General features: G+C 31.6%; 8 protein-coding genes and 2 long non-coding RNA genes across 20 annotated transcripts; 3 read left to right on the top strand and 7 right to left on the bottom strand.

The window, feature by feature from the left end:
• Nucleotides 1-6,967: 6,967 nt before the first annotated feature.
• eve (homeobox protein even-skipped) lies at nucleotides 6,968-16,533 on the bottom strand. Its single transcript, XM_088199680.1, has 3 exons — nucleotides 16,323-16,533; nucleotides 14,554-14,762; nucleotides 6,968-7,970 (listed from the first exon to the last, which is right to left on the bottom strand). The coding sequence occupies exons 1-3, from the start codon at nucleotides 16,459-16,461 to the stop codon at nucleotides 7,101-7,103; spliced, it is 1,218 nt and encodes a 405-aa protein (XP_088055806.1). The 5' UTR covers nucleotides 16,462-16,533; the 3' UTR covers nucleotides 6,968-7,100.
• An 18,099-nt stretch (nucleotides 16,534-34,632) lies between these two features.
• AhcyL1 (Adenosylhomocysteinase like 1) lies at nucleotides 34,633-68,638 on the bottom strand. Of its 6 annotated transcripts, none has more exons than XM_088199294.1 (10): nucleotides 68,504-68,638; nucleotides 67,873-68,206; nucleotides 48,258-48,596; nucleotides 47,857-48,024; nucleotides 47,653-47,785; nucleotides 44,142-44,268; nucleotides 44,001-44,078; nucleotides 43,752-43,931; nucleotides 43,514-43,681; nucleotides 34,633-35,932 (listed from the first exon to the last, which is right to left on the bottom strand). In XM_088199294.1, exons 2-10 carry the CDS (start codon nucleotides 68,117-68,119, stop codon nucleotides 35,774-35,776), a joined length of 1,599 nt encoding a protein of 532 aa, XP_088055420.1. In that variant the 5' UTR covers nucleotides 68,120-68,206; nucleotides 68,504-68,638; the 3' UTR covers nucleotides 34,633-35,773. The 6 variants fall into 6 exon arrangements, with proteins under 6 accessions (XP_088055420.1, XP_088055422.1, XP_088055419.1 ...); XM_088199296.1 differs by having other exon boundaries at nucleotides 67,873-68,191; XM_088199293.1 differs by having other exon boundaries at nucleotides 67,873-68,175.
• On the bottom strand, nucleotides 36,963-38,193 carry LOC148229002 (uncharacterized). Its single transcript, XR_015811574.1, has 2 exons — nucleotides 37,739-38,193; nucleotides 36,963-37,653 (listed from the first exon to the last, which is right to left on the bottom strand). It is a non-coding gene; the product is annotated as an uncharacterized LOC148229002 (long non-coding RNA).
• On the top strand, nucleotides 58,090-59,350 carry LOC148229001 (uncharacterized). The gene is made up of 2 exons (XR_015811575.1): nucleotides 58,090-58,904; nucleotides 58,993-59,350. It is a non-coding gene; the product is annotated as an uncharacterized LOC148229001 (long non-coding RNA).
• Nucleotides 68,639-70,793: 2,155 nt separating the features above from the next.
• LOC148228999 (uncharacterized) lies at nucleotides 70,794-74,918 on the top strand. Of its 4 annotated transcripts, none has more exons than XM_088199251.1 (9): nucleotides 70,794-70,882; nucleotides 71,074-71,224; nucleotides 71,290-71,438; nucleotides 71,500-71,593; nucleotides 71,659-71,716; nucleotides 71,779-71,899; nucleotides 74,114-74,243; nucleotides 74,311-74,542; nucleotides 74,611-74,918. In XM_088199251.1, the coding sequence occupies exons 2-9, from the start codon at nucleotides 71,108-71,110 to the stop codon at nucleotides 74,784-74,786; spliced, it is 1,077 nt and encodes a 358-aa protein (XP_088055377.1). In that variant the 5' UTR covers nucleotides 70,794-70,882; nucleotides 71,074-71,107; the 3' UTR covers nucleotides 74,787-74,918. The 4 variants fall into 4 exon arrangements, with proteins under 4 accessions (XP_088055377.1, XP_088055375.1, XP_088055376.1 ...); XM_088199249.1 differs by having other exon boundaries at nucleotides 71,479-71,593; XM_088199250.1 differs by having other exon boundaries at nucleotides 70,853-70,976; nucleotides 71,479-71,593.
• A 746-nt stretch (nucleotides 74,919-75,664) lies between these two features.
• On the bottom strand, nucleotides 75,665-92,573 carry LOC148228998 (uncharacterized). Its single transcript, XM_088199253.1, has 8 exons — nucleotides 92,431-92,573; nucleotides 81,581-81,692; nucleotides 78,178-78,259; nucleotides 77,971-78,115; nucleotides 77,012-77,097; nucleotides 76,766-76,871; nucleotides 76,591-76,703; nucleotides 75,665-76,168 (listed from the first exon to the last, which is right to left on the bottom strand). Exons 1-8 carry the CDS (start codon nucleotides 92,489-92,491, stop codon nucleotides 76,037-76,039), a joined length of 837 nt encoding a protein of 278 aa, XP_088055379.1. The 5' UTR covers nucleotides 92,492-92,573; the 3' UTR covers nucleotides 75,665-76,036.
• Nucleotides 92,574-95,580: 3,007 nt separating this feature from the next.
• LOC148228997 (uncharacterized) lies at nucleotides 95,581-97,814 on the bottom strand. Its single transcript, XM_088200281.1, has 2 exons — nucleotides 97,747-97,814; nucleotides 95,581-97,639 (listed from the first exon to the last, which is right to left on the bottom strand). Exon 2 carries the CDS (start codon nucleotides 97,607-97,609, stop codon nucleotides 95,651-95,653), a length of 1,959 nt encoding a protein of 652 aa, XP_088056407.1. The 5' UTR covers nucleotides 97,610-97,639; nucleotides 97,747-97,814; the 3' UTR covers nucleotides 95,581-95,650.
• Nucleotides 97,815-100,716: 2,902 nt separating this feature from the next.
• foi (solute carrier family 39 fear-of-intimacy) lies at nucleotides 100,717-120,191 on the bottom strand. 2 transcript variants are annotated; one of them, XM_088199205.1, is made up of 8 exons: nucleotides 120,061-120,191; nucleotides 108,209-108,253; nucleotides 107,309-108,141; nucleotides 105,323-106,623; nucleotides 105,118-105,254; nucleotides 103,653-103,733; nucleotides 102,347-102,534; nucleotides 100,717-101,210 (listed from the first exon to the last, which is right to left on the bottom strand). In XM_088199205.1, the coding sequence occupies exons 3-8, from the start codon at nucleotides 107,969-107,971 to the stop codon at nucleotides 101,070-101,072; spliced, it is 2,511 nt and encodes an 836-aa protein (XP_088055331.1). In that variant the 5' UTR covers nucleotides 107,972-108,141; nucleotides 108,209-108,253; nucleotides 120,061-120,191; the 3' UTR covers nucleotides 100,717-101,069. The 2 variants fall into 2 exon arrangements, with proteins under 2 accessions (XP_088055331.1, XP_088055332.1); XM_088199206.1 differs by lacking the exon at nucleotides 120,061-120,191 and adding an exon at nucleotides 113,457-113,902.
• Nucleotides 120,192-120,818: 627 nt separating this feature from the next.
• Nucleotides 120,819-127,911, top strand: pav (kinesin family member pavarotti). Of its 2 annotated transcripts, none has more exons than XM_088199640.1 (13): nucleotides 120,819-120,964; nucleotides 121,193-121,433; nucleotides 121,502-121,610; nucleotides 121,685-121,874; nucleotides 121,958-122,113; nucleotides 122,185-122,260; nucleotides 122,326-122,563; nucleotides 122,638-123,010; nucleotides 123,078-123,253; nucleotides 126,377-126,732; nucleotides 126,898-127,065; nucleotides 127,128-127,376; nucleotides 127,436-127,911. In XM_088199640.1, exons 1-13 carry the CDS (start codon nucleotides 120,954-120,956, stop codon nucleotides 127,604-127,606), a joined length of 2,514 nt encoding a protein of 837 aa, XP_088055766.1. In that variant the 5' UTR covers nucleotides 120,819-120,953; the 3' UTR covers nucleotides 127,607-127,911. The 2 variants fall into 2 exon arrangements, with proteins under 2 accessions (XP_088055766.1, XP_088055765.1); XM_088199639.1 differs by having other exon boundaries at nucleotides 122,182-122,260.
• Nucleotides 127,912-133,162: 5,251 nt separating this feature from the next.
• On the bottom strand, nucleotides 133,163-136,249 carry AspRS (aspartyl-tRNA synthetase). The gene is made up of 12 exons (XM_088199874.1): nucleotides 136,174-136,249; nucleotides 135,640-135,760; nucleotides 135,253-135,569; nucleotides 135,007-135,184; nucleotides 134,805-134,949; nucleotides 134,592-134,743; nucleotides 134,218-134,384; nucleotides 134,041-134,156; nucleotides 133,821-133,975; nucleotides 133,649-133,760; nucleotides 133,513-133,572; nucleotides 133,163-133,440 (listed from the first exon to the last, which is right to left on the bottom strand). Exons 2-12 carry the CDS (start codon nucleotides 135,754-135,756, stop codon nucleotides 133,337-133,339), a joined length of 1,623 nt encoding a protein of 540 aa, XP_088056000.1. The 5' UTR covers nucleotides 135,757-135,760; nucleotides 136,174-136,249; the 3' UTR covers nucleotides 133,163-133,336.
• Nucleotides 136,250-144,179: the final 7,930 nt, after the last annotated feature.

Raw genomic sequence — 144,179 nt, 5'->3', positions numbered from 1 at the left:
CCTGTACATAGGGTATGTTGTCATAGTCGGACAATCAATTGTCATATCCGATCGCTTAATTCGGCATGCACCCCATCAATTCGTCGGCCATTATCCCTTCCTTTTCCTCTTTCCCCCTCGGACAAAGATACGGCGCGTGCGCTATTATTTAACGAGAATGCATGCCATCGCAATAACTTAAGCGCCCAAATCATTTCGCACATATTCCGTTGCATATTTAATGCCGGTTAATATTTCAATACGCGCCCCAGACGTCCCCGGGGGCGCAGCCGAGGGTCTCAGGTGGCGACGGTAATCCCGCGTAATCCCCCATTCGTTCCCTTTCACTAAAAAAATATTCAACTATTAAAAAACAGAGCTGAGTGTCGCGACAAATTGGATAATCGCTTTATTGAGAGTGATTTACTGGCTTCGAGGGTAAGCGAGGGCTAATCAGTCAAAAGCAATTCGTATCTGCGTTGATTTTAAAATTACATTTTCAAAAAGATACATAAAAACATTTTTTTATGTAAAGTCGAAACTAATCGTTAAGAAATCTAATCTCGAATTAGATAATAGATTTAAGTAACGCCACACTTCGGTCGTTAACTTTGGAAATTAATTTCCCGAAAATCTTGGACGTGCAAATATAAATTTTAATTAATGACACACATAATAAAATGTCTAAGGATTACATGTAGTTAAGAGAGAAAATAAGATTTTAACGGTCGTTGTTATCAGGGAAAATCTAGAAAGAGAAGAACATTCGTTACAATATCATATCATACCAAACATGTTGTTCTAAATCTGAACTCATCTATGTAAAATATGAATATCGATTACGTGTTTTAATAATCTGGATCTAACTAGTTTTTCGTGTTTTTTATATTCATATTTGCCTCTATGATCGTATGGAAAAATCCTTCGACACTCAATCAGCTAAACCTTCATGTTTTGCAATTTTACGCAAACGAGCGCTAAAAAAATTTACCGCTAAATCAAATCACGCAGCAAAATATTTTCTTTGAAAACTACCTTTTACTTATTAATATGGGGTTTTACACGGTTTCAAAATTAATTCACACTATCAAAAAATGTACGTTAATAAATATATATTTTTATAATCTATTATAGTTTAGAAAAAGGCAACGAATATCAGTACAAAATGTTGATACATACAATAAAAATCCGATCAACGTTCATCATTCTAAATAATTATTTAGATATGTTTTATTTTACTGTATAAATAGATAATCTTATGCTTTTACTACTGTTAATCTGATTTTTTTTTATTTTCCTTGTAAACCAGGAATTAGTTTAGTATGTGTTTTACACTATATCTAAATCTTGTTATAAGCATTTGCATAAAAAAATTCTACAAGTATTACGAGTCAAAGCTAAAAAGTCAATGAAGACATACTTGTAATGATATATATATATATATATTAAATTAATAAGCAATCCATATATATATATATATATATATATATATATATATATATATATATATATATATATATATATATATATATATATATATATATATATATATATATATATATATATATATATATATATATATATATTAAATTAATAGGCAATCCAATATGAATACAACATTTTTAATAGAAATGTTTGATTGAAATATTCACTTTTAAAAATTCTGATCTACACCACTTTTGAAAACATTAAAAACATAGCTTTTGCTTATAAAAATCACTGGATTCGAGTTTAATTTTCTAAAAAAAATTGTGATTTCAGTGAAAAATGGATTAAATGATTCTTATTTATTTACATCAAAATCGTAAGATTGATTTATTTATTTATTATTAATCCGGATTGAAGTGTGTTTTTTTATGTTTATCTCAGAATTGTATTTTTAAGCCACTTTATTTGGAATTTCATCAGTTTTTAATGAATCACTGTCTTCGAATGTTTGGCATCTAGAAAAAAATCATTAGTGTTAATTACTTTAAAATATCTTAATATTGTATTTTGCTCTTTTACAACATTTCTAAATTGTTTTAAAAAAACAGACATAGTCGTAGCATAAATATCTATTTATAAAAAACGTGACATCAATAGACTTTTGGCCTCCTCAGAATCAATTTAATAATATACAGAAATATGTATTTTTAGTAAAATGTTAAAGAATTAGATATGGAGTGTAAACAGATCAGCAATTAAAGACACGCGATTTAACCGAGTTAAAGGATTATTAATTTTTTATTACAGGATGCTTCCAGAACAGACTGGACAGGCGGATGTCTGAGCCACCAGACTAGAAGGGCGCTAAAAATAAAATAAAGGCGTAACATTCCCTTCAAAAATTGTCAAGTAATGTTGCTAAAAAAGTCTAAAATTGTTTGGTGAGCGTACATTAAAGTGAGTGCACACGATCAGAGACCACTAAGAACACTTCGTAGAGCTAGCGGATGATATTTGTAAGTACCCTTTATTTATTTAAGCTTATAATACATTCTATAACACACCATTTTATGTTTAACTAACTTATAGATTATTTTCGACAACATTTTAATTGCACTGGGGTTTTGTAATTAAAATGTTGACATTATTATTGATGTTTAAAACTGAAAAATATAATTTATTAGCTCCCTTTATAGTAGAGCGAATCAATGATAGTCTCATGAAAACCATATTGTCGCTCTTCTATGTGCACATTGGTTAGCTACTAATATATTCTTTGTTCTGTGGTTACCATACAGTTGTTTTCGACACTATTTTTCGGCGTTCATTTACTACTTTTAGGTATTAGCTGTGTAAATTTAATAAATAATTATAATACATTTAAAAACTATTAGATAGTTATTTTCCTTTACTGTAAATTTTATAATGCTTGTGGTAAATTAGAATTACCATAAATTTTAAAGCTATTTGCGAAAGATAATTTAGGGTAAAGTATGATAATTAAATGTATCATGTTTAAATGTGATATGTTGATAATATATGTAGGCAGGGGAGAGAAAGAAAGTTAGTTTTTGCCTGGGGCGCTAAATAAGCTAAGACCAGTCATGGATACTGCCGTATAAATGTCAACAACTAGCTATATATGAGATAAAAAATAATGAATCATTAATTTAGTGAAAGTGCTAATATCAATCTTTCTATTTATATTTTTTTCCTAATATATAGTAATTTTTTTTGTTGTTTCAGTTTTAAAAAAAATTAATAAGCCTATTTCTAGGAAAATTGTACAATTTTATCATCACCATATTATATTTTTATAAATTTTAATTTACAAAAAATATACATTGTTCGATCATTAATGGTTTATTTAAATAAAATGGCAATCAGTAAGTAATCAAAAAAATAATTTGCAGGGCCTAAATCATCTTGTGAAAATAGCTATATAACGTCTATATATTTTCGACAGTCAGTGCACTAAAACATTATTTAACGCATGATAATCAAATGCTTTCAAATTTCTGCCCTGTGATTGGTCGTTCGCCGCGAGGGGTTGTGCTTGTATATGTAAATACACAGTATTAGTTTGTTGGTATTATGGCTCCATTCAATCGTTTTATAGTTACATATATTTATTTTTAATAATCTTGGGTTTGCATTATTTGTTTTTCTAAAATTATTTTATTACATTTTCGTGATTTATTTTAATCTTAAAATACTATAATTTCAAATAGCCATACTTATGAAGTTCTGAACCGCAAAAACTAAATAAATGTCAACCTGGATTTTTTTTACATTTTGCGATGCTAAGGGAGCTAAAAAAAAGTAATTTTTGATGTTACATATTTTTTGTAACTATTTTCACAAATATGTATTTCAATGTCAAATGATAGTTTTACGAACGCAATAAATCGTTATTGTTTTAATTATATAGCGCCTATAAATCCGCTTCAGAGGGGAGAGGGAGGAGAGTATAATAAATGAGTTTTGTTTTAAAAAGTGTCAATTTGGAGCGCGATCAGGTACATGATGTTAATTTCGTGGATGGATATACCCCGCGTGACATCGCCTCCAACTAAATCTTTATTGGACGCGGTTAACTAAATTAAACGTTCGTCCGACGATCTAGCCAAAGTCACCCTTGTCGCCTGAAGCGCAGAGACCGAAATCCGGAGACGCGATTATACGGCGCACTATGGGCCTAGGAGCGAAAGAGCCCAACTGTGAGCGCCCCGGGTGTCGCTTGCGCCCTTTAGAAATGGCTCTCTGGCAAATTAGGCTTTATTCCAATAAAGCTGCGGGAGCGAACGATAAATTAGTGTGGATTTATTGCATTGTACGGCGGTGGCTTTGTGCCACAAAATGAAGTGATTGACTGCCGAACCATTTAACGCGGGTTCGAATCCCGATCGACACCTTTCCGACCCGTTTATCTTATTAATTCTCCCAACATAAACATAATAGCTCGACTGCGTGTGTGCGGACGATACACCTAGTTACAAATTAATTCATTTGTTTATTGTACACGGTGTAGCATATCAGCATGTCAGCTTGAAGTGAAATTAATGTGTGTTTCTCAATTATATTTAATCACGGGACCCTTTCATATTTTGAAAAAAATATATCTACCGAACTCTTCGTGTGTAGTTCATCGTCTATTACTACTATTTGTCGCAAGTTATTAAGAACAAGTAACATTTTAAAATTCCGTACCGTGTATTCAATAAAGCTAGAATAACTGAAGTTAAGAGTCGACAACCCATCGATTCTCAGCTGCTGGCACCCAGCTCTCGTTTAGTAGTTGCATAAGTTTGAATCCATTAGCATCTTACAGCCGCTAACGACAGACACAATCTCTAGCACTATTAGCAATATAAATAAACTAATAAGAGATATCAGAGATGCGAATAAAAAATAGTTTTTAGATGCGAGCTTTAGAGTGCCCTAAAAGTTGCGATCACGTCCCTTAGTTTAGCTGTCGCAGCTAAGACACCAGCGCTCAAGAGCCATCCAGCTTCTCAGCGCGCTTTCAGCAATAGCTTTGAGGAACTGTAAAAAGTTATATGAGAAAATTCTTGTCTATTTTATGGGTGTACCATATTTTTTCAAAATATTTAATGATTTAATTTTTGCTTGTATAATAACTATTATGACGAATTGGGGAAATCTGTCAAGTCATGATAATCAGATTTGTAATAAAAAATATAATCAATATCACAGCTTTATATGCGATACATGTCTATGCTGAAACAAAAAAGGAACGTTCTTTCATTCTCTCAATAACTCTGAAAAAAGCAAAAATAGAACAAAAACCAAATGTCATTCCGTAAAAAGGGAGAATATTGTCTTGCCATTCATAGGCAACACAATATTTCCCTAATAGCCAAAACCTTTTTAGCTGCGGGTTGTAAAGTGTCATAGAGTCGCGATTGCTTCCTACATACTTGTCTGTTGTGGCCAGTACATCAGCGCTCAAAAACGCGTAAAATAATGATAGCACAATTTTGAATTTTTATTTTAAGTACTAGTCGAAATATATCCAAACCAAACTTTTATCAAGGTTTTGGTTTAGATGTGCTTCATTTAATTTGAAATACTATTATTAAAAATCTTATTCATTATAAAAAATATTTTATTTTATTTTTGCATAAAACCGCATTTTTCCCACATTTTATCATATATTCTTGCTTTTTATATATATATATATTTTTTACATACTTCATGAGCTTAGAAAGTCATTTCATCAAAAAAAATCTTAAAATAAAAAAAACGACACTTCAACACAACGAAAAAATAAAACTTAATTTTATTGTTGTGTTGAAATGTCGTTTTTTATTTAAAAATATATTAAAAATTATTTTTTAAATAAACTCCCTAATAAGATTTTTTTCTAAAGTTTATATATATATTGCATTTAAATTTAATGGTTATCCTGACGCATTAGGAATACCTGTCAAATCACAATATTCAATTTCTAATAAAAAAATTAAAAAATACATTGATATATTTTACAATTTTAATATTCATTACAAAAAAGTCGTAGTACGAGAGCAAGGTTAGCGTTCCCACTATGACGGTGACGTCACAATTTTAGTGTTTTTCACGTGGATTTTTGACTTTTTTGCGTTCTTTTGTTAGACTTTTACGTTTATTGTATTGAAAAAATAATGCTCAACCCTTTAGTTGCAGAAATTAGATACATCCGGCTTTCGCTACTTTGCCAATAGCTGCTGGATTCAACGTCACACTTAAAGAAAGAATTGAATAAATTTATAATGAGGTTCAGAGCCAAATTAAATATATATTATAATAAGTAATTTAGATTTTTGGATTATAAATACTAAAATTTCGGCAAACAAAGTGTTAATATTCACAATGTAACTAATGATTCATAACTTACTACACTTTTAAATAATAATGACGGTCTTTATATAGTTGAACCTCGACTGTTGATTTTTTCGAGATACGAGCATTTTTTTAAGAAAAACGCAATTTATTTCAATAGGTAAAATTGATTTACCATTATTTAGTTATTTGAGTTACGAGCTCCATCACAAAACGAATTAAATTCGTATGCATGTTGTAATGATTATAGGCAATACATAATTGCTCTGATTTTTATTGTTTAAACTTAAACTTAACTTATTTAAAAAAAAATTTAATTTTATGACCTTTTCTAAAACAAAGTCACCAATAAATTTTGAATGTAAAATGTTATGTTGAAAACATATGTAATATAGTCTCTATGCTGTTATGTTTAATACACATATTAATTAGGAGCTCGAGGGCACTGAGTTCTTTGTATATTTCATGCCTTATTAATAATGCAACCGACTCACTTTCAATAGAAAAAGACAATGAAAGATTTCTCAGATGAGGAAATATAAATATTTTCTATATTTATTTCCCACAAGGTACTTAAAAATTAAAATGCACTATTCGATTTTGGTACTTCTTCTTTAATACTAGATTTAATAAAATTACATTAATATATTATTTATAATAATATTTACATTGAATTCTTAACAACATAAATAATAAACCTCTAATTTTATTTACATTATAATTAAATGCCAGATTTAAATCTCGAAATAAATTTGGTCAGGTAATCGGCGTAAAATTTTCACAATCATAACACTATAAATACGCATTTGGAATAAGACGAAATAAATTAACAATTGAAACTTCAGTCTGAATTACACTTCGCTCTTGTACGGCTTGAACAGTTTGGGTTTTTCCTGAGGGAGAGCCGTTTGCTCTAGCTTCCTCTGCTCAGCGCTGTGTTCGAATTCCATAGATGAGTTTAGAGGGAGAGACCTGTCTCCCGCCGGAGGAGCGTATCCTTCCAGTTGCGCCTGATGCTGTCGGAGCACTTCGGTGTACTGCTGGTGATAGGGGCGATTGTGGTTGAGCTGGTTCAGGATCTTGTCCATCTGAGGCTTCGCCATGGATTCGTTGTGATCCGAGTGGCTCACTGGAGATAGGCTCAGATTAGAGTTGACGCTGATGTCGGAGTTGCAAGGGCTGGCGTTGTTCTTCACCCTCGGAGACATGGATCCCCTAGGAGCTTCGATTTCTTTATGGGTCCTGGAGTTGAGCGGGTTGAGGTACGCGTTTTGTTGCGCTTGGTGCTGGAGATTGATGCTGTGCAGCAGGTTGTTGGAGTACGAAGATCTGATCGCGTTCGGAGACTGAGGACTGGACGAGGAGTGCCCCACTCCGTTCTGAGACAGGGCCGAGTTTGCCGGTATCGGGTAGGGGGCGTATCTGGCGTAGTGAGAGTAAGGGTTGAAGTGGTTGGCGGCCGGATGGCCCAGCAGATTTCCGGCTGGGTTCAGCAGCTGAGCGTTGTGAAACTGCGCCTGCGAAGGATTGTGCGCTAACAAGGCCGGATTTGGCAAGCCAGGGTGGGTCAATCCGGGATAAGCGTAGGGGAGAGCCACGGAAGTAGCAGCGGCTTGAAGGATCGAAGCGGCGAAAGCAGGATCGCTGTAAACCGCGGCGTAGGGCCATGCCACCGCTATCCTTTGCCGCTTGTCTTTCATGCGACGGTTTTGGAACCACACCTGAGAACAAAAAACAAAGAGGTTTAATAATCTGCGTTAAAATAAATAATTATGATGTAATAATCTTGCGGAATAACTTTTCGCATCATTGTGAAATTTTTATGAGCGTTTGCCGAACATTTTTAGTACAGTTACGCGAGTCGTGAGATAATTATGTAATATGAAAATATATTTTACAGTTACATGTTTGTTACTTCAACGGTTGATGACGAATGTATTGATTTTATTTACGATTTACGTGATGTTAATCATTTTTATACATTTGGCCAGGGACGTCATTTCAACTTTATCCGGGGGGGAGCAAAAGTTGCCCAGTTAGGGGTCGTTTTTTTAATATTTCGATTCATTTAATGACATACATTTTTCTGGCCTGTTTGGAATTCTAGTCAAAAGTAATAAAATCGTGCCGTCGCAATGGAAATTCTCGGTTTAGATCTAACGTTCATATTTTTTATTAAAATAACTCATCTGCGGCTAAAATTTGATACATACAAATTGTAAATTTAATACGCATACATTTTGAAAAATATAAGTATACTTAAAGTATTCATTATTAAATTTTAAAAGAACAAATAAAAAAATAAAAAGCATGATAATGTTTTCCAAGCTGTTTTCTGAATTCAAATTTAGTATTTATAATCGATTTCCTCTCTAGCATTTGCTTGGTTGTCGTTATTGGTTCATATTATGATAGAATAGTTGTCTTTCGTGTTTCGTGTATCTAAAGACAAAATAACAATTTTTTATAACACTATTTTGAATAATCTAAGATGATTTTATTTTAAATTTACTTGTAAATCCCGAAAGATAATATATTTTGAAAACTGTACAAAAATTTTAACATTGATAAAAAAATATATTTTATCAATACAGTGGTGATACCAACATTATCATTAAATATTAAGACTGTCTGTAATAATATTTCGACTTAAAATAAGTGAGTACCGAATGAAGTATATCTAAACTGAATTTTGACCTATAGTTGGGCGCAAAAAACAATTATCCCTTCTCAGAATTCAAAAATCCACGTCAAAAGCAATAAAATCGTGTCAGCGTCCGTCTTATTAAGTTTAATTGATACTCGTACATAACATTAGGATTGATAATGATATAATTAAAATATTTAATACATCGAAACAATTATTCAAAGTTATATTTTTAATATTGTGAATATAATTTTACTGATTAGACCAGTGAAAATGTATCACACAATAGATGTTAAATTCCACCAGTCCAAGTTGATGTTTCGCCCTACAACTATTTTTAAAACAAAATTCACTAGTAGCGTATATGATTTAACAAGTTGTGTTCACTACTGTACTTACTGTAGGTGTGTACCACTACTAGTACTTACTGTAGGTGCAAATAGCCAATAATTCGTACCTACAGTAAGTGTAAATATCCACATCCTTAACTCTTCGTTTCATGGTGTTGAAATTTTGCAACAAATTCCAAACTGTAATGATATTTCTATATGGCTTCATAACTTCCTTATTTTGATTATGTTGCATATTGGCAACGTGCTTATAATATTTTTGATATTATTTACACAGTAAGTATAGAATTCAGCATTTTTTAAATCTTACTTTAAAAATATTATAGATTACTTTACATATAAATCCGCTTTTTGTTGTTACACCATGACTTAAAAATATAATAGATATCCTTATCGATTATTCATGATGGCGCAATTTTATATTTTTATTTTAAGTATTAGTCGAAAAATATTCAAACCAAATTATGGTCAATAGGAGAGCGCAAAAACAATTATCACTTCTCAGAAGTTAAAAATTCACGTCAAAAGCAATAAAATCGTATCGGCGCCGTCGCAGTAGGAACGGCGACGGCACGATTTTATTGCTTTTGGCGTGGATTTCTCATTGTTTTTTGGTCAAAATTTCTAAAAATTTTCGTACTTCTCAAAAATTTCAAGATAATACCATCGCTGGTGTAGTGTGAATGATGAAGCGATTTTTGACATTACAGCGACGACGACCCAATTTTATTAGTTTTGACTTCTCTGAGAAGTGATAATTGTTTCTTGCGCTCTATTGCTCAATACTCGGTTTTAATGTACTTCGTAATATATGTACTATCGTCATAGTTGGAATGATGGAGCGTTTCCACTACCACGGCACTATTTTTGAACTTTTGACTTCTGAGAAGTAAGCGCTCTCCTATTGCGCAAACCTTTATTTAAACTAAAAATGTAGATAAATCAGTGTATAACTTTGCTTATAAATCCGATAATTTTTTTTATTCAAGTCTAGTATTTATAGATACAATTCTATCGAGTCTGCGAGTTCAGAATTAGTAATTATTTGAGACACATATTTTGAGAATCCATTTTATCTTATTTTAGCATAAATTTTTGCTTTTTATATAAAAAAATTCTTACATACTTTCTGCATGAAAAGTGAGCTAAAAATCCTAAAATGAGCTAATAAAATGTTATTTTTCATTGTGTCGAAATGTAGTTTTTTTATTTAAAAAAGTTCTATTTAAAAATATATTCCAAAAAATATTTTTTGGTGATAAACTTTTAAAAAAAATTATATTTACAATTTGCTGAAAATAAATCATAAAATTTTAGCTCCAGTAGCAATTTTTCTGGATTTTAAATAGAATTTGATGATGATTATTTAAAATCAAGAATAAAAAATATTGAAAAGAATCCTTTCTGGTTTTATGTACGAGTATATATAGAAATCTACTTAATTCTTGTGACCTTTGTCCGACAGAATCTTTTAACTTTATTTTTTCATTAATTTATTGTATCTTGTTATTACATACATTTATATTGTATATTTTTAACTTTCACACAAACTAAAGAAGCATATCGTATTTAAATTTTAAAGATTGTATTTATAAATTAAAAAAAAGCCATTTACTTTTTTGGTAAACAAAAATTTTACCTAAAATTACGATTAACAGACAATAAATGGGTGCAAAATTTATATTTCATAGTAATTTTAATTTTCACAACTTAATTTGATCAATCGTAGATGTTAAAAGAAATTGCTTCTTTTTGTTGAATATTCAAATAGGAGATGCTTAATTAATTTTTGAGAATCGCCTCAAAAATAATGCTTCAAATTAGCGTCGATTATTTAAGAACATATTTTTTTAATGAGCGAGTGTTTTCTGTGAATATTTCAGTATTTCAGAAATAGTATATTTATACATATGTTTTCCCTATTTGATATTAATTAACACAAGCACTTTGAAAATTGATGGACGTAGATAGAAAAGAATTCCAAATTTGTAACTGAAACAGAAAATATATATAAGAGGAAGTTGTTTTTTTTAAGATTTACTTTGGTTTTAATTATAAAATCTTCTTCATTTGATAAATGAATTGTACAATATCTAAATAACTGAACTACTAAAATTTGTTTATTTTGAAAGGAATTAACAACCCTTAAAATATGTTTATGAATAATAAAAATAAAACTATATTGTATTAGTAATTTGATAACAATTTTTCAGAAATATAATTAGTGATCTAAAAAATTATATAAAAAATTAGTGATTTAGAAAACTATACCAATAAAATGATGAAATCTGTGTGTATTTTTCATGTTTAAAAAATAATATTTTACATTTAAATTGTAATATTTTTAGATGTTCCTGTGTTTCTTTATACATACGATCCGAATTAGAAATATTGGATATTTTATTTTATAACATATATGCACGACATAGTCCTATTTTAATTAATCATCAAGATATTCATCCGCCAAATTAGGAAAACTTAATCCCTAATTCCGATCTCTCAGAAATGATAGAAATTGAAAAACACCAATGTTCATATGGGATTCGAACCCAAGTCTCTCAGATATTAGTCATCGACTTTATACCACTATCTGTATCTTTAAATGCGATTCAGGGATACATTGTATCGTCGTTAATAGTAGTAAATTCAACGCGGCATCGAGTGACGTAATTATCGGGACGCACAGGAGCAGGAGGGCACAATGCGAGATGGGCGTTTATAGCTTGTTTATGGCCGCTACCGGCTCTCGCGATCAAAGCGGCCGCCACTTAGCGCGCGCATGATACTTCTGACACCGACAGGGGCCGCCAACCTTTTCTTTGCCCGCGCAATTAACGCCGCAGATGATAATCGTCTGCTTTTGTCTACTCGGAGAGGCCCGCCGGTGTTTGCATACTTTCAATCGTCGAAAGCGATTATTAGCACTCAGATGGATGAGTGTCCCGAAAACTTTGCGGAACCAACGATCATAAACATTGTTGCAATTGTGAATGACTTACACTGTAACGTGTGACAAGTTAGACAAATATGATATGAAAATAATACCGACAGATACTAGTACATATATAAAAGTCACTAAACATATCGCAAAACTCAGACCCAAAGTATGTGCTTCCATTGCGATCCTAAAATCGATATTTGTACTATAGAAACAGCTAATTGTACCGGTAATTACAAACGCTTGCTCGGTGTGGAGTAACACCAGTGATTCAATTTTTTAATAGATCATACTATAAAAATATTATGCGAGACCATATTAATCCATTAATCTCTAGAATCGATGATTACGACGAGATCAAACATAAAATTTAAGTATTAACACGTCATGCATTATTTATTTAGTAGCTCTTTAATAATTTAAATAATTATTTAATTTTATTCATAATTTATATTATTTTTTATTACTATTAGTATTTTAATATTTTTAACTAGAAAATGGTTATAAACCAGTTACTTATGGCAAATTTTATATTTTTGTAATAAACTATTTAATCCCTAAAATATACAAAATGTAATAATAAATAATTTTAGAATTCGGTTTTTTGTTTATGTATGAATAATTTAATTTTAAAGCATCTAAAATATTAACTTGATATTGAATTTTCAGATTATAATCTTTCAAATCGTGTAAGCATCCACCTTGAACGAATTAAAACGTACATTTAAACCAAATTATGACAATAAAAGAGCTCAAAAAACTAAAAAATCTATGTCAAAAACAATAGCATTTTCCGTCGCAGTGAAAGGGTTCAGTTATCTAGCGTGCATTCTGTAACCTTATGAAGCCACATTTTGACTAACAAAAGTAATAAAATCGATGGCGATGGAACAATTTTTTGCACTATGTATGAAATACAAAAAAGCACATTTAAACCGAATTTTGACCAATAGGAGAGCACAAAAAACAATTATCATTTCTCAGAAGTCAAAAATTTACGTCAAAAACAGTAAAATCGTGTCGGCGCTGTCGCTAAACGCTTGAAAACGAACGTAAGAAAAAAACACCCGATAAAAAATCATTGTAAAGAAACGTCTATATTTTTGATTTAATAAATATAATAACAGGTTTTTTTGGACAAAATTTTCTACTTAAAATTTAATATTTTAAATTAAAATAACATTGATGTGACATACAAGTGTATTTATTGCACTAATACTTTCAGAATACAAGTCTCAAAGCTCTATATCCAAAATTTCGAACGTTTAATCCTTTGCTGTATTCACAAAATCAATAAAATATTTAAATACAATCAAACATTTAGATCAATTCTTGTATGGATTCCAATGATGAATATATTGGAGTAACTATTATTTAAAACATTAGGCAACCATCAATAAAAAAAATAGTAATACGATTTTTTATAATAATATTACGAATTGAAATAAATACATCTAAAGCAAATTTTGACCAATAGGAGAGCGCAAAAAACAATTTTCACTTCTCAGAAGTCAAAAATTCACGCCAATTCCAATAAAATCGTGTCGGCGTTGTCGCAGTGAGAACGCTTTGCAACGAGCGTTCCCACTGCACGATTGTCTTTTATTGGTCAAAAATCAGCTTCGTTGTACTTTTCAAAAATTGCAAGATAATGTGTGAATTTTGGAGCGATTTTTGAAATTTTATTGCTTTTGACTTGGATTTGTGATAATTATTTTTTGTAAAATTTGGTTTGAATTAACTTCGATTAAAAAATAAAAGTTAAAAAGTTCGTCCAATATAATATTTAAAAACAGGTTTTTGAATTTCATAAATATCAACTTTTTTGGTCTTCATATGTTTTTTAAATTATTTCTTAAATGTTCAATTGTTTGTATAATGGCCACCATCGCTCATTAGGTAAACCTATTTAATTAATGATTGTCAAATTTATAATATAAGAAATATACCATACAAAACAATTACATTTTTCTTAAAGAACTTGAAGAAATAATAGAAAATCTGAATTTTCAAATTCTGATGCAACTATTAAACGATAAAAATATCACTGAAAATGATAACGTAAAATTAAGATTTTTATAAAAAGAATTAAAAACTACTTTCAGCTGATTTTTTAGATATACTCTTAATTTTAAAACCTGTTTTTGTTTAAGCCTTAGTATGCATTTTGAGTTTTAAATTAATGATGATTAAGATTAGTTTTATGCATATTTTATTTAGTGATTATGCATATTTTATTTATGATATATGAAAACTAAGTTTACTTACTACTGTTATACATATGTAGGTATTATTTAATATAATACAACAAATATCCGTGAACTTTATTGTCTATAAGGCGTTGTAATATAATCAAAGCTTTCGCTCACCTTGATAGTGGACTCTGGCAGGTTTAATTGCGCGGCCAATTCGCACCTCCTCGGCCTGGAAACGTAGTTCTCCTTGAAGAACTCTTTCTCCAGCCTGGCCAGCTGCTCCCTGGTGAACGCCGTTCTGTATCTGCGGATGTTGGGGTCCGTCGAAGAGCTGGACGATCCCATGTTTCCGGAGTGCTGATCCAGACCCGGACTCGAGCAATCTAAACGATAACATCAATTAGGACGTGACGAATTGGTTCGAAAACGCAACAAAAAACCCTTCCCGGGGAGCAGACTAATTACCGTCTAGACGAGTCACAAGTGGACACGTGTTCTCTTAGATTTACGGATGCTAATGGAGGCCCCACTTGATAATGAACGTTTTCTAAAATATTCGCGGTGAATTATTTATTTATATTTATGTGTGATTTTTTTCGATATTATCGTTATTGCATCTGAAATGCTAATGGATCATTAGTGAGCTCTTGTGAAATCCATCACTTTTATATTGTGGCTTTAGCCGCGCTATAAAATAATATGTTCTCAATCTGCTTTAATATTTTATGGATATATACGAATCCCGAGGTTTTTATGGCGTTTTATGTATGTATGTTTACTTTTTTTAATATCTTTTATATTTATATAAACTAATCTGTTGTTCAGGCCGCGCATTGTGAAATGCGTTTATTACATATTTAAAATCGGTATCGATTTGAAACGAAAGTTTGAGGATCTTAACGTTCGTTTGTAACATTAAGACGCTAATGTCAGATCGCATAAGATGAGAAGCTTTTTTTTCAATTGACGGCAACTTGCGAGGCAAAGGGTTAAATGTTTGTGTGCTTTTCATTATCGGCGGAGAGTGATGTGAAAAAAAAACACTTTTAGAACCGTTCGCTTGTCGGCGATTCTTTTGACCGTTCACACGATACGGGGCAAAGTGCCACGATCGGCAAATACGTGGGTGGAAGTCGGCGGTGCGGATTAAAATTAGCGAGCCAGTTTGTCGGATTCAATCGCGCGACAAAGGGATAAACAGCGGTCAATTTGATTTTCCGCCCCTTGTTCGATCGGAACGGTCCCCCTATTGTTAACGCGAATTAATCGATCGGAATTGGCAATTAAAAGGGTGACAATCGGAGATGCGCCACGGTGCGTTGCGGCCATTAAAGCCAAATTGCGTTTTGCCAACACAATGCTACAGATTTATTACCCCTAATTGTCACCACCTGGATCTAGAGTTACTGTTGACGGTTAATGTATCTATAGACAATATAAATATAATACAAAAGCTACGCTTCTCAACTATCTTACAAAGATATTTGTAATAAAATTGCTTAATTTATTTTTTTAATTTTAGTTAGGTGGCATGATAATTATTATTTTTAAATTACTCTTGACTAATTTTATCATTTAAATATATTTTTAAAAATACAATTTTTTAAATTCGCATTATGCTTAATTTAGTTGAAAGTGTTTCAAATATAAAAATATTTTTAATAAAAAAGTCGTGATGCTCGGCTTGATTGATTATCAAATAATTCAATTTCTTAATCAATTTTTAATTTATATATAACTATGCTCTACCATAAAAAATAAGTCCCCTTTCCATTTTAAATTAAATATATCGTTTTTACTTAATGTCATTAAAATTATTTATAGATAATACACATTAATGATGATAAATCTACGTCAAAAAAAGGCACAAGGGATCACCAATCACATATGTCAACTTTAATAATAATCAAAAGTAGCTACTAATAAGTAATAAAAAAACGAACCTTTACTTTTGGGCGAGTCTGGCGGTGAATGAGCGCCCATCGAGGCGTACTGCGGAGGCAGCAGATCCACCACGATCGGTCCTTGGGAACTGGAGCCGTTCTTGTGGACGTCCACTCCGTAGTTTCTGAAGCCCTGCATGTTGGCACTTAGACTATAAACAGTTCGCGGCGAAGTAAACTTGAGCCGCGGACAGACGGGCGGACTTGTCGAGCCGAAAGCCTTTCGGAAACTGCGGTGCGTCGGCCGACGGCTCGGAAGCTCGGATGGAGGGCGGACTCGAAGAGTCGCCCCGCCTACCGCCAGTCGCGCTGACCAATCGCAGAGCAGCTGGCCGCACAAATCCATAAACGGGAATATGAGATGATGGGCTTTTACTGCGTTCGCCAGCGGTGCATTGAAGCTTTTCGGGACGCTTTTCCTCGAAGATTTTCACTATTTTCACAAAATTATTTTTATTTTGTAGAAAACTTTTCTATTGAACTCTAGTGTACGCAGATTTTGAAAAGGCGTTTGATAAAGTTAATCATGATTTACTTAATCTCTGATTTTCTGATGTTTTGATAAAAAAATAACACGAAATAAAACGTTATTGGTTTTGGTTTAAGGGAAAAAACTAAAAAGTATTATAATTCAGACGATGTATACAAACGCATTGTCTTACTACTACTTCTTTCACTTGCCCTAGATTTGGAACCTCTTTCACTGCCCATGCAGTGAATCTTGAGTTGAGCGATTGTTTTATAACCTATTTTGATTTAATGTATTTACCGTGTAAATCAAAGAATGAGCTCATATACTATTTATTTAAGGTATTTTTAAAGGGTTTGCACAAAAGCTAGATGTAATAAAAATGTAGAAAAACATATGTTTATTCTGCGCTTCTTTTACGTAACGAAAGCGATCTATTTCTTGATCGTATTGTAACGTGCGATGAAAAGTGTATCATTAACAACATCATAAAGCGATCTGCATAATAGCTGGACACTAAAATTACACCAAAACAAACAACGGTGTAATCAGTTCACATAAAGTGAAATTTCATTGATCACCCAAAAAAGTTTTACGTTCTGGTACTTATTTTTTTTAGAACTACACCACTGAAAATATACTTATAGTGCAGTGGCGTAGCTAGGACATGTGCCACCCAGGGTGATCCTTAAAATTGCCGCCTCCCTCATACATTTTTTGCAGGGTCATAAAATCTGCATTACCTAAATTAATAAATTGGTTATTATTAACCTCTTGTTGTTCGTGGATTTATACATGTTTTAGTGAATTCAGGGTTAAGAACCACACTAGACGTTCCCATTGCGAATATGCCGCCCCCAAGCAAGTGCCGCCCGGGGTGGCTCACCCCATCCGCCCCCCCATAGCTACGCCACTGTTATAGTGACTGATTGGTGATTTGCGCCTGGTACAAGCTACTACATTTTTATATTAGATTTTTTGGCAATATACTAAAAAAGCATTTAGAACGGTGACTGATGGTTTCCGAATTGAAAAGGTTTAATTTTCTTGCACGACAAAGCGCAACCACAATTGTTAACAGATTACAACAAGAGATTTTTGCCAATAAATTATAATTTGTAAACCCTAAGACAATTTCTAACAACTAGCTAGCTGCTGCTTATAATGCATTTAGAGATTCTATTATCCTTACATGCAATTGAAAAAATTGTATAAAATGTGTTTGAATTTAACTGCAATTATTTTTCTAACAAGCTAATAAATAGTATATTTAATTCAAAAATACTATCTATAGAAGAAAGTGGTCATATCAGTTAAAATTGTTCATTTTACAATTCTGTTAGAAATTAATGCAAAGAAGAATCTAGAATTCAAAAAAAATATAAAAATATTATCTAATTTTATATATTTCATAACCTTAGATATGTTAAATATAGGTCGGTGATTTTTTCGGACACGAATTTTTCGGACAATGATTATTCCGGACAAAAAATATTTTTAATATTTTAATAAAATTAAATAAGGTAAACATTTGGATTGTTGAATTTTACTACCAAATTTAATGTAGCAATCATATTGAATTAGATCCAACGAAGCAATATTTTTAATACAATATTAAATTTTTTTTTTAAATAACCAGTTTCTGCAAAAATCCTGTGTCTGAAAAGTTCCTGCCCGAAAAAATCTATCCGCAAAATTCCTATCCAAAAAAATATTAATGCATATCAAAACAAAACATCACCTGATAATGCTTAAGCACATTTTTATCGAAACGTCGTGAACATTGACATTCATACATATTAACCTTTCATTTAATGATTATTTTTTTTATATATTCAAATAATACTCTATAAGTATATTATAGGGAAAAAATAATAATACAAATATATATTGAAAATAATTTTCTAATGTTGCAAATATGCAACATTATGAAAATAAGGAATTTATGAAGTCATAGAAATATAATTTGGAGCTTGTTGCAAATTTGCAACAGTATGAGACGAGAGCTATAAAATAGTTTTAATTAATGAAACATAAATAAATCAAATGTGGAAATATGTATTGTTATTGACAAAAAAACTTTCAAAATAAGATTAAAAAGGTTGTTCTTTATACCCATAATAAATGTCTTTCAGTGTATATACTCTTTGTAGTATCAATGGAGTCAATACGCTGTATGGTTCCAAACAAACCGAACACAAACAATCAATAGTCGCTACTCTATTGATATTTTTTTCATATGACTTTGCGTGTTTCAAATATCGCTACTCTAAATAGCCATAAAGATAATATATCAATAATAACCGAGACAAACTTTGAATTTAAACGTTTATATCGATCACATGTCCGTGCTTTTTTTATCATTTGTAGACTATTTTTCAGAATTATTTACCGCCTTCAATTTGCTAAGTGAGTTACTAAATCTAGTGTGAAATAGAATGTAGGTGCGATATAAAATATTTAAATTTAAGTACCGCCACAACAATGAATGTTTTTCTGCTTTAATCTTTGATTTTTATTTTTGTATAAAAAGGCTCCATATACTGATATGTAAGAAGAGAAACATGTTATATAAAATAAACCAAACTTTTGTGTTTAATAATGCAAATGTATAATTATTAATAATTATGTTCTTGAATATTCTATTTATATTTATACATATCTTACTATCAGTTTTAAACTAATATAAAAGTCACTCATTCATCAGAGAAATTATAATTATTATTATTTTTATATACAATTAGCTTTTGCAATTAAAGAATGTTTAAGTTACATATAAACTGAATATAAAAAAGACAATTTAAAATTATTAAATCAGATTATAAGGTACTTATATATGAGCACTAGTCTATATTTTACATTATTTTTTTAAATCTGATTTTATGGAGGAAACGTTAACATAAACTTCCGTTCAAATGTTCATATATTATTGCACATTTCAATAATAAACTCTACGTCAATAGTAACCCTCATTATCAAGGTCTTTAGACAGATAAAGTAAAGTACTTAAAGGCTTATCTACTTTAAGTAATCGGATTTATAAAACTGAGATAAACAGAATGGTTTATTCAAACGACTTTGTTCAGTAAGCGTTATCTTTGTGCTTAACGTTAAATAGTTTAATTGTATATATATATATATATATATATATATATATATATATATATATATATATATATATATATATATATATATATATATATATTTTATAAAATATTTTTAAAAGGCGCATCGTCTTGAAAAGCCGTTTTCCTTCGTTCGTCCCACTCGCACATAATTTATGCTCGAAACGTTAGAGCAGAACGAGCTAACCGAAGGATTATAGGGATAATTATGCTTCTTCTCTCTTTGCGCTGTTTAAAATTTTAACATAGAAGCGAGACCCACTATATATTCGACTGAATTGCAATTATATACTCGTAAATGAGCGGCCCTGCAAAATTCAATTACGTTTTGATATATTAAACCCGAAATGGACGCTCGTACGTCTACGCGTCACTGTGATATTTGAACTATTCATCTATCGAGTTATTATCGGCAAATTTTCAACTAAAGGGTTTTAAAATCGGTAAACCTGAAAGGGTTTTTAATCCTCCATTTGGCGCCTTTGTCGCCGAGCTTTGCAAAGATAACATAATTCGGGTTTAAAAAACAAATTTATCATCTTCGCGATGAAAGGGACGCGACGGACAAAGCCCTCGTAATTATACGGACGAGAGAGAAAACCTTGTGAAATTTGGGATTCTGAATAGGAAAGATGGTGGGATCGTAAATAATTGTGTTTCCTTTGAAACGGTCACAGAATGCCATTAGACTACTGGAGCACCGTTAATGTCGTTTTTTACAAGTATTTATGTCTTTATTGCCCTGGAAACAGCATCGCTAAATGGGGGGTTATTGTTTCGTTTTCGGCAACAGGGTGCCTAGAAAGTAAGCGATCTAATTTTATTATTTAATTAAACATTCCCCATCACTAATATTTGATTTATATTAAAATTACGACCCCTGAAATATTATTAAACATACATCAGGTGTATTAAAATGATTAGTTAATATTGATATGCACTTTATAATATTTTCCTATAATTGATATTAGATAATACGTGTGTTTAAAAACTTGGTATTCAATCTGCTATGTGATATAATGTAGGTGTGATATAAAAATAAATGCAATGACAAATCTATCGAAAATAAAAATAAATTAGAATAAATAATACAACGCCAATCAATTTTTTTCGATTTGGTCTCATACACTATATAAAATTACAGTATATAAAAAATCTCTAAGTACTAAAGACAGTAAATAAAGCAGAAACACTTTTTCGTTTCAAAAATTGCACGATTTTATTTAAAAAAAACGATAAAATATTAAATAATCAGTATTAAATACCCCTTTATAATTAATTATAATAAACAAGAATACATATTTTATATTTATATAATTTAAAGTTCAATTTTATGGTCTTAAATTGTACATTATTTTTTTAATTACTGCGTAAAAAAACTCTCGTGTTTTTAAAATATATTTAAAAAAATAAAATTAACGAACTTTTTATGGTTAAATATATGATAATATAATACATAGTATATGTTTATTTCATTTTAAGGTGTAGATTACAAATTATATTTTCTTAAAGAAGAAAAAATTTTAATTATGCAATAAAATAGATACAAAAAATACTTTGCGTTTTTCGATTCTAACTGCTTAAATATATAAAAAAAGGTTGCAATCAACTTTTTGTGATAAAAAATGAAATTCCACATTAAAAAGTATATACATATTTACTATATTATAAACTAAATTTTAGGGTATATAAATAATATAATTTATAACTTTAAATTCTGCATAAATATCAATACAAAAATTGCTTTGCGTTTTTTCGATATCAACTGCTAAAATACTAAAAAATATTTTGAATTAACTTCTTATATTAAATAGTACATATTTATTATAATTCAGGATAAATTTTAGAACATAGATTATAAATTATAATTTTTTAAAGAAGAAACAGTTTTAATTCTGCATAAAAATCGATAAAAAATTGCTTTGTATTTTATAGATTCTAAATGCTAAAATACTAAAAAAACTTTATATATTTAAATATAAAGGACTATTTTAAATATCACATATTTATTATATTTTTAGCTAACTTTCAGTGTTAAAATTTCAAATTATATATTTTTAAGACGAAACAGTTTTAATTCTGCATAAAGATTAATGGAAAAAAAAGTTTTGTATTTTTTGATTTTAAATGCCAAAATATTTTGTGTCAACCTTTTATGAGAAACTATAAAACACAATATTAAATAGTGCATATGTATTACATTTTAAGCTTAGATAACAAATTATAATTTTTTAAAGTAGAAAAAGTTGCATAAAATTCACTACAAATAATGCTTCGTGTTTAATTTTATTTTATTATAAAAAAATCATTTTTATTTATCTTTTATAAACTATTATTAAATAATATAAAACATGCTATACATTAAATTAATTTAAAGCTTAGTTTATGCGATAAATTGTAAATTACTTAGTTTTAAATAATATTCTAAAAAAATGTATATTTTCGGTTATATTTGAGCGTTCCCACTACGACGACGCCAACATTATTGTATTGCTTTTGACTTGAATTTTTGACTTCTGAGAAGTGATAATTGTTTTTGCACTCTTATATTGACCAAAATTTGGCTCGATTAAACTTCAACCAATACTTTTATATATATTTATAATAGTGTAACATCGAAACGTAGACAATTTATTGAGCATTTAATATTTATCTTAATAAAAAAAATTAGAATTGCAGTTTTATCAGATAAATTTGGTTTTAATATACCTTTTAGAAGTCGAAATATAATAAACTGCCGTCGCCACTGCAGTGTGAATCATCAAGCATTCCCACTGCGACGACAACGGCACGGTTTTATTGCTTTCGACGTTAATGTTAAAAACTTCTGAGAAGTGAAATGTATGTAAAAAATATTAAAATTAAAATAAATTGCTGGCTCCTTTTTTATGATTCTACTTTGTTTTATAATTTAATTAAATACTTATATTGATGTGGAATGTAGATTATGAATTTAGAAGGTCCAAAATATAAAGCCTGGATTAAGCAAATTCAATATCTTATTTCAAATATACGAAATGGAATATTTGTCATATTATGATACATATTCGTACATACATATTTTTATGTTGACTATAAAAAGTTTAAGGACTATTTATTTTGATTTTGAAAAACTTTAAGTAAGTACAAAGTTATATTGAAATTATTTCTGTTGCTGAAAAAAAAGTGTAGAAAAAAATTTATTACTGCATAAAAATCGTGTATATTTTTATTTTACTTGAAAAAATAATTTTTAATTGGCCTTTTATATATTTTTATCAAATAATTTATTACATACTATAAATTGTAAATAGAGATTTTTTTAAAGAAGTAAAAAATGTTTCATGTTTATTTTTAAAAATATATTAAGTATTATATAATTATTTTTTCACGGATTGATGCAATGAATGTTAATATTTTTTGCAATAATACAACTGAAATCTTTATCTTTGTGGCAAAATATTGTTTTACATTGCAATTGGGAAGGACAGGCTGTTTCGAGGGATGCGGAAGATCTCCTTTTAGAGCAACTGCCTCAGTTATGAATAAACATACGCGATAAGAATTAATACAAAAATTATAATCGTCGGTTTGGGAGAGATAATGCTTAGAATAATGCTTTGAAATGTAATTTGTGTCGGGGCTGTAGTCGGCAAAGAGCAGTCGAGTCTCGGAAGACAAAAGAAATTGCTTTGCAGTCGCAAAGAGGTGTCATAACAATAGCGGCATAAATCTTCGGTGCCGGTCCTTTGAGCGGTCAGAGCCGACTCTTGTCAACCGCCAATAAACGACAAAATCACCAATAAAACCCAACGATGCCTAATTGCTTTACGGCCGACGTTCCTCCCTTCATGCTCGATTATGACTTCGACTCTTTTATGACTATCTACCTGGCTTTTCCTCTTTCCAAAATTATTCATAGCAATGATGTAAGTTTTGGCAATGTAAATAATACGGCGCCTAAAAAACCGGACTCCGAAAATAACAATTATGATGCTATTACTTTTTTCCTCGTACTGTTTTTTTGGCCTACTGGCGATTATAAATTTAATGTCATTTGAACTTCAAAGTACTATTATTATGGTTTTAAATAATACTTGTCAGAAATAACTGATGTTGATTCTTAATTACATCATAAATTTAATAAGTTTATGTATTTATAAAAATACTAATGAAAGCCTAAGCGAATATCTTGTTTATGAATTTAAGTATTTCAATATTTTTAAACTAAAATAAATGTTAAATATGTTTTAATAAAATTTACCACAAATATAACATAATTCTATTCATATTAAAAATATACTCTAATATTAGCTGTAGTGGTTTTTAGATATCTTCGACAATATTTATAAAAATATTCTCAAAATATTTTTTTATGAATGATTGTAATTTACGATTATTTGTAGCACATTTTAAAATTGCTTAAAACATTTAAAATTGTATAAAACATTTCATATAATTAATTTAATTTTACTATAAAAATATTATTGCCACAAAGATAAGATAACTCAATTCTTGTAGAAAATTTACGATAATTTCAATATTTTTTTTTCCAACAAGTAATTCATTGCTTTGACAAAGTACACAAAAATCAAATTTTATTTAAATTTTATGATTTATCATAATTAATTTATATGTTTAGTATATTTTACAATTATTATATTTTTTTTTTTTAAAAAAGTTAATATTTTTAAATTAAAAATCTGCAAAATATTTTTAAATGACAATTTTGTTATTCAGCAAATAACTTGAAATAGTAATCATTGTATGTTCTAAAATCTAAAATAAACTAAATTAAAAATAGAGAATTTTTTGAAACGAATAGGTACTAAAAATGTTTCGTAATGATTTTAATATTATATATATTTTATTTTTGGCATTTTTTAAATTTATTGCAATATGCTATTATCTGCGATACATTTAAATCTTATTTAGAGTTTAGTTTTTAGTAATTTATAAAAAAAACTTTTAAAAAAATTGCAGCATTTTTAAAAATCATAATTTTTGCTATTATTTTAGAAAAGAAATAATATATTAAAAACTATTTATAATATTAATTCATTAATGCCACAAAGATAAGATAACTCAATTCCTATAAAAAATATACACTAATTTCATTATTATTTTTTGCCAACAAGGTCTCGTTTTTAATATTTTACAATGTAAATGATTGCTCTGACAAAAAACTCAGAAACATATTTAATTGCATTTTTATGATTGATTATAAATTACTATGATATACAATATATTTTAAACTTATTAAAAGCTTAGTTTTGAAAAGCTTGGTTTTTTTCAAACTTTACCTCTTGACTAAATATAAATATCTATTTAAATCATTTTAATGATTAAAAAAACTCAGGTTATATATTTTACTACTATAAAATTACCATCCGTTCTTTATGTAAAACAAAGAGATTGTGTTTTTATATAAAAAATATGTTTAATTATTTTAGAAGAAATTAAATTAAATATCATAGTATATCACAATCAATCATAAATATGTAATTTCATTTTCTTAATATTTGATTGAAGCAAACGTGTTTTAAAACAATAAATATTATAAAAAAATATACTAGAAAAAACTCATTTACATTTACAGATAAATCTCTTAAATAAATATGTTTGTAACAAATACCTATATTGGTCAATGTTCATTTCACATAATATAGCCGATGTTTACATAAAACTATCAATAAAGCTTTGATTTAAACTTACCCTAACAATTATGTGAACCGTTTGTCCATCGACAATTTTTTTTTAAAAAACTAGAAGTTTGATTCATTTGTTTCTTAGAACTAATCTGTTTACATATTGATTTTTTTGTATATTTATATATAAAAGCAACCGTTAGATAAGGATATTCGGATGGGCGGAAGTCTCACCTGTTATTTAATCTCGAGATTAGTTAAAGAGTCCCTGTATTTGCGCGTTCTGGGAATCGATTCGAAAACGGTATCGGAGGCTGTTCGGTGTGAAGTCGGCGATAATGGAGCGGTGCGGTGTTTGTAGTAATGTAATGTTGACTTTTCCACTTATACGCTATTATTTCTGAAGCGATCACATGACTGAGACATAACCCTGACCAAACGCCGACGTAATTAGCGCCAACCACTTATCGCACTATCATCTAGTCACGAAACTACTTACTACTGCTACTTTCGATTCGACTCTCGTCGCAGGGTTTCAAAAGTACCCTAACGCAAAAAAATGCTTTTTGTATCTCATCCTATTTTTTATATTTCAATATCTTCTTGTAAACTAAAATTGGTTATAAACTTTAACTTAATTTTAAAGTATTTATATATATTATTATTATTAAATTGTTTATATTTTACGTGTTATTATATTTAAAAAAAAATTGTGTGTTTTTTCGCGTTCGTCTTGTTTTTTGTGTATAGTCCAACCAATATGTTAACGCTGTTGGAAACAAGGGTACGTGTACGCATGCATGCATACATATACAGTTTTCCGCGAATTTGTTTACACCGATAGGAGAACGTTACCAGTACTAAATCAGGGCTGTTTTAAGGGTAGGGTAACAATACGTTGGAAATTAAATTAAAAATTATAATATGTTATATTTTTATTATAAATTATTGTCATGTTGTGTTATTTTGTAATCAATAGAACAATTCCTGTAATATTCTATTGATATTTTAAAAACTATTACATTGAATAGATATTCCTGGAGAGTGATACTAAAACTGCTCTCATGTTTTTGAGTTAAATATGTATATAAATAAATAAAATAAGTAAGAAAGTGATATTTTACATTATCTTCAACAAATTAAATTAAAATAGGAAAAAATAATTGAATGTTATTATATTCTCTCACCAATACTCTAGCAATGAGCGTTCATATCTTAGACGGACTGTACTCTAAAAAATGTGAATATATATATATATGGGTAATATTTCTAGGAGTCGGATTACTCCGCGTACTTTTTTGATTCCGTGTGGAATCATGGTCACTACGTTTCGGCCAGTTGTTCAGATCTGATCTGAACAACCACATGCTGGGCTTTGCCCACACCGGATGTGTTCATATTCTCAATTTTCCTCTGAGGATGGCCGGGCGAATCTGGCCGAAACGTAGGGACCATGATTCCACACGTGGAATCAATATATATGTATATATATTATTAAATTGTTTGAATTTTTACGCGGCATAATATTTAAGAAAATTTAATTACGTGATGTTCTCGCGTTTGAATTATTTCCTCTATATTTCGCCGGCGATTTTCCCGGCATCTTCAGGAGTTTTTCACATTTTTTTATATGGTACACTTTTATTTACTTCGCGCAGAAAGGGATTTTTACACGCACTATTTTTTTGGTTTTAATTTGGCTCATTTTATTGCGTTGTTGTGGATTTTCTAGATGGCAGATATTATTTATTATGCTCTAATATTTTATAAGTATTCCAAATCGTAGTGTTTTAAATAACTTTACCCATTTTTAAATACAGAAATTAACTAAATTCTAAGGAGAAAACTAAGGGTTAGTTCGTACCTATTATTATTTTTTAGAAATTATTTTATGACGTTAAAAAATATATAAAATGCCATTTTTGTTATGAGGTCCGGAATCATATTTTTCCAAGGGCCCGGGCTCGCTCTCGGCGGCCCTGCCTAGCGCGCTAATGCTTAAGAGATATTAGCACTACTTTACATATAAATCAGATGATCTAATATATCCTTAAATTATGTGAATTTCTCATTAAAATTTTCTTATAGTCATTGTTTTATATAAATTAAATAAAAATAAACAAATAATTAACATTTACATGCTACTGAGAATTCTTTGTAAAGTTTCAATTAAACTTATGTCATGTTTAATTATCATAATAAATAATTATATTTGACTTTTCGGTAAGTGTGATACAGAATATTATATCTTTGTGGCAAATAAAGTGCAAGATGTCGTGCCGTATAATCTCACTCTCACGAATGTATTATATATAAATTTTAACGGCATAAGAAATCGGCCTATCGAAGCCAGTTATTACTTCCATAAGGTGTTAATTATCCATTCATCGTCGCGTACGTTTAATGCATGAATGATGCCGCCATAATAGACTAAGTATTCTCAAAAGCGCGTTTATTTGTTTAAATGTGAATTTCGAAAGAGGAAATCGATCGAAAGCCCTGCTGCTTGATTTTTTTTATTGCGCCACTTTAGAGACGCGTCCCTAAAAAGCCGCCGCATTTAGGAAATCGCGCTCGAGGCGCCGGCAACAACTTGACCCTAGGAAGTGACGACGTCCGGAAGTATTGCCCCCTTTTTAACTGCCGCATACCACTCGAACGATGTTGTGATACATGGAAATTAACGCAAGCCCCTTTAAAGCACTCTATAAAAAGCGAGGCGGCTTATAATAGACACAGACGCGATATAAAAATGATAATCTCGCTGCCCTCTTCTATTTTTCACCCCTTCGTAATTGATCAACTCCTAGGGGAATATCGTGAATCTTTTATACATGCTGGGATGTAATTATTTTTCAGATTGTTATTAAATTATGTACAAATATTTGGGGGTGTAACTTTAATATCATATTAAAATAATGTAGAGGAAAAGTATTGAGTATCACATGTGCCTTAAATTATATTTAGCTTCTTTACAATCAGAAAAAACACCAGTCAAATCTGTACAACTAATACATTATAAATAATATTATTATTAATATTGTATTTTATAAAAACATAATGTAAATCGATTGTGACGCATGACTAAAATATTATATAAAAAGAAGGTGTATGTTAATATATTTTTATTTATTTATTGTCTGGAATCAAAGTAAAGCGAAATTCTCCTTGTTAGAGAGAATTTAAAGAAAGTGGGAGTTTGGGCGGTGTCCTTATTTGTATCCTAGAGGCTTTTGCTGGGAACGTTGGGACACAATTTAAAGCATTATCGGCATAGCGTTTATCAATGAAGCACTAAAGAGGCGGTGTCGACACCCGTCAATGCTCGGTGACTTTCGGCTGCGAGCTTTAGTGTCCTAGAGAGTCGCGATTGCATCCCTTATTCTTGACCGACGCAATCAGAACGCCAGCACCTGATAATGCTCCTCTTGCACAAGCCATACAGCATCTCAATGAGCTATTTAACTTTTACTATAATTTATAATTTATTCAACATTATACTTCTGTCCATTGTTTCGAAATCTCTATTGAAATCCAAGAAAACTGCTCCAAGGATTTTGTTTGTATCCTTTGCCAACAACCAATTAGTTATCACTACTTTTAATGCAGTCTTGGTAGAATGTTTTTTCTGAATCCCGATTTTTGTTCTCACAAAATGTTTTATAAAATAATAAAAATTTTTAATCGTTTAATTTCTACTTCTTCCATCACTTTTTCTATTCAAGACATGTTAATTTGTCTCATTTCCTCAACCTTTTTAGTATTTTCTGTTCTAATAGGTATAGGTTTAATGTTACCATTCTTTAAATTATAAATTATATTTCCTTCGAAGATTCTGATTTAGATTCTCTAAATTTTACATTAAATGATTAATTATTATATTGTATTAATATATTAAACTTAGGTATTGAATTACCGATCTCTGATATCACATTATTAAAAAATACTAACAATTACAATAGTCACAAGATGGCACTTATATTGAAACTTTATTGGACTCATCGACCAAAGATGATTCGTTTTTGTATTTGTTGTTGTTAGCGTGCAAAAACAATTATCACTTTTCAGAAGTCAAAAATTCACGTCAAAAGCAATAAAATAGTAACGAGCGTTTCCACTGCAACGAAGATTGAATAAAACAATTTTTATACTTGAGTAACACAGATAGTCGTTTTTTCGCACAATAGGATTGTTCTTCACAACAACAAAAATAATTTAACGCCATCAAAAAACATTTGGGAATAGAATGTTTATCGGTGGTAACTACTATGACAGAAATTCACAGAATTCGTTCGTTGAAATGAACAAAATGTTGGAAAGGTCCATTATTATCGTTTAACGCTTATCTTAAAAACAGGTTTGCGATATAAATTTTGGTGAAATTTGTGTTACGTTTTTGTACTTGTTGTTTCAAGTCGCAAAGATTTTATTTCAATTTAATAATTCGATTGCGATTAATTTATTTCTAGTTATTTAATTTATATGCAAATCCGCTGATACGGGTCTGATCTTTATGTACATATATAAAATTTGTTCCATACGTTATTATCTATTATACAATAAGTTCAATAAAATTTATTACGGAACAAAAAAAACAATACATCAAGCCGAAAAGGGGTACATGTTAACCCCAATGATATATTCGTATTAACGAACATAAGTTTGTTAAGCAGTATTTTAAAATGTTATGTAAAGAACAGACATTGTATTATAGGCGAAACTTATTTTAAAATAACATATTTTGTAAAATAATTGAATAGTTTATATTATGTTAGTCAAGAGATAAGACAGTCGTTTAGTATTTAATAATATTTAATAATAGTCAAGAGTTGAAAAACAAATTGGACGTTAGGTTTCAATTCGATTAGACGGTGATTTGGGTGCGTGATGCGAACATAATGAAGTATTAGTTTCCGAAGCAGCAAATTTGACGTTCGGAATAAAACGTAGAAGCGGTGTTTGTCGGATATCCCAAGAGCACCTTAAACGCCGGATTATTGTTTAATAATTGAATATTATGTAGCGACCCGAGCGTGGGGGCTTTACACTCACGGAAACTACCCCTGCTCGAATTCAAATTATTAAATTTCACGACTTCTCTCACGAAGAGGGTTGAAAATTAAAGTGGAGCAATGCCTCCGTCGACATTTAAATAGCTATCTCTAAAATCTGTACATTAAGTAGATTTGAAAAGATTTTTTTTTATTTTTAAATCCGGACTTAATCGGCAGATGCGATAGAAAATCATCGTTTTTACTTTCAACGCAACTTTTATCTGTAAAAACAAAAAAGTCGCATAACGGTTTTTTTTTGTCATTTTTGACAAAAAAATCACGAATTTTCCCTGAAGCGTTATCGTGATGCAAAATGGCCAAGTTACAACTTCTTTAATTTTATTTTTTAAAAATCGTTCATCAGTAAAACATTACATTTTTCACGTTGAACGGTCAATTACAGGTCTTGGCCTAATAATGATAGTATTTTTTTGGTGACAATATTTAGCAAGCATTTAACTGTTTCTGTTCAGTAGACTCAAGGTAAATATAATATGTATAAACTGATACTAAATAGTTAATTTAAATAAAAACACATCCTAGATTCAGAGGGTAAAAAGCGAGGGTTTGGAATATATTTTGCACAAAAAGCGAGGGTGGTTATTCCTCCGGTGAGCTGGCGAGGTAATAATACGCTATTCCTCCGAGATTTAACACAAAATTTAATCTTCGCGCTCTCGACGAACACACCTACTGCTTATGCTCGATCACGCCTTCTCAAATAAACCTCCGCTGCCTTTTTATTTATTCCACGCTCGAATTAGCGCGTTTTTACACGATAAATTCACACGTATCATGTACGCAGGTTAAAACTGTGACTGTTTAGCATATAAACATCAAAATCATTATCACAGATCGAATCGTGCGCGACTTCAATAAGTGCCTCAACGCAAACTAAATTTAACTACCATAATTTAGACGTTCAATAGGGTTGCTATAATGTTGCATACATTTGACGCGAACAATTTATTTACGTATTATTAACATATATTCATACATGGAATGTGTTATGTATGTTCGAAAAACATAGTTAGGAATATATTGTATATAAGTTATGTTTAGATATTTTATAACAAAATATTATAATACAGTATAAAAATATTTTTCCATAGAAAAATTATTTAATATTTTATTTTTTATGAAAAAACTATAGCAATTTTAATAATTAATTATTCTACTTGTATTTATTTGCATTTTAAGTTCATTTTTATTTATTTTATAGATTAAAATAATTATTATGATCTATAAAAATATTAAAAACTATTTATTTCAAAGAATTTATAAATAATACTCAAAACTAGACTACACATTTAGATCAAGTGATTATACGGACATGTCGCATTGATTCGAAACTGGTTTAAACGATGAGAATGATTTACAACAAATTATCTTCAATATGATTTAGTATTATAATTTATTTACGATTGTGTTAATAAAATTAGATTTAAATGGATATGTGTATTTATTATTGCAAACGACTATGGACATCTATTGTCAAAATGCCAAACTAATAAGCACATGAAAATAATTATTATTACTTTGCTAACTCAAATAATGACTTAATTAAATACAAATATTGTAAATAAAAGCGTTAAACAAAAAACAAAGGAAATTTATTTATATTATTTATTCAAGCTTCTAGTTAATCGTTAATTAAATATTTAACTTTTTCTTAATTTAACCAAGTCTTAAACCAATAAAAATTTAATAACTTAATATTAAATAAATAAATATAAATAAACATTTTTTCAATTAAAAATATTTAATGTGTAACCTGTAACATTTTTTTGTGATTATTTATATAGTTTTAAAAATATTAAAAAAATATTTAATTGGCTAATATTCTTTTTGTAATATTATGGTTGTGAATAATAGCAGTAAAAATTAAATATTCAATTAAACAAAAATATTTACTATAATACTTGCTTAGTTCAAAACTTATCATTTTGTGATCCTGAAAAAATCCGACCAGCAATGGCCACATGAATAAGTTAGATTTTCATACATAAAAGTGTGAAAAGGTTTTATTTTCATTTCCGCATGTATTATAGATTATTTTTGACATTATAACATTTTTCACTAAGATTTTTGAAATAGAGCTACATATATTTGTTTTTAACGTTTTATACATATTTCCAATTTTCTCTACTTTTTAACGATCGTCATTTAACTCTCAGGGGAAGAATAAGGCCCACTGTCCACGGAGGCGTTGCTGCATAGACGCGTATTCCTCGTTGTACGCCTGCGTGCTGAGTACATGTAAACTAACGAAATAGTATTTGACTTCCCACCTCAATCCAAACTTTCTCAGTAATATCTTTTACTGCATAATCTGCAAGATTACTATTATAAAGACACTGGTACTTTTCGACGATCTGAACAAATTTAGTAGCTGAAATTGCCACTGTTTTCTACATGTTCACGCAGTTCGATGCGCTCGGGCGTCTGACATGCTTGACGACTGTCGTCATGAAGCTTGCATGCAGCGACGTGATCATGACGTTGCAGCTTCGTCGACAGTGTCTCATTTGTTTATATGTACGCAGCAAGCAGGCGTACAATAAGCGTACAATGACGAATACGCGTCTATGCAGCGAAGCTTCTGTGGACGGCTGGCCTAAGTATAGACAGACGTAACATCTCGATTGGTCCATAGTTTGTCGGCAATTGGATTTTACACTGTTTTAAAAATATGATAGCTATCCTTACCGATATTATTTTGGACTTCTGATACAAGAGTATTGGTTAAAGTGTATTCAAATCGAATTTTGGTCAATAGGAGGGCGCAAAAACAATTATCACTTCTCAGAAGGCAAAAATTCACGTCAAAAGCAATAAAATCGGGTCGGCGTTGTCGCAGTGGGAATGCTCAGTACGAACGTTTCCACTGTAACGGGGACGACACAATTTTATTGCTTTTGACGTGGATATTTGATTTCTGAGAAGGGATATTGTTTTTTGTGCTTTCTTATTGGTCAAAATTAGCAAATATACGCTGTATATAATAGTAATAGCTCGGTTATCCAGCGTATATTATATGACATAGTCATATAATATATGCTGGATAACCACTGCGACGCCACGATTTTATTGCTTTTGACGTGAATTTTTTACATCTGAGAAGGGATAATTGTGTTCGCGCTCTCTATTGGTCAAAATTCTGTTTAGATATGCTTCCTTCATTCGATTTTCACTTATTGTAAGTCATAATATTATTATAGTCTTAATATAACCGAGCGCTTCCTGTGACGGCGACGAAACAATTTTATTGCTTTTAACGCGGATTTTAAGCAGGGACATCATTTAGGGGGGGGGGGGTAAAGGATTGTTAAAAATATTAAAAAATGCATTTAATGAAATACTAACGACCACTGGCTGACAAACTCTGAAAAAGGCTGAAATGCCCCTCTGTTCTCAATTGTCAAAAATGACATTCGGCTTAGTTCCAAAAACACTACCTACCTAATTTAGGCAAATTATTGGGATTCTGAAAATAATTTGCCTAAATCACGAATAAGGCAACGGGCTTGCACTTTTCATGAATTAGGAAAATTTCGCCCATTTCGCGCAACCAATTTCATAGATTCGACGTAACAATAAATGCGTAATTTTCAGTGAAGTTATATTTTCACTAGTTACTAGGCAGTTAAAATGTATCAAAAAAATTGATTTTTAATTTCACAATCGTTTTCAAATCATCGTTGAAACTCAATTTACCAGTTGTGGAACATCTATTTGCTGTTCAAATCTAAACCTAACCTTTAATTAACGATTAACCAAACCCAACTTCACCTAATGAAAGTTTTAAAAATATAGTAGTAGAAATATATATCTAAAGCTGAAAATGTATTCAGATATGATTTCACTGAAACGCCAATGAAAATATAACTAACTGTAACATATATTGTATAAATATAGAGATAAATATTTTGAGTCAATATAGATATTTTGTGATATTCGATGATGCCGCATTAAAATATTTTTGAGTCAAGTAATTTTCTAAATAATCTAAAAGTGATAAATAAAAATAGAACATTAGTGTTGAATTTTCTTTATTTTAAAACATGGCAACAACAGTTTGTACAGTAGTACCTACACGATCCAATTTTGACCTAACAATGCCAAACCCTCAGACTCCTCGCTGGTGATCGCAAAGTGCCCGCACGTTTAAGCTATTAACGGTAAGTACGCTCCTCGACGTGGATAGCAGCAAAGATACGATTAACACTAACGCTTACTAACCGAGCCGCAGACCACTATTCACAAATCATATAACCACCGGGACGGTAAAAGTATACAATAGAAAAATAAACGTAACCGCATGGAATGAAATTTTAAAAGACAAATATAAAAAATACGTATCATATATATACATATATATAGAAAAATATTTTCGGAGATCTAGATCGGTGTCGAGAAATAAAATCAGATCTATACAATAAAAACATGTAATAAACGATTCAATAAAATAACAATATAAGATAAACTCAAATGGAATGAAAGCATATTATTGGAAATGCGTTCGTCCGGCGAGACGACAATAAAAACAAATCGAACGCCTTATAATGTCGATAAAGAGGTATCTAGTTGTATCAGTTGCAAATTCTTTTGCATCCTAAGGCGTATTTGCCGACAGACCAGTTCCTGTCGCCCAATCGTACACTCAATATGTAAATATATATATATATATATATATATAATTACTATAAACAACGGCAGAATAGTACCGCATATACTTTGAATCATTTCCACCGACGATCGGCTTCCGATCCCGGAACACCTCACTGAAAAATATACACCTGGAAGACATCGTAAGTGACCAGTCCCGTGCAAACTATCGATCGAGCGTCGAATGAGGTATTTCCGATGCGTTCGAATATATACATACATATCTAAAAGCTTTCAACCTCTAATGTAATCGATGCTTGTCGCAAGGTCAAGGAATAAATTATAGCAAATTAAAAATACTGATAGTTTAAAGCGTCTTTGATAAGAAATTCGCATGTGCAGTTATAGAATATGTGTGTGTGTGTGTATTGTTAAAATTAAAAATATAATCCAAAACGGCTCTATATGTGTGTGTGTGTTAACATAACTAAAACCGATACAACGTAAACTAGTTTGCGAAATATACAAATTTTCTTATCAGTTATATATCGTTTATACATTTTCAAGTCTAATATCGGTAGTAGTTGGGTTTGAAAGGTCCAACTTTGTTAAGGCCCAGGTATTTAGCTTGCTCATCCGTCAACTCTGTGAGATGAGCGTCGAACGTCGGCAGATGTAGACTGGCGACGTATTCGTCCATTTTCTTCGGAAGCAGATAAACGTCAGCCTGAAAGAATTAACAAAAATCAATCCCGCTGTGCTTTAAAAAGCATTTAATAAATACACTTTAAATAGAATTAACTTTAACAAATCAAAATATAATATGATTATTTTAAGTCTGATAAGATCAACATTTTTCTCACGCAAGATATTAAATTTTTGCTACTCATTCTTTATTAAAATCGATTTCTTCTAAAACCAGCTTTAACCCTTTGAGTAGTGAGTTATTTTTTCGGCATATACATCGTGGGAGTGAGTTAATTTTCAGTTTTTTTTTTTTTTTTTAAATTCGTTTTGTTTATTTTTTTCATCGATTATTATTTTTATTTATTGTATTATATTTTTTTTGTATTATATTTATTGATAAGGCAAATTCAGTGGCTCTCAACATTTTATTATAAGATTTATATTATTTATGTATCACATTTATCAACTTATGATTATTTTATTTACATTAGAGTAAATTTTAATATATTAGTGAATTTTTATTTATTGATAAAGAAAATTCAGTGGTTCTCAACATTTTATTGCTTTTTATTTACATTTTACTTTTATCAACTTATGATTATTTATTTACGTCTCCCTTTTATCAACTTATGATTATGATCATTTTATTTCCGTATATATTGAAGTAAATGTTGTTTTATTGATAATGTTAATTCAGTGGTTCTCAACATTTTAATTTTAGCATTTTTTATTTATTTCTCACTTTTATCAACTTATGATTATTTTATTTACAATAGTATTTTTTTATATAAGAGTAAATGTTGCTTTATTGGTAAAGTAATTCAGTGGCTCTCAACATTTTATTGTAAGTTTTTTATTTACATCTCACATTTATCAACTTATGTTTATTTTATTTATTTCTCATTTTTATCAAATTATGATTATTTTATATTTACAATAGTATTTTTTTTTATATAAGAGTAAATGTTGCTTTATTGGTAAAGTAATTCAGTGGTTCTCAACATTTTATTGTAAGTTTTTTATTTACATCTCACATTTATCTACTTATGATTATTTTATTTATTTCTCAATTTTATCAAATTATGATTATCATATTTACGTTTATATTAGAGTAAATGCTGCTTCATTGGTAAATTAATTTAGTGGTTCTCACCATTTTTTGTTTTTTTATTTACATATTACTTTTATCAACTTTTGATTATTTTATTTACGGTCTCATTGTTTTCAACTTATGATCATTTTATTCCCGTATGTATTGAAATAAATGTTGCTTTATTGATACAGTAAATTCAATGGTTCTCAACATTTTATTATAAGCATTTTTTATTTATGTCTCACTTTTATCAACTTATTATTATTTTATTTACAATTGTATTGGTTCTCAACATTTATTGTAAGTGTTTTACTTATGTCTCACTTTTATCAATTTATGAATTTTTTATTCACGTTATATTAGAGTAATTGTTGTTTTATTGATAACATAAATTAGTGGTTCTGAACATTTTATTGTCAGTTTTTTCATGTGAATAATGTATAAAAATATAAAAACAAGAGAGTAAAATATAAAAATCTATTATATATAATAATAAAGGTGTACATATAGGTAAAGTTTCATTATATAAACATAAAAAATAATCAGTTAGTTCTTCTTTCTTGCTCTGGGTCCACGAGTACTGTAATATTTTTTTCTTTGGTGTTTATCTTTTACAAGTCACGATATCTCATATGTGGAAAATTACATAGATAGAATAACAAGAGAAACTAAAAATGTTATACAATTGGAATAAGTTTCCAGATAACAGAAAATAAACCAAAGAAAATATCAGAGTGGAGAAACTTTACATACCCACGACTCTGCTTTCCTGTGGGAAATTTAGCATAATCTTTACGATTCGCTCTAATTGTGCCACAGGCGTGAGTTTTATTTTAGAATAAATAGTGCAATGCTGGACTCGAGTACCAGTTATCAATATATAATCGGTGCCTTTTTCCCAAATAATATGCCAGTATTGTTTTGACTACCGATCCTGAAATCCCAGTGGCTTTATCCACATCAATATCCGTCTGGCTTCCCGTGTAGACAATTATGTCAATCACAAAACCAGTCTGTGCATCGCACAAGACAAAAATGTTTATACCGAAACGGTTTCTTTTTGATGGAATATAAATTCTGAATGACAAATGCCCTTTTCATAGTAATAGACTTTCATCAATACATAAGTTTTGGAAGGGGTAAAATGCGGCTTTATACGTGGATTTTATTGGGTCTAATAGCGGACGGATTTTTTGTAAGCCATCATTGCTCCGGATTGTATTATCTGCAAAGTGTAGTGCTCGCAGAAGAAGAAAAAATCGGTCTTGGGAAAAAATACTCGAAAAAATGGAGTCGAAATAATTGGATTTGTTGACCAGTATTCCTTCATGGAACTTTTACCAACCAAACTAGTCAACATTATAGTAGCTAAAAATACATACATTTCCGAAATATTTGTATCTACCCATTTTTGCAGTTTAGAATTTGCACTCATATTTATGCTTATTTGATTAGCATATTTATTTGTCTCCGTTACAATATTATTCATAATTTCAACATTGAAAAAAAGGGTGAAATAGTAAATTTCAGTATCCCTTTGAAATGAAGACTGAATTCCAGATGATGAATTGTTGAATTCTAGTATCTGAGGGGAGAAATCACCATCTTCCCACTTTCGTTCCTCTCTTCGAGGACGTCGAGCGAGTGGCGATTCAGCCTCCTCTTCGGAGTCTCTTTCCTCATCTGAGGAATTGTTTAGATGGAGCACCAAGTCTTCTAAATCTTCCATCACATTTTCGTCTTCACTATCGATGAAAACTTTGTCTATTTCTTGATCACTCATTTTACGGGACATGCTTATAAATTTACGATTTTTACACGATACGGGAGAGAAATGAAATAATTATCGAACTAATTGTCGCGATCCGATACCAAAGCGTTCTCCGAAAAGACTAAAAAAATCTATATGCATTGTTGAGGGTTGATAAGAGTGGGATTTGACCAAAAATGCGAATCTCTTTTGTGTGCCTAAAAACAATTTGTCACGTGCAAAACCTAAATTGAAATGAGAAACACATGTTGCTTGTTCTCAAAACAAACTCATTGAAGATGTTTGATATTACTATGTAAATAAATAAATATTATTATAAAATAATAATATTTTTACATTTATTATTTTTAATTTTTTTACTTACGAACACCAGAGTTGACAAAACTGATATGATTTTTATGAAATTTATTTCCGTAATTATTTTTAAAATCTTGAATACGATATTTACTTCCATTTTAGGCCTGGAATCTTCAAAGAACATCTGTGATCCTGATGGTATCAATTCCAAGAATCACATACAATGAATTTAGATTGTGTACATCTATTATACTATTTTTTTTCACTATAAATAAATGATATCCAGATATCATTGATATCCAAATATCATTGATATGTATTACCGAGATTAATAAATAATTGATCGACATTACAAAAATCTAAAAAATATAAATAAAATAGCGCATACGTAATATTCGCAATTTTTACGATTTTTTCACATACTAAATACTAATAATTATTATAATTTTATAATTTTATTATCGAAATATTACTGATAATAAATAGTATGGTCATGATAAATAATAAATAAATCGAATTTACAAACATAAAATAAAAAAATCGAGTGAAATGGTCGTGGACGCGTATGCGCGGCGATACTCTATCTGGACCCATTGAGTGTCGCCGCATACGTGCGGCCATACTGCCCAGCGGGTTAATCAGATCAAGGCTTTCGATTTAACACTTAACCTTCACTGATGGTAATCCATAGAATAGGTATAATAAAAAAAAATTATCTCAGCGGTTTAATGACGAGTTCTGTAGTATCAACCCGTAAAAACTAAAGTTAATATTAGTGAAAAAAATGTTACTACTTTATTTTTTCTCTTTAACACTTTACCTACCGCTCACGCCAATTGGCGTCCTGTGTATGTGATCGTTTCAATATTAAATTAAAAATATATGTTTAGTGTTTTATTTGATTTTTTTTAAGTTATGACTAAATAAATGTATGAATTTTCATTTTATTTTGAAATTTTTTTTTTAAAATTATATTTAGACAAATGCGAAGGTTTTAAAAAATATATTTTGTATTTCTTTCATCCGGCAGTTTTACTACCAAACAAACTTATGTATCTTTTAATGCGGTTCGAATATTTTATTGAATTTTTCTAGACATGTTATAAATGTATCAATGTATCAATTCAAGTCATTATTAAGTAGTTCTCAACATGTGGTTCGCCAAAAATAGAAATTAATTAATACATTTCCTTATTATTACATTTTAAAATTAATTGATGATTTTAAAATTAAAAAAAAAACAAGTAATGTAGGAATTTAAATAAAAATAATTTAAATTGAGTTAACGAGCGGTTCTCAAACTTTTTCTAAAAACTTTTTTCCAGCACACTTTTTTTTTTGACAGTGTAAACAAAGAAAAAATATGATATTTTATACACAAACATATAAATATGTATATTTAAAAATAATTTACTAGGTAAATGGGTTTATTTAGAAATGAAGTCAAATTACATAAAATAAAAAATACGATGCACATATATAAAAAGTACAGGACACTAAACATTTATCATATCATTAACCATTAGATAGTATTGGATTACTGAGAATCTCAAGATTGTTAGATTAGTAAGATTCTATTGTTTTTTTTAAGTCTATCCTGTTATAAGGAAATTCCAACATGTTTTTTGTGAGTAAATATTATCTCCCGTCAGATATTACTGGCTTACTGGAAATACCGAATCTCGGTGACACATTTTTTTAGAAAGTGGGAATTTTTTCGAGTTAATTTTTTTAAATTATTAGCACGATACACATAACTTATAGATAATAATTCAGTTTTAGTTATACTATCGTGTTAAGCGCATCTGGTTTTTGTGTGCTCGAGTGAATATTCGAAAAATATTACGAACTGTTTATAAAACATAGTTATTTAGTTACATACGAGTGTAGAATCTACGTGAAAATAGTTACAGTGTATGTTATTTAATATAGTGCTAAATATATATATAGATATTCTAAGTGACAATGAAAATTATAGTGATAGTGATTCAGAGTCCTCTATTCATAAAAGAAATCGTCCACGTGCTATGATGCTCATGAGCAATGAGGAAGATGAACAAGAAAAATATTTAGAAGACACTTTACAAGATACAAAACTTTAATGGAGATGACTTGTTCCCCGTTATTGCAGAAGAAACGAATAGATACCAAAATCAACACTTTAACAGATTCAAACCGCAAATAAAATCTAAAAAATGGGTGGATGTAATGGTACCAGAATTAAAAAATTGATTTAAGTTGATATAGTTAATGGGCCTGGTAAAAGAAGGCTCATTACACCTGTATTGGTCAATAAATCCACTAATAGGAACCCCGATATTTACAAAAACCATGAGTAGATAAAGGTTTTATTAAATATTACGTTACCTGTATTTTTCCAATAATGAAAATGTTCCTGATAATGTAGGATGACTAATTAAAGTATAAAAATAATTAATTATTTGTCCGAAAGATTCCAAAATATGTACAAACCAAGCCAAAACATATCTCTGGATGAGGGTATGATCCCATGGTGTGGAAGATTACATTTTCGCGTATACAACCACAGTAAGCTCACAAAGTACAGTATAGTGATAAAAATGGTATGTGATTTAGTGTCAGGATACATATCGAAATTAAAAATATATTCAGGACCTGGAATTTCGTTACAAGATTCAATATCACATTTAACACCAGACAATGAATACAAATGGCATCATCTTTATATGGACCATTTTTACAACAGTGTTGAAATAGCAAAAAAATTATATTTGAAAAAAATAGAATCTGTGGTACCATAAAGAAGAATCGGACCTTACCGGAATATCTGAAAAATGCAAAATTACGAATATTTGAAACCAAATATAAACGATGTGGGGTAATATTGTTGCAACTATTTATATGTGCAAAGACTGTGGCTTTACATGTTGGAAAATTTTTCTCCTCGTATCGTATCTAGTTATTGTGAAAAGTAATTTACACGTTAAAGACAATGTACAATATCTGTGTATGTGCCTGGAAGAAGAAAGAACCGCGTTACGATGGAGCAAATTACAACGGTGAGTGAATATTTTATTGCAAATGAATTATATATCAGTAAACTCGTATCAGTAAAAATGTCATTTCCACTTTTGTAGATAATCATTTGCACAAAATATCACAATACGAAAAAAAAGTGTGCTTGAAAAAAGTTTCTACAAATTTAAAAAAGTTTGAGAACCGCTGGTTGACTCAATTTAAATTATTTTTATTTTAAATTCTAGGTTATTCGTTTTTAAAATTTTTAAATCAAGATAATCATTTTAAAAATATAATAATAAGGAAATGTAATAATTAATTTTTATTTTCGGCGAACCACATGTTGAGAACCACCTAATAATGACTTAAATTGATGCATTGATACATTTATAACAAGTCTAGAAAAATTCAACGAAATATTCTGACCGTATCAAAAGATGCATAAATTTAAATAAAAAAGGTAAAATTCGCGAAGATTTACGAAAATGTGCCGGTATTCAGCGTAAGTCTGGTAGTGAAACTGCCGGTCGGTAAAGTGTTAATAGAGATCAAAGTGCCTTTATGTACTTACACATGTAGATCGTAAAATGACATCGTAATTTTTTTTCGACATGACAAACTCATAAATTATAAAACAAATCTAATTTGACAGCTGTACTAATTCCACAGACATCTGAAGATTCAAGATGCTATTAAATTTTTTTGAATTTTTTTTTTAATAAAAGTAAAACATAATTTAGATGTAAATTATTTCGGTTTATATTCTGATTTTGCACTACCCATAAATTTGTTGATTGTTTTATATGCGTGCGTCAAAGATCCTTAACACTAGGTTTACGGGTATAAACCTGTCAATTTAACAGGTGTCATTAAAAATATGTATATAGTGACCAGTTTTTTAAAGATAAAAAGTTTCCGAAAATAAAAATAGTGTTAATATATTTGCATTATTCAAATACAAAAAAGGAATAAAAAAAAAACAGAAAAAATACTGTCTGATACAAATCAAATCGGAATATAAATCAGAAACCCGTCAATATGACGAGTGACGTAAACCTAGTGTTAATAAAAAAGTACTTGGTTAGGTTAGGTTAAAAAGCTAGCTTTCAAAAGTCTGGGCCAATATTTTGAGATACAAATTTTTGGGGGTTTTAAAATGCCGATTTAACTTTTATATGGTCAAGCACCTTTGCTTATTTCATAGTGGCAAAAAAAGTTCTAATCACTGGATTTCTTTATCAGTTAAAAATTAGCTTTGTTTTTCTTTTAAAATGGTCTAATATTCATCAGTATGATATACAATATAAATAAGAAACAACATAAGTCAAGACAACGTACTATAGTGATAAAATGTGTGTCGATAACTTGGGAAAAATCGAAACAAATATATACCATAATGTAAATAAATTTGTATATAAAACCCCAGTTTCATTTATCATTGTCATAATAATAAACAAAAATACCTTATATCTATTGGGCGGAGCGTTAAACAGCTCTATGAGTGCAAGCGCTTGAGTGGCAGCAGTAATGGACACCACAAAAGACGGCAACGACGAGCATGACAAGTTGGCCAGTCTGCCTTCGGCCAACAGCACGATCCTCTTTCCGTTCTCCCAAATCACATGATCCACCTAAACGCACACCCGATTTATAATAAATGAAAAGTACATTATGCGCTAAAGATATTATTTCGATGCAAACCTGAGATCTGACCCTCTCCCAAACGAGATCGGGCGTTCGGAGGCTGTGCACGTCTATCTCGGTGTTAGAATGACCCATGTTGCAAACGACGCATCCGTTTTTCATGCGCTCCATGTGTTCTCTGGTTACGACGCCTTTATTGCCGGTCGCCGTAATCACAAGATCGACGTTCCTAATAACCTTTAATAGTAATCATCGTTAATAATGCAAAGATCCAACGTGATTAAATAGATACGGATAATCTTTCACCTCGTTCAATTTTACGACTTTACATCCGTCCATAGAACCTTGAAGAGCGCAAATAGGGTCGATCTCGGTAACGTAAACCTTAAAAAAAAAACATATAATTTTAGATACTGATCAGGCAGGGTGTATTAATTTGATATTTACAACACAACCCAGCGCTTTTAAAGCTTGACAGCATCCTTTTCCGACTTCTCCATATCCGCAAACGACCGCTTGCTTTCCGCCGAACATCAAATCCGTACTCCTCTTTAGTGCGTCGATGATGCTCTCTCTGTGTTGAAAAATTTATGTGATATATTAATTAAGACATGAATCGATACCGTATGAGTCTCAGTAAAAATAAGCCGAAATTTCATTTATTTACATTATGTGCAGGGCTGTGGAGTCGGAATTGTAAAGAAAAAACGACCGACTCCCGACTACTTTTTATAATTTTCTTTAACACATTGAAGAGTGTTTATATTCTACACTTAAGATAATCAAATTTGATTTAAGAGCTGTAATAAACGCAGACTTATTAGAAGCAACTCTTTTTTTAAAATCTAATTTAGTTTAAAACACGGATGGAAAAGATTCATTTTAGATTTAATAAAAGTAAAACCAACGAAACAAGGTTTGTAACTTGCAAGTGTAATTATTAAATTTTATGTTTTTATTTATTTTATTATTTAACACATTGTTGTCGGGTGATTTCGGGCATTGTCTTAAGCCTGGCGCGGGCCATTTTTTAGCAGCCGCGGAATTAATCGGAAACGAAGAATTTCCGCGTTTTTTTTCGGAAACTCGCCATAACTTTTATACTATGCAATATAAAATTATGAAATTTTAAACCCAGACTTACCATAAACAGTACTATCAAATAAAGAAGAAACATGGAGGTTGACACTTTTATATTCACTGGAAACTTGCGTTTATTTTGCACATAAAAGTACTATAAAAATGTATGTAATAAAAAATCGAATTAAACACTAAATAAAACTAAAATATGTCACAATTTGTTTTTATGAATAGTTTTTCAAGGTATGATATCTCTAAAAACACGTACCGCTTTGTAGAGGTATGTCAAAAGGTACATAGCCACACTTTTGGTCCAATCATCAATAATCAGAAAATTCATCGTCATATTTATTTTCATCGGGGGAAAACATTTCGGGGTGTAAAACTATTTTTTAGAGACAACCGAACGACGGAACATTTACGCGTAACTGTAATGATGTATTTTTTTTTATAACAAGTCACAGATGTCGCAATGACCGTTGCTTGTTATCTACCCTAGGTCAAGTTTCATTGGAATTTGTTTTGTTTTCTCACTCCCGACCATCCCTTCTTTTACATCAGGTAGAAAGTAATTCCTCGAAGCATCTTGAATAGAATTGAACATAATGGAAGATATTTGGGATAACAGGAACTTTTTATAGTTCGTTATTTAATTTTTTGTACGGTATAAAAATTCGATATCAAAATTAGTACAATACTTGGTGGAACTGTAATAAATCCGACGACGAATAAAATAATGTCTTTATTAAATATCAAAGCAGTGACATCTAGCTGCTGACAACAAAAATAAATGCAGTTAAAATTACACGGATAAACACGTGAGCCGACTTCTAGCAACAGACTACCAAAAACGGATTTTTACGGGTCCCGCAATCCAGCAGCAGTACCGCAAAAACGGAAAAATCCGTGTCCCGACAACAATGTGTTAATATAAATATTTTATTTTGCCCCCCCTTGAATTTAGCCAGAAAAATTAATGTCATTTAATTAAATACTACGAATCTTAATGAAATAGAAATATTGAAAATTACTGATGACATTCCTGATTTACCAGAAATTCTAGGGTTATCCCTCTAAAAAAAATCTGGTATATATCCCGAAACTATTTTTTTAAATATTTCATTTTAGTGAAATCATATCGGAATACATTTTCACTGGTAGATATATATTTTTAATGATGAAAATTAAGGTGCTAGTAAAATCATATGTAGTAATATATACATTTACATACTTATTATTTATTTACATGCGATATATAAATTTTTCAGTCCAAATACATTTTCATCAGTAGATATATATTTCTACTATCGAAAATATAATTTAACTGATCAACTCTAATGAAATTATATGTTGCTTTAAAATGTCTACGAAACGCAATTTGACTGTTGCGAAACGTCCATTTCCTGTTCTAATCCAAACCTAACGAAAGTTCTAAAACAAATTATATTTTTATAACATTCATTAGGTCAAGTCTAAAGTAAAAACTGAATAAACTAAAATCTCAGGGGAAAATAAACAGAAGAAGAAGTACAGACTCATGGTTATCATGGTCAGATTGCTCTATGGTTAGTCTGCACTTGGATACTACACTATGTTTTAAAAATATGATATACAAGTGTTGGTCAAAGTATTTTTAAACTGAGCTTTGGTTAATAGGAGGGTGTAAAAAACAATTATCACTTCTCAAAAGTAAAAATTCACATCAAAAGCAATAAAATCGTGTCGTCTCCATTGTAGTGGGAACGCTCAGTAGGAGCATATTAAAATTTATACTAAAACATACTTTACTTATGTACATATATATATATATATATATATAGAGGTTTTTATACCTATTTATACAAAAAACATACTTTAGAAAAGTCTGGAATTGAATTTAAATTTGGGGTTGTGTATGACGAGGATAGTGACGCCACGATTATAAATTTTTATCTTAGTATATAAGTATATTCAAACCGAATTTTGGTCAATAGGAGGGTGCAAAAACAATTATTACTCAGAAGTCAAAAATTCACATCAAAACCAATAAAATGGGTCGGCGCCGTCGCAGTATGAACTCGGTAACGAGGGTTTCCACTGCGACAGCGAAGGCACAATTTTATTGCTTTTGACGTGAATTTTTAACTTCTGATAAGAAATTATTGTTTTTTGCGCTATTCTAATGACCAAAATTCGGTTTAGATATGCTATAAGTTGTAATATTGTTACAGTGTTAATATGAACGCTATATAACCAAGCGTTTCCACTGAGACGGCACGATTTTATTTCTTTTGATGTGGATTTTAAACAGGAACGCTCTTGAAATGGCCAGAAAAATACATTAAATACTAATGGAAATATTAAAAAACGACCACTGAATGGCCAACTTTGGACCCTCCCTCCCCCGGAAAAATCAGAAATGACATCCATGGCTAGCAAAAATATTGTTAAAATCAGAGTCGGACTATAAGATAAAGTTATTCATATAAATTTAAATGACTCCAGTTTTGAGAAGTTATAATAAAAAGTAAATAATCTATTATATAGCAATAAAGACCAGCCGAGAAATGATATAAGTGATTCAAAAAGAGATGAGAACTCTGCCTGTGAAAAATTGCAATAATTACAAAATTGAATGATAATAATATTCGCCATCGAAAGTGATGCGCGAAATTATGAGTGCAAATCGCGAGATTTTGAGTGCAAAATAGCACCAGCAGATTAACGAACACTGACATCTAGCTTACCTATTAAAAATTATTGATACAAGCTAAAAATAGGAAAGTTATGAGGAATATTCCAGAGAGGAAACATCAGATAAATTAAATCAAAGAACAAGTTGCCGTTTAAAGCTTCAGTTGGTCTCTAATTACAAAAATATCAGATTGGCTTTTACTACCTGCAAGAGTAGAGGTTGTCAAATTTGGTCTTGGTGACCGAGTCATTGACGTTCATAGCTGGAACGCACAACTTTCCGGCTTTGCTCAATTGATATAACCTATGCACTCCAGTCACGCTCTCCTCCACGATGCCTAAAATATTATTATATTCATATTTAGATACACTAATCGCGTCATTAGCGGATAACGAAACGAATAAGTACCCTTTATCGCTTTGAAAGCGGCCGGATGTTTCTTGAGCATCAAATGTGTGGCGTCTCCGCCGTCGTCCAAGATCATATTAGGCTGCCATCCTTCAGCGGCTATGCAACGATCTATGCACCACCAGAAATCTTCCTCGGTTTCTCCGCGCCATGCAAATATACTATAACCTAAAACATTTTGTTGAAATCAAAAGTGGCCATTCGCTAAATTTCTCTATGGAGTTCTAAAAAGAGTTAATTTATTTAATATATGCTGTTGGAGAAGAACACTATAACTAGAACAGCAAAAAAGGGACGATCGGTGAATCATTGATTTTCAAAAATTGGACATAAATTTGAATTCAGAAAAGTTCAGATTGGATGCATAGTAATATTCCACAGTATAGTAACGATGAACTAACCAGCTTCGGCTAAAGCGGCTGCTACTTCGTTCTGTGTCGAGTAGATATTGCAGGCGGCCCATCTGACCTGCGCTCCGAGAGCGACGAGGGTTTCGATTAGAACGGCGGTCTGTGCGTTTATGTGAGTGCACCCGACGATCTTGGCGTTCTTCAGAGGTTTGTCTTCACTGGCTCTCGTCCTGAGCGCCACGATGCCGGGCATCTCCTGTTCGGCGATCTCGATCTCGCGCCTCCCGAATGCATGCTGATTTATGTTGCGCACACAAAAGTCGGAAAACTCCTTGGAAGACTTCTGCTGCTTCTCGCGAGGAGACACCTCGTCCTCGGAGGAACTCGACCCTGTAACCGAAAAAATTCGAAATCAACTCACCGTAATTAGTGTCAACAGTGTGTTCTATCTATTGCGTAACGACGCAATGATATGCACCTACCGTGCCTATTTTATTATTATTATTATTATTATTATACATATGTATATGCGTTGACATAACATTTCAGTGACAAATTATACTGCTCACCTACATACGTGAGCATATGTATTATCTAAATTGGAGCACATTTCATATCAGTCAGAAATAATGTAAAATATTCGTTCGCAGATAATAGTATGTATAATCAAACACTTAATTAGCATAGCCTTGAAAGAGCGCTGACAAATTGCTGTTTTCGGTAGTTTGTTTGTTAAGTCTAATAATATATATTATATGTATGGCAAAAGTGGTGCTACTGTTGCAACTTTTCATAGTAAGCAAACAACGGTGATTCATTAGAGGAACTGCAGCACCCCTGGATTAAATTATTTAAATATGCTACCTTACATAATAATGGGAGAGCAGCAAGAACGCAGAGTAAAAATGGGTTCGGTATTTATTGCGCAATACATCAATCTATATAAAAAAAATAATGTCTGTTTATATCGCAAGTGTCAATATGATTTTAATTGAAAGATATCATGTTTTACAATTGTTTTATAATTATTTTACAATTATATTAGCAATTTGCATTGGAATTATACACTTGTTTCCTAATTATACACAATTTGTTAACTTAAAAATTGAGAAGAATATAAAACAGTAGGAATTAAAAGTAAAATATATTTGACAATCAAACAATCTATGTTTAGAATTTTCGTTGTGGGAAATTTTCGTTTTCGCAATAATCCGATCAATGAAAAAATAAATTGTTCAAAAATACAAAATTTTTGCACTTTTGTATAAATTCTATTCCTTCTTTAATTTAACAACGCAGTGTATATATTTATTATATAAACATTTTTTACATTTATTAAAAAAAATCAAACCGATAGTGACATTTTGAGTAATGTAATCGAAGTGAACATGCATATACCAGTATGTATGCGAGTAGCTAATTAATTTTTTTTTTTAAATAACCAGTAGTCCAAAAATCCAAGTTAACAGAACTGGAATTTTAATCGTCTGAATCCATTTTTTAATAGATATTTTTTAATCCTTTCAAAATTTTACTTTAAAACATATGTATCGGTTCATGCTACACAACAATAATATTAAATATATAAAAAATGTTTCATGACATTGACACACTTAACACAATAACAAGTTATTAAAATTCATTTACATTTTTGAGCATCATGATGTCAAAAAATGATCGTCGTTGGTATTTATTTGATCTTACCACTAACAACGATATATATATCGTTGTTTAGCAGCCAAAGAGTTCAATGTATTTACTTCCTGCCGTATAATAATTTGAAAAGTCACCACTTTAAGTGAATAAATTAAAAAAACTTGTAATATATTATGACCAGATGTATTTGACTGCTTTTGTAAAAAAAAATTGTCAACTAGGTTAAATAGATTCATGCTCTAAATAGTAAATATTTACGACAACAGATAGACACCAACATCGCAGTACACAAAAAATGTTGTCCTCGTCTCCCGTTTTTAACCATTAGACAAGTGTCACGAAACGAGGATTATCGCAACCCGCGTATAGTGTTATACCGGAAAGTTGACAAAAAAATTAGATTGCCTATTAGAGGAGTGATCTCAACTAAAATGTGAGTGTTTCTTTCAGATTATTTGCAGGTCAACTTAAGAAGATGGTTATTAGACGATACCAAAAAATGTAAGTTACTAACTTATGGACTGCAGTTCAGTTAAATTTTAATTGGGCGAAAAAAGCGAGACATATTTTTTTGCGAAGTGTATTTTTTATACTTTAAACTTTAACCCTTAGATCTTTTTGAATTACTATCTAAATATTGATGTATTACATAATAATATGAATATATGTTCAGAAAAATGTTATTTTCTTCTTAAAGCGGTTTTTATTTCAATTTTGACATCACATCCAACAATTGTCGGCAAAGTAGTCCAAGCCGATACATTGGATTTCAGCAAATAAAGGGTTCAATTGCGGTTAACTCGGTTATCGTCGAATTCAGTTTTCGTCGATTTTTTTGGCGAAAAAATTGTCTCGGTTTTCGTCGGCGTTAGCTTGCCAGTGTTAGTGTTTTTGTGCTTTTTTTATTGATTGCTTGTGTTAATACATACTACACTAATTGCCTTGGTTTTCGTTGTTGATTTCTACGATTGTTTTCGGACGGATTATCGACGGAAACCGAGGTACCACTGTATATAAAAATAAATTGCAGCACAGTATTAAATATTAACTCAAGGATGTTAAGATCGCGATAAAGCTTTTTGGAAGAAATATAAATATGAAGATTTGCTGTCACATGCTGAAATACGATGGTTAAGTCGAGACATAGTTATTATAGATTTGTAGAGTGCATTGATGACATACAAATATTTCTTTATGAAAATGATCTCAATGGTTTTTCAGATATTTATTTTCTTTCCATTGTTAAAAAGCCAACATGAGAAAGAACATATAGATCAGTGATTCCCAAAGTGGTCTATATTGACCCCCAGGGGTCTATGATAACCTGCAAGGGGTCTACGTCAGCGAAAAAAAATTTGGGGGTCCATGAAATAAAAATGGGGGTCCACTGAAGTGGATCTCAACAACCACTGATAGTACCTATCTACTTACATTATAATCTTATAAAATAAAGACATATACATTATTTATAAAAGTACCTATGAAGTAAAATATGTATTATATATGTTTATAAAATTGTGTAAGTTGTAGGATGTAGGCATTCGCTTTGTGGTCGCAATACATTTTGAATTTGTAAAAACCTGCACATAATGATATACCACCGTGATTCTCAAAGTGGTCTATATCGACCCCTAGGGGTTGACGACGACCTGCAAGGGGTCCATGTCAGTGAAAATTAAAAAGTGGGTGGGAAAATTAAAAATTTTTCCCACACCCACATTTACATCTGATGTAAATGTGGGTGACTTTATTTTTGGCTTTCAATGAATGGAATAATCCACATACACAGATAGTAGAAATCTTTCAAAGTGAGTAGCAAGATACCAGCTGTCAAAAACACATTTGAAGTTGATGAATTTGCAAAAAATCAATATCAAGCAAGCAGGGGGTCTACCAAAAACCGAAAAACATGGCAAGGGGTCTACGACACAAAAAAGCTTAGGAACCTCTGATATAGATGAAACAAAAAAATGTATAAATTAACTCACTACTTGAAGGGTTAATTAAGGTAACAAGATTTTGTAAATATCAAAGAAGAATACTACAAATAAAAACGGCATTATTGCTTAGAGCTAAAACAATGCCATTTCGGAAATTTTTGTTCAAAAGCTAGGTCGATTTTTTTTGTTTGAAGACAGAAAGAGTGCCGCAAGAACAATAAAAAATGGTTTTAAAAAATTTTGAATTTTTTTCTAAGGCCATCTTCGAATTTTTAATAAGGAAGAAAAATTGCTTTGGGAGCTCAAAAAATGTATTTTTGGAAAATTTTGTTCAATGAGGAGAAATGAAATTTTTTGCGGAAGACAAACTATTCAAAGGAGGACGTCTGGCCACCTTATTTTAATAGTCACATTTTTGATGATTTTGCAACCAAAATAGGTTTCCAGCGCCTGGTGTAAGTAATAGTTCTAATTTTAAATACATTTTTTATAAATTTATATTATATAAATCAGTACCATAGAATATAGTGGGGAGGGTAGGGAAATCGATGTAAAATCTTATTTAATGAATTTGTAACTAGTGAGGCATGACTTCTTGAGGAAAATACGAAAAACACTGGAGGCGTATAGACAATGGACGACCAAAACATGACGCACGTGCCAAAAGTAACTTTTATAAAATGGTAAAGGACTTTTTTATGGTCCCGATAAAAAAAAATCTGTGCTAGAACATGAAATGCAAAATAATGGCTTTTTATAGAATGCATAGAATTTAAAATATGAGCTGTTAAATATAGTAAAATATTAGTGGCAATTAAAAGTCATATTTGGATTATTAATTTTATGATACCTATTTTTAAATTATATTTTTAAGTGTGCAAAAATGTTGGTATTAAAATTGATTTGATGACAAAAATGATATAAATAAATATAAATAAATCTAAAATAATTACATGAACAAGCAGAAATTATTTGAATTGTTATTATTCCAGCAGAAACTGGAGAAAAACAATAGATACAAACCAAATAAAGCAAGAAATCTATGTTTTTTACTCAGCTTCTTTAAGATTTATCATACCGTGAGTCTGAAAGCTTATATTTCAAAGACGATTGCTGATTTGAAAATCATTCGTAATGATTAGAACTACCGGGCGATTAAAAACGCAATTTTATATTCAAGAAAAATTTTCATATACTATATAAGATCGGTGAAGAAAACCAGCAATGCCTTTCATTCTTTTGCAAGAGAGCGGAAAATCCTCTCGTTATTCCAGTCACGTCTAGCAGATCATATCAATCCTGCAAACTTCCATAAAACAGCCGATCGTTAACAGATGCACGTTCGCGTGATTTGTAATAAATGCCTCTCTGTGCGTATTAATTATTACTCTTATTTAGATCAAGTGTGGTGCCTGACCTTCGGTTGCTTTTCCGACGGAATTCCAAAGGGAACGAGTACTTACAGCGCGACATGGCTGCGGATGCTGGACTAGAGCAGATTCCTCAGACTCCTGCGCTTCACCACATGGTCAATGGTGGACTGCAAACAACTCTCGTTGGCTCATCTCTATGCGTCCGTCAGCTACGTATCTTGCGTGCCTTGTAATTGAACACAGTAATCCACGATCGGGGGTTTTCGTGCTCTATCGCGACAGCCGATAGCCACGGCCTACTTCATTGACCATTTTACGAACCAGACTCCGTTCGACAATCAGTGGTGCCTTTTTACTATAAAGCGATTTCAATTAGGTCATCTGTCTCGTTAGACCGGGTTTGCCGATACTTTTTCAACGGATACGATACTAGAATATCAATAGCTTACTGCTCTAAATATATTACAATTAAATATTTTTCATACATTGCATGAAGATGCAGATGTACCTTGATTTAAATATCTTTCTCGTTCATATACCAATCAAATTTGATTTCGAAAGTTGATTTTTAAAATATTATTATTAAATAAATATGTTATGGTCCCCACTCCAGTGAAAATTGATATTAAAACAATAGTATATGCTATTTTTTAAAGTTAATAAAATAACCCCTTATGGCAGTAGAAATGTTTAAAAAAAAAAATACTTTGTTTATAAGATCTGTACTTCCATGTATAAAATAATAAATTGTTTCCTAGATGTTCCAAAAGTGAATTAATTTTATTGGAACGGTGATTAAATTTATTGAGACAAAAGTGTAGCTACTGTTACCAGTACTTGGGCCCTACGAGTCCAACCCAATGGGCGGGCACCCAGCTTTTGACGGCTGGATGAACAGGATCCACCCCGAACGGTGCTATTTACAACTTTTAACTTGTATTTATTAGAGAAGATTACATTCTACTGCAACACGGTGCCAATGAAACCGCTGAAGAAACCGAACAGCGACGTGCTGACGACCGATTACGTGCTACTGCAATACGTTATTAAATATGTTTTAATAACAGAGTGAATAAAATTAATAATACTGAATAAAGAATGAGTTTGAATCCCGAACGAAGCCAGAGAATAAGCTAGTATTATTTAAAAATACATTTTAATATTATTGTTTTTATAGTTGTTATTTAAATATAATGAATTTCGGAAATCATCGCACGATGTTTTAAGAATTTTAGAAAAAAATAAAGAAGTATCACATGTTTTCTTGTTCTCTCTATGATTTGAATCTTAATATAATCTAAATTGGTTTGAACAACAAATAGAAGTTTTTTTAAATTTTAACGCGGCGCCGTGCTAACTAACAAGTAACGAATTAATTTAGTAAGATAAATGGTAAATTAGTAATATAGTTATAAAAGATAAACTGCATCATCTATAAAGCTCATGGAATTATTTTTAGAAGCAAACTCGCAATACAATATATCGATTAGTTTAGCCGGATATTTTCTTTATAGTATAGCACCCGTTGAAAAAATCAAGACAATAAACCTTGTAAATAAAATAAATAATCACTATTAATTATGTTTTTAAATGCAATGACTCAGCGTACGCGCCCGAGCGTTTATGAATAATATTAGTTCATGTTATTATTATTATAAAATCTAATATCGGTAACCAATCAAGCGAAAAGGTTGATGATGGCTATCGAGCGATTAATCAGTCGATCTTATTGCCGTGAGAAAGTCACCAAGATGGCAAAAGCGAGGCGAGAAGAGGAAGGACACAGAAGCGAACCGCGCGCAGCAGAAACTAGAGCAGACTGAAGCCGACGAATTTACAACCACAAAGATGGAGATAAGAGTTTGGCAATTAGATAATTTGGAAGACTATCGGGAGAAGACGGACGGTTTTACAATATTTGTTCGCGGATCCGGCGAAAATAATATATTGCACCCGACGACGCATTATATCCGTCCTACTCTCCATTTTTCACGCCGTATTATTCAAACAATTTTCAACGATAACAAATCACGAGCCGAAGCCGTGAAAATTGTAATTATTTTCACACTCACGAATTAGCGCTGAAAAACACTGTCAGTTTCGCTTGACAATTGTGATACGAGAAGATAAGGACACTGTTGCTATAATTAGAAATGAAACATCATTAAATCACGTCCCGTAATTTGCTTGATATCTGATATAGAGTTTGCTATAATCTAAAATCCATTTATTTCACAAGACGAGCCGTGTGATCTGGTTGTTAATCAAAAGTTTAAAATATATTTCTATGCAACTACGGTTCTTTTTGAATCAAAGTGAAAACATGAAATTGCATTCACAACTTAATTTCCAATTGGCCCATCTTTATGAAGATGATTTTTGTGTCAACAATATGAAATGAGTCCCACCACTCGTTTCGTTTGTATTGTGTTCCTGAAGAAAACCAAATTGATGACAAAGAATTAAATTTTTTCTCCGTAAACATGTGCAATTCTTCTAAGCAACAGTTTTTCGAAAACTTTTGATAATATGGGCAAGAAACTTATTGGCCAATATGATTTGAGGTCTTGTGAATCCTTTGCCGATTTTGATATCAGTATAACATTCGCAGTCTTCCATTGAGCTGGACAGTATTGAAGTCTCAAAGAGAAGTTATCTATATATTTCACTATCTGAAGTCCCTTTAATAGTTTTCAGTGGCGTAACTAGAGGGGCGGGGGACCTCCCCGGGCGGCACTTGTTTGGGGGCGACATTTTCGCGATGGAAGGACCGTTCGTTCAGTGATTTTTTAAACTGAAAGCGCTAAAAATATATATCCACGAATAGCTAAGAGCCAAGTTAAATATGTGAAAACAATAAATAACAGTTTTAAGACACAGCCGGTAATAAAATGCCGCCCCTATAGATAAATATATTGTTTCTTAGAATCGGTAAGTCAAAATTACACTAGACATTGTCCTTTGTTTGTTCGAGTCGAGCAAGTGCTAAAATAATTAATTGCTTGGTATCCATTGACATACTTCACCAAATTTGAAAACTGTTTTGCACATTTTTTAATGGCATATAATATGTGAAAGGTATGTAGCGTAGCTCGGGGGGGGGGGGGTAAAAATGGGCCGGCATAATACAAAACGCGCATTAAATTACAGACTTTGTATTAGATAGTTGTATGGGTGGAGGGCAAAATTAAGGATCGCCCTGGGCGGCACAAACCCTAGCGACGTCATTACTTTCAGGTATTAGCCATCAACTTATACAATTGAACATGCTGATATAAATGAAGCAAAAATACTAAGGAATACATATTTTATTGAGTAGTGGTTTCTATGCGAAGAGAATGAATACCATATTGTATTTTTTATTATGGTCATTCAATTTTATGTTTTATAAATAATTATTTTATTACATTGTGAGATTTTAATATGCATTTATTTTTTTCTATTGAGCGTACGATTCAGGATAGAAATTTATTAATTAAAGACGAAAGTGCGACGTTTGATGTTAAAAATACGTACATGAAAGGCGTAGTTAGACATTTTTCAGGTTTCTTTTCGAAACATGATTTTGAAAGTACAAATGCGGTTATAATTCTTCATTATTCGATAACGACCAAGTGATTTTTGTCACAAAATTAAAATAACTCGATTTATATGAAGAACTACATGTTTATTTAAAATGTGTCGTTTATTTAATCAAAAAATATTTTATTGAAGCGTACTAAAAATATTTTTTCACTACAAAAACTGTACTATGTAGCATTGCCTTTAATAATATTTTATCATATGCAATAAAAAATATTTTAAATGCATTAGTCAAAGCAACAAAATTAGAAAAAACAATATTTTTTTTAGAAAATTTTCAAAAATAAAATCGCGTATCTAAAAACATAATATCCATACATTATTAAGCTATCTTATCTGTATGGCAAAAATGAAAAAATATTTTTGAGATAACTAAAATATTGCATATTTACAATTTAAAAATGCTTTTCTGTAAAGTATCAAAAATATTTTCACTACGCAGCCGAGTTTTTTTTAATTTTATTTTTTTTAAATATGAGTTACATAAAAACATTTTCAGAAATGTCCCATTTCAAACTCTCTTGAACAGAAAAGAATAAACCTCTTGTTCAATGGTTTCTTGTATAATTTGAATGATATATGTGGTAAAATATCAGTGTTTTATGTATCAAGATATGTTAAAGTAATTTATAATCAACTATATGATAAACAAAGAATATACCTATTGAATCGCGGCGATCTTTCTCTTCGGACACTCCGACCGGCATGGTCGCACTAGTACGCAACAGGAACATTTTAATAAACGTTTGGAAACGGTTTTGAACCGTATTTATTTTAACATCGCCTATCATTGGAACCTTAAAAAACCAACGCCACGTTTATCACAAAGCTAACGAGCACGCAAACTTATTATAATTAGAACAGATTAGGTTAAATAAACAGCAATACAACTTTAGCCGTTATCGCGCTATATCCACAAAGCGAAAAGCATCACTCGTCGACGAAAATATATTTCTGAATATACATATAGACTCGATTAAATTTATTTAATTTTAAAATATCTTCTTGGTGATAATTTTCACGCTACGCGGTATGATTTTGGGCGATAATCATTACGTTTAATGCGTTATTTTTGTAGCAGTAATTGAAACATTCGAGACAAACAAGTCGTTATCTTCGAGTGATTTATGCGAACGCCTCATTTGCGGACATTTTTTACGCCACTAAACCGAATCGGCACTGAAGTCGCACTGAAACGGAAAACGCGACGCCACCTGCCAGGGGTACGAAAATGCGATTGACTACGGATGACATCGTTTCGCGTGCGAACGTAAACGGCGCCTAAACGCGGTAGATGGCGACATCTAATGATTTGTCGCCAAATTACACAGACGGTTTCGTGTCTCGGCGACTTTTTTTCCCATTGTGATCAACTCGGAAAAATATGTCTCTCGCGTGCGGCGAACATTAGAGCTATTTAAGATTCATCAGATTTCGGCGAGATACAAAATAACTTTGCATAGTATCTCATAAAAATAAAAATAATTTTACACAACCAAAATTTAATATGAAATTTTCAAATAATAATAGTAACAAATAAAAAAGACTTAACATTTAATTTAAAAGCATAGTATTTATATTGTCATTTAGCAAGAACCCAAATTTCACTCGATTAAGATTTTTTTATGGTACTATTATATCAGTTGACTTATTGGCATACAGGGAAAATCATAAAATATTCACATGATATACTGTATGTTAGATTAAACGTGTTACTAGCCAAACAAATCAAGAGAGAAAACGTTATTTTAAAACAACTAAGAATAAATTATCGTAACAGAAACTACTTAACAGCATTAGGCAAATTTATTATCTTCAAGTTACATGCTTAGAAATTAGGGGATTTTCAACAACCTGCAATTTAGATGTCACCATAACGAACACACGAACAACGAAAGAAGAGATCTCCACAGTGCATCGTTATCAACCCGTTTCGAAAGTTTAGACCACACATTACAGAACTGGAGAAAGATCTCGTTACCACAAAAGAAGAGCGTCAACAATTTTAAATATTGTACGGACCATCTAATACTACAACCTGTTTCGAGAAACCATTGTAAACCACTAAAAACATGATCATGCGTATATTACCATTGTTTATACCATTTGGAACGTGTTTTCTCTTAAGGCGTGAACACATTTTGGAGGTGCGTTCAAGAACCAATTGATTCGTAAGCATCTTTATCTGCGATTTGCTAGAGCTGTCTCCAACGATCAATATTAATCATTTGACAGGCACATACAGACTTAGCGAGACCTCCGCGTCCGGAGAGCATTACGAGAACACGACGACAATCCCAGCTACTTCACCAGCACTCAACCGATAAATACAACTCGGCACCACAGTCAAGACTCTGACTTCCAAGAGCCGAATTCGTGACACGAGACTACTTTGATACTCTGGTAAATAATACCTATTAAATCATCCTTTCAGTCTATTTTGCTGTAAAGACACACCTATTTAGCATTAAAAAACCGAAGGTGATGATCCGACGTGATAAAAACACCGAAAGAAACAATTCTCCTTTTTGTTTTACGTATTATTTTATAATCATCGGGAAGGGACGACAACGGTTTCGTTCATAAAAGACCATATCAACTCACAACTACTCAAATTACATATAATACTAATAAGCATTAAAATAGGAGAAAATCTAGCATCTAAAATAACCCATATCTCAAACCAATCGCTGTAACACTGAGTGGCTGTTTTTTTAATTAATAAAGACAAGGCGAATTAAAACGGTTTGAAGCGAAAAGGCATATCTCCAGAAAGCAATAAGATTTTGTAAATAATCGAACTAGATTTAAGTGCCTCAGTCATCGACTCAGTCGCAAGTATTCAATGTCATTCATTACAAGCAACAACAATAAAATGGTGGAATAAAATTCCTCATTAAAACAATAAAGCTACCGACCTCGATGGTGGTAATTCACTTGCATCGTCAATTATCTTCTAAATTTAATAAAATAAACGTGCTATAACTGGCATCATTTAAAATATTGATTTCATACAATGTATGTTGATTTGAATTAAACATTTTTGTAGTATTTTCGAAGTAATTCGTTGTATGTACTTGAAGAATTATTTAAATTTAAATAATTATCTAAGCATTTACCTACATAATATGTATCTAAGTATTTACCTAATAAATGCGTTGACCTAGAAATTCGTTACAGAAAAAAATATAGTGTTCCATTTTCCAAAATTTTTTTGTTGCAACAAACAGAAGGGCAAAATTAAAAAAAATGTTTTAAATAACGTAAGAAATAGCTATAAATAAAAATGTTCAGAAATTTATTTATTTTTTAATCTTCCATCGTAACCCGATAGGCGTAAGCCCAATACGTCAGACATAACGAATACAAGTAAGTATTAACCACCAGACTGAATATCTGAGAATTGATGACATCAATATTATTAATTATAAATTATTATGTGTAATATAATTTATTGAATTGATGTCATAGCAGCTGGTGCAGGTTTTTAATAATTGTGCATTTTTTATAAATACAAATTCGAGTGCGACTGCCAGGGCTCGAGCCCGCAACTTCAGAGTTATTAGTCTGGGACTGCAATATTTTGTCTATGAAATGGAGACTAAAAATAAAAAATAAATAAATAAACAGTCGCGTCTGGTAATTTCCTTATACGCGTACTTGTACGCGAGTGTTATAAAACACAAGAATACGTTTTTCGAGACACTGAAACTTTGTTGTCGAGTCATAAAAAATCCAGAAGACTAACAAATGTATTATTTTTTTCAGAGAAAATATCGGTTCGATACAAAAACTGCCACTTTTGTATAAAACTTCCACGAGCAACGAGAAAACCAAACAAAAATAGATTTATGAAGACTGAAAATAGAGGTAGGTAATCAAAAAGCAAATATATTAAGAAGCTGCTATTTATAAATACAATGTACGTTTAACACGAAATTAAAACAAAATTAAATTGAGATATGATGATTCAGAGGTACACTATCGTTAGTCACATCTTAAAAAAACACATTTGATATACGATAAAATATGTCTTATAGATACATAGCTGGGACTGTCTAACTTTTAATAATATGGACTGTAAATATAGTTAAACTTTAACTAAAGAAAAAAATTATGTATATGGTTAATTGGTTGCGAAATTGATATTTAATTAACTAAGAATGAGTAGATACATATTGGGCCGCACAGTATAACATTTATTATTATTTTACTCGTAAATTGCTATTTTATCTAGAAAATTTTGATGTTCGAGTGGTCACGTCATAAAAATATTTTTATAGTACTATTTTTTTAATGAAACAGTGTCTAATTAGTGTCTTTTTCGACATCTTGCTCATTCTTGTCCTATAGAATAATGCTAACTGGTAGATTACAAGTCGAAATACGTAGAACTTAAACTACAGATATTTTGTTAAGAGTTTAACTAAAACGGGTCTTTCGTGAAAAAATATTTCAGCATTCAATATTTTATCACCGCATCGCGACTATGTGGCTTTATGCCAACCGTCGTATTAAATCCGATACTCGTTGGCATTTGAGACCATTTTTTCTACTGCAATCGATTATACGGCCATAACACTCCATTCAGAGAAGATGCAAAACCAACACCAGACGTATGCAGCTGCGAATGTTACGATCGATTCTACCATTGTGCATTCGCGATGACCCAAATCTTCTTTCAAAAACCACCGCAAGAAACGTACTTATATCTTCTGAGAAATCCGACGACAATCATTCAGCGTTGGTAATTAAAGGGGTCATGGAACCGAACTCGGGAGATTTAACCGGACATCGCAAGGTTATTTATTTAATTTAAGAAACCGGCACATGAAAATAATTATGAAAACTTACACGAACGTTGCTATAAAGTTTTTTTCAATAATTAATGATTATATATGACTCAAATTTAAGCATTTCTAAATGTTTCAAGTCCTGATCAAAATAAGTTCAATGCCACTATGAATATCGAAGGAGCAAGTGAAGGGGAAGAAGTGCAATACAATTTGTAATTGGCGAATTGGGAAAAGAGTTATCGGTGCATTTCATTTGCATTAGGGATGTTTTTAAATTAAAGTACATCTTCTCAATAATTATTACATTGTTTTAAAATAAATTTAAGTAACTTATATGTACTTTAATCTTGTCACAACGTGTCAAACATAATTTGAAGATTCCTCAAATTAAAATGATACTAAAAATAAAAGGTAATATTGAATTTTTTGTTCGAGGAGGATAAAATGCTGCAGGAGCTAAAAAAAGTTCATCACGAAAATTTTTTCAAAGACCATTTCGGGAATTTTTCTTCGAGGTGGATAAAGAAGAACATATCCTGCAAAAGCTAAAAAAGGTCATTTCGGAAATTAAAATTTTTGTAAATTGCTGCGAGAGATAAAAAAAGTAATTTCGAATATTTTTGTTCAAATGTCATCTTCAACATTTTTATGGGAGATCATTTCGGAAATATTTGTTCAAGAAAGCAGGAAGCTGGTCACCTTAATCAATAAATCTGCTGTCAAAATTGAGCAGCGAATTAACTATAAATGATTCACTAATTATCAATATATTTCACTGATGGAATAAATGATTTTTAGATGTAATAATAAAACTGAATAATTCAAATTAAAATCATTTTAAAAAATAAAATAAAATCTCTGGAACACCGGTGATCGTTGCGACGAAATTTGTCGCAAAGACTTACTAAAAGCTCATGAAATGAATTGCTTTATATAAACTATCTGAGAACAAAGATTTTTTGGTCAGTGTTATACAAACGCGCGTGCAGAGGGCATATCGATTAAACGGTTTAAAAGCACTTGCAAACAGGCCGGTTCTAAATACAAAGTAATGCGTTGCGTATTTCCGCCAAAAGTTACCTAAATCAAAGATTAGACATTCCATAGAAATAGCATCATTGCCAATTAGGTCACATGAGAACTGTAGGAGACACTGCACTTCCTCCCAATATTAAAACTGAACTTACTTCGGCCAGGAACTTTCATCCCGAATACGCTTTAATCAGAACTAGAACTTGACTCGACTAAACGGGTTCATCCGAATACGCACCGAGCGGAACTACGTCGTGTATCGACCAAGACGACTTTAATCGCGATATCAGCCGCTTCCCACTTTTGCCGTCGACCAGATCTAGCCAAATCAGTCAACTGACTGAAGAGTTTAACCCTATCTTCGAGTACTAAAGTTCGTGAACTTTTGTAAATCGCGATAAATATAAAACGCAATTTTGATAAACAACAATCAAATTTATATTCGGAACGAGCAAAGCTTATTTCGACCTTAGCCGCGCTATGAAGCAACGAAGCGACAATTTGTCTTCCGTGTGATCCTTTATTACCGAAACCATTGTAGTACCTTACCGAATCTCGACTAACTGCGCGAGATAATGAGTATTGTTCGACGCGTTTCTTGGAGATCGTGAAAAAATAGTGTAAGTATTTAGCGTTGTTTTGGTTACGGTAAATAATGTTAATGGTTTTCGAAAGCCTTTGTGGCCATTGCGAGTTTAGTCGCTCTTCAAATTCTTCCGAAACGTTCAAAATGACGATTTCTCTCGTGTTTTGCTTGGCACAGTACCTTTGTTCAATGATTGATTTCCATTGAGCATTTATGCAGGATCAAAGCAAAAGTAATAATAAAAACGACTTCGATATTACCAAAATGTAGACCGAAAAAACATTTTAAAATGACCCGAAGTTAAAGGCAAAAGCAGAAATTATTTTCATATTAACAAATCGATATTTTAAAGTTTTAATATTTACATCCCACGAGTATAAAAAGTTGTTTTTTATGAAGTTCGATTAATGATGTATTCGGTATTTATTCAGAGGGCGTATTACATTTCGAACTCTTAAAATTATCGATAACAATCCCAACTCGTCAACAAGGCAATTTGCGTTGAGCGTAACTGTCTGTCAAAGAAATGTTATATAAAATTGAATCCAATTTGAGAGCTGCCAAAAGTTTGTTAAAAAAATCAGATTTCACTGCTTTACTATTATTTTATTTATGACTATATTGTAAAAGCCATGCGGTAATAACGAAATAAGATTAGCAATAAAGGCAGTATTTTAAACAATACTCAGAATCATGTAAACAAGGGCATTTTATTAAAATCTAAGGTCAACAATTTATTAATATACATTGTATATATTTCAATTAAAAAATAAACAACAGTGATATTCATGTTTATTTTTGTAGGGGTATTTATGTATCGCCCTTTACGTAATCTGGCTTTGAATCGAGTTCGTTACCGAATTAAAGACTGAAATCTTCAAAGGAACGAAAAATAAATAAAATGTACAGTAAATGACTTTAAATTACACAAATAAAAGCAATTTAAAAATGTTGATTCACAGAAAAAACATTGAATTAAATACGAGCTTTCGTGCGAAGCATATGAAGTAAATTGCGATCGATTACATCGATTGTTATACAAAGAACACGAAATTGAATTAATTTTTAGCATTTTTTTATATTAAATATTTAATAAAAAAGGAGCAAATCGATCAACGTAATGTTACATTCAACCTTTCGGTATACTTTTATAATTGGTAAAGTTTAATTTGATCGCCTGTTCAAAATGACAGTTACACTCTTATAAAACTATTTTTTGGAGTTTTAGAATAATATACAGTAAATTCTGAAGTTTATACCATAATATCATAAATGGAATGGAAAAGAGTAATAAAATTAGTTTGAAAATATATTTTTAAATTCAATTACAAAACAGCGTCCGAGTCACGCAAAGTTTCCCCGCGACGCGGTTTGATTTTTAATATTAATTTTGAGATAAAAGTCTAACGAGTCCGCGCCTTGTTTACTTAATTGAACGCGATATCGATAAAATCATAATCTGAATCTAGGACAAAAATCAGTAGATAAAATGTGTATTTTTTATCATTAACAACTGACGATGAGTGGCAGTTGACAGTATCTAAAACTGTTTTTAGATCGCAGACAACGGTGAATCTGTGTTATTTACGAGTGCGTCGATGACGAGTGGCACTTTGGACAGTATCTAACGAGTTACATAAGAAACCTTAGAAGAGAATCGATCGGCGACTGATATAATCCTCGTTCTGAAGAGACGAACGCAACGCGAATCGAAACCACTTGACCCCGCATCGCAAAAGGTTAACTATGCACAGAGGGGTGCGCGAGCGGGCGCAGTATATGAACCGCTGGATTTCATCCGTGCGTGGCCATGTTTTTTATTTCTAAAGATCTTCACGGAGCGGAACGAGCGTCGAGACTGCAGCAAGGACACTGCGGCGCCCGAAGGCTCCACAGGTGGATAGAACACGAAAAATCGATGAGACCACATAGGAAAGTGCCGGTGTTTCGAGTTGCACAATTCAACGAAGTCGACGCCGACCTTCGTCGTTTTTATCTGGCGTTAATTTGTCATCGGCGATGATGAGCTGATGACAAAAAATACGATTTGAGCGACCGCAATGACGCATCGACTTATATAAAGACACGATCGTCCGTGCATCGAAGAGATCAAACGAATTCATAAATACTCTTCTCATTCAGAAAGGACGCGCATTGAAAAATCTTAAATATTTCCGTTTATTACAAAGCGCGATCCGCGGTTGAACCAACAATATATTTTTATTTCTAAAACTAAGTTAATATTTCTAATACAAGTTAGAAAATCAGTTTAAAAAAACAAAGACGTTTTTGATTTACTACTTAGGAAAATGTTTCGAGCAAGACAGTACCGGTCGTAAAATATTAATTTGCGAGGGAGATAGGTTCCGCGAAATTTCGCATAAACCGAAACATAGAACACATACAAAAATGGAAGATAGGTTACAAAAAAATCGCGTAAAGCGAACACATAAAATTATTATATACGTACATACATATGTAAATTCTCGTATGTCAATATAAAAAACGGCAAATTGGTGAGAATATTATCTATTATTACTTTACAATAACAATATGTACTCGAAAATATTGCATAACAATTCTTTATAATATGTACATAACTTACAATATTATTATAAGCATTATTATCAGTCATATCTAGCAACAAAATTATTCTGGATTTACATTTATAAAGTAATCTGTTACCAATATTGAAGATAAATGTTTTAGTATTTATATATAAGTTGATAAATGAGATAAAATGATGTTACAAAAAATACAAAATAGGGCAATGAGAGTAGTTTTAAATACACATAGATTTACTAGTTGTAGACATATGATTGAAAGATTGGAACGGTTGGATATCTAAGAAATAAAGATGTACATATATTTAATACTTTAAGGATAGATGGGTATAAGGAAACGAGTACGGCCAGGAGAATATTGTATGGAGGTGTAAATTTGTATAATAATATTCCTTGGACAATCCGCAAAAATAAAAATGTAGCGGGTTTCCTCAATGGAATAAAGAAACATCTTTGTGCATTAAGAAATAAATTATATTATTTTATTTTCTACTTATGTTTAAGTTATATTTTATATGTATGTTTTGATTATACTTGTTTAGTGTATAAACAAGTATCTATATTAGCTGAATTAATTAATAGAAGGTAATAAATAAATATTTGTATTATTAACAGCCTGGTCATAATAAATAGGACATGGTTTAAAATTTAAACAGGTTAGGTACGAACGAGCGGCAACGAGTGATTGTCGGTCAGAGCAGTGAACACCCCATGAACATAACAAAACAGGACTGTAGCAAGAATTACACGGTTTCTGTTTCAGTACGAGTCAATTTGAACACGTTTATTTTAAATGAAAATATAATTATATATAAATAAATAAAATGCATGAATAAATATTTTTTTAGAATAAATTTGACCAGTTCCGAAAAATTAAATTTGTATTTAAGTTTAAACACGCTAAATTTAAATATCCATTTTTTTCTTCAGAACCCACTGCGCGACGCATCATTTTCGTGGATGCAAAATTAATGCATTTCGTCAATTAATCCTGAAAACCATCATTTTTTTATTTTATTTATATCGAGTTTCAAAATTGAGTGTGATACTGAACAAGTACCAACCAAAATCCTCAAAAACAGTATTTTTTTTATTTTATAGTGAGTTTCAAAATATTCAGTTCCTTTGTAAATATTTTTTTTAAACTAGAAATAAATCAATGTTATGATTTCACTACTGATAAGATAATTTTAACATAGTATTATTGTTTTTTTAATTTAAAAGTTATCGTATTTCACGCGGCGAAAACATACGCGTGATTATAGTGTTCACACGACTTTCGCACAGTATATGTGTGCAAGTACGGCGGTGGCCGGAATTAAATCGACCAGTAAAAAAAGCGTAAAAAAACATACGAGTTACGCTGACGTTTGACAAGCGCACGTGATAGTCAGAGAGTTGGACGGATTTGGATAATTTGCAAAAGAAATAAATATCATAGTCTGTTTCCGCTCTGAATAGTAGGAAAGATCGAAAGCACTATCCTATGTTTAAGAGCATATAAGCGCGAAAAGAGTATAGCTTTTAAGAATTCAATCCGACGGAGACAATGTGAGACTACGAGGACAGTGAGTATTCATGCGCAATAATAATTTATAATAGTAATAACATTGTATTCTTAAAAAATAAACGCGCGACCGCAAAACAAAATGGCGGTTCAAATGGTGAAGTCACATGATGATAAAAATAAAAATAAAAATTTGTTTATATAATTTTTATTTGGATTTATTCATGGAATGTTTATTGTTCTAACCAGGGAACCCATAGAAAAATGTGAAATAACGTACCTAATTCTAAACCAGGAATTCTCTGGTTATCCCTTAAAGAAAATGTAAAATAAATCCCGATATGACATTTCAGTGAAATCATCGTAATACATCGTAATTTAATTACCAGTGAAAAAATGTATTAAATTTATCTGGCAGGTGTAAGTAAAATTATATGATTTCAACTTTTCCATATGTTATATTATAATATAATAACATAATTTACATAGTTATTATTTATTTATGCATGCCATGTATGAATGTTACAGTGAATATAAGATGGGAGAAGAAGTGAATTTTAGTGATATTTAAGCATCTTTCAATTTTGCAGAGCTGCTATGAATGGCTTGAAATGTTAATTGTGCACTCACCGGTGTAAGAAGCGGAGCTATAAGAGTCGGCGGAAGAGGCCGAGAGAGAGCGACTGCGATATCTGGCCGACTTCTTGAGAGCGCCGGACTTGGAGTCCATCTTGCTGCGGCCCGAGTAGGCCGGGACGCCGTCGATGGACTTGACTGCCGAGCCGGGATCGGTCACCGGGCTGTCGCAAGCCGACCCTATGTTGTCGGCCGCTGCCGTCTTCTCGTTACGTATGTTGGGCTCCGACGCTTCCGCCATCGTACCGTTCTGTGATTTGTACTTCTCTCGCCGAACGTTACCGTATCATGCGTAACCTGCAATCCATTTAAACTAGAAAAAATATGGCTGAAAAAATTTGAATAAAATTTGAATAAAATTTGAATATTGTTTATGGTCGAATTCAGTCGAAACATAAATAGAAAAGATATGGCCAATGTTATGTAAAACTTTGGACTAGAAAATGTTTTTTGTAAAAATAAAGGCGATTCCGTGCAGTAAGCAATCGCGTTTCGATTATGTTTTGATCGATGGCGAGGGGAGATTCTTCCGATTGCTCCGAGTGGCGTCGATTTGAGACAGTTTCAAAATGGAAACGGCGTCCTATTCGAACGAAAAAAGTTCGGGCTTCGTGTTTTATCTCACCGATCGGTTCGAAGAACAGGCGAGCGGACAAATAGCGGACAAATAGCGGACGAATAGCGAAGCGGACGAGCACCGAGCGGAACGGACGGCGAACGAAGCGCCCGCGCCCGTCGGACGTCAGCTTCTTCTTTCGTCGGCGCTCGCCGCTTTTGGCCGAGACGACGACGCTCACGACCATAACGTGATAAAACATATGTACATACGACGTTCAAAATATACCAAGGCCGGGGCTAGACGTTTTGTCACTTGAGACATTATGATCAAATTTTCCTTCTTTTTACTTTCAATATTACACAAATTTAGAAACAAAATAGATTTCCGTAAATTTGTTTGTTTGGTTTAAAACTGTCACAAATCTGCTGACACCCACAATTAATTATTTAATAAAAAAAGTCATTGAACACAGATATAATAAAATTGTCGTTTGTGGGGGGCTATTTATCTATTTATTTATTATTTTTTAATGACGTAATGGCGGCAGAGGGCGAGACGTTCTTTTGGTGTATCTCGACGGGAAGACAACGCCCGATGATGCCTCGTCCACCGTTCATTCTCATATATTATCATGTACCATAATTTGTACTATTATAAACGTTTTATGAAACATACTGTCATCATCCATCCGGCAAAATTTTAATCAAATTTGGGAAATATAAATACATGTGCAATTTAGGTATGAAGCTTCTGAATTTTATATACTGTTTGAAATGCTAAACCTTGTAAAAGGTAATCAAATTTTACTTTCTCAACTTTAAAAATAACACACACTTTTTATAACAAAATAACATAAATTAAATATCCATTTGATGTAATTTTCGATGATTTTTCGTACATTTAGGGCGGTATTCCAATGTTTCGGATTTGTCAACGTAGACACGGTTCTTAGCGTAACCCCACAAAAAATCATATCTCCCACATCAATATCTTCGATTTCATAGTTTTTGAAAAAGTACAATCACTTTTTGTGCACTTCATAGTCTTTCCTAAATAGTGCCGTAGTTAGAGTAGATTGCGTTCGGAGCAAAAACGCCATTTGCCCCCTCCTCCTTATTTTAAAAATTACTATTAAATAAATAGCGCAACATCAGTAAGCAAATACGCTAAGACTAACACTAGCTAATTTTGAAAAATAACAAATTTTCAAAGAAAAAAATTATTATAAATTTATTTAAAATTATTTTTTCTTGATTTTGATGATACAAACTAATCAATCACACAATCAAAATAATTTTTTTATTGTTGATTTTTCATTTTGTTGAAAATTCCAAAATTTGTGCAATTTTGACGTAGTTTATTTCTGTCTTAGAAAAAAAGGTTTTAATGTTCTGCAGAAATTTAAACTTTTATACATATAGGTATTTTGATCTTAAAAATTGTGTAGATATTCTCGTTGCACTTGGTCAAACATATTTTTCATAACACGAATGATTTCGCTCTCTACTGATAGCTCTGCGTCAATTAATACTTTTCTTGGCATCATTCTACATCTTCTCATTATTTTTTAAATTCTATTTTTCAATTTGTATATTTTACTTTTTAGATATTGTAGCGGAATTTTCGCATAAGAGAGATTCAATACGAGTTGCTGCTGTTGAGAAATTGATAGTATGATTTTGTAATCGCTTTTAGTTCCATTTTTATTAATGAAATTGAAAATGAAAATATTTTATAGCAGCTGTGTTGCATCGCTTTTAGTTTCATATTTAGATCTTGTGATAAATTTTCTATAAATTCGACTAATGTGTCCAGACAGCTTCTGTTCTTGTGCTCCAGCGTATTCTCAAGTCGCGTGGTGAAGCTTAGTTTAATTCTTCTCAGCGAATAGTGTATCCTTTCAACTGATCCCTAAAAAGTGACTACCACTGGATCTTGGTTCAGTGAGTGTGTTTCAGCCAAATTTAAAGTATTTTAATAATGTCATGTGTTTCCTGGCAAAATCAAATATGTTGTTTGAATATGGCTTCACTTACGGTTTATCAAATGCCTTCTCTTCTAAGTTTATATACATATATATCATAAGATATCCAGAAAGGTGGAAGTGTCTTAGAAGAAGAAGATATTGTTTGAAAAAACAGCGTTAAATTCTTGCTACTCACCCAATTTTGTGTTTTCTGAATTTTAAACTGGTGTAAGTGCTAATCTAAATGAAAAATGCACCAAAGAAAGTCATAAGAAAAGCCCAATGAATAGACAATTCCGGGTCGGGTCTTCGGGAATACTTTGACTTACAGCAACAGTTGATACATAACAATGTTGCAATGTAATATTTGACAGAAACTGGAATTTATATTTTTGTTTTGTAAATAAAATGCAATTTAATATTTTGTGCTGGCCGCACTGACATTCGACGCGTAACCCTGTTCTCTGGTTGACGTTTGGGTAAGCATCCGCCGGCCGACTTTGATATTTGTTCGTAAACTAGCTTCAGTCGTCTTTGTGTTTTGAGATTTAAAAGGCGTCGTTTTATCCACCGGTACGATGCGTTCGGTTCGCTTCTAAGCTTCTACGCTGCGACCGACGATCGATTTTGCCATTTTGACATTTTGACATTTAGACGCTTCTCGTTACAGTCGTATCATGCCGGAGTAGAAGAGGCGTGGCAAGATGAGTTCGTCCAACGAAACCGAATATCTCACGGCGACCGACGAAAACGCTTGTCTGGAAAGCGGCGGCAAGTTTCACGAGATCGTGGACGAGTCGCAGCTGGAGACCGGAACTGAGGTAGCGTATAGCGTTTCTCGCTTTGTGTCACTTGATATAAAACGCATTTGCGTCGACACTTTCAGCACCACTACATCGAAATCATCAAAGACGAGAATGGAAAGATGTCGTCGAGATTCGTAGACGCCAGCGCGATAAGCACCAACGGAGAGACCACCATAGTCCAAGCCGACCAGCTGGTCAGCCTCGACTTGATGAATTATAGAGTAATTAAGTAAGTCTTAAGAGTGACTTATTATTATAATCAAACGTAGTGATCAAATTACGTTTTACAGTTGCGACGACGACGACGTGGTCCAAGAGATCATAACGGAAGACGGAGAAGATAGCGACGGTCGCACGCAATACGTCTTGCAATCTGCGGCCGAGGTTTTTAGCGTTTTTATTTTTAATTGTGTACCTATGACCGTTGCTTACGTTTCCGTTTCATTTAGGACGCCGAAGATGTTAAGAACGTCGTTGCCGTGACCGACCTCCAGCAGGATGATAATTGTATGAAATAATATTATTTACCAATTCAGCGACATCGTCATATGAACATTGTTATCTTTTAGCGACGCAATACATGCACATAGTGGAGAAAGACTCTGTGCCGTTGGTGTTCTTCTCCAGTAAACCGATATCGCCGGAGATTCAACAGATGGAACAGAGAAAACCGATGATCGAATCGCGCATGTACGTATACAGTAATTTGTCCCTAACTACCAATACAACTTTTTCTTTTATTTACCTACTATAATACATTCAAATATAATAGGTACACTTGAAATATTTATTATTTATTTGATTAAAGTTGTATGAATTCATTGAAAAAATACTATTTAATTTCTAGCTAAATTTGGTTTTAAATGCAATATTCATCAGCAGATCTAATTTAATAATTATGTATAAATTTAACAAATTTTTTATACCACTATTTTGATTAACCTCGAGTGATTTTAATTTTAATTTACTTGTAAATCCCCAAATGCAAGACTTAATATACTTTTGTACGATTGTATATTTTGAGTATTTTCTATTATTACTTTTTGTAATAATTATTATCATTAAATATCGTATAGTTAGATCATTTTTCATTAATTGTTAATTTGTTTAATCTCAACCTTTCACTAATATGGATCAAATCACTGCATGCTTATCTGCATATCTTTATATGTTTTTGAGTTATACATTACCACTATATCATCAGCGTACAGTTGAATCCTTCCTGCAAGCTTACATGGGGTTAAAACATTTATGTATAGATTAAATAATATAGGTCCCAAAATCGAACCCTGTGGAATTCCACACTTGACTTTAAAATTGATTAAATCGAAAGCTGCGTATTTTGTATTGGATTTGCTTGTAAATGTACTGAAAAATTTTATTATATTCATTCTATTGGCTACAATTGCAGGAACGTCATTTGGGGCATTTGCCCTCCCTCCCCCCTTGAATTTGGATAGAAAAATGCATTTAATTGAATTAAATATGAATATGAAAAATAAATATTATAAAAAGCTTAAATCACATCTCCTGATTCTAAACCAAAAATTCCCAGGTTATCCTTTGAAAAATATATAAAAAAAAGTCAAGTCTATTCCGGAAATATTTTTTAAAATATCATATCAGAATACATTTTCACCAGTAGAAATATATATTTACCGGTGAAAATATAATTTATCTGGCAGATGCTAGCAAAATTATATGATTTCAAATTTTCCATATGTAGTAATACATAATTTACATTATTTATCTACATGCAATGTATACATGTTACAGTCAAGTTATATTTTCACTAATGAAGTCCGAATACATTTTCACTAGTAGATATATATTTCTACTAGCGAAAGCATAATTTAACTGATATGCGCTAGTGAAATTATATGTTACTCTAAAATGTATACGAAACTCAATTTGACAGTTGCGAAACGTTCATTTGCTTATCTAACCCAAACCTAACCTAATGAAAGTTCTAAAACTGATTATTGTATTAACACTTTCATTAGGTCAAGTTCAAAATACAAATAAGCCAACTAATCTCTCAGGAAAAATAAACAGAAGAAATACAGACAGATGTTGCATATTGCTTCATATTTTGTGTGCGCTTGGCTATTACACTTTTTAAAATATGATAGCTATCCTTGCCGATATTACTTCAGAATTTAATATGAGAATATTGGTTAAAGTATATTCAAACCAAATTTTGGTCAATAGGAGGGCGCAAAAACAATTATCACTTCTCATAAGTCAAAAATTCACTTTTGACGTGGATTTTTGACTTCTGAGAAAGGATAATTGTTTTTTGCGCTCTCTTATTGGTATAAATTTGGTTTAGATAAGCTTCAATCTATTCTCACTTATTGTAAATCGTAATATTGTTATAAAAAGTTTTAATAATAATGCTAGATAATCGAGACACGATTTTATTTGTTTTGTCGTGAATTTTTCACCAGAAAAATGCATGTAATTTAATGCAGTACTATGAATCTTATTGAAATGTAAATATTAAAAAAACGACCTCAGGTTGGCCAATTTTTGCTTTTTCCCCCTTCCCCTCTCCAGTAAAAGTTGAAACGAAGAATTGATTTAAATTTTTTTGATAGAACTGGTAAAACAGATATAGGGCGATAATTGTTAGTGATCCTCTTATCGTCAGTTTTGGATAAAGGAGTTATTTTAGCAAATTTTAGGTAATCAGGGAATTATTCCTTTTTTATTTTATTTTCCCATAACAATAGGTCGGTAATTAGTCATCTTCACCTCAAGTTGCCCACTAACTTTAGAGTTACTGACTATATCGTCACTTCCGCGGTACTTCCCTCCTAGCAATATCATATAACCAAATTCTGGATTTACGTTTTATTATTTTTTAATTTATTGTACTCATATTTATGTGATAATTTTTAGGAAACCTAAGAAAGGTGAATTTGTGCTATCTCACGAATTGCTGGAATCGCCAAAGTTTAAATTATATTTATACAACTGCAAACATTGCGACTTCAAGTGCAACGCCATTAAAGAATTGACAGTGCATCGGGTAAATTGAAATCGCAGCTTTCTCTCAATTCGTCTACGATATGAATATAAACAATGTGAATTTTTAGACAAAAGAGCACGCTTCCAACGGCATGAACGTCAAGTATCGCAGCGTAATGCCGATAACGCCTCCGGCACCTTTAACTATGTCCGACAACACCGAAGCCGAGGTCGTGTTCGGTATGAAGATGAGTTATTGCTCCATTTGTAGTTACTCGTCGATAACTCCGCATCAAGTTCGACGTCACATATCGAAAGTCCACGGCGGAAATAAGAGATCGAGTAGCATCGGCGATAATAGTGAGTTATATTATTTATTTCTACAAAATCCTTGCACAAATCTTTAAACGAATTAATATTTTTTTTAGCTATTATAAAATATGAAAATATTTACTCCAAAGAGTCTAAAAGCAAAAAGGACCGCAGCTTCGTTCAAGCGTCTAACTCGACCGTCATCACGTATTATTGCGAAAGTTGCGACATGGGCATCAGCAACTCCGAGGTTCATAAGTGCCCTCAAAAGAGCGGCCGTAGCGGTCGTTAAATTTATAAGCGACTAATACGAAGTAACGTGTATTATTATTTTAAGCGATTGTAAATGTATTTTATAAAATATTTTTAAACTATGTCGATAGTAATCGTAACCATAAAGAATATGCTTAGGAATATTCCTAAATATTTGTTTTTATTTAATTTATAGTTGCAATATAATTTTTACAACCTATTCAATATACATGTTGTTTTTAACTCTTCTAAAAATATGAGTCTTATAGTGATTTTTAGCAAATCCCTAAATTGATGGAATACAATGTATTATATGTATAGAAATGAGTAAATAAAATAATTAAATTTATTAACCTCGTTACGTCCATAAAACGGTGAACGTTATTGGATATGTTTAAAAAAATGTTTTTTTATTTAAAGAAAAATTGCGATATTCCTTCTTTACAAAATTTAATTTTTAAATTTGTCAGTTTTGATACAAAAATAGTTTGATGATAAATTTTACTCTCATTTCCTGGTAATTAGCTTTGCCAAATATCTTTGTTCTACTGCTTTTGTTTTGCCAAAAACTTCTCGATTTTTATGTATTAAATAGCATCAGCCTATTGCATATGTCATTATTGTAAATATAAAAATGTTTCTCTTTAATTATTTTTGGCATCGTTTCACCTCTCACTATAATACTTGTTATTCGTATTTTACATTTCCCAAAAATGACCATTTTGTCATGTCATTTATCTTTTTTTTAAATTAACGGAGCAACATTATTTACTGAACTTATGATTTTTTAAATGTAAAAAATATTTTTTACCTTTAAATATCTTATTTTGTATATATTTTTATTTTTATAAATTAATGTAAATTGTGTGTATAATATTTTATAGGAATTATTATGCAGTTGTGTTAATAATAAACTCGTTTAAAAGCTGGCATTTACTCATAATTGTGTTGAAAACCTTACAAATAAACAATTTTTCGGGAATAATTATTTTATTATAATGTCATTATATTTTAGAATAAACACCAATGTAACATACATACGTATATATTATTTAAATACATCTAAACATCACTCTTGACAAATTTTATTCCAGTATTACATATTATAAATTTGGCCCTTAATTAAAATCACAAATAAAACAAACGACGAAATTAACCGTATCACCTGACTAATGTACGACGTATAAAAAGAATTTTAAAGCTAATCGACACTGACACACGACTCCTAGCCTCTACGTACCATAATTTCAGCTATATCATTTAATTAATAGGAATATTTATTTGATTTCGTTAAGGACTTCGTTTTCTCCTGATTGCGACGACTAGTTTATTGGCGACGATCGGCCATAGGAAGAAAAATACTAAGAACGCCGGGCTGACACCGGGAAACGGCCACCAGACGGGTCTCATCGATAATAGATTCTGAAAGAAAAAAGCTTATATTTCAACAACGAACACAATGCGCAAAAAATATGTTCAAATAATTAAAAATTAACTAGACTATTGTGTGAATATACGTTTATCTCACTTGCCGTAACTTTGACCTCGGACGAATAATACGCAAATGCATCTACATCCGAAAAAATATTTTATTAAAATTATTGCGGCATTTAGTTAAAATATCGGTCCAAGTTATTGAGTGTAGTTATATATTTCGTACAGTTTAAAATTAATTAAAAATATTTTGATAATTACTATTCTACTGTGATAAGTTAAATAACAATTTAAAGTGCTAATATAAAAAATTCAAAACATTAAGAATCTCACATTGTATAATTTAATAATTTTAAAAGATGTTCAATGATATATTTTAGGAACTCTACATGCATAAAAATAACAAATACCTTTTCTGTTTTGCGTTGGTTCTTTTCCATGCTAAAAACTTTTTCTTTCAAAAGCACCATGTCTTTCTCGAGACAACTGACTGTTTTTCTAATTTCCTCTAAGACACGGTTATCTAGAAAGTGAATAAACAAATAAAAAACTGTCTCACAAGATTCGTACGAATATAATACTCACTGATTTCGATCGTTTTGCTGTGATCGTAAGAAGACACCTTGCCGTTAGGTATAAAACCATTTTCATTCACGTGAGTTGTCGTAATGGGAATTTCAGATTCGTCGCTCTAAATTTGATAGAATCAATATAAGACGAATACAATCTAGTATCTACATATATATATATATATATATATATATATATATATATATATATATATATATATATATATATATATATATATATTTATAATCAAGTAGCACTTACGTCAACTGTGTCGATAAACTCATCATCTGATTCATAATGACCGTTTTGTTGACCGTTGACTCTTGCAGGACTATTATCTTGAGAACCTTGAAAGTGACATAACGCGCATATAATATTTACTATAATATCTCGATAAACACAATAACGCTTCATTAATGTTAATGCGCATAGAAAACACAACTATGATGAATAAAAATTCAAATGCTCGGGTTAGATCTAGTCTCATATAAGCTACTATTGGGATTCTAAAAAGTCTTTTTAATAAGGTGACCAGATGTCCTCCTCATTAATATCTTTGAACAAAAACTTTCAAAATGATTTTTTTAGCTCCCGTAGTAATTTCTGCTCCTCAAAAAAAATGCGGAGATGGTCTTTAAACAAAAATTTTCGAGATGACCTTTTTATTTTTAAGTCATCTTCTTTTAACAACATAAGTAAGGTAAGATATTAAGAAAATAAAGATAAATTTCACCAATATAATTACAAGCATATTATAAATATTGTAATAATGCTTTATGTAAGTTTCATAAATATATAATGTTTAATTTGTATATTTGTAAATAACTTATTTATTTTGATCAGCTTATGGTGAGTATTATAGTTATTATGATTAATTTAATCTTAAATATCATGGACGTTATTAGGGCCAACTTATTTTTTAGGCACCATTTTGGAAAATACAAATTGAAACATTTTTAAATTTATACAAAATAAAAATAATATTTATATCGATCGTTTCATTAAAATAATACTAATCATTTAAATAGTTGAATAAATAATAGAAAACTGGAAAAATATTAATATACAATATTTAAAATATTATATACATTTTGCTTGAAACATTGTAATTATTAAATATGATGAATATTCTCAGTACTAAAATTGGATGAGTACTACTTAGTTTTAATAAACGAGAAGACTAAAAATGATTTTAATTTTATAAAATATGCAGTGCTTACTTTCTGTGGACGAAGATGTTTTGAATTTTTTTAATATAGCTCCCGCGACAAGTTCGAGATCTTCTTTCGGAATCGGCGGAAAGTCATCTGCTACTGTATCTACGAAAGCTGCGACGTTATCGGTGTATGCCATTGTTTCTACAATCTAAAAAACGATCGATTAAAACGTGCAAAAAGAACATTAAGCACAGAAATTGAAAATAAAACCTTTTGAAGTTCAGTCACGTACGATTCCATGGCTTTATTGGGCGGCATTTCTCCGAGATTTTTCCAAGCGTCCCATTTTGCTCTGAAACATTTTTTGAAAAATTTCGTCATATTATATTTAGGCCATAGTTCTCGATTGCGTCCTCTGTTCTTGCCTTTAAAAGCTAGGACAAGAACACTTTCCAACTCTTCTGCTCATCGATATGTTGATATATTCTAGTGCACACACTATTTATTAGATTTGTATCTATCCTCTTTTTATGTTTTAAATTATACTTATTTTTATATGTTTTTGACTATCTCGATGCATTAGGTTAACTTGTAAGGTTACAATGGTCTTATTTTTAATAAATAAATTAATATATGTATTTCCCCTTTTTAAAATGATTCATTGCATTGAGTTAAATTTGATGACTGGCGACACTGACAAGACAGTTCAAAATATATATAACCGACATTTTTCTATCGGGTTTTAGGTCACGGTCAAACGTTAAACGCTACCTTCGATGACCCAACGAGTTCAGGGCTATTCACTGAGCGACTTATTGCAGTTGAGCTAATTACCAATTCAAATTGAGCAGTCAGCATTTTGCGCAACCATTTTTTTCTTGGGTCTTAACGCCGCGCTTTGCGGACATGACCGGTTTTATTCAATACTTTTTTAAAAGTTCTTTGCGATCGAATTTAATCTAGAACACGCCAATGAAATATAGGGAATATTATTTTTTCTCTTTAGTGAAAAGAATCAATAAATTATTTACCCCTTTTAATTAAAATATGTTAAATTTCAAGGATGCCCAAATTTTGAGGACTAATAAACTTACGACCCCTTACTAGATCATAAAAAGCTAAACTTATTTTCAAGATTGTTTTATTTGATGTACATAATATTATTTAATTAAATAAAAATCAAGGTTAATTTTACTGCACAAACTATTATTAATAATATTAATAAATAAGAAAGTCAATAGCAAAAACCATGGGAGTTTGTGCTCAAAACTCTCCCCCCCCCCCCTTCTACATCCAAGCTGAGTTTACTTGTTTTCTTTTAGTGAAAACGTCAGAAATTTGTAATATTTATTTTATTAACTGCAGCCCAATTTTTTTTTGACGTGATAATTTGGGATGTTTTGCAGATAGACTGCCATTTTCATCAAAATAATCGTCTAAGCAGCGCAGAAAATTAGAGCGTTTTACTTATAAACTGTAATTTTATTTTAAAGAAAATTAAGTTCAATAACTCGCGCAGTGAGATTTTTGAAAATCATACTTTTCTATCCACTATTAAACTTTCTATGTGATCCTTTCTTCTCGCAACTATTTTTCACATTCTATCGAAATTGAGCAACATCGTCAACAGTTTTTTCCCTTTATTATTTATTTAATAAGAAAAAAACATTATTTTTTCCCTTTATTATTTATTTAATAAGCATTTGTTATTATTGTCGTTAGCATTTATCTAGTAATTTTTATATAAATTGTTTATTAACGGATTCGAGTGACATTTTATTCTTTCGCGATGTTTGCTTTTTAGTTTATCGAAATATTCAGTATATATTTTAAAGTCCCGATGGATAATCGAGTTGCGGACAAACCAATGAGCATTTGTCGCCATTCGTAACGAGATGTTTTGTTGGATATTTTTAACGATTTAAAAAAAACTGCGGGCTACTTAAAATATTTTCGCGATCTTCGCTACCACTGATATTTAAATAAGTAAGTCGTTATCTACATCGTAATCGATTGGTATGTATATGGTTATGATTGATAAATAATTTCTTGAAAAACCGGTTAGAGCCTACTCTGTCATTAGTGACGTAAAATCGTCCTTGAAACATAGTCACTATTTTAGAATTGATCCTATTACATAATTATCGCATAATAAATTCACGGATTGTAACCTTGAACTGAGAGCTGAAGAGATACTGTGTAAAAACCAGTATTCGGTCGTTGATCTACTATAAATGTATTCATTCTAAATTTGAATGGTTTGTTTACTAGCTTAACCAAAACAAAAACAATGCAACTAGTAGCTTATATATTTTTTATTTTACTACGATTATGTCAGGGGCGTGTATAATATTTGCGAAAAAATAAGTTGCAAAAGAATTGCTAAAAGGGCTCAGTTTTTCAAGTCGCAAATTTTATTAGAATCATTTCAATGAATGAATGAAGCATTGAAATGATTTCTTATTATTTTCTTATTATATTTCGTTTGACTTAATATTATAAATATAACGACTAATGCATTCATTCGGTAGTTAAATATGTGTTACATTTAGTAGTAAAGAATTATGTAAATGACTCGATATACGCGGTGCTCGTTTTCATTGTTTCACTTTTAAGCGGTTAAGAAAATACATTTTTTCAAGTACTCCAAATCATACATATTGTTCCATGCGTGTAGCGCGGCGATGTAAGACACATTATTGCACTTGACCTACATCTGGAACCTCTTCCACTGTTCATGCAGTGTGTCCTAAGTTGATTTCTGGAGTGCACATGTGTCGCTGAAGATTTTGCTCGTTTACTTTATAAGTTAAAGAGTCGTTAAAATACACATGAATAATATTCGATCGTTTTATTACAATTTTCGTTCTATGCCTCAATTTACGCGGTATTTCCTGGAACGTATCTACCGCGTAAATTGAGGGATGAATGTATATGTTACAGCTCAAGGGTTCACTGGGGTTTATTCATAAAAATACTATTTTATGTATGCACAAACTTTAAGTTTTAGTTTAAGTGTTAACTGTCAAATGCTATTTTAAAATAAACTTGTTTGTTCATAAAATACTAGTTTGTTTATACACTTTCTAGCTCTATCTGACAATAAGTGTCTGGTTCCACCCCGAATCATCGAGATTGACCAGACGTTCGAGAACTGAAAAGAATGTTGGATTTCTCCCAATTCTAAAGGTATGCCATATCATAACTATAATGAATTATTTACTTCAGAAACTTTATCCTGAACTATTACTTCGCTTCCGATTTGGAACAAGGACTTCAGCTGAACTGAGTGACATCGAATCGACCAAATACGACCCCTTGAAGCCACATAAAACAGCCGTTTTCCACTCCGGTCACTACCACCAGTTCCATTTAAAGCAGTCATCAAGATTTTTGAAAGCTCACAGTGCCAAAATATAATTAAAATAATCCTTAATTTCACGTTTTTGCAATAAATCCACCAGGGTGTGAGTTGTAAGTAAAATTTCATAAAATCATACAAATAGAAAAATCAGATATCGAATAGTAAATGTAACTTTTAATTATAGGTTATGTACAAATGTAATGAGCTCGTTCCCGAACGTTGGAGCAAAGTCACTCGCCCGTAGAAAAAATACGGTAGTTGGTAAGTTTGTTTTTTCAAACCTTGTCGCTTTAAACGATTATTAATTACCTGCCGACGATGTCCCAGAAACTCGGTTTCGGTATGTTGCATTTGCCTTCCGTCGCCTGCTTGAAGTACGAGTAGAACTTCAGCATAGTCTCATTGCTAGGCTGGTACGACCCTGAAAAGTCGAAACAATCGTTAAAAGTTGATAAACGACGACCTTAACAACCCGACACGTAATCTCTACAAAAACAAGGCAATTTACAGTTTGTACTGGTAAATTGCGCGTCCTATTTGATAATGCTGCGTGATTGACCCTTGGTGTTGCATGGGTTCAAGTGTCCCACTGACCTAAACCTAGTCTACGGCGATATGTATAAATCAATAGAATTAATAATGCAAGCAATTATCATATCTCATTTCGATTATTATGAGATGCTTTGAAAAATTAATTATAAGGGGTACTCAAAAAAAGTTTTTATAAATGAATCATAAAGTATTCATTTCTCGTCCTTATTTATTTATTCTGCAGACAAAGTGTCACATTTATACGCGCGTCGTTTTGTTATCATAGTACCTATGTTTCATGTTTCCAAACCTTACAGATTTTTTTAATGCATATTCGGACGGTCAACCATGGGAAAACAGTATTGTTAGCTATTTTATAAATTGACATATCTGGATTGGATCAATTTCAGCGTCTCTTCAATTTTCATAGGCAAATTTATAAGTTCGATTTTATTGCCTTTGACGTGAATTTTTGACTTCTGAGAAATGATAATTGTTTTTGCGCCCTCCTATTGAGCAAAATTCGGTTCGAATATATTTTGATCGATACTCTTATATTATAAGTCGTAGTAATATCGGCAAGGGGTATATATCGTATTTTAAAAACATAGTGTAATACCCAAGTGCAGACTAACCATTGAACAATATACGAGATGCGACGTCTGTTTATACTTCTTCTTCAGCTTTTTTGCCCCTGAGATGATTTGGCTTAGTTTATATTTTGGACTTGACCTTAGTTTAAAAACTTTCATTACGTCAGGTTGGGTTTGGTTAATTCGTGTAGGTTGGGATTTGAACAGAAATGGACGTTTCGCAACTGTCAAATTTAGTTTCACAGAAATTTTCGAGCGGCACATAATTTCACTAACGCCAATCAGTTAAATTATATTTTCGCTAGTAAAAATATATATCTATTGGTGAAAATGTATTTGGGCTTCACTAGTAAAAATATAACTTCAGTGAAAAATACACATTCACTGTTGCATGTAAATAAATAACGATAAGTATGTAAATGTATAATTACTACGGAAAAGTTAAAATCATATAATTTGACTAGTAGCTGCCAGATAAATTATATTTTCACTGCTAAAAATATATATTTACTGGTGAAAACGTGATTTCACTATAATGGCATATTTTAAATAATATTTTCGGGATAGATTTGTGACTTGTTAGATTTTATTTGAAGGATAACCCGAGATTTTTTTCCACGGATGGGGAGGGGGAAGTCGTTTTTTATAATATTTCGATTTTATTAAAATTCATAGTATTTTATTAAATGGCAAGCATTTTTTGACCGAATTCAAAAGAGGGCAAATGTCCCCTCCTGCTCCCTCCTCCACCAATGACGCCCCTGTTCAGATTGACTGGTTACTGTCCTTACGATAAAATGTGCTACCCAGTGCCACATGACGGCGTTGTCAAATCTCCAGCTGTTCAAATTACAACCGAGAATATAAAATGCATTTCTTAATGCACGAAGGTGTTACATTTTTTCAAATTGTCCTAAAAATATTATTATACAAATTCACAAATCCGTACAATATTCCCCTGGCCGTACTCATTTTTTGATATCTAACTATCCTTAAATTCTCTCTATTTCTGATATTAAATCTATATACATTATTGAAACATTTTAACAAAAGGGATGTTATCTATAGTTTATGATACCTGGCAGATAATTCCACCATATAAATAAGATAAATCTTTACATTAAAGACAATGAAGTCAGCAATATGGACACAGCTAAAATATTGCAAGCCTCATTGGTTAAATTTCTCAAGGTTTAAGTTTGACAAGGTTGACATATAGAATTCTGTGATTAATCTGAAACGTTACAAAACTCATTTAAGAGTTATTTATTTTTTAATGAACCATGGATCAACAGTCCATTTCTTCCTTGGGGAATTCTGGTGTTTCCTGAGAGTATGTTATCCTTGTCTTGTAAAGCGAGCTATTAAAGTTTAAATAGGAATTTTTAATACTTGTAAAAGATTAATGAGCTCTGATGCTGCGATTTGTAGACACGTCTCCACTTAACTCTTTGTAGTATTAGTAATGCTCGATGCTTTTATGTTTGATTAGAGTCCATGCGTAAAATGCTCAATCGAGAAGCTGACCGAATACCTTTCGTCACGTCTTTGTTGAAAGTGAACGCTAAACCATTTGTCATCTCTCAGATTCGACAGTGAAAGTCTCGGTAAAAAGGGGAATACAATGCCGAATCGATTCGCAGCCTCGTGACTGCGATATCGTGTTTTGCTCCTCTTCAATCCGGCGCTTTCGCTCGCATGCTTAAAATTTATATCGCCTTCGGCGAGGTGACACTTGTGCAACGTCCTCGAGAAATGCTCTCGGAAAACTTAGCACGTGATTATCTGAAGCGACGAAAACTTTCCCAATTTTATAATTACCCCACCGAACTAACGAGCGAATAATCGCTACGACAGTTAACTCAAATCGTGCTTACTTTAAGTAGGAGTAGCAATGCCATGCAAGATGCATTTGATTGAGGCGAACTTGCAAGCTCTACTCAATATTTTCTACATATAAAACTACATGTTTTAAAATAATCAAGAATGCAGAGCTTTACAAATTTATAAAATCGGGATTGCAACCCATATTCTGTGCCTTCGCGGCCAGGACGTCAGCGCTCGAGAACGATAATAAATATATAAAATAAAATTAGGCTTTAAAGTCGAACCTGGTAACAAACATTTATCAAACTTTGTTGGTATTCTGTGTATATTATTTTTCATTCAACAAATATATGTAAGGCAATTTGGGTAGCTGGATGGCCCTGACCTTGACCATCAACTGCCAGATAAAATACAATAATTATGGGGCCCGTTGCAAAATATGTGCGCAAAGCCTTTCTCTTGTGTACTATTAGGTATATTTCTTAAGAAATATACATATTGCAATGGAACTCATGGCGCGATTTAAGAAAAAAATAAATACAGTATAATCGAGTATTTCCAAAACGGTTTCATGACAGAACGTTCACAGAAAAAAATATTCACACGACAGAATAATCATAATCAAACATTCAAAAACGATTTTTTTCGAAAACACGTTGAAGAATTTAATATGTAATGACGAAGAATTACACCATGTCTCTTCACATATTAATAAACATATATTAGATAAGCCAGTTTAATCTAAAATTAATAAAAAGTACAAACTATCATAAAAATTTCTTCGTAATGAAAATTTTATACTTTCTCTAATGTGGATCTTTAGTGTGCGCGATTTATTTTTCTCTTCTTTTGGATACCTAAATTAAAAGTATCGGAAGCTGCAATTTTTTTTTAAAATGTCTTAATTATAAATGCTTTTATATTTTACATAATCCAAAGACTTCGTTTTTATATTATTATAAGTACTGTAAAGGTTGAGGTTTTTGCAATATGTAAGCAACGTTATTGATACGTGAAAAAAAAGACAAGTAAAATATTATATATGTTATTAAATATTCGTATAATATAATTTAATAATACATTGTCAAGGTATTGTTTAACTTTAAACCGAGTGAAAAATTTTGAAACAAATTTAAAACTTTATATTTTATTAATGCTACATTTCAAAAAAAGTTAATAATGAAAAAATCTGTCATGTGAAGGTTTTATTTGTGAAAGTTTTGTCCGTGAACATTTAGTTGTCACTCACCAGGACACCTGCAAATTACCCCAAGTCAATAAGGACATAAATATTTTTCTAAAAATATATATTGTAAAAATATCGGCTAATTTCGTTAGCCAGTCTAATGCCTGCACTACACTCTCTGGAAGTTGGCCAAGGTTGGCCAAGGACGGAGAATATAGTGGGTTACTTCGGTTCTGCCCGCTCTAAAATCTCTCGGAAGTTGTCCGAGGTTACCGAGAACGGGAGGTAAAGTAAGGGTAATTCAGTCGACTTGGCCAGTTTCGAGCGCTTCCGAACATTGTCGGCAAAAGGACCGGAGTCAAAAGAACCAAAGTCGGAGCTGCTCTTTCGAGCGCGAGCGGTGAGATACTTCCCCTTTCGCTCTCTCGCGTGTTAAGTGACGAGAGTGAGAGAGATAATGATATGGTGTTTCGCAAACTGAGATAGAACGAGTAACTCGCTTCAATTTCAGTATGTGCGTGGGCGTCCTATGGTTAACACGCATGTCGAGCGCTGCATCGTGGTCACGTGGCCAATTTATAATACCACATGCTTATCGGGGACTTCAAAATACTCTTACTGACATCTTTGAATATTTTAGGGCACCAAAAGGGATTAATTATATGTTTGGTAGTATATTCTTCTAACAGATATCGTTATTATATTTTTTTTCATATAAAATTAAATAATTAAAAAACAATTAGTGGTACTTGATTTTGTTATAAAAAATCGTTTCGAATATCCTTATGTATTTTCCTAGATTGGTTTATATAAATGTCACACCATAACGAATTATTATTTAGAATCGATGGCGACAAATTCTAGGATAGTCACTGATGTGGTGTTCGTATTCAGAAGTATCATTTTTATGCTTTATGACATTTTGCAAAAGCCGACAAAGATTTTGCGTAAATTGAATATTTACGACCGAAAAGTTTTCACTGATATTGTATTGGTGAGTGCCTACACAAACTTTTATAATTATCAGTAGCGTAATTTTAATAATATGACAATTTAAAAATTGCGATTATTTGGCACATTTTTCGATCGCACACAAATATGCGGGCTGTACGTGACAGAAGCCGCCGTCCGAACGTCATTCATATGCCGCCCGGACGGCATATGAAATTTGCGACAGTGTGGTCGCTTACTCGAAGTCGTAGGTCTCAAGTAATTTACTCTTACTCGAAGTCGTAGGTAATAAAAAAATCATTACTCTTTTAAAAAAGTAATGAAATTAAAAACGTTTAAAAATATATATTTTTTTACAATGTTTGGTAATTTATGTGAGTTTTTGAGAACACGATAGCTGCCGTTTTTTTAATGATATCGTCATGATAGATCTTATAAATATCTCGGCTAAGTTCGTTGACTAATCTGATTCGCTGTTATTTTCCAAAATGACGGCTAATCAAAACATAAAAAAACCATAATAAAAATCTTTAAGAAAAGTAAAAACGCGTTTTAAAATTTTAATTTTACATTTTTTGTTATATGCGTGGGTTGAAACGGTTTTCAAGGACACGATAATTGTCGTAGTTTGAATCATATCGACATGACACTACTCTAAATGGGGTCCGGAAAATTTTACGCCCGCAATTCACCGCCAGCAATTAACCGCTCAATTTACCGCCGCGTCAATTGATCATATAAACAATTTATAGCCTACAAATGATCGTTAAAATATTTTATTGCCCAGCAATACATATAATTTATTTTAATTTATTCGTCAAATTAAATTTAAAATATAGCTTTTATATAGGTGCTATTATGTCATCCGCGCAGTGAATAAATACATTGACCAGTATAATTATTTAATATACATCTTAACTGTTCTAGTTAGTAAAATTATATTCATACTATTGAAAAAATAACTTTACCGTGAAAGTTGCGAAACGTCCATATGCTGTTCAAACCCAAACCTAACCTAATATAAGTTCTAAAAGTAATTATATTTGTTGAACTTCCATTACATTAATTCGTTTAGGTTAGGTTTGGCTTTGAACAGCAAATGGACGTTTCGCAACTGGCAAATTGAGTTTCATTGACACTTTTTAAAATAAGATTTGATTTTAATTTTTTTATTATTTTTCGACTTAGTCACACTGCAAATCAAGCAATGAATAAGCGAGTTTGTATAAATACATCTCATTGCTTCTAGACGGTAAAATACACTAGCGATCATTTGTATCAATAGACGCGGTATTACTTCATGATTAAAAAATATTAGTTTTATTGGATGAACTATTTTTAAATTGAATTCTGGTCAATAAGAAAGCGGAAAAACTATTATCACTTCTCAGAAGTCAAAAATTCACGGCAAAAACAATAAAATCGCGACGGCACGGTTTTATCGCTTTTGACGTGGATTTTTGACTTCTGAGAAGTGATAATTGTTTTTTGCGCTTTTCTATTGGGAAAAATTCGGTTTAGATGTACTTCTTGTTTAAATTCTCACTTCTTGGAAGTCGAAATATTATTATAAAAATAACCGAGCACTTTCACTACGACGGCGAAGGCACGATTTTCTTGCTTTTCACGTGAATTTTTGACCTATGGGTAGTGATAATTGTATTTTTCGTTATTCTATTGGTTTAAATTCGGTTTAGAAGTAATTCATTTAATTCTCACTTCTTAGAAGTTGTACTATTATTAAAAAAATAATATAAAGTACACTAGTTAACCGGTCGTTCACACTGCGACGGCAACAGCCCGATTTTATTGCTTTTGAAGTGAATTTTTGACTTCTGGCATGAGAATAAAATACATTTACACTGTTCAGATGGGGTGCATTAAGTTAATCGGCAAGATAGCAAAATATAGAGCAAAAAATGACAAAATTCTGTGGATATTCCGATGGAAAAGTCAATTCGGTGGATTATAAAAATTCGGTGGATTATTGCTCACATTAAAAAATGTGAGCAATGTTTTTTTTTAGATCAAAAAAATAATTCTTTATTAAAATATTTTTATATAATTAGGGAAAATGTGGGAAAGCATTCTGGCACTGGGATTTCCTTATAAAATATCCTGGGGCCATAATTAATTTAAAAAAAAATCAATTGCACAACGCAATGAGCTAACAAATACTTGATTAAAATATTTTTATATAATAAAGAGTTTTAGAATTGCCACACCGTCAATCAACCAATGAATGAGCGAGTTTTTATAAACACAAATTATTGCTTCTAGATAGTAAAATATGCTAGTGATCATTTGATCTATCAACGCGTATTATACTTTTCTATTAAAATACCAACATTTAGTTTAGATATACTTAAGTAATCATTCAATTAAAATAAAAACCTTGAACTTCTGACCGTCTATTAAAAGTACTGATTCAATAAATATAGGCCTTTATACATTTCCAAGAAATCAATGTTATTTATTCAAAATCATACCACGATTCTACTTATTTTAATGGCATTCTACTAATTATAATTATAGATTATCACAAAGTTACGATACTTCTTATCGATCATAGCTGTCGTTTTAGAAACACGTAACTGAGAAACGTACAGGTTTCGATATAGAAGACAAATATGTTTATTTTCCTTGGACTGTTAGCTTTGCTCTTCACTTTTGAACTTCACAATAATCTTCAACTTCGACAAAAAAATATTAAATTTATTCGGATGACGCGTCGGGTTTTAAATGCCCGTTTTTGCGGTGACTATAATTACATTTTTTACCATGACAATGTCAACGCGGTGCACACTGTGTACCTTTGTTCTTCCTTTCTACTAATTCATAAATATTATCGACTGAGTCACTTATTGATTTTAGAACGAAGAAACGCTAAGGAATTCTCTCACACTTTGCTTCATCGCGGTTTTAAATCGTTTCGTAATTTAGCAATCACACAGGCGAGTCTAGTTTTCCGCTCTTTGGAAAATTGTAGATCTGATGTAACCGAATGGTAATATTCGTTTACCGCCTTTCTGTATTCAAGTATTATCAGGCACGTTATGAAATGATGCTTATACTTGGTTTAGATGTCAGAAAACCTTTTTTACGTTATGAAAATATCAAAATAAATGGGTAAATCTTCTCAGTGAATGAATATAACTTTTTAGTTGTCATTACTGAATGAAGAATGGAAATTTGCTTCATAGGTAAATAACATTTTTTTTCGAATATATACATATATATTATTATATGATATGGATAGTAATACCAAAAGGCATTGATATAATTCGTTTTTTTTTATTAGTAATCTACAATTCATATTTTTTATTTTAATGCAAATTTCTATATAACAGGGTTTTACTGGTTTTGATTTTTTTATTATGAATTACTAACTCTTTTACATGAAATAAATCCCAGACATGGTGGAATTTTTTAAGACGGTTTATATTCTGGTCTTGTATAGATCAATTGTATAAGTTGTTACTTATATATCAATTAATTTATACAAGTGGTCTTTTAATATCACTTACTCACAAGTGATCATGAAAAAATATCAATCCTAAAATGTGTTTTTAAACAATGTTAAACATCTGCTTTTAAAAAAATGAATATTTACATTAAAACTAAAATTTTATTTTAAATATATTAACTTATTTTTCATAATTTTTCAAACATCGAGGTAGCTTTGGCCGCGAAGCTGAAAATTTTTCTATTGAAATCAAAATATTTAAGTTTTATAGATAATTGACTCATAAACTATTTTCAGTGTTGCCTGAAGACCGGTTTTTTTCGGATACTAATATATCTAAAATATTTAGCCCAAGAGTTTTTTAAAAAAAAATCGGTTTATATTATTTTTGTTACATACAACATAATAAATGCTTTTCAAAGGAAGAGTTTCAGATATCAGGGTTTTTTCCCCCAAATAAAAAGTTTTATTTTATTAAATTTAAATATCGAGGCTAAGCAAGCCGTGCAGCGAGCATTTTTTAGATATCATAATAAACATGCAATAAAAAATAATTTACCAAGGCGAAACGATAATACAAAAAAATCGTATTTAATTTTTGAATAGTCGCCATTTTAAAACGACACGTCGGATCAGGCTGGATAATAAACTTAGCTGAGATATTAGCACGGTCTATTTTTCAGCAAAGTTTCATGGCGATTTGATTAAAATGGCGACAAAAACCGTTATATCACATATAAATAATTTTTTTTAAAAAAAAGCATTTTTTTATTTTAATTATTTTTTAATATATATTTTAGAACGTTTTTGACCTTTTTATTTTTTGTTCTAGGATTTTATTTAATGGAATTACGATTTTTTTGAATATCTGCTATTTTGAAACGAGGCTATATTTACAATGTCTATTTTTGAACTAAGCTCCATGACGGTCCAAAAACCGTTATATCCCATTTAAATGACAAAATATGTTTAAAAAAAGCATTTGTTTTTAATTAAATTTGTATTATTATATATTATGTTTTTGAACTCGATGCTTTTAAGCTTGCATAAAATAATTATAATTAGTAAATATTTCAGAAAACTTTCATGATAATACGACTAAAACTATAGCAGTTATTTCAGTAACAAAGCGCTTATATTTTTTTCTGGATTTGTATTTTTAATTTTTCAATGGCCGCCATTTTTCAAATTAATGATTAAAATGTTAAAACTATAGAATTTTATCGAGATATTGATAAGGTCAATGTTTCAGAAAACTTTTAGCGAAATAAAATAAATACTTAATACGTGGAATTGGTTGGAAATCTCAGATTAAATTCTTTAAATCCGTTTTAATGTGTGGCAATATAATATCTACGACGATCTTTTAATTGTATTTATAAACTATACTGTAATAAGATATGAAAATATAAAACCAAACAATAATTATTTTAAAAATAATAATAAAATTGATAAGGTTTGTACAACGACATAATGACAATGGTATTAAAATAATCGCAAGCTAATTGGTCAATAATTAAAATAAGCAATTATATTCACGAAACGTAAATAGGGTAGTAGTTTATAATGGAAATCGAGGATAAGTAATTGGATGCTGAGCTTAAATTTAATAAGCAAATTTCCAAAAGCATATATTTCTAAATTACAAGTCATCCAATGTAAGGAAATAAACATAATTTACAATACACTTTTTTATATGATGATAAAAAATCATAATAACGTGAGATACCAATGATTAAAGAACGTTGTTATTTTGACACCAGAAAAAACTATACAAATATTTCGCGTAAAAATTTAAATGCAAGCACAAAAAATGACAAAGCACATGCTTTAGAGACACGAGCAAACATTTCAATGTTTTTTTAGCTCAATATAAATTTATATATTAATTTTGTGTGTGTTTCTTTCTTCATTATATTATATAAGTTTGTATTTTAACTTTAAATATGAAAATCGTTGAAATTTATTCAGAAGTATATTTGTAATTAAAAAAATCATAGTGGAATGATCGTTTTATTATAAAATAGACATACACCTCGAAACGAAACGTATATTTTCATATGATGTTGCTGTTGTTCATGACAATTTTTAATTGCTTATGAACTCAGTTGTAATAAACAATTAAGATATGGTACATTATTATTTCACAAAAATATATTGATAAGATTCATATAACGATGTATATACGATATAATATAATTGAAGTAATCCAACCGCTCTATTTATAACCTGTTTTGGACCGTCGTGCATAACGCTATGATTATATATGATGCACTTTATACTGCAAACTATCGTTAATATTTGTTTCGTATAACACCAAAATTATTATTTATTTAATTCAAAAATAAAATGTAATCTCATTTTTTTTAAAGCAAATATTTAAGAATAAAAACAAGCTCGTATTTGATAAATACGTTTTTTAATCAGTAGTGTAGTGATTATTATTTTTTTGTTTTTATCGCAACAATTGAATTAGTTCATAGATAACATTAAACAAAGTCCCATCGAGATGAACTATTTATTGTGCTCTATTGGTTCAGTTAGCGACGCGCGAGTCAAAAGGAAAACAAGCAAAATGAGCTTAGGGACAAAAATGGACGATTACCGCTCTTCGGCAGACTCCTGATGACGTTGACTGCTGCATGGAACTTTTGCTCTGTGGTCATTCTCGCTTAACAACAAAGAAGGGCGACAACACACGAGCGCACTTGACAGCTGTCACTGTCGCACTGACACCGCTAGTGCTGTGCAATTGCGCATACGGAAAGTGATCCACTATTACAATTCGGTAACAACAGGAACATCCCTAACGAGCTTTTGACATCTCCCCTCCATTTGCTTTTTTGTAGTTTATGTTGTTTGCTCACCACCTACACTGGTTATCATTAAGGTGACTAAATATTAAAAAAATAGAAAAGGACACTAAAAAAAGGTCATTTCGGAATTTTTCGTTCATTTATAAAAAATAATTAAAGGTCACCTCAGATATTTTTGTATAAGAAGGACAAAGAAGGACGTTTAGTCACCTAATTACCATACTCATAACTATCAGCTTGTTCTATAAGTATTTGCGTGTTCAATATGCAGGTTAAATGAGTTAAAAATTAAAACTTGTAATATTTTCAAAAGTTAATTTATAAAAAGTTATACATTTTTGCAAATGTAAGAAAATAAACGCAAAGACTAATGGGACAACCTGATATAATAACTGATACACATATTTATATATCAGACTAGAGCTCATACATTAAGCTGATAAATTTATATAATAAGTAGCTAAAAAGATAATTGTGGTTTATGATTTTCAAATTCAAATGCGTATTATCTAAGCTATAACTTAAATACAATTAAGGATTAATTACAATTTTATTTATTCAGGTTATGTAGAATTCTGGTTTTATTTGTTGAAAACCTTAAACCGGTGGCGTAGTTAAGGTTTGTCGCCCAGGGCGATCATTGCCCCACACCCTCTCCATACAAATATCTAATACAAAATCTGACCAATCTAAAAATCTGTAACTTAATGCATGTCTTCAATATGCCTAAACTTTCCGAGAGAGGCAGTTTCTTTTGAACCCCCCCCCCCTCTCCTCCCACGTTATATGCATATAAAAATTGTGCAAAATAATTTTCAAGTTTAATGAAGTATATTAATGGTTATCAGGCATTTCATTATTTTAGCACGTAATCGTCTCGAACAAACCGTGAAGAACGTTTGGTCTAATTTCGACTTTTACCGATTTTAAGACACTGGCGAAATTTTCGTGCCGCCCAAAAATATTTTAATCTGTAGGGGCGGCATTTTATGACCACCCAGATCATAAAATCAGTATTTTTTAAACTGTTATTTATTGTTTTCACATATTCAACTTAGCTCTTAGCTATTCATGGATATATATTTTTCCATCGCGAAAACGCCTCCCCTAAACAAGCGCCGCTCAGTGCAGTCTGCCCCCATCCCCATCCCTCTTCGCCCTTAGCTACACCACTGTCTTAAACCAGTTATACTCACGATATGTCTAGTAAATGTGGTTAATGAGGCAATATTTCATAGCCCAACTCTACTGCGAAGATTAAAAATTGTAGTAGATTATATTAACCACAGACCACCAACTGTCACTGTAATTTTATTTTGGAGTGACTTTCGTATCGCGAAATGTTTTTACCAATTAGTTTTATTTGCAATTTATTAGTACTTTTTTCATAAAAAAAGTAAACATAAACCAACAACTAGCAACCGCTTTTACTTTGACCGTAAACCAGGTCCAGCTAAACAGTCACCTAAATAACAAACAAAACCCGACCAATTTATGGTCGTTCTAAACAAAGTCGTATATTTCCAATTATCGCAGTATTTTTCATACTGTATTTGCACGTGAAGTTGCGATTGGCCATGTTACGTGAAATTTATGCATTCTTTAAACAAAAAATGTAATTTTCTTTTTTAATTATAGAACTGTGTTAAAATGTGATCTCATATTGCAACTTCCGAAAAATAATCACGAGCTATGAGCATCTCAATAACTATATATATATATATATATATATATATATATATATATATATATATATATATATATATATATATATATATATATATATATATATATATATATATATATATATATATATATATATAGTAAGGTGACCAGACGTCCTCCTTTAAGGAGTATTGTCCTCTTTTTGTCCTTCTTGCAGGGACGTCATTTCAGATTTTTTCATAGCTTTCATATTTTTTAAATATAGTGAAATATCGAAGAAAACATAGTGTAATATGCGAAATGCGACGTCTGTCTATACTTCTTATTTTCCTCTGAGTAATGAATTGGTTTAGTTTATATTTTGGACGTGACTTAATGAAAGTTCTAAAACTCTAATTAGTTTTAGAACGTACATTAGGCTAGGTTTGGGTTTGAACAGTAAATGGACGTTTCGCAACTGTTAAATTCACTTTCATATACATTTAAGTGCAACATATAATTTCACTAGCGCCTATCGCTAATAGAAATATACTGGTGAAATGTATTTGGACCTCAATAGGGGAAATATAATTTCACTGAAAAATATATATTCGCTATAGTATTTATACATTGCATTTAAATCAATAATGATATGTATGTAAATGTACATACTACATATCGAAAAGTTGAAATCATATAATTTTACTAGCACCTGCCAGATATATTATATTTTCACTGGTAAATGTATATACATCTATCGGTGGAAATGTATTCCGATTAGTCACCTTATATATAAGTGTAATTCATGCTTGTAATAATTGTGTTTTCATAATAAAACTATAATAATTTTAACGCAATATAAGATTATTGCTCCAAACAGGTATTACTCCACTTATTTCATCATCATTAATAGCAATTATTTGTACAAGATGTTTCACAATAGATAAGTAAATATTCAATTGACAATGAAAAAAAACAAGTATCCAATTACAAATAGCCGCATACTTTAAATACACAATTACATATGTACATGTATCAATTTGATATTCATTTATGCTAATTCAAATAGTCCAAATGAATAGTTTAACATGAGAATGTCTTTGCTCGTCACACTTCTTTAAAATATGTAAATTTATTTGCCTGTATTATAAGCTTCAATTTTTTAGGATCTTCTATGGAAGATATTAAATTATATGTATCATGTTATACGCAAATGTGAAAAACAGTAGAAAATCTGTTTTTATGAAAGAAAATTACTGGTATAAGTTTTATATAGTTAAAATAAAAATGAATAAAATTACAAAAATACTTTATTGTAAAATTATTATCAATACAAATATATTTTTTTATTTAATACTTTAAAAATTATTCAAAATTGGCGTCGTCTCCCAGAGACTCCTTCACTAAAGTTGCTAAATCGATCCCATTTTTTGAGACACAATTCTGACCATCGGCAAACGGCTTTTGATCTGTATTTTTACCACTGTTAATCATTTCGGTAACGCATTGTTTAATAATAGAGGCGTAATCGTAATCTTTTGGCTTATTTTTCTTCTTCTTATTTGGATCTATATCTTCGATAGACTTTTTATTAAATTCGTCCAAAGACTTTTTAATAATGGAAACATAATCAAACTGCTTGGTTTTGTGATATATTTTTTGTTGTTTTACTTCTTTCTGGATGAGATGAGCTAAAGGATTCACGTTGACTAGAACAATATGTTCATCTTTAGCTTGAAGATTTTCATCAGAGTCGGGTTTACTCCAAGTAAACTTCAAAGGATTGTTGATGGGGATTTTATTTTCTTCGACGAGTACTCCTTTGATTACGTTCTTTGGCATTATAGCTGCTTCTTCGGGTGAAATTCTCTTTATAACGACCTTGGCAGAAGGCGAAGTGATGATTTTTTTAAATAATAAACGCGAGTTGTCCAACTTTTTATGGTCTTCTTTTGGTACATTATCAATTATATTGTCTTTTTCTGTGACGTTTACAGATTCCATAACGAGATTATTGATTCTATCGGCAATTAAATGATCAGTTTTCGGTATAGATATCTTTTTATATTGCGAGCATTCAAGTTTATGTTTTTCGACTTCCTTTGTCGATTTACACATTACTCCGCAGCAACATAGCTCTTTGTCGTTTTTGAAATGATTGTGAACGTGAACGTTCAGCTTCGCTTCGGTCATAAAAGACAGCAAACATAAATGACATCTAAATTTACGGCAAGATTTTCTCGTATGCCTTTGCATATGATTCCGATAGGAAGTCCTCAGTATTTTAATTCCGCAAATTCGACATTGGCACATTAATTTGCTGCTCTTACTCTTTCCACTATTGCTTATCTTTATATCGATATTATCATTTTTGATATCGATATTTAAAGAGTAAGTCTCTTCGCTCACTCTATCGGCGTTTATCTCAAGATCTGGTTTATTCTGTTGCTCGCCGAATACGATAGAATTATCGGAATCAATTCTAATGACACCAGCATCCTTATGTTTCAAATTAATATGATGAGAAAATTCATTCTGTTTATTAAACGACGACGAGCAAAGTAAACATTGAAAAGGCGTTTCGTACGAATGGAATCTATTGAAATGTTTGAATAGCCTCAGAGGCACGACAAACCGTTTCTTGCAATATTTACAAATATACCTCTTGTTATTTTCGTTTTTAATATGAACTTCTTGATGCTTTTTTTGATCTTTCACATTTGTAAATACTCTAGGACAGTGATAGCATTGCGTAATCTTTAAAACGCTGTTCTTTTTTTTCTTATTAAGTTTTTTACACCCTTCTTTGTGCTCGAGCAAGACTTCTGCGTCCTCAAACAACTTATAACAATTGACACATTCTAACTTTTGAGCATCTTTGTGCGATTCGCGGTGGCGATCCAATTTCGATTTCGTCCCGAACGATTTAGAACACTTATCGCAAGTGAACGTATGTTCGAAACCCACGTATTCGTTCGTGTGAGCCGGAAGTATGACACTCTGAATTTTGTGATTCAATATCAGTCCATCGTCCGATCTCGTCGACCCGTGCTTCGATTCGTGTATCGCTAGATTGTATTTATTGAAAAAGGCCCGCGGACACAGCGAACATTTTACAATATTTTGTTTCTTGGTCGTGTGATTGGTTTTATGCATCGAAAGCAGAGTGGCGTTCGAGAAAGCTATCTTGCAAAAGTCGCAAACTTTCAGACGCCTTTTGTGTTTCTTCAACAAGTGAAAATTGTAGCTCAATCTATTTCTTAAGGTTTTTTCGCAAAAACAGCAATTTAACTGCGTTTGTGGAAGAGTAATTTTATCGTCCATAGTAAAGTTTTATTCTTCACGGAAACAAATCTGAAAAATGGTAAATTAACATAAAGCTCTTCAGGTTTAGTTATAAATACAATTTTGAACAGTAATTATTCAAAACTATGTTTAGAATAGCAATGCAAGCAACTAACCTGCAACAGTTAAAGAACATTCATGACGAGAAATGTCAAACTAAGCAATGCAGTGCTGCCAGTGTATAAAAGTTGGAAACAAAATATTCTTCTTTCTAAAATAATAACTATTTAGGTTTACCTTAAATATTAATCAGAAATTTCGTAATCATAATTTTACAAGGATAAATTTATTTTGCCGTTGTTTATAATTCTTAGACATCACAGAATAATACATACCTACAAATGAACGGCCGTAAGGTACAAATACGCATATATAAATTGAAACCGTTTGCAGCGCCAATTTGACTTGTGCGTCAAAAGCCTGAACTGTTACCTGACAGAACCGTACTCGCACTATACTATAAATCACTCGACAGCGGCGTGGCAACCAGGAACGTCATTTCAGCTATTTCCAGGGGGGAGGGGCAAACGTTGGCCAGTGGTCGTAATTTTAATATTTCGATTTCAGTAATTTCATTAAACGACATGGATTTTTCTAGTCAAATTCAAGACAGGAGAGGCAAATGCCTCTATTATTGAATACTAAACAATTTTTCACTTCTCAGAAGGCAAAAATTCAGGTCAAAACAATAAAATCGTGCCGTCATCGTCGCAGTGGAAACGCTCGGTTATATAGCGTCCATATAAAGATTTTTTATGATAATATTACGATTTACGATAAGTGAGAATTTAATTAAGCATATCTAAACCAAATTAAAACAACTAATAAGGGAGCGCAAAAACAATTATCCCTTCTCAGAAGCAATAAAATCGTATCGGCACCTTTTCAGTGGGAACTTATAATATTTATTGTAAAATACGCTTTGTCTTTGTCACCATTAATAGCGTAGCGTGGCAGTTGTCAAGGACGTTGATAATACGTAGATTCTACATACATAGGTATTACTTAAATCAGGAGTTTTTAACAATCTATCAGTATTTTTTTCATCTGCACGTGGGGTGCTTTTATTTATTTATTATGTGGTAACACTGACGTAACGGTGGCGGAAGGTAGCACATTCTTTGGCGGGCCGCGACGGGAGCTCGACAACCGGCGGTGCCTCGTCCGTCGACCACTTGTATTATTTTAACAAGAGCTGTGGAGTCGTTGGAAAATATTCCCAACTTCGACTCCGAATTTAAAAATTTCGATAAGATAATCTTAAAATATTAAATTTATTTTTAATTATTCTATTTATTTATTTTCATGTAAATAACCACAAAGAAAAGAGAACAAAAATTAATTATAATTATTTTTTGACTACTCACATACTTCATTTAATCAAAAATATATTCGAAAATCCGTAATTCAAAGAGAATTAGATCTTAAAACAAGAATTGCTTCTAATACTTTTGTTTACTTCATATTACCAACTTAAAACGCATGACGCACGAAGAAAAATTAAAAAATATGAATTGGGGTAGAAAGGGTTAAAAAGGAGTCAGAGTCGGTCGATTTTTTACAACTCAGACTCCGACTCCGAATACAATGGTCTGACTCCACCGACTCCAACTCAGTAACATAAATTGTATTTCAATAAAAATGCTACTGCTAGGTTAAATTACTAGCCGTCACCATCCGTCCATCAAAAGCATATTTATATTAGAGTTGTTCATCAATCACAAATCTATGAAAAAATAAAAGGTATATTGATGAATTTAAAAAAAGCACCTTGGTAAAGAAGATGAGTATTTTTTTATCCTTTTATTAAAATTAGCATTTATAGTTTCACAATTTAGAATTTAGGTCGTTTATATCCCAGTTTCACAGATCCTGTGCATATGTATAATATCTCAATACTTGTTTTACTGTAGCGCATGTAGGTTCTGATAGCTATTTAATAAAACGACCTTTTTTTTAGAGAGCTGGCGGGGACGCTGCGTGCTAATCCTTGGCCATGGCGATAGAGAGAGACTGAATGTTGCCAGTCCTTAAGAAGACCAGCTTCTCAAGTTAAGCGGTGGTGTGGCAGCACTGGGAACTTTCAGAACGCCGCCGCATTACAAATCATGTAATTTTTGTAAAATTCCCAAAATATTTGCGCTGCATGACAAAATATACATACAGGCATTTATTTTTTAGATGCAAAGTTTTTGCATTATAAATTATTATTAAATTCACAATGATAATCTTTATGAACGTAAAATTTGTGAAATTGGTACTAGTATGTGTTTATTATTGTAGCTTTGCATCGCTTAGTATCCAAGTCGTTTCTGAAGATCATGTTGCACTCTTAGTTTCTTGTAACTTATCCGTGACTTATTCTGCATCACGGTATGAACTGTGCGTTCCAAGTCGAAAGCGAAGTGATAGAAAAAGCTTGTCATTACGAAGTCAAGCTTATATATTCTTTTATAGCTTAGAGAAGTTCATCGCTCTTTCTACTCACGATCATCCAGCCAATGCGACGATTCAGGACAGAAACAAACTATGTTATTATCCAAAATTAATATTTTGCACATCACATTTATTATTCAGACTGCAGGAAATTTGGCAATGGTTTAACTTTATGAAATGGAGGGAGGTACAGGTACTTGGCGCATTTCACCGTGCGTTTAAAGGTTGTCCTTTGATATGGTGCATTCTGCGAGTGCTTCTAATCTGACAAAATCAGCAATCGACGCATGTGCTTGTGTAGTGCTGTCAAATAACTAGAATAATTTGATTTTATATACCTTTTAACAACTAGTATTTGTGACTCATTTCGTTGCAACGATTTGTACCTGACTTATTCTAGTGGGTTTTATGAAGTACATATGCTTATTGTAAGTACATTGCAGAACCGCCCAGTGGTATATCTTGGTCTTCTTGTGAGATACATATTTACAACAAAAAAACTACTACTTCTATTAGTTTGTAGATGTTTATAGCTACTACAATTTTTTATATTAACATACAAAAGATATAAACTACATTTATCAAACTTAATTATTTTACGTTTTACAATTACGCTGTCGACTCTGAAAAAAAATAAAAACGAAAATATATTATGTAAAAAATTTTTTATTAAATGTATTAATTCTATTTTGTACACAAACTTATCGCAATAAGTAAAAGTATGTTTTCATAAAAAGGTGCAGTTACACAATATGAAAGTTACTAACCGTATAAACATCGCCGTTTGTAAGTACCGACGATACCAAAAAAACATATGAAATGTCGATATAATAATATCACATAAATCAACGATTATGACAGTCTTAAATATACAATTTAAGCTTTTGGCGCTATAATAGACATCACTATCGACATATATTTGCGTATATTGTAAACATGTAAAAATTAATACATATGGTTAAAAAAAAATAATTAGGCCTCGTACGATCGACTCAGTTTTCAATCAACCGAACAACTTTTTCAGATCATGTTCGTACATGGCGATGAGTGACATTATTCCGATGCCGGTGCTCAGTCCGGCCAGCTGCAACAGACACTGACAAATGGATCCTTCGTTCGAATGAGACGACGACAATTCTGGAATCTGTGAACAATTTTCAAATCAAGCGTCGGCAAAATTGTACAAGATTATTGCCATAAAGATAAGATAATAAATTTATACAATGAATTTGAATGTAAATTTGTTAATTACAGGTAACAATTTAATTTAATTGATATATTTTATGAAAGACAAATACTACAATAAAATTATTATAGGATAAATTCTGAATTACAATATTAAAACAATCTTAAATAAAATATAATACAAAATACTTTAAAATTGTATGATAAAATCATTTCAAATGAGCGTCAAATTAAACTATGTAAAGTACGCTCCGGATAAGGATTCCGTTTGTAAGGAATGTATTGTATACAGCTATATGAGAGTTAGAAAAGATATAGGCGCATATGCCTATTGACTTAGAATCTTCGTTGTCTCACATTTTCTTTCAAGGACATTCGTTATCGCTGTTATTTATTTTTCAAGTGCAGTGTGACACGGAACGTTCTTGATTATATTTTTTAGGATTTATTTTAAAAAGAAAGATAACAATTATCATGAAAATTAAATTTATTGTATTTTTTAGTGTTTCGATTAGGTTAATATTTTAATATCTTTAGAATAATGTCTAAACTCGGAAAAAGAAAACCACCTTCCGCCCAATCCAAGGAAATCAAGTATAATGTTTACCAATTTATAAAAGACTTTTTGTAATATCATAAATCTATGCTAAATAAACATGTATTGTTTTAAATAAAAAAATAAATATTATTCCAAGCGAAATTGTTTTGAGCCACAATGTACACGCATACAACTACAAACCGGAATCCTTATCGAGTGTACTATACGCTAGTTAACGTTTGTCAATTGTTTATTCGGGTGTTTTAATTGTTTTTGACAGTAAAGTAGAAATAAATAAAACAAATAAATTCAACTCAAAAACCCATAATATTTGTTGTTTATTATATAATGGTTTTATAAATAAATAAATATCATTCAAAAATGAAAATAATATTATGTTATTAATCGTATAAAATTCATAAGCAATGCGATTTTTTGCATGCCAGCTTTGAAAAGTCAATGTAGATAAAAACTCAATATTTACTCTCTGAGATCTTTGTAAAAGAAAAGTATAATATATATATATTTTTTTTTAGTATTTTGTAACGATTACTTACCATGTCGACCAAAGCTATGTATATAAACATTCCAGCTGCTGCGGCGAAAACCCAAGCAGTCGCCTCAGGCGTATGACCGACGACAACACCCAAGATCATGCCAAAGAGACAAAGAATCGAAGACAGTAAATTATAAAACACTGCTCGTTTAGCAGACATTCCGGCTTTCAATAACACGGCAAAATCACCTGAAATATTAGAGGATTAATTATTTTATTGTATTAACACATTGTTGTCGGGACACGGATTTTTCCGTTTTTGCGGAACTGCTGCTGGATTGCGGGACCCGTAAAAATCCGTTTTTTGTAGTCTGTTGCTAGAAGTCGGCTCACGTGTTTATCCATGTAATTTGAACTGCATTTTTTTTGTTGTCAGCAGCTAGATATCACTGCTTTGATATTCAATAAAGACATTATTTTATTCGTCGTCGCATTTATTACAGTTCTACCAAATGTATTGTACTAATTTTGATATTGAATTTTTATACCGTACAAAAAGTTAAATAACGAACTATAAAAAAATCCTGTTATCCCAAATATCTTCTATTATGTTCAATTCTATTCAAGATGTTTCGAGGAATTACTTTCTATCTGGTGTAAAAGAAGGGATGGTCGGGAGTGAGAAAACAAAACAAATTCCAACGAAACTTGACCTGGGGTAGATAACAAGCAACAGTCATTGCGACATCTGTGACTTGTTATAAAAAAAAATACATCATTACAGTTACGCGTAAATGTTCGGTCGTTCGGTTGTCTAAAAAATAGTTTTACACCCCGAAATGTTTTCACTCGATAAAAATAAATCTGACGATGAATTTGTGTGGATAATTTATCTGATTATTGATGATTGGACCAAAAGTGTGGCTATGTACCTTTTGACATACCTCTACACAGTGGTACGTGTTTTTAGAGATATCATACGTTGAAAAACTTTTCATAAAAACAAATTGTGACATATTTTAGTTTTATTTAGTGTTTAATTTGATTTTTTATTACATACATTTTTATAGTACTTTTATGTGCAAAATAAACGCAAGTTTCCAGTAAATATAAAAGTGTCAACCTCCGTGTTTCTTCTTTATTTGATAGTACTGTTTATGGTAAGTCTGGGTTTAAAATTTCATAATTTTATATTGTATAGTATAAAAGTTATGGCGAGTTTCCGGAAAAAAAACGCGGAAATTCTTCGTTTCCGATTAATTCCGCGGCTGCTAAAAAATGGCCCGCGCCAGGCTTAAGACAATGCGCGAAATCACCCGACAACAATGTGTTAAAATGCTCTATTATTTGAAAGAATTTATTTTTACCAATTTCATGTGGAAGCTCATGACATAATACTGCAATCGCTGTTGAAAAACCGCCAGCTATATTGCTCGAAAATGCAGCACCTGAAACAAAAATAAAAAAAGTTTTTAAAATAAAAATATTATACAACCAACAAAAAATTAAAGTAACAACAAATGCTCAAACACTTTAGTAACCAACCGAACATTCAAAACACTATGTTTCAGTACAAAACCTTAACTAAGAAGTTCGACCACTCGAGTACTGTACTTATAAAAATATTGTGAATATTTTTGGCTGTGTACAAAAACATTGTTCAATGTGATCACGATTGGTCGGACATCCTTGGTATATTTAAGTACACAGGGTAGTATTGTTCTTTTTTGTTTTCAAGGTACATCTGTAGGGATTATTACATTATTGGCCTTTCACTATTGTTATGTATGTTTTATTATTATAATCCTTGATCTAATTCAACTCGACAGTCACTCGGATTTTGCATATACATATTTGCCACATATGAGGTGAGTAAGATCCTCATGTGATTCACGAGAAATAATTACATGCCCAAAAAGTGCATATAGTGGTCAGGGGACGTCATTGGGCCTTACTTTTTTAAATGATGAAAGTCTGACTAAGTCAACGGTAAGCACTATAGGCGCGTGATAACAGATTATTTTTTGTACGAAATCAAAGATATTGACATGGAAAACATGTGGCCACTAAGATCGTGTGATTTAACGCTGTTGGATTTTTTTGTGTGGTTACGCTAAGAATTGCGTCTACACCGACAAATCCGAAACATTGGAGAACCTAAAAACCAACATCCACCAAGGTATAGTTGTGATATCGCCCGAAATGTATAAAAAAAGTCATTGAAATGATCAGATGTTGCAAAAGGTCCAGAGGCGGCCATTTAATTAATATTACTTTTTATACCGACAAATTAATGAACTACATTAAATGTTCGATCAATAAAAAATATTCAGATACTGTTTTTATCTTTAAAAAAGTTCGGAAAATGAAGTTGAATCAATCTTTATTAATACGTATGGAAAAGTTAAAATCATATAATTTTACTAGCACCTGCCAGATAAATTATATTTTCCCCGTTAAAAATATAAATCTACCGGTGAAAATGTATTCGGATATTTTACTGAAATGACATCTTTTTAAAAATATTTATGGGATGGATTCCAGAATGTGTTTTTTTAGATTTTCTTTGAAGGATAACCGGAGAATTTATGGTTTAGAATCAGGGATGTCTTTTCAGATTTTTCAAGGGAGGGGGGCAAAAGTTGGCAAGTCAGCGGTTGTTTCCTTTAATATTTCGATTTCATTAAATTTAATGACACACATATGCCCCCATCTGCCTCCCCCCCCCCCCAAATGACGTTCCTGACAGGCAAAGTTGTCAAGAATACGCCCAAGGAATTTGGCTATCCCCACTATTGATAGTACTCGTCAAAGAAAAATAAATCTACATACCAATAGCCATTCCGTCGGTGAAGTTATGTAAACCGTCACCCATGATCACCATCCAAACGACAGAGCTAAAGCTAGACGGAGGCGAATGAACGTGTCCGTGCGAATGAGAATGGCCATGGTGAGTTTGCGAATGTTCCCTACAACCAAATCGACAAATTAGATTATAAACTAAATTAAAGTCTGAATTTAAAAAAATATCAAATACCTGAGAATTACTGTATAGCTCTCTATATCGTTGGCGTTTTTGCTTTCGTCGTGGTTCCCTTCGATGACTTTTTTAACTCCGCTGTCTGAATTTCCTTTATCGTCGTCGTCGTCGAGCGTCGCATTGTGAACATGGTTTGTCTGCCGGGCATTGTTAGCGTTCTCCTCGTAGTTGTGTATAATTAAAGAATCGTTGACCGATGGTTCGCGATGATTAGGATGGATATCGTTTTCGTTGACGTTAAACGATCCGATGCTCAGGTTTCCGTCCTCGTTTTTCGGCGTTATGACGTTCTTCTTGTTCACTTTGTTTACGGAATTCAAGTGATTCTCCCTCACGTGATGGTCGTCGTGAGTTTCCGTCGCGATTTCGTCGTAGCAATAAGGATATTCGGAATATTTATGTTTACAAATTTTGCCCGAGTTAGTCGATTTAACCTCATTTTGATTGTTGGTCATTTTGGAGGTGGTGATTCGGGGTAAGAACGATATCTCCGACGGAAATTTTATGAATCCCGAGCTATTTGCTTTCGAATTTCCGGAGTCTTCTTTCACGCATCCGTGGCTGCTTTTCACGTTTTTCACGTTTCTCATAACGCGAACTCGAGAAGGTAGCGTGTTTTCTATGTTGAGACGAATGCGTCTTTGACGCCACTCCGTCACCAGCGTCAGAGCCTTCTCAGTAAAATAAAAGAAGACCACTCCCAGAGCTGCGACTAAGCCTTTCCACATGCTGTCATGATGGTGTTCTTCGTGACTGTGTTTTTTACCGTGAACATCCGGTGACATGGCGTGAGGGAGTAAATGCAGCATAGCGTCTCCGCACAACGTACCTATCGCTAACGCTACCAGGAACTGTAAAATTTGTTGATAGTAATTGTGGTCCATTATGGGAATGACGGCTACTCCCAAAAGTCCACATGCGCTGATAATTAAAATGCACAAAGAGGAATACACCCAGACAGCCGTTCTGTTGTTATCGTACGACGCTACTTCGTCGTCGTCGTTGTGATCGTCTTCGTCCAGATGGTCATGTAAATGATGATCATGATCGGCGAATATGGAACTTTCGCCATAGACTTTGGGAAATTCTCGCTCTACTATGCATCCGACGCGCTCTTGAGATGTTTCCGCGACTTTTTGATATAGCAAAATAGGACATACTCTAGTGAAGGCTTTATAGTTGAGGACCAAGTTGTTTTTTGAATCGAGAGACTTGTTCGACTCTCGTTGAACGTTCGAACTTCTGTGAGGTTTTTGTTGAGCATTTATACTGCTAATCAGATCCACACTATTGATACACTGAAAAAATATAAAATAAATTTAATTTAATTATACGTATAATTTTAACATGACAAAAAATCAATCTCTGCAGATAAAATTTAACAGCTTTCAGTACAAATTGTTGTCTCTTCGACTCGAGTGTACAATTTTTTCTTAGAATTTCACACTTATCAAATTACGAACTATATTTTCTTTGTATTTATAATGAAAATTGTACTCCATTTTAACCACTTCCCGGTCACAATACCTTTTTAAAAATGACTCAAATTTTTTTTGCACGGACCCACCCTTTCCTATGCAGTCGTAAAACATTTAAAAATATTCATACAAATTTAATTTTTAACAAAAAAAAGGCTGTGATAATTTTTTGAGAAATTTGCTGATATTTGAGATGAGAATTTACAAAATACAAATTTAATTATTTGTTTTACTTTGTGCAAGACCAAGAAGTAAAACAAATAATGATAAAAACTAAGTTATATTTTTCATAATTATTATTATATAGAACAAACGTCGACTTTGACCCTTATTTAAATGCTGTAGATCGTAATATTGAGTAGTAGACTTGAATCAACACGAGCATAATTAATAGGGCGATATGTGAACAATGGTCAATTAGTCCGAAAGCAAACAATAAACTCATATCGATATGAGAAGAAGATTAAAACTCCACAGGGACTGATCGATATAATAACAAACGTACCGTAATATTAGTTGAATTAGACTTCACACGCAGCTTACTCTCTTCCAAAATCATCTTGTAAAGGTCTAACTTCTTAAGCATATCTTCGAAACCGGTCAGATTCATCGTCTTGGACCCCTGCTCGCTGAACTGAGTGAATATTTTTTTCACGTAAAAGTCTACATCTATGTTTTTAACCGACGGTTTGTAAACGTCCTCGTCGGTGGCGTTCGCTGGGGAATTGTCCTTTTCGGATAAGTGAGCGCTTCTCTTCTCTCTGTACTTCAGATGCCTCTTATCTTTCGCTTTGGAAGGCGAGTCGATCCCGCCTTTACTATTTCTATATTCTATATTATCAATTCCGTCTCTGGCGCTAACCCTATTTATAAACTGCACCCCGACTCGTGGATCGCTGGCGACGACTTCTGGCGGAGCAGCCGTTCGTTCGTTCTGTTCCACGCGCAGAGGTCCGACGTCGTCCGCCAGCGATTTATACTTCGCCGGCGGTTTCGATTGATTCTTGTCAATGTCGGAGCTTTCGCCACTTTTGAATCTCTCGTGTCGGAGATCCTGAAGCCGTCGCAGGCTTCTCAGGGATACATCATAATGAGCCGAGCACGGAGAGTGAGTAGTGCACAGCAGACAGAACATACACACGGTTACGAAGTGATGGGACGACGCCATCTTCGCTTATTCATAAAATAAAATAAATAAAAATATCCTTCGCTCTTCGTCGGGAGTTGAAACTTACATCGATAACTTATAGTTAAAATTTAAGCACTGTTGTGACGTAAAAATGTAAGTAAATAATATCACTATTAATACTTTTAAGTAACTTCTAACTTCTTCGCCGTCTGTAAAGATACGATTTGTCATTAATAAAAATATGTAAAATTGCGCATAACGAGATAGAGAACTCACCTTGAATTTGATATATTTGAAACCCATTTATCGGTGACTCTGCGGCTGCAATTAAAAGAACAGAAAGTTAGTCCTGATATTTTATTTATTTAACCGCAATCAATATGCGACCTCGGAAATTTTGATTCCTGTCGAACAGTTTTATTACATCTATGAGTTGTTCGGCAAGTCAACGAATGTCAATGATGACATTTGATGATATACTTTGAACGTTCTGAATTGGATACACTCGAAAATTCAACAAGACAAAACAAAACGCACAATGATTGATTTCTCAATGGATCGTACTATTTTAGAATTTACACAAAAAAAATTATGAACTGTAATAAAATATATTATTCTATATATTTGATTGTACTACATTCGTTTTTATTGCACTAAAGATCAAAAGTAAATATTTTCTATCTTTTAAAAAAAAACACATAAAACATGATTTATAGTAAAAGATAAGTGGCATATTTTATGGCAATGTTTTTAAATTAAAAATATGTTAAATAAAGTAAGGCAAGAATGCGTAAAATTCAGCAAATTAAAAACAAAAACATAATTTATTACTATATTTTTTTATAGCTCCATAAGGTGAAGATTCTATGACCGTGTGATAGAGCTTATGAATATTCCTAAGGCTACCTACTATATTAAAAACTGTCACGTGAATATGAGAATTATTAGTAACAATTTAAAATATTAGTTTATATTCAGAGTTCATAATATAAACAGGTCTAGACACAAATGTCAATATTATTGATTTGATAAAAACTAGGCACAATTAAAAATTAATAATATCATTAGTTAATTATAAACATAATCACTTTTAAGTTTATACATATTTTGTGATGATAATTTTGTCAGAATCCAACCAGCGCAAAAAAATGAACAATCAAATATTTTCGTCAGTTGCATATCATTAAGTATGCAAATAATATACTGCAAAATTTACTCAATGTCAACCAGTGTTGCAGTATTTTGTAATAAAAATAACTTTTATCTCGCCTAGTAGAGAGGATTATTTGAATCGTAAAAGTTTTGACAACATCAACTTTCTGTGAGAATTTTAAAAATAAAACTATATCATTATGTCATTTTACTATCAAAAAATCACAAGTATGTTTACAATGTGTTAAGTGGCTGATACAAACAGGAACTCACAGTTAATTATAGGTTAAGGTTGCTAGTTCGTGTAACATTGCAAAGTATAGAAACGAAACTACAGTAAAGGTGTAATGAACACGCACAATACAACACGTTGCGGCAATAATATATAAATAAGGGTCTAATTAAACAGGAATTCGGACTGATACTGACGTCCATTGAAGTAAGAGTTAATCGCACAGGTGTATAAAATAGAATATACCCAAATGCTGATCAAGTTTGTGATAATCATTACATAAAAATTACAAAGAATTCGATATTTATAAATGTTTAATAGGTTTAGAATTTGAATTCACTATGACACAAAACTTATATCTGGAATTCCAGCGAAGCGACGTACTACTTATTATTAAGATATATCCTTAATACTTGGTTGGATTTCTAGAAACATTTTATTGCTAATTAAGGAAAATGTATTTATTATTTTTGAGTGGTTACACTTAGACAACTTACTGTTGGATTTCACAATGAATATATTTATAAAAAATATAATACCAAATTGTCTACAATTTATTGTGTATTCGTTAATTAAGTTATCGACAAGACAAATTTAACAGTTATAACTAATCATCAGTTCAGACTTTTAAAATCTTAAAATGGGTGCAATAAATAGGGTTAAGTGTAAAAATAACTACCCTAAGTATAAAACGTGAGTATTTGCGAAACATTTGATAAGGAAATAATGTGTATAACCATATATGCAGTCGGGGTCCGGAAAATTTATCGCCAGCAATTAATCGCTGGCACATTTTATCGCCAGGCATCACATAAAATTTATACCTATATATTTATTGGTCATTTTAAATCGAAAATAGTGTGTTATTTTTAATATCCATGCACTGACATTTACTAGTGGAATTATAAATCGATTGTTTACATTTTACTGGATTATATTCATAATATTGAAAATATAATTTCATTGTAATAATTGCGAAACGTTCATTTGCTGTTCAAACCGAAACCTAACCTAATGAAAGATCTAAAAATAGATTTTGAACTTCTATCAGATTAATTCGTTTAGGTTACGTTTGCATTTGACTGTGAAAGCATGATTTTATTACTTTTGAAGTGTATTTTGAGATTTGTCGCCAATATGGCGAAATACACAAAACGTCTTCAGGAAACGGCGAAATCCTGAAGGTGTTTCTTTTATTCTAGAATGGAAGGTATCCACTTAATCGTTGGATTATAAAACTGTCCTGAAATTTGTTTTCACACCTTCGATGGAAAAGCACGTGGGATTAAATTTGGACAACTTAATGAATGCAGAATGCAGTCTAAAAATATCAGTTTTTTTATCTTTTTGATCAATGCAATCAAGATAAAATTTAAAAAAATAATACTTCATTAAAATATTTCTAAATAATAAGGAAAAATGTGGGGAAAATTCTGGCTGGCTGGCTGGCTGGCTGGCCCTGGAATAGTCTTTAATTAAATCGATCGAATATCCTTGCGCCATAATTATGAAGAAAAAAAAATGGATTGCAAAAGTCAACAAGCTAATATTTTTAAACGGGTTGCGATTTAACAGGAAATTATTTTAAGAAATATGCGTATTTATATTAATATAATACTTTGTTCCATTAAACAAATTACTTGTGCATTTATTAAAGGTTCGGAATAATATTCGTTGCAGTGTTATTCATGGGGTGTTCACTGGTCTGACCAATTCTCGCTCGCACCTAATCTGTTAAACAGTAATGCACAAACAATTCGTTTTATGTGTTATATACTCTGATTTATAATATTGTATAATTGAATATGATTGAGACGCAATTGCTATGCTGCGACGTAATTTGTTAATCGCCCAAAATCGAGTTATATGAGCGTTTGTTTATAATGAAGTAATTAGAGTAAACAAGGGATTGATTTTGTATTATTCGTTTGAACGAAGCAACGAATCGATGGTGAATTCGATATCGTGCGTCACAGGGAAATGCGTCACAAGCTATATCATTCGTTTGATCGAAGCGACGAATCGATGGTGTACTCGATATCGAAAGCGATACGGTACTTGTTACCTTATGGAATGTGTCATAAGGAATGCGTCACAGATTGAATGTATATAAATAATAAATATAGGAATGAAATAAAGGGACAGCACTTGATCTTGAACTCCGAGAGAGAGAGAACCAAAACAAAAGTCTACTCATTTAACAAATCGTTCGTTCATCTGATTCCTCCTCCCGGTTAACATATGGAACAATTATTTTATATATTGCTGTTTTTAAGCTATTCGTTTTTCGAGTATTTGTTCCAAGTATTTGTAGTGGAATAATATGAAATTTTAAGTTTCTAAAAAACATTAAATACAACCTACTTTTAAAACACAGTTGTCTAAATATTACAAAAATGCAGGTATTAATATTTTTCTTTGATGTACCGCTGCATTATCTACAGCCCAATTGTGCCTTTTTTGTTTTGCGAAATGTATATTCTTGTCTTTATGCTATTTATAAATATTATACAGCCATGTACAACCATACATAACAACAAAATAATGATAAAAAAAAAAACATTTTAATCGCAAAAATTTCAGAAAATACTCATATTTTCGAGCTATGTTTTTATTTTATTTATTACGAGTAATGCACCAATAAACAACATATCTGTAGTATATAGGTTCTCAAAGTGGGCAATGCTAGTTCCATGAGAATTTGGTGGGCAATAGAGGAGCCATAGAAAGCAACGGAGAAGTGGGCAGAAAGATTTTTGTTCAAAAAATAATGTTGTGTTGTGTTGTAATAAATAATAATGTATAAATTAAATATTTTTTGCATAAAATATAATGCGCTTTAGGATCTATTGGTTAGGCCTTATTTTATTTTTAAATTGCGAATAGTATATTTATAAAATGCAATTCTTATGTTCTTTTTTTATATTAGTCAATAATATTGGTGAAAATCTTGTGTAAAAGTGTGCACTTTTTGTTTTATTTTATTAAATATTTTTATAATTTTAATTCCATTTTCTTTTGTTTTGCTATTTGAAATTCTAAAATTGCACAAGCTACACGAATATTATAGTTAAATTTAAAAAAAATGAATAATGCAACGTTACAACTTATTATTAAATGAAATAAAAATAGTTTTCCAAAGGTGGGCGATGAGTCAATTAAATTTAAGAATGCACACTTTATTACTTCACAACAGTGAGAGAACTGTAGCTGTAGTCATAATTAAAAGTTTAGCATTGTTTTTGTTTATTTCAATTTAAAAAATACAAAATAAGGAAGTATATAACTAGAACAACACAAATAAATATATAATCCCATTGTTAAAAATAATCATAATGCGAGAATGTTTTGCATTTTTTCACATAACGTGAAAACTAATCACAACACGACAGCCGTAACTGACAAACAACCGTTAAGAAGTATTATCTCCAAACTCTTCACAGAAATGCAGTGTCTCGATTGGTCGATAAGGACGCGGTGCGATATAATTGTCATGGGTCAAATCAATTACACGAAAGAGTGATTTTTGAAGAAGGGAAAACAAAAAGTAGACATTGTAATTCTAAAGTTACGATACTATGAAGTTTAAACTGATAATAGTTAAACATTCGGGCGCCGTTCCAAGCAAAACGTTAAGGTGCTAAAACGACACACTTATCGAGCACCAATATAGCACACGCGCGAGTTATTATGATATCAAATATCAATAATTAAATTATTTTCGAACGGGTCGGAAAATATGCAGATTCGATTCGAATCATTGGCGTTTGTGACATTTGTGCAGATTAAAATATCCGCGATAGCAAAAAAATAGAGGTTGAACGAAAATGGCAATAAAATTGATAGCTTGTTGTAAACAGAAAACACGTTTGGTTCCAAAATTAGCAAGTTAGCGGAAGACGAATAATTCGGACAGAACGAAGGATTCAGCGCATTCCTGGAGCTGCTCTATTTTTCGGTTTTCGAATTTATCATCGTAGCGGGCGCGGGACGAAAATAAAACGCGACGCAGAAATAGAACGGGATCGTCGCATATTTCTTGAAACAAGAGCCTTATCGCAGAAATGTGCGGTTTAATTTTTCGCGCAATGCGCCAGAGAGATTGTATTTTCTCTAAATTCCAAACTGTTAGAAACTCACGTTTTTAGGCGTTTTATGTGCGACGCGACCGAAGCGGCTACGCGCCGCCGAAGTTGTGGAAACGCTCGCGAGCGCGACTGCCGCGGTTAACGCAGATTCTCAATCTGTCGACCGACAGAGCCTTAACCCTTTGAATATTGAAATCCTAACTATCGGATACGATTCTAACACAAGTCCATGCTACGCAACAATAAACTTAAATACATAAAAAAAAATGTTTCACGTCTTTCACACCCACCAGTTCCTAAATTCGTTCCACTTTTCGAATTTTATGACGTCAGCATTTAATTGCTGTCATTTCAAACAACGATATATCAATTATATTAGAAGCCAAAGGATTAACTAGCTATAGGGTATATGCTTCAGAGAAAAATAAAAAATATATTTTATTATGTAATACACCACTTTACAGGCCGATGACTCATATATGAGCCATTGAACCGGCAAAGATGGTGTAAAGAATTTTATAAATATGCATACGTCATTTTTGTATAATTAGCATCAACTTTTTAAAATGTACATATAATTTATAACAAAAAATAATAACGATAATCGTCGAATTTTGTTTAAAATTATACGATTTTTTTAATGAAAACCATTCATTACCCAAATGTTCAATTGTGAATACATTTACCTGTTTTATTATGAGTAATTTTAGATTTTCAATCTTTGAGTGATTCTAGATTTATATAATAACGTATTTTTTGTTGAACTTATTATAACATATTTATATTCACAAATAATTATTATTTTTACATAAGAATCCTTAGTATAGTGCAACAATAAATATTAGGATTTAAATTTTAAACACACTTTACAGCCAAGTAATGAGAAATTTAATAATATTTATTGTAAAACTACAATAGTATTAAGGGTTTTGGGATACGCAATAAAATGTAATCCAAGATTAAATCACTAGAATAAAATTGTGATTTTTCATATAAAGTGCAATAATGTACAATTAAAAATAATAATTAGCCTAGTCTGGGCGAAGCGGGGTACGCCAATGCCCCATTTTGAACGTATTTTACGGCATATTTTTAATTATTAATATCATTAAAATGATATGTGTGTCAAAAAAAGGATTGTAATGTAGAAGACAAAAGAAAAAATCCAGAAGTGATTTTGCATACAACTCAATAAAGTTTGAACGATAAAATAAATAAATAAATTAGATATTATAGGTATAAGTGAAATAGTTTAAGAAAATAAAAAGCTAAAACAAATTGTTTATTGCAAAGAGAAAATAATATCTCACTGTTGTACATACTATATATTAAAGATATAATTAATAATATAGAAAAATGTAATATACATATGTATGCACACTTTAATTTATTGCATAAGTGATTAAACAGTGCAGTGCTTCCAAATTACTTTCATGTCCCGTCCCCTAAATTTTTTTTCTAGTTAAAGGGTTTATTTAGCAGTAATTATTACAATTATAATACACATATTTATAATACGCAATATTCCTGCGCATGCGCTAACATCATCTTTTCTGTGTATATAAATATGTTTTAATATAATGTGTTATTTAACAGGCTTAAATGTATACATTCCCTAAATATGTAATGTGGAAAAATATTCATAATTGAATATTTGTACTTTCTACTGAATATTTTCGCGGCCTCAATTTGGGGAGCACTGTACTTGAACTAAATGTTAATATAACAAAATGTAAGAGTTATTGTAGATGAAAAAATAAATTTTAAGGAACATTGTAATTACATAATTTTAAAAATATGTATATTATCTAGGATAAGAAATGTTAAGAATAAATATGAAAAATATATAATCTACAATAATATTATATTGCCTCACTATAATTATAGTGCAACAATATGATATATACTTAATACATTAGATAAGACGACGTTACAAAAATTACAAGTAGTTATAAACAAATAGATTTACTAGTTGTAGAAGTATGATTGATACATTGGAATGGTTAAATGTTCAAGAAATATTGAAGATTAATGTTTTAGTATTTATATATAAATTAAAAAATAATGTGTTAGCAGAGTATTTGATGTATTTAATAATAGTTACTAGTTAGGTATAAGAAAACAAGTACGGCCAGGATGGATGTGTATGGAGGTGTGAATTTGTATAATAATATTCCTAGGACAATCCGCAAAAATAAAAATGTAGCGGGTTTCTTCAATGGAATAATGAAACACTTTCGTGCAATAAGAAATAAATTATAATATTAAAGTATTTTTTTATATTATGTTTATGTTTGTTTTTATTATATTTGTTTAGAATGTTAGCAATTAGCTAGATAACAAAATAAAATAAATACGCAATAAAATGTAATTGTAAATGTAAGGAATAAAATAAAGCTGATTTTAAAAGTACAGCATTAGTATTGTATAATGCAATTAAAAATAAAATTAGCCCAGTCTGTGCGAAGCGGGGTATGTTAGTGCCCAATTTTGTATGTTTGTTTTTGCCACTTATGTTTAATTATTAATATTATTAAACTTATATTTTACACGTATGTTCAAAAAAAAGAAGAAGACCAGATAAAGGCCAAAAGTGGTTTTGCATACAACCCAACCAAGTTTGATTAATAAAATCAGACAATCCTCAACAAGAAGATGGCCATTTAAGATATTTATGGAGAGCAAAAATGTATCTATTTTAAATGCCGCTATTGTTTAGACTTAGTCTTTAATGTAAGATAGAATATCGTAGCCGAAAACGAGTAGTTATGAGGGAAAAACATAGAGCATTTGTTAACTGTTAGTTAGGACGGTGCCACGCTCAAATTTGACAATTGCGAAACGTCCATATGCTGTTCAAACCCAAACTAATATAATACCAGTATAATGGTTTATTTGTTTAAGTTAGGTTTGAACAGCGCGGAAAACGCAATGGGATGTAACAAATGGTGTTTTTAAGCATGGCACTGTGCTAATTAACAATTACCGATCATTTTTTTTACCTTTCGTCTGTTAAGGGTTAAAAACTTCTTATTAGGCATAATATATGTCGCGAAATTCCTTCGTAAAAAGCAAGGTTTTCCTCAGATAATTTATGAGATACTCATATTCTGCAAATTAACAATTTTCTAACTTTTTAAATGGCGACACATTGAGCTTTTGTGCTAGCTTCTGTATCGTTAAACTCAGACTTGCTTTGATGGTAGCCCTAATATCCTCACTAACAACCCTAAGGACTACCCGCCGTAGATATTCAATGTAAAAATTTCCGGAACGAAATTTTTAGAACCACATTTGACATTCTAAATTCAATGGCATCCCTGTCCTCGGTCAATACAGACGTGCTATCTGCTATTTTTGCATTAAAACTGAGTTTAAACTCATAAAGCATAATATAGCTTAACTGAGTTTATTTTTTATCCACTGCCATCGTTGATTTAGGGTCGAAAACATGAAACAAAAAATATACCGTTAGCATCATTGATACGACTACTGTTAATAAACACAGAAAGAATAGTGAAATTATCGCTAATTTATTAGAAGCTATACATTTTTGTGAACGTAAGAAAAAAACCGCAAAGTCTAATGGGACAGCCTGATATTTCTATTATATGGTTTTAAAAGATAAAATAATATTTATTTTATTTTTAATTGTTGATTTATATATAATATAATAAAACTAGGTATAATATTTATTTTAATAAGTATAAAAAATGCTCCTTTAGTCCTGCAAAACGTAATCATGTAATTATTAAAAAAATTCGATGAGCGGTTTGGGTGTTAAAAACGGTATTTTAAAGAATATAGAATAAAACTTCGTATTGTCATAATTTATAACTACTAAAAAAGTTTGAGAGCTTCAATAGGACTCCATTTTTTCAGGTATATGGCCCGATAACGGTTTTTTACCCAGTATTTCAGTATTTGCCTATCTTCTGCGAAACTATGATAGTGAGCGTTCGCCTAAATTGCAAACGAGGAATTCCAACGTTTTACTATTTTTTTTAAATTCCAATTTATTCCGCAGATTTCACACTTTCCCATTAAAACGCGCGGGTATAATCGAACTTTATCGCGTAACACATTTCCCAGCGAAAACTAGAACTCGATTATCGACACTGACATTATCCGACTTACGCAAACGGCTCTCGATTCAGCGATCCTTGCGCAAGTCGGGTATGTAATGGCGATGAGACACGGTCGCGTTTTGACCGATTAGGGCAGTATTAATATGTGCGTCACGCTAGCGATTTGCATGCATAATATTGTCTCGCGATTGTTGTTAAAACGGCCCATGGTTAAACATGTGTTATATTTGTATCACAATGTCGGCGTAAATTGTGTTTATGTACCGTCTCTAACTATTCGATATTATAAAAATAATAAAACCGCGGAAGCGAGTCTTCTCAAAGTAAATTCTGACGTAAACCTTGAAATCGAACATATTTTTTTTCATCACTATAATAGTGCAGCAATCTTGCAGGTCAGCCTTGAACTACGCGAGATCGATAAAAATAGTGACGGAAATAGACAAGTCATCGTGTCGGCTAGTCGTTATCGAATACTTAACCGTTCCATATCTACAAAACGGAAGTTACTTTATCGGAACTATGAACTGTAAAAATTGGGTTCATCGTTTTTCAACAGAAAATTAGTGATATTTGAAATCAGTCCTATTTTAAAACCAATTATTAGTCATTTACATTCGCCGCTGTTTATTCACGGTGCGTTGGGAGTTCCATAACAATCACCAGCGAAGCCATGGTTCAAATTTCAATTTAAAAGTTAAGCAAAGTCGAATACAATATTTGATGTTGAGAAAGAAGAAAAATGTAATTCGTGGTTTTGGGATAACCGATTTAAAATATATCTTCGTGTGTTTGGATCAAATTAGCGAACGGATCTAGGAGAATGTTCATAGTAGCAATACAATTCTTTAGAAATTCTAGAATCGACCTTTAACTACGTTACTCTGAGATAAGGTTACCAAATTTTGTAAACAACAAAGGAGGACACTAAAAATAAAAAGGTCACCTCGGAAATTATTTTTTGAGGACAAATTACTGCGGTAGCTCAAAAAAGGTTAAGGACAAAAGGAGGATAAATTTTTTTGAGGAGGACGTCTGGTCACTTATCTTAGAAGTTTTAGAAATGTTATTATGAAATGAAAAAAAATATTATACGAGAATTATGTGCATGATTTAGAATGAAACGAATCAAATAAAATATTATTATTATTTTCAATAAAGTCTGCAAAAATATTTTCACTCTCCAGAAGTTGAGAATTGACTTGAAAAATTGTAAAATCGCACCGGCGTCGTCGTAGTGTGAACGATCGGTTTTTTATTTCATTCAGACAGAATACCGCGTGCACGAATTTGTATTAAACATGTGTTAAACTACGTATTTATTTACCCCTTTAGCTAAATATGTCACTAATATATAATATAAAAGTAATAATATCGGATAATAGTCAGAATTTTATTAATTGCCTGGTCATAGTTATATTATTCAAGATCAGAATAAACATTAAATGGTTAGTATAAAAATTAAGGAAGTCAGATATACGACGATTGTGCAAATTAAAAAACATATAACATTAATAAGTATAAACGGGCCATAAAATATTTATTTTAAAAAAACTGTTAGGCAGTATTTAGAGCGACGAACGAAGATGGAATAACGACAGAGCGGCGGCGGAGAGCACGATTTGCTCGTTGCGTTGACATCTGGCTCGATCAATTTCATTAAATTTCAATAAAAGACATGAATTTTCTGACCAAATTTAAAGGAGAATAAATGAACCCCCCCCCCCAGATGACGTCTAAGACTTTTATAACAATATATTACGACTTACAATAAGTGATAATCGAATGAAGCTTTCTTCTCAGAAGTGATAATTGTTTTTGCGCCTTCCTATTGACCAAAATTCGGTATGAATAAAAATTCGTAGTAATATCGGAGATGAGTTGGCTTAGTTTGTATTTTGGACTTGCTCTAATGAAAGTTCTAAAAGTATAATTTGTTTTAGAACTTTCATTACTTTAGGTTTGGGTTTGAATTGAGTTTCATAGATATTTTAGAGCAACATAGAGCATATATTGTAGTTTCACTAGCGTCTATCAGTTAAATGATATTTTTGCTAGTAATAATTTCACTAGTATGTAAAAGTTAAAGTTAATCGTCTAATTTGAATAGCACATGACAAATTATATTTTCACTGGTAAAAATATTTATCCACCTGAAAAAAAAATATTTATCCAAAGTTATTCGAAAGTATGTAATTTTTCAACATAATAAAGATACGAGGGTTTGAGATAAGGAGCCGACTTTCTAGCAACTGGCAACCCCGTCGTCGGATTACATGGACGATCCATTCCAGATTCGAACAATATTGGAAATCAACGAATCGATAATGATGACTTTTGTTTGTTTTTATTCGACCCTCGACACCTCGACACCTCGACACCTCGACACCTCGACCGGTATTCACCGTTCACCGTTAACCGTTAACGAGAATATAGGTCAGGTCCACTCCGACGGTTTCCGTCTCCGCCGCAGGGAAGCGAGCGATTTATTTTCGGAGGCGAAATGGGTCGAAGGCGTAAACAAAAAACGTGGATTAGGCTGAACGAGACGGAAAGAGAGCGACTGACCGGTTAGGTTGCGGTTAGGCGGCTGCGAGTCGAGAAACATGCGGCGCCTCTCGGCGTCGGGCTGCGGCGAATCGGAAGACCGGGGCGCGGGGTGCGGGGCGCGGGACGAGGCACGGCCCGGCCGCCTGCCTAGTGTTGCCGCGCCTCAAATACTATTAAACCTTAGTAACCTACTGTTACAAACTACTACTTTAAGAAATAGATCGCGATTTGTAGCTAAAAATGCAGTTGGATTGTTGAAATTTACCGACCCCGTTCAATTGCATAAATAATCATTATTATAAACTATTTTAGCTTGTTTCATTTTTGTTTGTAACAAAATACTGTTTAATTTATTTATTTATCGTTAGTCATATTACACTGACGTGACATGCAACGGCCAGTGCATGCACCGTTCACCGATTATCATGTATTCTAATATGTCACCGTTCGTTTTTCCCCCCTAATAAAACTCATGTTGCTGGTAGGGTCGACTCATATATCGAAATTTTAAAAAAGGCCCTTAAAATTATTTACACCTTGGTTTCGAAGGGTTCCGGATATAATACTTTTATATAGGCTCCTCAATACTTCTAGCCGGCCCAACAAAACATGCACAAAAGGGATATATAGCTACTGAAATGTGTAAGAATTATTTTTTTTATGTTGCAGTTAAACATAAGAAATAAAATTAAAAAATGAATATAAAAAATCATAACCTTATATCTAATACATATTATTATTTAAAAGGATTATTACATAATTACATAACAACATAATTGCAATTTAGTCAACGGTCGAAAAAGGTGGTGTTAAGACTGGGTGTTTATGAAACCGTTGCGATTCAAACCGTCAGCCGTTCGGTTTGTCGCCAAGTCGACGGTTGGCTTCGAAGCGAGGGGCTAAGAGACGAAATGAAGCCGACGTAAGTTCCGATCGCTATCATTATCATTATCATTACCGTTACCGTTACCTTGCGACAGCGAGGTTATTAACGTAAAAGTGAAACATTTCCGGTATCTACCTACCGTCGATGCTTCCGTTTTATTATTCCTACTATACTATAATACATACTAAATATTGTATTCGCTAAGGTGACCGACCACAAATTAAAGTAAATTTTGCACAAGTAATTAATAAAAAGTATTTCCAGGAGAGCAAAAACACCCGGCAAACTGACGAAAGTCAGTTCGAAAGAAAGCATAGCTAAAGATCCGGTACAGGTGTTTTGTAGAATAAGAAAGACTCAAAATTCAGATAGCGAATCGTGCATGCAAGTCATATCTCCGACGTGCGTTTGTCTCACTCCTCCCAGAGACTACCGAGGAAACAACTACAAACCCATCAATTACACGTTCAGGGAAGTGTTCGATCAGGAGACTGCACAGAACGATGTGAGTTTGTCCCAAGAATGTATTACGTACATACGTATATGTAAAATAATTTAATTATATATGTGCAGGTTTTTAATAAAGTCGGTTTGCCGCTGGTCGAAAATCTCATAAAGGGTAAAAACGGCTTACTCTTCACGTACGGAGTAACCGGAAGCGGAAAAACTTTTACCATGACAGGTGTGATTTTATTTACTTATTATTATTCAGGTGTTATGTTACTTTTGATTTTTATGATTTTTAAACGTTTATAGGAGAACCTCAAAATTGTGGTATTTTACCGAGATGCTTAGACGTAATATTCCGCTCGATCGAAAACGTGCAAGCCAGAAGATTTGTATTTCGTCCCGATAGAATGAACATGTTCGAAGTGCAAAACGATGCAGACGCTGCTCTTCAACGTCAACAGCTATTGTATAAATTGAATCCGAGATCGACCAAAAAGTATATATTATCGCATAGAATAAAGTGTTGTAAACCCAAAAGTTGGATTTTAAAAATTAACCTAATTAACCTAATCATTTTAGAAACAATTCAAATCCAGATTTAGCTTTGAATTCATCGGAAACGTCCAAGATTCAAGGAGTAGACGACGATTGCCTCTACGCAGTTTTCGTCACGTATATTGAAATTTATAATAACAACGTTTACGACTTGTTGGAAGAAGGAACTTTAGGACGGAAGTAAGACGAGCCTAGTTTGTCGACTTATCGTCGTGCACACTTGTTCATTCTTTAAAAATTTGTTTCAGAAGTCCCCAAACTAAAATTGTCAGAGAAGACGGGACTCACAATATGTACGTTCACGGAGTCACAGAAGTGGAAGTCAAAGTAATATTCATAAAATCCCATATCGACTGAACTAGTGTTAGTGTTAACGGTTTTCAATTTTATAGTCTAGAGAAGAAGCTCTGGAAGCGTTTTATAAAGGTCTCAAAAGGAAAAGAATGGCTCATACGAATCTTAACGCCGAATCGAGTAGAAGCCACTCCGTCTTCACTATACGTTTAGTGCAAGCTCCCATCGACAGCATGGGCGAAAGTGTGGTTCAAGATAAAAAATGCGTTTCCGTCAGACAGCTGAGCTTGGTAGATCTAGCTGGAAGCGAAAGGACCAGTAGAACTAATAACACAGGTTAGCATTATTTTATTTTAGAAAGTCATCAGCGTAGCGAGCTTTGTCATTTTTTTATTCAATAATGTTTTTAGGACAAAGATTACGCGAAGCCGGTAACATCAACAACTCTCTGATGACCCTGAGGGCGTGTCTTGAAGCTCTCCGCGAAAACCAACAAATCGGAGGAAACATCAAAATCGTTCCGTACCGAGACGCTAAAATAACCCATCTCTTCAAAAACTTTTTCGACGGAGAGGGCCACGTTCGAATGATAGTTTGCGTCAATCCGAGCTGCGACGACTACGACGAGACTTTGCAAGTCATGAGGTTCGCCGAAGTCGCCATGGAGGTGGAAGTGGCGAGACCGCGTCCCGTGCTGGACATCGGAGCCGGCATGACTCCCGGGCGTCGCAAGGCAAACCTGATATTCAAGCAAGCGAGAGAGAAAATTATGGCCGAAGGAAGGTGCGTTAGAGTGTGAAGATTGCGTTTCTACCAAGTCGACCGTTATAATTTTAAATCGCCGTTTCAGAAATGACGCGGATCAATTGGAGGTAGACATTGCACTGGTCTATAGTCTGGGAGGCGATTTTCCGAGTCTCGAACTCGGCTCTACTCAAGCTGACGAGTTTATCAAGCAGTTGAAGAATCATCTAGAGCTTCGGTTAGCCAGAAGAAATTCTCTGAGGCGCGATAAAACAATAAGAGGTAATAAATCGCACAATTATCTTAAGAGATATGTGCATTTAAATAAATACTTTGTTCCATAAAACAAATATTTTGTGCATTACAATAATAAGAAATGACCATTAAATAAATGTATACATTGACCAACATTTTATTCGTAGTGTGCATAAAAATATTTTAATAATTTAGCAATAGCATTTCATTAGTGTAGCCAACGATTAAACAATTGCAAAGTAAACCAGAAATAATAATTGATTTAACCTCAGTAAATATAGATTTTTACTTACCATGTATTACCCCCTCTTTACATTATCTTGTCAGTAATACGATGCAGAAATTAGTATATCACTATAATTATAACAATCACACATTTTGAACACATTTGAACATCTGGACTTATCAATATTTGTGTATTTCCTAAATATGTATTCATCTCAGTGGCGTGCTATGGGGGGGTGGGCCGCCCCGGGCGGCAATTGCTTGGGGGCGGCATATTCGCGATAGGGTCGACTAATATGGTTCTCAACCTTGAATGCACTAATAAATATATATCCACGAATAGCAATAGCTTAACAATAACTAATTTATTATTTTATGAAATGGCGATTTTATGACCCTGCCGGTCATAAAATGCTGCCTCTATAGATACAAATATTTTTACCCTACCCGAAAACTTGGCCGATTTCTTAAAATCAGTAAAAGTCGAAGTTTCACCAGATGTGTTAAAATAGTACATTTTAGGATGGAGAAATATTTTATAGTTCATTACATTTTTGGACATGACGGCGACGCGGTCAGCGTAAAAATTGTATTAGTGGTGTCATGGACTTCTCGAATTCTATAATTACAACTTTAATACAAGGTAAGTCAAATAATCTTTTTTTATTCTGTTTTTTTATGAAGTTTTTAAAGTACGTTTTAATGCATCATTATATTTATTTATGCAAACACGATACATATGTAGTTTTTTAGGAGCTTCGGAATTACAAATAAAATTTTACAATTCATGGTTGTTAAAATTTGGTTATGAAATTGAATATGCGACGCGAATAACGTAAGTCGTAAATACGTAAATATTCAACTTTACAGGAGATGAAAAATTAATTTTTATAATATTATATTTCACAATTTATTCATCAGAAAATTTTTTCATACTTAACTATTTGTAGTATTTATATAACACGATATTGGATTTTGTCAAGAATGTACAATTTCAATTGTGGAATAACGTAAGTTATGATGTTGTAACGTTGTTCCACTATATGACAGCAAGTACCTATGGATCATTTATAACGTTTGTGGAAAACTTATCTACTAATACATAATTTTAAAATTAAATATAATAGTGGCCTTTTAAAAAGATTTAATGAGAAAATTTGATAAAAAATATTTAAAAACGATAAAATTTTTTTAGAAAACAACGAATTAGAATTTAAAAACGCTACATTTTTTATATTAAATAATTTTTCATTTGACTTACGTTATTCGCGTCGCATATTAAACTATAAAAATAACACAATTACAAATAAACACCATAAATTAAGAAAAACTGGGTACTAATTAAAAAAATCATCTGTTTATTTTTAAATTTGAAATGAATTTCTCCAACCTGCCTTACACCAAAATTAAAAAGTTAATTACTTACATTTGTTAAAAAGTTAATTACATACAAATTTTGTAATTGTAGCTCAAATTAAAAATAAATTAATAAAAAAATAACAGCCAACAGGAAAGCAACAAAACCTGTCTGATAACAATTATTCTTTTAATATAGATATCAGTTCTTAAGTATTATACAATATTAATAATGAATAGAATATTTTCAATGTTATATTTTTTGATAAATTAAAGTAATCTTTTGAATTTAAAAGTTAAATATTACATAATAAGATATTTATTAAAACTACGTTGATGTGTATTACTCGTTATTATTTAAATAAAATTAATTTATAAATATTTAAATTAAATACCCTTTAGAGCAGGGGTGGCAAACCCAAATGATCTTGTGCTCCGGGATAACTCCGCGGGCCACATATAAAATTATATATTCTGATATTAGATTGAGATACACTAGACATTTTTTTAGAGTGAAAAATTGAAACATAATGAGTTATTATTATTGTGTTTACTATTATTCCTATATGTAAACATAGATAATATAATAATAATGATACTAAATGTACAATACATTGTAAAGAAATTGTAAAGAAACACTAAAAATTAAATATAAAAACTATATAAATATAAATGAAATAAAAAAAATGAAATCATTAAAAAATATTAATTTTACTTTGGCCATTATAAAATGAATATATTTTGTAAAAGTATGATGAATCTCGCGGGCTGGAAAAATGGGGTTGGCTACCACTGCTTTAGAGTTTGTAAATACTCTTGGAGAGATATTTCGCACAATTTCGCCTTTGCTTTCCAGAAATTAACATTGAAATATGCTCTTCATTATAAAAGAGTAAATTTAATTATATTATTGTCTAAACTTTAGAATCTATTATTTTATTAGCTTTACACTCTAGAATCTAAAGTATCAAGATAAAGATTTTTTAGCAAATACTATTGTAATCAATTAGTAGAAGATAGAATTGTATGTTTATGTTGCTAAGAATTTCATGTTTGTCTTTTAAGTTAAGACCATTGATGCCCCTGAAGAAAGTGCAATTTTGCAGTTTTTTAAATTTATAATTCTCCATTTTCTACATTACCAAGTGGTAAGTTCATTATGCCTAATTATTATAAATATGCATTTTTTTAGTTTCTATTTAAATTTTATTATTTTTTTAATCCATCCCAAGATGGTAAGAACGAGAGATAGCGGCGCTGCTTATAGAAAAAAGAGAAAAAGGAAGAAAGAAGAAATATAAATCTTATAATAAACTCAAATTAGACATTATTTCAAAACTATTCCAGAAATTTTATAACCGGTCACCCATCCGAATACTGACTACGTCCAATCAGTTTTTATATTTTAATGCACACTACAAATAAAATGTTGCTCAATCTATACATTTATTTAATGCTCATTTATTATTATTGTAATGCACAAATAATTCGTTTTATGGAACAAAGTATTATATGTATATAGTGTTCATTTAAATCGTCCTCGCTTATAACGTTCATTACTGTTTTCAGACGGCCAATTCAGATCGAAACTGGACGATCTGATCAAGGGCAACATGATGGTGAACTCGGAAGTGTCGGTTGTGCGCGCTCAACTCCAGCAGGAGAAAACGCGAACTCGAGCTTTGGAAGCTCGTCTAGTGGCCGCCGAAGACATGATCGTGGAGTTTCGCATTCAGGTCGAAAATCTCAAGAGAGAATGTGACACGCTTCAGCAAGAGTTGAGCGATAAGGATATGATGCTCAATCAGAGGGATATGGATAAGGAGAACCAGAAGAGGAGAATGTCGCAGAAGATCGCCGACGAAAAGGACAGGATGAAGATCGAGATGCAGATTAAGCTGTGGGAAGAGAAGAATAAGATTCAGGTGTGTAAAAAAAATTATTCGGGCGATTTTTATTGATTGTCGCGATATATTTATACCTCAGTTTTTTGATACTTTCTGCAAGAACAGCACGTCGAAACTTTATTAATCGCATATAAAGGAACAGTTTGCTGTGTACCTAATCACAATTCTATTATTTTTCAACAGCAATTGGTTAACAACCAAGAGGATAAGATACGATTGGCAAAGCGGATTTTGTCGAGTGATCAGAGCGGTAAAGTGCCCGATGAAGTAGATAGTAAAGTAGTGATGGGATCTGAAAGGACTGCTAAAACGGCTTCGGCGACTCCTGTTCCTAACACACCATCGAAGAGGGTATGTCTCATTTTTTCATTGTGCTGATTTTTACATTATTTTAAATTTTTTATGTATTTTAGGGTCCAGCGATCGCTAATCCGCGTCATAGAAGATCTCTATCAGCCGACTGCGGTACAGATCAATGGGTACAGCATATGCCTCGTCAAGTGGTTCCGTCCGGAACCATTTTCCAACCGTACATTCCTAAAAGAAAGTCAGTTTCTAAAGTCATCAGCGTTAAGGATATAACTAATCCGAAGACGTCGAACTATTGCCTCATAGCGCAAGAGCAAGACACTGACGGAGAACTCGAAACTAAGCTTTATAAGGTATGATTTTGGCGATGTTTCATTTCAATCGGAAATTGTCAATATTTATATAATTTTAGGGTAATGTCGTACCGACTTGCGGAGGCGGAGTTCAGGTGATCTTGAGCGACGTGGAGATGTTGAAGCAGATGGATCCTTCAGCGCCGCAGCTCGGTAAAAAGCGGGAAGGTCCCGAAACTCCGATGAAAAAGGGTCTGGGAGAGAATCAATGGAAGAAGCCTCGAGTATAGATTTAAAATCTCTGACCCCAATATATTGTGATTTATTTTTATACATTCCGTCAAGATTGCATTTGTAATTAATTACAAATAAGTATTATTATTTATGCTGGTATGACGTAGGTTATATTAAAATACCATTAACTGCGAGGATTGTGTTATCCGTTTCGTTTAATTTTTTTTGTTATCCTTGTGTGATGATTTTTTAGGTCGAAACTTAAGAATGGTTTTGATGCTTTATATGCTAATTTTCGACTCATGCGTATATTTCTATGTTTATATAATGTACATTTTAGTTACTTTATTTATAATTTATATTGTGATTATTTAAAGAATGTTTATATAAATATCTTAATAAACTAATTATATTGATTAATATTTTTACATTATCGACCTTTCTCTTTAAATTTTATATTTGCCAAACTTTTTGTTTCAATTCAACTATTGCTATCTCGTGCGTATACATAATGAATTTGTCAACAAAGTTTAGGGTCCTCGAGTGTAACTAAGCTAAATTGGGAATTACATATTAAGGAATATTATTGGGTAATCAAAGAAAGATAGGTTGTGTCATGTGTTTTAAGCAGCATCCTATAGAATAACTATGCAAAATTATATTTGAAGAATTGAATAGATACAGGGTAAGTATACACAGACATGCATTCAATTGTATATAGATAATGACAAAACCGTAAATTGAAGGATCACCACGTCTTAAGTACATACTATTTTTCCTATTTATTTATTGCGTTTAGATCAGGAAAATCTTTTTGGGGGGAGGGGGGAATTATATTGGAATACATTTTCACCGGTCGATATAATTTATCTGTTAGGCGCCAGTAAAATTATATGATTTCAACTTTTCCATATGTAGTAATGTATACATTTACATACTTATCATTATTTATTTATTATTCATTGAGGTTATATCTTCATAAGTGAAGTCTAAATACATTTTCACCAGTATTTGTACTAACCAAAATATAATTCAACTGACAGGCGCTAGTGTAATTATATGCTGATCTAAAATACAATAACTTTGCCAGTTGCGAAACGTCCATTTGCTGTTCAAACCTAAACCTAACCTACACAAATTAACCTAACTTGAACTAATGAAAGTTCTAAAACTAATTGTAGTTTTAGAGCTTTCATTAGATCAAGTCCAAAATACAATACAAACTAAGTCAATTCATCTCTCAGGGGAAAATAATTGAAAAAAGAAGTACAAACAGACACTATGTTTTAAAAATATGATAGCTATCATTAGCGATATTATTACGGAATTCTGATACGAGATCATTGGTCAAAGTGTATTCAAACCAAATGTTGGTCAATAGGAGGGCGCAAACACAATCACCACTTGGTGAACGCTTATGAAAGTAATTAATGATGAAATAAAGCAAAATACGTCTAAAATGATCATATAGAGTCTATATTATAGACTGTATGCATCAGGTTTATGCGGAAGAATTACAAAATTAAATCCCGGCTTCGGCATTTCATATTGCAACATTAACATAAATATATCGTTGGTTAGGTTAAGTGAACTATTACATTTTATCACTAAAGACTTTTTTATTCAATACGGAGTATTCGGGGATTATCAGGGGACATTTTAAAGTCTTTTAGGTTTAGGTCGGTTAGGCTCGTTTTTAAAATTAATCTTGGACTACTCTCACAACATATTTTGTGAGAATCCTTTTTCGGTACTAAGCAAGTTGAAGACGTTCATTTTAAAAAAACTCAACCGACTCCAACCAATATAAATATAAATAAAAGGCTCTAGATAACAGAAAACTACCAATTTAAGCGTTGTATGTAAAATTGTATCACTTTGAAGCATTCCTGTAAAGTTTCTTTAATTTAAATTGAATTGTTTGTCGCAGCCCTTTATAGGTACCTATAACCTGACGAGACATATCCCAGCCTGCCCGGCCATTTGAACTTATGAAAAATACCATGCTTTAAAAAATATAAATGATACTAAACAAATAGGAATTCATAATTAAAACACGTCAAAATTGTTGCCGCATTTGGACGGTCTTAAATAATTATTTAAAAAAAAATATTTTTTGAATAAAAATAAAAACTATTTAAACATTTGTTTTTCAAATCTTTTACACGAGATAAAACAAGATGGCGCAGGATATTATTTTCGACCGATTTTACATGTTCATCGTTGCTTTGACCGGTTATAAAGATTTGGAGTGCAAATTAACTAGGTACATTTTAATTATTATAATGTAATATATGCGGTGATTAGAAATAAACATCGATTAAATCATGTAAACGATTATAAAACATGTTTTTTTCAGGGCTGTGGACTCCAACTCCGATTCCGATATTTACCAACAACACGACTCCACTCCGACTCCGACTTCGACTCCGACTCAAAAAAGTTTCATTTTATCAGGTATTTTTGGTGTTTTTCTACACGTTTAATATTCATACGCTATACACATTCATTATTACGCAATTAAAAATTCATAAATTTCATAATTTAAAAAATGCTCGGAGTCGCTCATTTTTCATGACTCCGACTCCGACTCCAACTCCGGCCAAAACACCACGACTCCACGACTCCGACTCCACAGCCCTGGTTTTTTTACAGTGACTCAACCTTCGTCATGAAATGTTGAAGTTTCGCGTTCCGTCGACGGACCCCCGAGACTGAAATGTGAGTTTATGATTTGTAATACGTTAAATGTATCATCTTTAGCTGTATGTGTATACGATAGTCGATAAAGCGATGAAACGTTATTAAAAAATATTCGAGTTTTGTAGGTCATTTTTAAATTTTACTTTGATACGATAATTTTTCTCAGACTAGCCAAAATGCGGGTTATTTGTTAGTAAATTTAGTATATTTTTGGTGTGTGAGTTATCTATTTTAATAAAATTTCCATTATAATTAAGAGGAATATAAACCTGAATTAGTAAGCCTAGTCAACCTAATTAAAAAAACTTTGCAGGTGTGCTTCAAAGTGATACATTTTTATACACAATTTTAGATAAATATAATGTTTGAATTAGTAGTTGTCTGTTATATAGAGCCTTTTATTTATATTTATATTGGTTTGAGAAGGATGAGTTTTTTTAAAATGAATGTTTTCATCTCGCTTAATACCGAAAAAGGATTCTCACAAAAAACGTTGTGAGAGTAGTCTATGATTAATTTTGAAAACGAGCCTAACCGACCTAAGCCTAAAGGACTGTTAAAAATGTTCCCTGATAACAGGCAATTACTTACGAATACTCTGTATAGAATATAATAGCTCACTTAACCTAACCACCGACATATTTATGTTAATGTTGCATTATGAAATTCCAATACATAAAATAATATCATGTTTTGTAAAAGTAAACTTTGTATTGAATATTACTCGTGATTGTAAAATTAACTGCAGTTCAGGAAAGCTGCAATTTTTTTAACAATTTATAATTCTTGTTAAAATATGTCCATTTTTTTCTATCGATTCATTGTTTTCTAATGCCTAGTCGATATTCAACGTTCATTACTGATAAAATGTGTATTTTTCCAAACATTTTAGATATTACAAAACTAGTAATTTGAATTTTGCTTCTTTTAAGCTTTCGGATTCTTTGGGAAAGATGTCTTTAAATCTTTTAGATAAAAGACAGCAGAAACTAAATAGGGATTTTTTTCATCGGACTGATTAACATAAAATTTGTACAGCCGTCGGTCCGAGTAGTATTTATATTTGTGTGCAGTATAAATTGCAACGAGATTCTTGTTTTGTATTTTTTCTTTTGCTTTTAAATATGAAAATGAGTTTTTTAATAACTGGTCGATTTTATTCATAATCATAGATGGGCAAATTAATCTGAATAGTATAGAACGCTCGTTACTGAGCATTCCCGCTGCGATGGCGTTGATGTGATTTTATTGCTTTTGATGTGGATTTATGAATTCTGAGAAGGAATTATCGATATTACTACTCATTTCTGATATAAGAATTGGTCAAAGTATATTCAAACTAAATTTTGGTCAATAGGAGGGCGTAAAAACAATTATCACTCCTTAAAATTTGGTTTTGATACGCTTTATTCGTTTCTCACTTACTTTGTAAGCCATAATATTGTTATAAAAACGAACGCTAAACGAAAATGAACGCTAGTTGTTTTTGGTGGGGGGAAGTGGCATTTGCCACCCTTAAATCTGTCCAGAAAAATACATGTCTTTTAATGAAATAATATGAATTTTAATGAAATGAAAATATTAAAAAAATGACTACTGCCTGCCCAACTTTTGCCCCCCCCCCCCCATCCTGGAAAAAGTTGAAATGACATCCCTGGTTTAAATATTAACCATAAAAAATAAAGGCTTCTTCAGTTTTTTTGGATGTATCCCCATGAGATATGTAATTTGCTACGGCTAGTTATGATTGGAATCGGAATGTCAATGGTTGCTAAAATAGAAGATCCAGAAAGAGGCTGATTTAATAGATAATGTTTTGATTTAATTTATTCAAGTGTTTATTAAAATACGATCATTATGAATTAGCGGGTTACTAATTCAATTTAAGAAGGACAATATTAAAAAAATCAACAAACTGCCATCGTATTATAAAGATGGATGACTACTGGCATAGGTAATTTTGCAAGTATGGAAGTTCTCACTGAAATCAGCATTAAAAGTTGCCATGAGTGTATTGCTCGAGGATGTTTTGAAAGAATTTAAAGATTATCAACAGACTTAAATAATTTGAGAAAATGCTTGGTATTGTAGAACTTTCTATAATAAATATCTAGAAAACAACACGACATGGCACTTTCCGGTGCTGAAAGATAAATAGTTGTTAGCAGTACATCTCTGCAACGAATCCAGATCAGTATAGTAACCCGGAAATTATTCGAAGCTTTAATAGTCATGTCTGTATAAATTATGAATAATAGAAACAAGAGTGGTTAGAAGAAAAAATTCCGCACGTTCTGGTGCTTTTTATCTCTCACCAGCATTCAGCATTCATCATTCCAACCTAGCACATATCAGTATCCCAAAAAGTATAAATTTCCAAAATGACATCTGTTTTAGCAGTCCCGGTTTCGAGTTTCATAAATATGGTAAGCCTTATTTTGTCGTATTGCTTGAAAGCAGAAGCGAAAAATAAAATGATGCTTATTGTAGGGAACTAAGTAGTGTTATCAGCGTAGGATAACAAAATAGAATAGTACTATGCAGTATTTATGTATTTTTTATTTTATATTCACATAAACATTTATTACTTTAATTTACATAGAAATAAATAAATATACGAGATAAATCTTCCGAAAATAAATATTAAATTTGCAATAATTAAAATAAAAATATATAAATATCACATAAAATCTATTTTTAGAAAAAAATATATTTCATTTTGAACACAATTTTCCATGCACTCATAAAGTCCATTATCATTTCTCATAAGGTTCTTTCGGAAAATTCTAACTGATAAAAAATGATGAGTAATATATTGTAGGAATAAATTGGCTAGTATCATAGTAAAGAATAGGTTAAGCTAGAGATATACGGATTTGGTTTTTGTAGGTTTTGTAGGAAAAAACATATTTATTTTAGAAAAAAGTTGTTTATGTATATACTTTTATTAATAAATCAAAAGATAAACTTTTAAATTTATATTTCAAAAATATTTGAAAAAAAATATTAAAAAATCAATATAAAATCATTCTCATAATATTCGCATAAGCATAGTAAGCCTTGTCTTTTATGATTTGAAAATCTTATGGCGTAAGTCTTTTAGGGTCCCTGGGGAACATGCTCGTCTTCCTGATGTTATCCAGACCCAAATATAACATCACAACCCTTTCCATTCCGATTCCGCCGCCTAAAAATAAAATATGAATCAATATATATTTAACCAAATTAGATTTAGAGCGAAATCTGTTCTAAAACATACCGGCATGTGGCGGACAACCCAAACGGAACGAATCGATATAAGCGGCAATCTTGGTAATATCTATAATAAAAATAATTTTTGTATTACTCTAAATTAAAACGTACATCTAATAAGAATGTAAATTAGTTAATCTTACCGATCTGATGATGTAAAGCCCTTTCAGTTAGATATTCAGGATCGTGGATCCTCTGAGCTCCGGACAATATCTCTTCGCCTCTCATGAACATATCGTAAGAATTAGAAGCGATCTGAAATTGATTTATATTTCTATTTTTGAAGATCGATTTTATTAGATTTGAATAGCAAACCTTATCAGTCGGATCGGGCATCGTGTAGAACGGTCTGACCGCCAACGGATACTTGTCCAGCATATAAAAGTCCGTATCGTACTTGGCTTTCACTATTCGTCCCAACAGTTTCTCATCCGGAGTGGACAGATCGTCTTCACGACCGACAGTCACACCTTAAATAACATAATTGTAATAACCGAAACAGACATGACGATTAGCGAATATGTTAAAATTTTACCAGCTTCTTTGAGCATCTCTATCGCTTGCGTGAATTCTAATCTCAAAGGCGGGTCCAAAAATTTAAACGGTTCAACGTTGTATTGCTGACCGACTGCGGTAATTTCAGCAGCGTAACTAAAACAAAATGAATGAATATTAATATGGATTTAAGGAAACGGAGCAATTCGAGTCATACTTGTCACGCAATCCTCGGAACATGTCGGTAAACGTTTGACCGATAGTATCCAAGACTTCGTGGTAGTGGAACTTGAAAGCCATTTCCAAATCCAAGCCGACGAATTCTGTCAGATGGCGATGAGTGTTCGAATCTTCGGCTCTGAATACTGCACCGACGGTGAAGACCTTTGGATAATTTTGCACCAATTTTAGTTTTTGGTTTAAACGTAACTATTATTTTTTTTGTTACAATCAAATATTTTTAAATTAATAAATTTATCAGGCATTAACACAAATTAGGGCGGGGTCGGGTTCCACGACGTTCCCAATAGGGCTTTACAAGACTATTGAATAAAATGATATAACTTAAATATTAGTGTTTAAGATTCATACCTTATCAAAATCGGCAGCGATAGCCATTTGTTTGTAAAGTTGAGGACTTTGAGCCAAATATGCAGAACCTTTGAAATAACTGACGGTGAAGACGTTAGCGCCGCCTTCCGAAGCGGCCGATATGATCTTGGGAGTATGTATTTCAACAAAACCTATTTTTTAAATAATAGTTATTAATTTGATTATTATCGTAGATAGCAAAATTATTTATACCTCTTTCTGTAAGAATGTCTCTAAATAGTTTGCACACTCCGGCTTCTAAGCGGAATATAGCCTGATTCGCCGGAGTTCTAAGATCTAAGACTCTGTTGTCGAGTCTCGTATCTTGATTCACTCTGATCTTCAACGCTTCAGGATCCTAAGAGCATTTCGATTAATACAAAAATATAAAGGAAATTTAATTAAATATATTCACATCGGATTTTTCCGGACGAGACGCATCTTCAATGAGCAACGGCAGTTGATTCTTAGCGGCCGAAATGAGGAAGATTTGCGTAGCGTGGAGCTCTACATCTTTTTGAGTGCACGAATCGATCGGAGCAGTTACTGTCACAACTTTAGCTTCTACGTCGACAATCGACTCTTTAGAAACGCTGTTAAAAATATTTTTTAATGAATACTAATCTGAAGAGAGATCTTTAGCAGACGTTATTAATTTTACCTTCCGGCAAACTTGACCATCTGTTTGCTAACACCGCTTTCTTGCGATACGTGAACCAAACATTGGACGGTCGAGGATTGTTGTCTGATAACGATGAAGCATTGTTTTCCTTTAGCTCTTGAAGTGTGCAAACGACCTCTAACCCAAATGCTACCGTTTGCCAGTTTAGAGTTTATATCTTTGACGTCAGTGAATATTCTATCGCGATGTTCGCCAGTCGATTGAATCAATTTCATGGCTCCGTACTTTCCTTTGGAGCAATCGGCAGAATCTTCGGCTTTCTCGGCATCTACCGTTTGAGTTTGACCCGTCGCAGCCTAAAAATAATCATAAAGCAACAACATATAATACGATAGTTATTTACATATATTACCTATATAAACAAACCTTGTGTTCAGCCTTTTTTTCTTTCTTCTCGGCATCTTTTTGAGCTTTTTTCAAAGCTTTTTTGCTCAAGGCGCCATCGCCTTCGGTTGGATTCGGTTTATTTTCTTCAACAACCATATTGCTATAAAAAAACAAATTTTATCAGCACGGTTAAGTCGATAACATGTTATCTCTGTATGTAAAAAATGGTTAACCACTTAATAAAATAAGCTTTTATCGATATTCTCAATAATATAATTGATAATAAAATGTTATCAAAACGTGCAATTTATATAATAATGAATGGAATTAGTATATAATTGATCAGAGAATAACATCAGTATAACTGTGTTTATATAACGCAATAGATTATTTATGCACAAATGTTTTTTTAAGTCAATATTTATGGCTTTCTGCAATCCATACATAAATTTTGTACATAACCCCAAAATACTTTTTAAGTAAACAAAACAAAAGTAAAACATATGACTATGTACTTATAAAATGTAAGCGATTCAAGGTTTTTAGTTGGTTATTTGTAAATAAATATCGTACCAGTGTTGATAAAATAGAGATGATGAAACTTCTGACACGCAGCTATAGACAGCCGGCTGTTGGACTTTTTTAAATGACAGAAAATAACACCATTTTTTTTGGCCATGACCCTTAAACGTCTAATTGTAATAGAACTGTTTTCTAAATTAATTAACAATAACATATAAACAAATTAAGCTTGTTAAAACACACAATAGTATATAATTAAAATATTTAAATTATAAAAAAATTATAAATATTTTTTTTTAAATTAGCTAAATATTTTTTTTTTCAAATCTATAATTTTTATTAAATATTAAATATTTATTTATGACAATATTAAATTAATATGTTTTTCTTATTTAAGTGACATCTGTGTTACGGTCATAATATTATTTATATAATCATTTCATTTTATTCATAATTGCGTATTATGCAATTTCATGATTTATTAATAAATTGATTGAATTTTATAACCCAATTAACATGATTGCTTACTATTATTAAATCATAAATATTTATTGCGATGTCAATAATCTTTATTATTATAGATAGTCGTGTCGCGTAATAAATATTAATTAACTGTAAATGGTTACATAAACTTAACGTTTCAGCCGATCGGTCTCAGTTTCAACCGTGGGGTGTAATTAAGGAACGAAATAAGGGATGACGTGCCGTTGAAAAAACGCACTTAAAGCGCGAGGGCAATTTAGGAGAACTAATTAAAAATAATAAAAAGAGAAACGAAACACAAGATGGCGCTGCAACTTAACGACCGGCTAAATTAACAATTCACACCCCGAGACGTTTTTTCCCTCTTTTTGGATGTTTCTGAACGCCTCATTACATTTTATGTTCACGGGTACGAGAAAATTAATTTTCTTTTGATATAATATATATTTAATACTAATCATTTATTGGTTGAAAATAAATCAGGGAACGTGTAAAAATATCGAGTGTTATTTTAAAACTGACTGTTAATTAAACATGAACAACTTAACTTGAAAATAGTCTTAGATCTTGTATAATACATTCTTTTATTTTCGTGCCTTAGACTTTTATTTGCATTCCCAAGCCGACTAAAAGAAAAACCTGAGAGTCATCGCTTTAAAGAAGTATCCCCAATTTATTTTTTCAGGGAGCGTCAATATTACAAAATTATTTAAAAAATATTTTGTTTAACCTATTGTAAGTTTGTATATAAATATAAACACTGAAATGTTTATTTATATAAATAAATATCTTAGATATTTTATTGATTTTACAATCATACTCATACATAAACAAATATGTATTAATCTTCAGATTATGGTACCAGTACCAATATTGTAACGTAGACGAAATTTTATATAGTATTATATTTATATATTTTTAATTAAAAATTATCTACAAATCGTTTTATAGGCCTGCATTGGATTTTTTTCACTTGTATAAAACGAGAAATACTTGAGAGATAATTTGTTTAATTCTTTCTCTTTGAAACGAGTTCAAGGAAGGGGGAAGATTGAGTGAAACGAAAAGGTCTCTGATGAGGGATGGGGTGGAACTACTCTTAACGATTTAAAACAAGAAATTAACATTTAAAAAGTTTCGAAGTTACGTTTTAGTATTTTTTAATTTATTAAAAATATTATATTTTATGTATTGTATATATCCAGATGGAAATGTATTCTTAACGGTCGTGATATTGATTACAAATCCAAGTAGCAATCAATGTTGATGAAGGTTTGCGACGTCTGAAAGCGGAGGGTGCCAACACTCAACTATTAATTAGTTCTGAGCGAAATTCCGCAACTTGGATTGACTTTAATTTGGTGAGATATGAAGCAATTAAACCCGATTTTGCTCGTCGTTTAATTAAAATAACATGATTCCGAGAGCTGGTTTTGATTTAGTGATAAAAGCGTCGAATTGATGTATGGTCGTTTGTATGATTATATTGTTTAAGCCATTTTTTTAAAAACTATATTTGTTTTTAAGCGAGCGAATGATATCTGAAAATGAAAGCGTTGAGATTTTAATTTGAAACCCTATGAATACTTGAGTTGAAAAATCAACAATTAAATTGACTAATATTGTTTATACCATATAATTTATTGTATAATATATATTAATAATATAATTAATAATATAGAAAAATGTAAAATATATTTCTTTGCAGACGACACTTTGATTTATTGCATAGTTGATAATGTTAAAGAAGTTGTAGATAGATAACTTAAATAATGAATAATAGAAAAATAGTTAAAAAAATAATGTACTTAAACTAAATGTATGTTATTAATTATAAAGATATGTTAGACAATAATATAAAAATAATTGTAGATAATTATATTAAATAAATAATTGATAATATAAATTTTTAGGAGTAATTGTAGATAAAAAAAATAATTAGACGGAACATTGTAATTAGATAATCAAAAGAATTAGTATAAAAATCGGAATATTATCTAGGATGAGAGATATGTTTAGTATATATACAATAAAAAATAATCTAAATTAGTATTATATTACCCCACTTTAATTATTGTACAACAATATTATATATGCTTATTGAATTAGATAAGACGATGTTGCAAAAATTACAAAATAGGGCAATGAGAGCAGTTTTAAATAAAAATAGATTTACTAGTTGTAGAAAATGATTCAAAGATTAGAATTTTTGGATATTCAAGAAATATTGAAGAATAATGTTTAAGTATTTATATATAAGTTAGAAAATAATATGCTACCAGAATATTTTAACAAGTATAAAGAAATAGAGATAATTTAATGATAGATAACAGGGACGTTATTTCTGATTTTTCCAGGGAGGGTGGAGGGGGGGGGCAAAAGTTGCCTAGTAAGTGGTCGTTTTTCAAATATTTTGATTTCATTAAATGACATTAATTTCTCTGTCCTAATTTCGTTACCTGCCCTTCCCCCCCAAATGATGTCCGCTTAGAATTCACGTCGAAAGCAATAGAATTATGGCGTCATCTTCGTACTGGAAACGATTTTATCACTTTTGACGTGAATTTTTGACTTCTGAGAAGTGATAATTGTTTTAAAATTCGGCTTACAGCCCTCTTATATCAGAAGTCATTAGTAATATTGGTAAGGATAGCTATCATATTTTTAAAACGTAGTGTAATATCGAAGTGCGGACAAACCTTAGAGCAAAATGCAAGATGCGACACCTGTCTTTTTCTTTTTCCGATTATTTACCCCTGAAAGTTGAGTTGGCCTAGTTTGCATTTTGGACATGTACATGATAGTTCTAAAACTATAGTTAGTTTTAGAACATATATTAGATTAGGTTTGGGTTAGAACAGCAAATGGACGTTTCGAAACTGTAAAATTGAGTTTTATAGACATTTTAGAGTAGCATATTATATCAGTTCAATTATATTATCGTTTGTAGTAGAATTTAAAACTGTTATTTATTTGAGGGATACGCCGAGAATTTCTGGCTTAGAATCAAGGACGACATCTTAACTTTTTACATTGGGAGGGGGGCAAAAGTTGGCAAGTCAGTAGTCGTTTTTTAGATTTCATTAAAATTCATAGTATTTTATTGAATGACATGCATTTTTCTGACCAAATTCAAGGTGGAGAAAACGTCCCTAATTGCCTTCCACAAATGACGTCCTTGATAGATAGGTATAAGAAAACGATTTTATTTATAATAATATTGTTAGGACAATCTGCAAAGATAAAAATGTAGCGGGTTTCCTCAATGGAATAAAGAAACACCTAAAAATATATATTTATATATTTTATATGTATGCTTTGATTATACATATGTGTTTAGTGTATAAACAATTAGCTATATTAGCTAAATAAATATATAATTAAAATTACAAATATTATTATTTTCTTTTGATTAACAGCGACTGCAAATAAATTTATTTTACTTGTAATTAAATAAGTTTTATTTATTGTTATATATTGATGACTCCTCGCTTAGGCCATTTATATTATTAAACTATATTATTTTATGTATTAAAAGAGTTGAAAACATATGCACAAGTAGCAAACGTTCACAGTGCTAACCACCCTTCCGCGAAGACCATCACGTCCAACCCCCACCCGACCCGACCACCCCTAGCCGCCTGGGCGGCAAGATAAGCCAATTGTTTATTGTCTTAACTGCTGTGCTAATTTAACACCAACAAATTACCTACGCTAAATTTATACATAAACATCCAATTTGTTTCGTCAAAGATTTACGTCATTCGGAAATGAGTTCTTTTTTGCGTTTAATTGTCTGGAAAAATCAACTTATGTATGCATGCAATTTAAATTTATTGCGAGCTACTGCTTATATTTATTTCGTTATTAAAAAAAAGCAATTCAATGACTATTAACTATTGCATACGATTTCCGTTGTATTTATAAAAAAACTGTATTGTTTTTAGTCTTTCATTAACGTTTTTTTAGATATCAGACATTTTATTTCTGGACCATTTTGTAGAATTCGCCGTTTTTAAATACATATGCTTTGCAAAAATGCTTAAATATTATGATTTATTTAGAGATATAATTAAATTTTTATATATTGTCTTATTCCCTCAGGCTACTTTAAACGACTTTGCGGTCTTCGACCCCTGTTATAGAGTAAAAACCGAGTGCATGGAGTAACCGTAATGAAATCATTACTCTGCAGTTTCGCATAAGCCGGCTCGGCTAATTGCGCATCTCGTGGCGTGATGATAATGAGGTGGTAATCTCGGGGCGTGCGCCCTTGTATCGCACTTTGTATCGTTTTTGTACCACGACCGATACGATCTGGGGACAAGTCAATCGGTCGACGCATTTACATACCGCGGGCTGAGCTGCGTATAATGACACACCTGTCACTGTCCGAGGGCTTGCCGTTAAAATCCCGAGCCAATAATTGACCATTTCAGCACAAAGACCGGTTGTTGAAGAAGAGGGAGAGAGTTGATATTTGGGGTAATATGCGTCAATTGGGTTCATTTAATTTAATTCTTAATCGACTGTTTACTTAATGCCAGGTTCAGACTGGTAAGTCGTGGGATGACGCGTTTTGCATCTTACACAAAAAACTGTAATATGTTTAAATGTGACCGCTGAATATATCTCGCTTAAAACTACAAACTACAGGCGGCCCTCAACTTTCGCACATAATTGGTTCCTGAAAATGTGTGCGAATGTTGAATGTTCGAAAGTAGAAGGAAGTAAAAAAATTGAATTGAAATTGTGTGTATTTTAAAATATTAGTAAATATAAGATGTTTAAGAGGCGTTTAAGAGCATGTTTAAGTGGGGTTTGCAGGTGTTTTCTTTGAAAAGTTATCAAGAGTTAACTGTTTTCCACTATTCTTTTTATTTTTTTCATATAATAGTTTATAACATGCTATGTCTTTATTGATTGCCCTACGCACTTGAGATATGCGTTCTCCACTGGGATCACAATCTTCCATAATATTTAAAAAATTGTCAAGATGCGTGAAGGCTACATTAAAATTTTTAATTGTCTCATCTACATTAAATATTTGGCTAGAGGAATATTCTCCATCTTCAATAATTTTGGATATTTAGGAAATAAATTCTTTTGATGCATCTTAATCCGCATCAGCCGATTCTCCAGTAAATTTAATATTATGAATAGAATTCCTCATTTTAAAGTTACTTGCTTGAAAAACTGTGTTAAAATCTTTTTTTTTATCTATTTTTTCCATCTTTGTGCTAACTAAGAGCTTTTGCTTGAATAATTTAAATACTCAGAGGGACATCTTTTTGATGTTGGTCATCGATCCACGATGACAAAGATTTTTCCGTTTCATCTGTGTCTTTTTTCCGTGTTTTTTTGGAAACATATCTTTAAAGATTGTGGAAATATATATTTAATTTCCACAATTTTGAACGTATTCCTTAATTATATTTTTATTTTGCAAAATTGAACAGGTCTACGATATGTATTCTGAGTATTTCAATTATTCAAGCAAAAGCTCTTAGTTTGCACAAAGATTGAAAAAATAGATTAAAAATAAAGATTTTATAAAAATTTAGTGAATTCATATCATAAATCATAATAAAATTAAATAAAAATAAAAATGATTTTTAGTAAATTTCCACAGCAAAGTAGAAAACAAGGAAAATATAAAAGGAAAAAAGGTAATACAAAGTTTATCTTTGTGTCAAACATATTTTTGTGCAGGAAAAAAGATTATTTATATACTTATAATATTTCCAAGCAAAATTTTGAACTCCTTGTCTTACAAATAATGATTATCAGTTTAATTTATATATTTTTCTTATTCCTATAAAAATTACCATTCTTCTAGAGTTTCTATAAACATATACCCCCCCCCGCTGTTTTTAGTCATTCCAAAATGTAAAAAAGATTGAAATGGGCATCAAAAACTTACGACAGCAACACTGCCTGTCGCCTGTGTAACATTTCATAATATAATTTCACACACCAAATACTTCCTTTAGTTATTTGCTTACCCTATTATAAAATCTTGCATAAATAATATTTCGTATATCGGGGAGTTGTTCCTTTAGGTATGTAAAATCCAAGAATTCTTAGCGCCCTTCGATTCGGAATCGCTTAATTCGCCCCATGCGATGTCCGAAAAGGGTTAACATAGGGCGGTCTCCATAAATGTCCCTCGTTAGTGCAATAATTACAATAGAGACACTCGACAACGAGCCATGAATAAGTTTAACCGTTTCACGCGACACGAATTTTTTCACGACAAAACAAAATGGCGGTTTGATTACATCGACCGGTTTCGTTAACGGCGAACGTTATGCGGAACAGATCCTGTTTTACCATTATTTTTGCTTATTTTTAACGGAGCGGCAGAAGCTGGTTACCTTTCTGTATTTTTGAAATAAAAAATAAGACCAAACGATTGTCCTCATGAGGCTTTTGCGTGTTCGGGTCGATCTTGGCTCATTTAGCTTGTCACCCTGAGGTCGGATATGGTGAGTTATTGCCAGCGCTCACGCGCTAAACCCGCAAATATTTCAACAATTCCGCTAATACGTTGCGCAAAAGCCATTAAATATGTATCATTTATGATTTTTTCGCATTTCTCAATGCGCCATAATGGCCGCCGGTGCATTCTATCGACGATAGAAATTTATTTATTAACGTAATCGAATGGAAATGTTCCGCGCCCCTGCCCCTGCAATTAACGTACAATGTATGAAGTAAAGATGTTCCGCGCGATTTTTATCGTGCTTATTAAATTAAATTGTCATTGTTATACCTTTACGGACGACATTTAATTGAGCCACCCACTTGACCTACAAACCTGTAAACGCAACGTTTGCACTTTTTTACTTGTTAAGTAGATCTATTTCTTAAAAAAATTAACTATTTTGGTAACCCTCATTTATCAAGTCGCGCTATTCAGTTAGTTAAAAAAATATTTACACAAAAGTTATAAATACACACGTATATTATATTTCTCACAAAATTGTGGTCTTACATAATATATAACAACATAAAACGGACACCTTGTTATAGATATATTTTTAATGTCAAATCATTCGACGCGAGAATACTGCGGAGAGATTAATGGTTCAAGTCGACGGTATAAGAATCCCGTCTAGGTGTACACCCATACTCTGGACAGATCTATTATAAACCAGTAACAATATGCTATCTATAGTTAAAAAATATATTTTTTCATCATTTCTCACAGGAATATATCTAACTGTAATAATACACGGATGATACAAATTGATATATGCGAATGTGTTATTACTACATATAAAGTCGTCAGGTGTGTAATCTATTTGAGTTCTCAAATCAGTAATACCAGTGTAGATATCCATCTTAAAATTTACATAGCAAAGTTTTTTCTCGTGTTTGAATAAGATTTTTTATATAGCTACCTAGATAGATACCTCATACAATAGTAGGAAAATTGTTGTTATTTTTTATTTTGGAATATTTAAAAAACAATGTTATTATTATAATTGCGGAGTAATTTATTATGAAGATATCTTGAAATCGTCAAATTAACACTCTTATTTCTTTAACGTTTGTCTTCTTTATATCTA

Source organism: Plectrocnemia conspersa, unplaced genomic scaffold, assembly GCF_051122295.1.
Source record: "Plectrocnemia conspersa isolate PC_06_02 unplaced genomic scaffold, ASM5112229v1 ptg000012l, whole genome shotgun sequence".
Taxonomy (NCBI): Eukaryota; Metazoa; Arthropoda; class Insecta; order Trichoptera; family Polycentropodidae; genus Plectrocnemia; species Plectrocnemia conspersa.
This window is presented reverse-complemented; position numbering and strand designations above follow the sequence as displayed.

Coding starts and splice junctions, on each gene's coding strand:
- LOC148228999 (XM_088199249.1), top strand. CDS start 71,108: ATGAGTTCGTCCAACGAAACCGAATATCTCACGGCGACCGACGAAAAC. Junction 71,594..71,658: donor TCTTGCAATCTGCGGCCGAG/GTTTTTAGCGTT, acceptor CGTTTCATTTAG/GACGCCGAAGATGTTAAGAA. Junction 74,244..74,310: donor AAGAATTGACAGTGCATCGG/GTAAATTGAAAT, acceptor GTGAATTTTTAG/ACAAAAGAGCACGCTTCCAA.
- LOC148228997 (XM_088200281.1), bottom strand. CDS start 97,609: ATGGACGATAAAATTACTCTTCCACAAACGCAGTTAAATTGCTGTTTT.
- AspRS (XM_088199874.1), bottom strand. CDS start 135,756: ATGGTTGTTGAAGAAAATAAACCGAATCCAACCGAAGGCGATGGCGCC. Junction 135,185..135,252: donor ATGGTCAAGTTTGCCGGAAG/GTAAAATTAATA, acceptor TATTTTTAACAG/CGTTTCTAAAGAGTCGATTG. Junction 134,950..135,006: donor CTCGTCCGGAAAAATCCGAT/GTGAATATATTT, acceptor AAATGCTCTTAG/GATCCTGAAGCGTTGAAGAT.
- LOC148228998 (XM_088199253.1), bottom strand. CDS start 92,491: ATGACCACAGAGCAAAAGTTCCATGCAGCAGTCAACGTCATCAGGAGT. Junction 76,704..76,765: donor CAGCAAAACGATCGAAATCA/GTGAGTATTATA, acceptor TTCACTTTCTAG/ATAACCGTGTCTTAGAGGAA. Junction 76,169..76,590: donor ACCAACGCAAAACAGAAAAG/GTATTTGTTATT, acceptor TTTTTCTTTCAG/AATCTATTATCGATGAGACC.
- eve (XM_088199680.1), bottom strand. CDS start 16,461: ATGCAGGGCTTCAGAAACTACGGAGTGGACGTCCACAAGAACGGCTCC. Junction 14,763..16,322: donor AGACTCGCCCAAAAGTAAAG/GTTCGTTTTTTT, acceptor GTTATCGTTTAG/ATTGCTCGAGTCCGGGTCTG. Junction 7,971..14,553: donor TGCCAGAGTCCACTATCAAG/GTGAGCGAAAGC, acceptor TTTTGTTCTCAG/GTGTGGTTCCAAAACCGTCG.
- AhcyL1 (XM_088199294.1), bottom strand. CDS start 68,119: ATGGCGGAAGCGTCGGAGCCCAACATACGTAACGAGAAGACGGCAGCG. Junction 43,682..43,751: donor GGGAGAGGGTCAGATCTCAG/GTTTGCATCGAA, acceptor GTGTGCGTTTAG/GTGGATCATGTGATTTGGGA. Junction 35,933..43,513: donor CTCCGCCCAATAGATATAAG/GTATTTTTGTTT, acceptor TAATTCTTTCAG/GCTGACGTTTATCTGCTTCC.
- pav (XM_088199639.1), top strand. Junction 123,254..126,376: donor GCGCGATAAAACAATAAGAG/GTAATAAATCGC, acceptor TACTGTTTTCAG/ACGGCCAATTCAGATCGAAA. Junction 127,377..127,435: donor TCGAAACTAAGCTTTATAAG/GTATGATTTTGG, acceptor ATATAATTTTAG/GGTAATGTCGTACCGACTTG.
- foi (XM_088199205.1), bottom strand. CDS start 107,971: ATGGCGTCGTCCCATCACTTCGTAACCGTGTGTATGTTCTGTCTGCTG. Junction 106,624..107,308: donor CTAATTCAACTAATATTACG/GTACGTTTGTTA, acceptor ATATTTTTTCAG/TGTATCAATAGTGTGGATCT. Junction 105,255..105,322: donor AGCTATACAGTAATTCTCAG/GTATTTGATATT, acceptor ATTTGGTTGTAG/GGAACATTCGCAAACTCACC.